At 41.6% G+C, this 144179-nt stretch overlaps 2 protein-coding genes and 1 pseudogene across 4 annotated transcripts in view; 1 reads left to right on the forward strand and 2 right to left on the reverse strand.

Annotated features, from left to right (window-relative positions):
- The first annotated feature begins 29910 nt into the window (after positions 1-29910).
- LOC142839834 (N(6)-adenine-specific methyltransferase METTL4-like) lies at positions 29911-38074 on the forward strand (annotated as a pseudogene).
- A 21398-nt stretch (positions 38075-59472) lies between these two features.
- Positions 59473-112425, reverse strand: LOC142839800 (multidrug resistance protein 2). The gene is made up of 28 exons (XM_075956117.1): positions 112350-112425; positions 111848-111915; positions 107154-107202; positions 105348-105510; positions 102594-102651; positions 100284-100475; positions 99459-99630; positions 98673-98797; positions 95093-95264; positions 92251-92364; positions 91995-92105; positions 91665-91790; positions 91372-91575; positions 90922-91092; positions 89833-89994; positions 88309-88470; positions 86406-86552; positions 85345-85452; positions 84936-85013; positions 82784-82867; positions 81319-81522; positions 74860-74960; positions 73766-73906; positions 69813-69969; positions 67894-68091; positions 66196-66402; positions 65161-65307; positions 59473-59925 (listed from the first exon to the last, which is right to left on the reverse strand). Exons 2-28 carry the CDS (start codon positions 111907-111909, stop codon positions 59725-59727), a joined length of 3816 nt encoding a protein of 1271 aa, XP_075812232.1. The 5' UTR covers positions 111910-111915; positions 112350-112425; the 3' UTR covers positions 59473-59724.
- A 29155-nt stretch (positions 112426-141580) lies between these two features.
- Abcb1 (ATP binding cassette subfamily B member 1) overlaps positions 141581-144179 on the reverse strand; it is a 151828-nt gene continuing 149229 nt past the window's right edge. For all 3 annotated transcript variants that reach the window (XM_075956428.1, XM_075956430.1, XM_075956429.1), the window contains exons 27-28: positions 142961-143107; positions 141581-142250 (exon numbers count right to left, since the gene is read on the reverse strand). In XM_075956428.1, the coding sequence (XP_075812543.1) occupies positions 142044-142250; positions 142961-143107 (354 nt within the window). In that variant the 3' untranslated portion in view covers positions 141581-142043. The remainder of the gene's footprint in view (positions 142251-142960; positions 143108-144179) is intronic.

The raw sequence follows: 144179 nt of genomic DNA on the forward strand, positions 1-144179 counted from the left end.
GACCTGAATTTGATCCCCAGGACCCACATGGTGGGAGGAGACAAGTTGTCCTCTGACCTCTACATGCATATTCTGGTGTATCCACATACTACATACATAAGCAAATAAACAAATATTAAAATCTTTAACCAAGAGGAAACTCTTATATACTGTTGATGGATGAAATATAAACTGGTACAGCTACTTTGGAAATAAGGATGAAGGTGTCTCCAAAGCTAGAAATAGAAATGCTAAATAGGCCAATTGTGGAAGCACATGCCAGTAATTTGCTAAAGGAGGCAGGAGAGTCACAAAGTTCAAGGCCAGTCTAGGCTACCCATTTAAAAAAAAAAGAAATGCTATATGGCCCAACTATACCACTACTGGGCATAGAGCAAATTGATTTTATATCTTGCTTATCATAGTTAGAGCTCTGGTTGCTGTGAAGGAACACCATGACATAAAGCAGCTTGGGGAGGAAAGGGTGTGTTTTCCTCACAGTTCCGCATCACAGTTCACATCGAAGCAGTGATGACTGGAACTAAAGCAGGGCAGGAACCTGGAGCCAGGAGCTGATGCAGAGGCCATACAGGGGCTGCTTACTGGGTTTCCCATCTTGGCTTGCTCAGCCTGCTTTCTTATAGAACCCAGGACCACCAGCCTAGGGATGGCACCACCCACAGTGAACTGGGCCTCTTTATAAATCGCTAATTAAGATAATGCCCTACAGGCTTGACTATACAGCCTGAACTTATGCAGACATGTTTTTAATTGAGGCTCCTGTGTCTCAGACAACTCTAGCTTATGTCAAGTTGACATAAAACCAGCCAGCACACTACTACAGAAATGCTTACACATACATGTTCATTGCTGCTCCATTCATAAGAATTTAAAATGAAAACAATCTGATACCCATCAGCAGATGAATGGACAAGAAAAATGTGGTAAATAAACACAATGGAATATCCCTCAGCTGTAAATAAAAATTAAATCACAAAATTTGCAAGTAAATGGATAGAACTGGACAGATTATACTGAGTGAGACAACCCAGGCCCAGAAAGGCAAATTCTGATACTTTATGTTGTTTCTCATATGTGGATCCGAGCTCTAAATCTTTTCTTTTGTGTCTTTTGTGTTTAATGTGGACCACAAGGGAACCCAGGAAACTAAAAAATGGGCCTTTTTAAGGGGGAAAGTTGTTATATTTTTGGTTGTAAGCCTAGCCTTTAATGGATGAGCCATCTCTCCAGCCCTAGCGGGGGAACATTGCTAAAGGAGGGGAAAGAGTAGACTACAGGTACAGCCACAGTAGTGTGGTGAACCACTGGCAGCAGAAAGGTTTCTGCAAGGAGGGACATAGGAATATGGAGAATATCAGGTGATGAAAAGAGGAGTTGAGACAAAGTAAGGAGGTGTAAAAGCCACACGGAAGCCGGCTGTTTTACAGTGCAAATTAAAACAAATAACTGGGGGGGGGGGGGGACCAGTAGAACAAGTGTGCAATGAAAAGGCGAGGAAATGCTGGGGAGTTAAGGATTCAGCGGGCAGAGATGGGGTGGGCGTAACTGGAAAGAGGAAGTGGTAGGGTGTGAATTTACCAAAACCAAGGATGCACGAAGAAGCCTTATGGGAATCCACTAGCGAGTTAGGTAACTTCAAAGTACAGCTTTGGACAAAGTAAAGCTTAAGTGGAATTTTTAGAATATATAGGTTATTGAGGGGAAATTGCAGTACAAGGCATAGGCTGCCTTATGAGTTACTGGTCAGAGAGGTCCCAGAGCTCTCCAGAGCAACACAGGATATTGCCATCACGCCCTTACTTAGCCGCTGTAACTATGCCATACGACGCTATTGCTGAAGGTCCCCTACACTCTGCTGCAGGACATAAAGAAATCAATCTCAAGCTGAGAAGGAAACTTCGTGTCTGCTAGCTCTCCTCCAGAGTGCTGAAAGGCATTATGGAGGCTACTATTCATGTTGCAAAACTGACTTGCCAGGCAAAGTGTGCCCCCTGCTTCAAAGCGTTATGGAATAACCAACCTCATTCTGGTCAGATTTGAGGTCTACTGCACAAGAGGAAACTTCATGCCTGGTACTGTAACTGTGGTCAAAAGCTCCCGGGTGAAGAGGTCATAGAGCTGTTATTGTGTTAAATGGTGTTGTCGTTTGCTTTCCAGTTCCTGTGATACACTCCAAAAGCAACGTGGGGAAGAAGTGTTGCTTTACTTGTCTTATAGATTACAGTCCACCATCAAGTGAAGCCAAGGCAGGAATCTGAAAGCAATCACCAGCAGGCAGAAATTGAAGCAGTGACCACAGAGTGTAGCATGATTAATAAAAACCCAGACACAGATATTGGGGTTCAACCTGAAGGTCAGAAAACCAAAACAGTCAGCCACTGGCTCTTACCTCTACCTCGATCCAAAATGGCAATCCTGCCTCTAGGAATCTCAGAATAAGACTGTGTCTGAGAGCTGTCTCCTCCCATATCATATTCCTCTCTAGGACTGGGATTAAAGGCGTGCACCACTACTTTGTAACTCTTCTGAACCAGCACATTCTAGCTATCTATTGTCCTTAGTAACAGTATAACAACTAGCCCGAACTGAAAAATAAGCAGAAATTTAATCAAGGTGCAGCCCTGACCCTGCCTTCCCATCTTATGTAGTGATCTCTAAACTTTGTTCCACAGCTCTGAGTTTGACTATGCTGTAGTGTGAGATGTAGCTGGAATTTTCATTGGGGTACCAACCAGCTCACAAATAAAGACATGGAGACATTGTTAAGTATGAAAGCTTGGCCTGAGCTTGGGCTTTTCCCGCTAGCTCTTTTAACTTCATTTAACCTGTTTCTGGTCACCTACATTTTGCCTCAGGGCTTTTTACCTTTCTTTCATTCTGTATGTCTTACTCTTCTGCTTCCTCTGTGTCTGTCTGTCTGACCCCTGACATCTACCTGTTATCTCCTTTTCTTTCTCCCTCAATCCTAAATTCCTCCTCCTCCTTACTCTCCCTGCCCAGAAGTCCCACCTATATCTCTTGCCTTGCTATTGGCCATTCAGCTTTTTATTAGACCAATAAGTTGCCTTGGGCAGACGAGGTAAAACAGCAATACATCTTTACATAATTAAACAAATGCAACACATCTTTATATAGTTAAACAAAAATTCTACAACATAAACAAATGGAACACATCTTGTAAATAGGTTTCTTTCTCCCGCCCCATACAGCAGCCTTTTCTACATAATCACTCAGAGTCTTAATATTAATTAGAAACTGTTTGGCCAACAGTTTAGGCTTATTACCAACTAGCTCTTACATTTAATCAATCCATTTCTACTAATCTACATTGTCACGTGGCCATAGCTTTTACCAGTCTGCTGGTATCTTGTTTCTTGGGCAGTTGGCTTGTGTCTCTCCTGACTTTGCACTTGTTTCTTTCTATATTCAGTTTGGCTTTCCCACCTAGCTATGTTCTGCTTTGCTATAGGCCAAAGCAGCTTCTTTATTAACCAATGAGAACAACATATATTTACAGCATACAAAAGGGTTATCCCACAGCACATCTTTACATAGTTGAACAAATATTCTGCAACATAGACAAACGCAACACATCTTTACAGAGTTAAAGCAATGCAACACATCTTTGCATATTCCAAAACAGTGAGATTTTCTACCAATTTCTTGCATGAGTCGTGTATATTCAGTTAAGTTCAAGGATATGGTAAGGCCAAAAGTCTGCTCATTCAGTCATTATATATTGGAAGTTTCATTGTGATATGATGGAGGAAAAAAATGTTCCCTCTATCTGTAAAAAAAATCTTGGCTGGGGCCTTTGGGTGGGGGGGGGATGGTTTAACAAGAGACAAACAAACAGAAGCTTACTAACATGTATATTTCAAATGCATATGAGAGTTACCAGGGAATAAGGAATTCTCACAGTGGTTTAGTAATCTGGGTTAGAACAACATCCTCCACAGAGAATAATAAACCAGAGAAGAGCTAAAACAAAGGAAAAGGACCCAAGTCATCTATCCCAGGACATGAGAAGCCAGTGCTGAGGGTAGAAAGGTAGATTCCAGTTTTGTTTTTTCGTTCGTCCGGTGTCCCCAGGCTGACTCGGATAGAGAGAACCCTCGGGTTGGTGATGAACTCCAATCCTCGGTCTTTTCCTGGAGAGAAGGAACTACTCTCTTTGAGAACTCGTGTCCTGCTTTTTGAAAAATGAGGTCAAGGCAAGGAGTTTTTCATGTTTCTGCCTCTCAGCCTCCGGCTTAAAAACAACCCCAATCGAAAGCATACTTTGGCATGGCAGATTGGGCTGTGAGGCATCGGGATGAGAGGTAACTGAAAAGCGGCCCTACCTCACGCATACTGGGGAGAGAGAGATGGCCTGGTCTGAGCCACCCTGGAAAGTTCCAAGAGTGGCCAACTGAGACCTGCCAGTACCGTTTTCTTCTTGTCTCACAGCAGTGATGACCAAGGAAAACAGCAATTCACCAAATGCAGATAAACAGACTCAAAAATAAGTGCAAAGACCGGGCAGAAGCAAGGCAATACCGGGAACATCAAAGCAAACTGGTGCTGGGAAAGACAAGGACAGTATGCTAAAACAGAGAAACAGCCTTTCCTGGTGCGGCTCTTTCTCCAGGCAGAAAAAGCACACCTGTGAAGAGGTCTGTTGACACAGTCAACTTAGAGGGCCAGCTCCCCAGCCCGAGGCACTAGGAAAACATTTTCACTTTCTCATAGTTGTGACAGCGTGTCAGACATAAACAACTGAAGGGGAAGAACGTTCGGATTTGCTCAGTTTTCCGAAGTTTAGTCCATTATGGTGGGGTGGGGACGGCAGGGCCGAGCTGTGCAGTTTACGTCAAGCCAGCCGAAGAGCTAACCGGCTTTTTCCTCTTTCCCCTGTGATTTCGCCTGGGCCCCTAGCATGTTAGATGGCGCCACCCACATGCAGGGAGAGTTTCCTCTCTAGGTTAATGCTCCCTGGATACATTCTCAGCATGCCAGATGTGTGGTTTACTACTCTCCTAAGAAGCTCTCAGTCCAATGAAGTATACCATCAAAAATAAGCATCCAAGGGCTGGTGAGACAGCCTGTGCAGTTAAATGCATGTGCTGCTCTTGCAAATGACCCAAGTTCAGTTTCCATTACTCTCATAGGAAATTCACAAGTCTATAATTACAGCTCCAGGGGCTCTCAGGCCTCTTTTGGCCTACCCTGGTACTCACACACACGTGGAATATGCCTTAAAATGAAAAGGCATAATGATGTTCAGACTACAGGACTGGTTACAGTGCTGACTGCCTGAATCTGCCCATGCACTCCCATCGCTTCTGCCACAGCAGAACAGACCAAGACGGAAGTGGATGGAGGTGCTTTCCCAGCATTCACTTCGGCCAGTGAACAGCTGTGTGCAAACTGGGGAACACTGTACGTGATGGGTCGGTTTTCGGAGATTTGATTATCAGGCATGGTGCCATGACCTGTTGTTGACTCTTCGTGTACTTTCTACTGTCATTCTTAGCTTATGGAATACTAACTGGATGCATTCAATCTCCCCTCATTTTACAAAAATCCTGCACCCGACACTATTGAGCAAATTCTTCCTATTTGACTTCATCTCCTACATCACACAGATCCGGAAACACTAGCAGATAGCTGCTCAGCTACCTCCTATCTCGCAGATTGTCCAAATACATGCACTGAGATCCTTAGGAAAACAGCTGTGCCTTGCCTAGAGCAGATTCTAGGAACTACCAAATTGACCATGGTGCCTTTGTACTCAAGAGACATAGGGAACAGTGTTACAGAAACAGGTGAACAAACTCAGATTGTGACAGATGGAGGAACATTTGATGTCCTTCCTAGACTACTACTGAACCTCACAATTAACATTCAGAATTCCGTACTATAACTGGCCATCAGGACCAGATCAGCAAGCTGTGAACTGTAGATTGGTCCTATGGCTCATCGCTAGTCTACAGCAGACTTTAAAACAGACATGAGCTATATGGTTGTACCCAAGTATGTAAATGGTGGGACAGTTGAACAGGTTTATAAACCTCACTCATTGTAGAACAGTGGTACCATCAGTGTTATCCTTACCAGATAAGGACACAAAGAATATTCTGATTGTTCTAGATGCCACTTCAAGTACCTTTCGGGCTCCTGTAAAACTATACAAAAGTGAGAATACCCACTGAAATAGATTACCTGAGCTCTCTGGACTGACAGCAGGAGAATCAACACTCAGGAGGCAGAGCCAGAGGGCTTGTCAGAAGTTGGAAACTAACTTAGACTACAGAGTGAGACACAGCCTCAAAAAACAAAACAACTAAGCAAATAAAATGTTTGCCTTATAGGCATGGAGGCCTGAGCTCTTTATCCCAAACTCACATTAAAAATGCTGGGCAGAGTGGCTGTGTTTATGATCCAAACACTGGGGAAGCAGAACAGGTGAACCCCTGGAACTTGCTGGCCAGTCTGCCTAGCCTACTTGGTAATTTTCAGGCCAGTGAGAGACCCTGTCACAAGAAGAGGAAGATGGAGCCTAAGAAACAAAAGCCAAGGTTGGTCTAGCCTCCATGTGCAGACATGCATGTGCATGCACACACAGACACAGACACACAGACAGATAGACAGACACACACACACACACACACACACACACACACACAGAGGCGGGGTGGTAGTGAATGATTTCCCCCAAAGTGGCTAACTGTTCCAATGAACTCTACAGGGAGGATAAGAATCAAAAGAAAAGCCATGGCATCCAAAGATAAAAGTTTCTTGAGATAACAGGGAGGCTTCATGTAGGTGGCTTATGATCAACTGTGAATCTATAGTCTCTACTGAGTCCAAAATCAAACAAAACTTCAGAGCTGCTGAGGGCAATGGAACCATCAGAAACCCTAGGTTGTTTGCTTGGTTTTCAGTGCTTTGGCATGAAATATAGCATGGGTAGACTATCTGTTTTATACTTGATTCTGGGTTTATAGATAAAATGGTCCCCTCAGCTTTACTTCTGAAAACTAACAAATGAAGACACTAGCTATCTCTCAGAGCACAGCATAGAGAAACTCGAGTATTCAATTAATATTAGCTCCACCCTTCAGCCCAGGTTGTTTTGGTTGGTTGGTTGGTTGGTTGGTTGTTTTTTTTCAAATAGGGTTTATCTGTATAGCCCTGATTATCCTAGAACTCTCTGTAGACCAGGCTGGCCTTGAACTCTGCCTCTTGAGTGGTAGGATTAAAGGTGTACCACAACACCCAGCTTAAACATGGGTGTTTACAAAGCCCCAAAGGATCTTGAACCTATAAACAAAATATGACAAAACAATGAAAGCCCAAAGAATCCTGAGAAGTTAAAAAGGCTTCTTGTTTGTGTTCCTGTACTGGTTGGTTTGTTCACGGTTTTGCTGCTGTTGATGTTTTGGGGTTTTGCATTTTATTTTGTTTTTAGAGAGGAGTTCTCTACAATCCAGGCTTGTCTTGACCTCACTGAAAAGCTGAAGATGACACTGTATTTCCAATTGCTTCTTGAGTGTTGCGGACCCAGCTGTGCACACGGGTATGTAAAAAGAAGGGGCCGGGCGATGGTGGCGCACGCCTTTAATTCCAGCACTCGGGAGGCAGAGGCCGGCGGATCTCTGTGAGTTCGAGACCAGCCTGGTCTACAGAGCGAGTTCCAGGACAGGCTCCAAAGCCACAGAGAAACCCTGTCTTGAAAAACCAAAAAAAAAAAAAAAAAGTTACTAAGTAATATATGAAGCCCTTTATGAAAAAAATCTCAAAGTAAGTTTATCAGGTCAGTTGGCTAAAACTGAGTGATAACAATGGCAAGGTCCATGGTACATGATGGGGAATCTCAACCAATCACCTTGTTTGGGGGCGGGGGTGTTTGCCAAATAGCCTACAAAACCATTCATGTGCGCTTGTTTGCCCCATTTCTTTATTTCCTGCTTGTTGCTGGAACCCTGGTTTTGTAAGCTCTCCCCTTCTTCCCCTTAATAAAGCTGACATTAAAGCTAGCCTGGTTAATCCTATTTGCCGGTCGTTTACGCCCTTTCCTTCAGGACCAATATTCATGATGAAAAATTCTGAAAGCATGCTAATAATAAAATGCTTCCACAAACTACACAAAAAATTTATAAATACAAGAATCTGAGAGTAATTTCAAATGAAATACTAAAAACTTGCTTCAAGTTTAATGCCTTTTTCTGCTTAAGTAACAAGTCAGGCTACATCTACAAACAAAAAATTAAGTTTCTGATATTACCTTGTACCCTCAAAATATGAACAAAGTTCAAAAATAATTTCTGATGAAATTGGGTAGTAAACTAAGCAAGCCTGTCAAAGTAGTATGAGTCCCTTCATTTTCTAAGCAAACAGTGAGCAATTTAGAAACAGTATCAATGCTTCTCCTAAATGCTAAGTGAAGAAAACAGACACAATAGTGTTTCCACAATGACTCCACAGCTATGAATTTCTAAAAAAGAAAACTGATGTGAGAAAACAAATTCCTGTTTGCCAGGGATCGGGGATGGGAAAAGGGACTCAGTGCAAAGGCATGACGTGGATGGGGATTGGAGAAGGGACTCACTGCAAAGACCATGATGTGGATGGGGATTGGAGAAGGGACTCACTGCAAAGGCCATGATGTGGATGGAGATTGGAGAAGGGACTCACTGCAAAGGCCATGATGTGGATGGAGATTGGAGAAGGGACTCACTGCAAAGGCCATGATGTGGATGGAGATTGGAGAAGGGACTCACTGCAAAGGCCATGATGTGGATGGAGATTGGAGAAGGGACTCACTGCAAAGGCCATGATGTGGATGGAGATTGGAGAAGGGACTCACTGCAAAGGCCATGATGTGGATGGAGATTGGAGAAGGGACTCACTGCAAAGGCCATGACATGGATGGGGATGGGAGAAGGGACTCACTGCAAAGACCATGATGTGGATGGGGATTGGAGAAGGGACTCACTGCAAAGGCCATGATGTGGATGGAGATTGGAGAAGGGACTCACTGCAAAGGCCATGATGTGGATTGGGGATGAGAGAAGGGACTCACTGCAAAGGCCATGATGTGGATTGGGGATGAGAGAAGGGACTCACTGCAAAGGCCCTGACACGGATCAGGGAAGGGAGAAGAGACTCACTGCAAAGGCCATGACGTGAACACCTGTGTATGGTGGACAACTCTCTGAACAATGGAAAGTGGTGAGTTCTATTGTTAATTTTCTAAAGAAAGAAAGAAGGGCTGGGGAGGTGTGGAGGATCTGAGAGGAGTTGGGGAGGGAAAACCATGATTAGAATAGATTATATGAAATTGTTTTCAATTATAAAACTGCAAAATTTTTGAGTTCATATTTTCAAAGAATCAGTTAAAACATTTTCAAAGTCAGTCAGTAGTGGTGCACACCTTTAATCCCAGCACTTGGGAGGCAGAGCAGATGGATCTCTGTAAGTTTGAGGCCAGCCTGAGTTCCAGAATGACTTCCAGAACAGTCAGAGCTGTTACAGAGAGAAACCCTATCTTGAAAACCCAAAATAAAGAGATAAAGATGATAGATAGATAGATAGATAGATAGATAGATAGATAGATAGATAGATGACATTTTAGAGTCTGGAAGTTTAGCTCAATGATACAATGCCTGCCTATTGTAAGTGAATTCCTGGATTCAGTCCTGGAGTTAGTCCTTAGCACTAAAGAAAAAAGAAAGAAAGAAAGAAAGAAAGGAAGGAAGGAAGGAAGGAAGGAAGGAAGGAAGGAAGGACGAAAGAAAGAGTAAGGGAGAGAAAAAAGGGAAAACACCTTGGTAGAAAAATATTTATTTGTGTAAATCTATAATCTAAACAGCTTTTCACAACTATAAACAGTGTTTACCTCTTGAGTCCTATAAGAAACATCTTTACGTTGTCTTCAAGAAAAAGGCAAAATAAAGACATACTTAAACAGTGACCCTAAACGCAATGGAAACATTTCCAAATTGATCAGCACATACACACACCAACTACCTAGCCAGCACTTTTTCTGATATAGCACAGGCTGCAAATTCAGACCAGACAGGAGCCACAGAAATAACACAAAGAAGCAGCATGGCAGAAGCTGCACCCTGGGAGACTGGAGAGCGCATGGCCCTTCCCAGTTAAACTGCCACCACCGGGTACTGCAAATTGATGCCACTCAAAGACACCGGCTCCAAGGGAGCTGGGGTTTCTGATGTTTAAACACATGCAGACATCTGGACTCGGGTAATATTTTCTGATTCTTTCTGGAATAAGGCTTCCATTTATCTTTTTAATACCACCAAATAAACAATCTCCATAGGCAAGTCCATGACCAGGAGTCCACAGTACATGCTTTCTGAATTCGTTCAGCAGAAAAGGGAGGTCTTTCTACTAATTGCTTACCTCTTTAACTGTAGAGGATCTAGGATGCTGTGGGATATCAGTGGAACTGACGTAGCATTCATCTCAAAATTACAGAAAGGATGGCCCCTTGTTGGAAAGCCCATTTCTAAGTACATTGATTGGTATAAAAGTTGATGTGTCTGCACGCACTGGCTGGTCCAAGGAGACATGAGTCTGAAGGAGCTGGGGTAAAGGCAGCACAATTTTAAAGTCAGTGTCCAGACTCCAGAGCAATGAAGTAATCCACGTGCTGAAACTTGAGGACTTTGTTGCCCCAACTCATGCAGCCTGGCTGTAAATTCTGAGCAAACTGTTCCAAACACTGCCCGCCTGGCTTGATGTAGTCTTTCAGTACTTCTGTACAAAAAGAAAAAAAATATGCAGTAAGGAAGAAATCAGTTTACTTTTTAAAATCAGAGAAGAAGAGAAGAGGCAGATATTTCAGCTTTTAAGACGGACAGCAAATTAGAGTCGAGCATGGCACGGTCGGCTCTGGCATTCTTGTCAGGAATGCAAAGGGGGAAGCACCTGCAGGCTTGGGAGCAGCACCACTGTGACCGCACTAGTTCTGATTCACTGCAATGCATTTACAGACAAGAAGCGAGGCGTTCATGTCCACACACGCCTTTCCAGTTTTCCAATAATGCTCACACCTCTCCTGAGAAATAATTTACTTTATTGTTTAATCCATGAATTCAAAAAACTGTACAAACAATATAAAGACAACCTGCTAGAAACTGAAAATGAACTATAAGTCTAGCTTTAGTACATACTTTAGTGAAATAATTAAGAAAAGAGTTTTATAAAGAAGATTTTAACAGTTGTAACTACGCCTCTTGACTGGAACTTGCATGTTCTAAGATTACTCCCACACTATAGTTCTTTGCCTAAATTTCACCATGCTATTTCCAGTTAATGAGCCCTTATTTATATATTCATAACCACAACACTGAAAATCATCTTTTTTGGAGAGAAGACACTTCGTTTAGATTAGTTAAGTAACTGTGGTCTGCGTTGCCTGAGAGAAAGGAAAACCACAGCAACTTGTTTTTAAAAAGTGCTCATTCCCTTTGAGGACAAAAGAATCATTCTAACCCTGATCAGGTTTGAGTGGCTCTATTAACCACGCAACAGGAGTGGGTATAAAAGCAGTTCCAAGAAGAAAGTTCACAGTCGCTATGTTAGGTTGGCCTTCGAAGAACGACAAACAAGGCTTCTTCAGGATTGTTTGGTTTTCCTTGGAAATAAGGATCCAGCCCAGGGCCTGTACACGCTAGGCAGGGACTCCATTTCTGAGCTACACCTCCATTCTCAGACTTCCTTGGGAATAACTGAAGGTTTAAGAGATAACAATTGTAAAGTTAGAAACACAATACAGCAGCGTGGATCTGGGAGGACCTGGGGGAGAGGAAGTGAAAATGGTCAAAATATATTACATGAAACTCTCAAATAACAAAGCTATTACATTATTTTTAAAAACATTTTAAGTTTCAGATTGTTCTTTGTCCAAGAGTAATATTCTTACTTACCAAAAATCAAAGAGAAATTAAAAGCTGTTATTGCCTGCAATTGACTAACTCAAATTTAGGCTTTGGGAAGATTCTAGATGTTGACATAAAAGACTGTATTCATTTCAAAAGTATGGAACTAAATACAGGGCAACTGAAAAGAGAAAACTTTCCCTGAAACCTAACCGAGAAAACCCTAACTCCCCTTCTGTTTTCTAGAAGTTGGCATGGGCTAAGCTATAGTGCTAAGATTGTGCTAACCACCCCTCCCATGTGTTTTCAAGAAGTTAACATAAGCTCAGGTGCAGTGGTTTTACTTAGGTTCTGCAGTCTTTCGGGAAAGATGTTCTCTTGATGATGGGGCCAGAGAGACAGCTCAGCCACTAGCAGCCCTTGCTGCATCTGTGAGAATGAGAGGGATTCTGTCTCTTGCCCCTCCTGCTGGGTTTTATGTCCAACTTCGATGCAAGTATTTTTGCTTTGCATTGTTGTATTTTATTTTGTCATGTTTTGCTGTTATCTGCAGGAGGTCTATTCTTTTCTGATGAGAGATTGAGGAGGAGTGGATCTGGAGGGGAGACGAGGAAGTGAGAAACTGGAAGGAGCTGAGGGAGGGGAAATTATGATTGAGCTGTATTGTATGAGAAGGGAATCTATTTTCAATCAAAGGGGGGAAACACTTGTTGTTCTTATAGAGGAGCAGGATTTGATTCCCAGCACCCACATGGTCCAGAAGCATCTGTAACTCTAGTTCCAGGGATTCCGATGTCCTTTTCTGGCCTCTGCAGGCATCTGGGATGCATATGGTATACAGACAAACATGCAAACCAAACACCCACACATATAAAATAATTTTTTAATTTAAAAGATATATCTTGAGGTTTAGGAGCAAGAGAGAACAGTTCATCTTTTGAGTATACATAAAGCAGTTTCATCAGATTCACAGACAACATTCTAAGTGTAAGTAGATACACATATCCTGCCAACCCCCAGAGTTAGGATTTCACTGTAAAATTTACCACAGGAATTCTTAAGTTACTTTCTGAAGGTTTTGACTTGTACCTCTCTATAGCTAAGATGCATGCGCTAACCTAATATGAACTCAAAACAAGGCACCACATATTTCATGTATATGACTATGTAAAAGCTTGGAAGTTAACTATATTGAGTCATTCAGATTTTCCTTACAAGTACAACTTTGAGTGGAAATGTTTTCAATTTTAAATGTGTTTGTGCTGCTCTCTACTGGCAGTACGCAGAACTGCACTTTATAGACTATTCAGGGCAAGACTGATTTTAATCCACAGTCTTTAAATCTTTTCTCTTCAAAATAATCTTTACATGTATTTTCATTCTATTGAAAAAATGGCAAATAAATTAAAATTATTCCAGAATGAAAGGCTTGGGAAATTAGATATTTTTGTATTTTTTTTAATTTTATGATTTAAATATCTTCATTTTATGTGTATTGGTGTGAAGGTGTCAGATCCCCTGGAACTGGATTTTCAGACAGTTGTGAGCTGCCATGTGGGTGCTGGGAATTTAACCCGGGTCCTCTGGAAAAGCAGTCAGTGCTTATGACCGCTGAGCCATTTCTCCAGCCCTGTAAATTTTTTTTTTAGAACAAACTATAAACCCTCAAACAGAATACTTATGAATTAAGCTTTGGTGCATACCAAATGATAAACAAAATTCAAGTATACAAATTAGATTTCATTCAAGTACAACTGGTATTAAATAATTTTTTTCAAGAAACAATAGAGTTCACTTTCATCCAGGTCACAAACTAATGCATTAGCATTTATAGAGTGTCAGGAATGAGATTTCAGAGTATCCTTCTAAGCCAAAGAATAGTCAAACACATCTGAGTATTTCTCAAATTAAAGGTACCGTAAGGACTCCTTTGCAAAGTTATTTGAGGTAACAGAAATCCTGAGTTCACTATCTTCTGTTGGTTGTGTGTCTATGTGTGTATCTGTGTTTTCAGGTGTGGTATAAGCACTGAGCATCTGAGTTCCAGAGTGCACTTGCCAAGGTCAGAGTGGCTAGAAGTGCCTGTCTCTGCCCCAGTGATAAAAAATGCACGGCTTTTTACATGATGCTGAGGACTTGAACTCATTCTTGCTGAGCAAGCACTCTTACCCACTGCACCATCTCCCCAGCTTTCTCATGTTCTCATTTCCAGGCTCACAAATCGCAATCTGCAAAAGTAAATCTGATAATTGGCCCATAGATTTTGAGTAGTAATGATCAAAATAGTAAAATATCTTCCTGAAGAAATTTTCAAAAAATAAACTTGGAATATCAAAGTCAGGCTCTCAAGAACTTCTATGAGCAAGTCTTTAAACTCTCACTTGAAAAACAACGAGCATTTATTGCCTTTTAAATACACCGTAAACAATGCAATCACTCCTTACCACTCTGTGGTATTACTCACTCTGGCAAGGAAAGGACTGAGGTAAGCTGCCAGAGCAGCAGAGCCAGGACTCACACGCACGTGAGCCAATGCCCATGGCTAACACTGGTCCTTGCTGCTCGGTTACACTGAACGAGGAGCACCATGCTCAGCACTCCAGCTTGAGGGAACAACAGCCTCAGCAGCTTCCTTCCCCTGTTGCAATGGTAGCCTGCCTTCTGGAGATAAAAAATCACCATGTTCGGGGGATCCTAGACATCTCTTCTATTATGCTGGGTCTGAATCCTAAACCTGAGGGCAAACAAGGCCACTAACTGAACTACATCCTCTGAATCCCAACAGCCTTCATCGGCCCAGGCTACTACTGGAGGGACAAGGACAGTAAAGAAACCCTGGGAGATGATGCTGAAGGACAGCTGAGGTAATACACACCAACATGGGCTCTATTTCATACGTTCTACAAGAAGTTTCCTACACGCTTCAGAATATTAAACATCCCACTCACAAACCTACAGACCATTCCAATACGAAATTCAATCCCTCTGGGAATATTTTCTGAATCCTCACAGCCTGGTTTCACAGACACATACCAGCAAGGGGCGGCTTGTGTGAATGAAGAAGGCAGGGCACACTGACAATCAGTTTCTGATCTGGAACCGGGAGCACTTTCACATCCAGGCTCCTCATTGACACGGAACAAGATAAAAAGCTATTACTTAAAGGATCATTTTTAATTATATGCTACAGTTGCACTGTTTTTCCTCTTTTGAATAGTAATTAATTCTATTAATAAATGAATTTAAAGATAGCATCAATGAGAAAATTCAATTTAAAGATTCAAACATCTTTAGAATGTCAATTTTCATATTAACTACTATATTCTGGATAAAACACAAGTTAATAGAAATTTGTATTTATTATGTAACTTATACTTCTTATCTCTAGGTCATTTTTAAGATTTCAAAAGTATAAAAATAAAATCAGTGATCACTATATTAACTTTAAAAGTCTGTATTTACATAATTTTGAAAAATCACTTGGTTTACCTTAACACTAAAGCAGTTTTTTCTTGAAATCTCCCCAGTACAAGACACTCATAGGGTTTTTCGTGTGGAGAATCCATTGGGAACATGAACTCCCCTGAGTGGGTAATCTGAAAGGAAGGAACCAAGGAATGCTCATTTTTTTCCTGACATTATACACTTTCCACAAAAAAAGGAGTTATTAAACTTCCTGTGTTACAACTGTCCAATAAAAAGTATAGTATGAGCTATGAGTGTGAGCCTTATATATAATTTTAAACTCTCTAGTATTTACACCAGAAAGAAGTTAAAAAAGAATGCAGGGTAATTAATTTTAATTTCATTCAATCTAGCATGTCTGAAACAGTATTTCCACACGTGACCAATTGTAAAGGATATCATAAGATATGACATTTTTCCTCCACTGTGGGTCTTTCATGCCAACAGACATTTACCACTCGACAATACCTCTCCACGTAAAGGGCACAAGTCAAGCGCTAGAGAGCTGCATGGCACGGTGGCTACCACACTGGACATGCGCAGTGTCCATACCACAGTGGAAATGTAGCTATAAGGAATGTTTAAAAACTCACATACCATGGGTATTTTAAATATATTGTACTATCATCTCACATAAACAGTCTCTACTTTTTATGATCACTTGTTCCTGGAAACAAGGCCATTGTGAATTCAGTCATTAATTCACTCAAAGAAAATTCAACTGATTACTACACATGATTAAGTAGTTAAAATAAAGCCTTCTATACTCAAGATGGCAGAGAGCCAGAGCCACAGTTTAGTAGGGAAGAAAGGGGGGCAGGTGATGACGAAGAAAAGACCTGGTGCTGAGACTGGCTCTTGGCACTATAAATTCCAGGTTGGCAATTAATATCTCCAAAATAAAATAAAACAGACTGACAGCAAAGAAGGGAGTTCAACATGGTTCAACATCATCCTCAGCTACATAGCAAATTCAAAGCAGTAAAAATTACAGTAAACCCTGTCTCAAGGGGAAAACAAGCAAACAAAAACCCAGAGAACAAAAGGTTCCTGAATCTTCACATAACTCTCCAATAGTCTTGTGGTTCTCTGCTCTCAGCCCCTCACACAGAGGGAAGAGATAAGGCACGCAAAGGCAATGGAGCTGTTGATGAATGGAGAATACATTGGAAATAAGACAGTCCCTGATTCTTGCTAATTCATTAAACTACAGCTATCCATGGGTGCACACATACACACATGCACACCCACATTAAACTACAGCTATCCATGGGTGCATACATACATGCATGCACACCCACATTAAACTACAGCTATCCATGGGTGCACACACACACACATACATTCATGCACACCCACATTAAACTACAGCTATCACATGGTGCACACATACATGCATGCACACCCACATTAAACTACAGCTATCACAGGGTGCACACATGCATGCATGCACACCCACATTAAACTACAGCTATCCATGGGTGCACACACACATGCATGCATGCACACCCACATTAAACTACAGCTATCCATGGGCGCACACATACATGCATGCACACCCACATTAAACTACAGCTATCCATGGGTGCACACACACACACATACATTCATGCACACCCACATTAAACTACAGCTATCACATGGTGCACACATACATGCATGCACACCCACATTAAACTACAGCTATCACAGGGTGCACACATGCATGCATGCACACCCACATTAAACTACAGCTATCCATGGGTGCACACACACATGCATGCATGCACACCCACATTAAACTACAGCTATCCATGGGCGCACACATACATGCATACACGCACACACATGCATTCAATGCACACCAAATATTTTTAAATACTAGAGCTTTTTGTAACTTTATTCTGATCTCTCCTTGATTTCCTAAAACCAGCAGTTTGGGGCCCTACTTCAAAGACACAGGATAAAGAAACAAACATCTTGAGAACAGAAAGATTCGTCTAGGCACAAAGCATAAAAAGCTCTCATCAGAGCCTGATGAAGACACTAGTGATGTGGTCACAGTGAGGACAGTCAGTGTCTTCCCATGAGCAGTATGTGACGCTGTGTTAACAAATGAGCTAATTTCTGAACTCACTTTTACCCAGTACCATTCCGCAATGACTTCCACAGACCATGAAAGAAAAAGTTTCTCCTTCACAAAACACAGGTGCTTCTGCCTGTTGGTCACCCAAGTGACAACAAGACAGTCAGCAGCAGCCAGCTTAGGAACAGGCATGTGCTTTATCTGCTGCGGTGATAAACAACTGTACCTAAAAATGAGCAGGAAAAACATGAGAAAATTAACTTCAAGAAAGAAATAAAAGCAGAGAAAAGAGCTGTAGGGCGCCAACCCCACTAATACACAGTTCCAGGGTCCCTTGCACATGGTAACTATGGAGTCACACTGACACCTGGTGGACCCACTGGCACTTACACATGCCCTGAGTTTTCCATTTTACTAGTTTTAAATTGCCAGGCTGTTTGTTTTTGTTTTTGAAATTACTTTCAAATGACTTACATTTTGGTAATTTTCCCACAGGTAATATGCTTTTACTCCCAGTCAGATTTACACAAATATTGTCTGGATTCCATCATGATGTGTTTCACAGGAGCCCATCAGAGAGAGCCTCGCAACTAGTGACCCGAATGGAGACACGTCTTGGTACAAAGAAGCACTGGTTTTGAGCCCAGTGATACAGAAGCCAGCCGCCTTCAGTGAGGGGCGGTACCCACTGTAAGCCTCAGTCTTGCACACACTGCTGACCCCTAGATCTCCTATCACCTTGCCCGACCTCACCCTCCCAGAGCAGCTTCAAGCCTGTCTACCACCCTGCCCCTGCTGTCCCATTTTCTCTCCCTCTGCATGCACTCATTTTAAAGGCCCACTGTCTTATACCTCCTGACCATTAACACTACAAAGTAATTTTGCCAGAAAGTTACTTCTTCTACAAATATCCAAAGAAATACACGTCGTTCCCCAGCATTCAACATACAACTTGAGATGATACATCGGTATTCGAGTGTCCCCATCATTGCTTCTAGACTCTATCAACTTCTGCAAAACCTCCCTTCTCTTTAAGCATCACTAGCCCCAAACCTTCCTCAATGAACACATTTTGTCCTCACTCTCGATATTCATTGTGCTGAAGCTCTGACATCCCTCTATCTCAACAAGGAAAGTCTTGACACTACCCTGGGCAACTTCAAATCACAAGCCATGTAATGTGTACACAAATATTAATTCACCTATTCAAACAATATATGCACTCACCCTCCAGTAACCCATTTCAATAACATAATGAGGCCTTGTCATTGTGCACACATGCGCATATACACGCACACAAGAGGGATGGACCTAGGGCCCTGTGCATGCAAAGCACACTCTCCATCACTGAAGCGTGACCACATGCACACACAGCCAATGCCACAATGCAGTTCAACTTCTCCATACACATAAATGAGGTGAAGAAAAACATAGGGCAAAAGAATTAGACCACTGAAGGGCTCAGTCATGGATTCTTTCATTTACCCATGGTTACCACTACTCAGGTTCCTTGTCCAGAATTTCCCTTGGCATATGAATTTATCTCATACTCAGTTAAAATAAGCCACCCAGCATCTTCAGCTACCACACTATCTCCTCCCTCCTTTATACACTTTATTAATCTACTTCAACACACCTTCTCTTTGGGGAAACGTATGACAGCATCTATGAAGATTATCCTTCCAACTCTGTCTTTTCACTCCCACATTCCAACATCCTGCAATATCAATATTATTCCCTTGCTTCTGCATTGTCATCCTCCCTGGTAGTTCATCATCATACTTGGATTATGCTATTTGAAAAGAAAAGGAGAGAATGAAGAGACAAAATGAAAGAGATGGAGAGAGAAGGAAAAAGGGAGGACATATGAGGGAAAACATTTTTTGTAACATTAATTATGTGTTTGTTTATTGACATGCCTCTGTTTTAGGGTGTGAAGGGGTCAGAGAACAACTTGAGGGGATCAGTTCTTTCCTTGCATCATGTGAATTCCAGGGACTAAACTCAGGTCATCAGGCTTGGCAGTTGAGTGCATTTTCCCAGTGAGCCACCTTGCAGGCCCAAGTATCATTTTAGCCTGGAATGTCTCCATACGCTCATGCGTTGAGTGTTCAGTGTGGATTGTGGTGCCTGAGGGGTGCAGACTGCTGGCTGAAGTAGATCCCTGGGAGGGGTGGGGATCTTTGAAGGTCACGTGAAAGTCACGCCCAGTACTGGTTGCTATCTAGTGCTCTCTACTTCCTGTCTGCTGCTATGTGCTCCTGCATCTGACTGGGGCCATGCCTTTCCTAATGTGTTGGACCGAGATTTCTAAAAGCATGAGCCAAAATCCCCTTTCCTTCCTTAAGCTGCTCCTGCTGGGGATGTTGTCAGCTTCCTCCCATCACTAACTAGGCTAGGGATGCCATGGACTCAAGTCTCCCTACATCCTCTCCTTTGCTTCATTCCTCTGTCAATGCCAAAGACACTTCTACAACTCTACTCACCCAGACAAAAAATTAAGGATTCTCCTAAGGGGCAGGCACAGGCATCCTGTTCTGATGGAAAGCAACATCGCATTAAAGGGGTCAAGAATGCCCCAACCAAGAATGCCTTCAACCCCTAAGTCAACTATAACAGTTGAACTAGATGGTCCCCATGTTCCTCCCCATTTTAAAATAAGTTTCTAAGATATCCTGAATTAAACTTTGTATTTTCAGTGACATTAGGAACTGATAAATTGTTTTTAAAATCACCGACATAAATTATGTATAGTCATTCTTCATTTGTCATTATATTTCAGGAGCTGATTCCAAGCCAGAGCTAGGATGCATGCCAGGATCAGTACTAATTCTTTTGATTTTGTGTAAAGAAAAAAATAATATTAGTATTGGTTTAATTACACTGGAACTAAGAGAATAGTCTATAATATGGAATAGCAAAGGACATAGATCAGGGGCTATGAAAACAGCGTTCACTTAGAGCAAACACATTATGCACAATTGGAGTATTTTGTATGAACGTGATTTTAGTATATACTATGTGACAATTATAAGCCTTGGTTTTGTAGATGATCAGAACTACATAGACTAAGAGTTAAATCCAAATCTCTAAAGACCATCTTCACAATCTACATATGATTAACATGAATTGGGAAAACCTGAAGGAAGAAAGTGAAGAATTCCAGGAAAACTGCAGCTCTCCTTATACTTATTTTTAAACTGTAGTTTAATGGCTCTGTGACTTCAGTCAACTTCTGTTGTTTCTGGCGTCACAGAAGTTAGCAAGTACTATGTGTCATAGTATTTTCCAGAGCTTAACTACAGTTGGCATGTGCTCCTGAATCCAATGTTAGGAAGATGCAGGACACTCAGGAGCATCCTTTGCTGTGCTGTTGTGTGTAGAGGATGGGGCGCGTGCAGGTTTCCACTTTGTTTTTAACCCGTTTCAGCTGCGGACTTGCTTACTTGGCACTGACAGAGGATACGACAGTTACAGGCAGCCGAAGGAGGCAGAGGTCAAGAGTCTCGCTGGTTAGGACCAGTAAGATGCTCAGCAGGCAGAGTCCTTGCTGAGCAATCCTGCCAAACTGAGATTGATACCCAGACTATGTAAAGCTGCAAGGAGAGAATGGACTGCAAGAGTTGTCCTTTTACCTCCACATGTGTCCTGTGGCATGTTCTCACACATATAATATACACATACTAAACAAAAATATAAAAAGGTATCTGGTTTATAATGTAAAGCAATACATTTATATAGAATATATTAGAATTACCATATATAAATATGTAAAATTATAGTTTATGTTATACATATATATAGTTAATAATTTATATTATTATATATTATTATTTATAGAACCTAATTCATGATTTCAATATCAGAAAAATGTTCCAGATGCAAGTGGTTCATTAAGCAACAATTATCACTTTTATTCTGAAGTAGAAGAGTAACTAAGTCTGTTCCTTTACGATAGCATTTTCCCTGTGTGCTGTATTTGTTTTTCCTGTATACTTAAGTCCTCAGTACAGATAACACCTATGCAACTTCAAGTATTCAATACACTCAAACAAGGCAATGCAAAAACAAAGATATATGATTCCCGCATCACAAGGCAATCCATGATTGCCAAATTTCTATACGTTATCCCTGAGTACATCACTGCTATCTCTTATGTCTATTTCTATGGGAACTCAGACTGCTTGACAAGAAATCTCAGGCTCCTTAACTCTCCTCAAAATGTTTTCTTTGGCTTCAAAAACAGGAGTCATTCTGTTTTCCTAATGTCTACTTTTCTTGCTTTATGTTTAACCCCATAGTTTAATACCCACTATTGTCTTTCTGGTTCTCATCTCCCTTTCAGTAAAGATGAGCCATCCGGTCCATAACATAATGTAGAGGCTGCTTCCATTCTCAAAACATTTTAGTATCATAAGCATGCCTATGTCGGACCCTGTCTTCGTCTCTGTAGCGCTAGATGCTAGCCACTCAGCCTTTTCAGGTCCTGCCCTGGCTTCCTTCGAGGGTGAGACGCTGTTGTAATAATAATGATAATGACAATAATAATAACAATATAAGCAGCGAAGAGAAGTCACGCCATGCGATAAGGCTTACATAGAAGGTTTATTGGAAGACGAAAGAGAAGGGGCAGAGGAGGCAGAGAGGGGGGCAGACTAGTCCCTGGGGCCAAGAGTGCAGGAGAGTGAGGAAGGCAGAAACTGGGGGGGGGGGGTTGGTGAGTAGGCCCACCTGTTACAAGGAACCATAGCAAATGTGCGCAGAAGTGGCTACCGGTGAAGTGCTCTTAGTGGCTACAGGTGAGGTCATATCCTGTCAGGACTCTAAGGGCAGGCAGGCCAACGCAGATGCCCAAATACTAACACCCACTTTATTGTTTGTTTGAGCTGGGGACTTTAGCACGCTTGGCTGTGCACTGAGCCACATCCCTCCTTGTTCAGCTGCTTACATCCCGCTTAGATTTTATTCTCAAGACTTCAGTTTCCCAGACTTTTTCTCCTTACAATGCTTTTCAGATGCTGCATTACCATGCGAACGCAGCAGCGTTTTAACCTGTCCCTCCCTGGCAGGTCCCCCCCCAGGTCCCCCCCTGCCCCCCCCCGCCCCACACCTCGGTCAGCAATCAGTATCCTCTCTTCCCTCTACAGGCGCTGTGGGCACAAACTTACTGTTCCCTGAGTGCAGAGCCTGGCAGATGCCGCCCCAGGCCTCTGATGCCACAGAGCCTCTTAGCAGGAACAGAGTTAACCCCCCTGTCAGCAGTTACCTTTCTCTCGGGTTCTTGGAGAGACCCAGCACCCAACTTCCAGTAAACAGCACAACTGCATACAAAAACACCCGGCAAGGCCAACAAAGACACATTTTGATTTTAAAATCTCCGCCTGCGTGTCGTCAAACGCCTGCGGCGAGTACGCTTATGCGTTTCTTCTGCACCAGTCGCACTGGCTGGAAGTGTGCAAGTTGGTCTCGCGGCGGCGTGCTGGGATCCCTGTCTTTTGGTAACCGGTGTCTTCCTCTGGAGAGGAGTCTGGCTCTATCTTCGTAACTGGCACCTAGGACGATAGCGACGTCTGAATGGAGCGGCCGGATCTCTCCTGGAGTCTCATTCCATACAGCAACATGGCTGCGTCCATGGACTAGGGAAGCGAGGGTTTTCTTTGACTCTGTACGGATGTCTGTCAGGACCAGGTTTAGATGAGTGCTGTTTCCAAGGCGAGAGTCTGGGAGGCAGCGTGCAGCGCTAGAATCCAGTTCGTGAGCTTCGGGCAAGGGGCTGGAGGTTGAGAATACACACGCAGAGACAGACAGATACAGAGACCTCCAATCCCTGGTACAAAGCCCTTCTTTAATAGCACCATGGAGGCTTAAATACCCTACAGTCAATGGCCAACAGGTGAAAATCCCATCCTCTGATCCTCAAGGCAAAGCACAACTTTTAGTAACTTCAATTAGAAGGTTCTAGCAGGGAAGAGCAGCTGAAGGCCAGGACTCAATTAGTACCAACAGCAGCGTGTCCCTTTCTGACGGTAGAAGATGCTGTTGAAAGTGGTAGATCAGGAAGAGTTGGAAGGATAAGTAGCTGCAGGGTGCTCCAAGTGCTGTGGATTCTCCTCTCCCAGAGAGGAACTACAAGCAGGCATTGCCAGTTCCCAGACAGTGGTGGGAAGGCCTAGGGCGAATGCTTAGATTTCTGAATCTCGGAGCTGTTGTGCCTCTAGCTAGAATTGCAGTTTTGTCCCTAGCAGCCCTTTTGAGTTTCAATCTTTCCTAGCCATCACTGTGTCTCCTCAGCTCACATCCCCGGCGGAGGGGAAAACCAAAATCACAGGTATCACCCCATCACAAGTATCAACAGATGTGTTACCCGTTGTTATGTTTCAGACACTATCAGCAGCAGTTCATGCGGATAATCTCATTTAGTTCTCCAAACTAATGACAGTAGGACATAAAAAAGACTTTGTTTGGGCATTATAGCGAACGCCTTTAATTCCCGCACTCGGGAGGCAGAGGCAGGGGGAATCTCTGATTTCCAGGCCAGCCTGGTTTACATAGTGAGTTCCGGGACAGCCAGAGCAACATAGTAGGACACTATCTCAAAAGAACCCAGCCAAACAAAAAGATAACTTTTGAAGCTCAGTGAAATCAAGTAACTTAACCTGAAGTGGTTCACGACAGAGGCAGAGACGGGCAGATCCCTGTGCGTCTCTTGAAAACAAGGCCAGCCTGTTCTACATGCCATGTAAGACCCCGTCTTTAAAAACTGACAAGCTAAAACTAGTTCACGGTCAATTTCTTAAGAAATTTAGTTATAAACTCTATTAATATCAGCTGTGCCATTCACTTATTTCTTCTTCAGGACCCTCTTAAAGTTTCCACTACATTATCATTAAATAAGCTATATCCAGAAATGTAAAATGTATTTTAAATGAAGATAAAGTAGTTCTGATGAACCTAGTCACTGGAGTGCGACTCAAACAGATTGTCGTTATCCACCTTTAATCCTGAAGTTCTGACCTAACAAGCTAGTTAGTTTGCTTTAGACTTAGTTGTGAAGTTCTGTCTTAGCAGACTAGTTAGGTGTGCCCTTCCGGTGTACTGTTCATATTGCACTTTGTTTAGCTGGAGCAATCTTTTAGAGGTAATTACCATTCTTTGACTCGATGGGACGCTCATCTTTTAAGGATTTAATGTCTTGAATACTTGGATGATGTGAACTAGTGCCTCAGTCCAAGGACCAAAACAGGACCATGGAGGGCAACGGAAGAAAGGAACCTGATTTTAAAAGTTTTTCTTTGTTTTTGTTGTGATAGCACTGGCTATCAAACCCAGCAGCCCCACAATGAACTTTGCTCCCAGATCTAGTTCTCATTCTTAGTTCTGTTTTTTTTAGGAGAATGGCTGTGCTGCACCATTTGCCACCTGGGTGGCTACTGGATCATCTTTCTTTCATTTACAAGGTCAACTATCAAATTCAGCAGCATCGAGAGCCTTCCTGCAGTAGAAACAAGCCCACTTCTGTTGACCTGGATTCTCTTCAGATGGATGCCCTTCTGGAGCTCCTAGTACATGCTCTGCTCCTGACTCTACTGCTGTGCCAGCCATTGAAATGATCACCCAAAACTATGCCCTCCGACCTGAGCTATTTAACGTCACCAAACCTTACATAACTTCAGCTGTTCACAAACAATGTCAGCAAAGTGGCCAGAATGAGGATTTAGTGACTGGTGCTAAGCAAGACATCTCCATGATTTTTTTGATGTGTTCTTGGATTCAGTTTGCCAGTATTTTATTGAGTATTTTTACATCAATCTTCATGAGGGAGATTGGTCTGTAGTTCTCTTTCATTGTTGAGTCTTTGTATGGTTTGGTATCAGGGTAACTGTAGCCTCAAAAAAGTACTTTGTCTATGTCCCTCTTGTTCCTATTTTGTGGAACAATTTGAGGAGTATTAATATTAGCTCTTCTTTGAAATTCTGGCAGAATTCTATGAAGAAGCCATCTGGTCCTGTGCTATTTTTGGTTGGAAGACTTTTAATGACTACTTCTATATCCTTAGGGGTTATAGGTCTATTTAAATTGTTTGTCTGTTCTTGATTTAGTTTTGGTATGTGGTACTTATACAGAAAACTGTCCATTTCCTTTAAATTTTCCAATTTTGTGGGTTATATGTTTTTGAAGTATGACCTGATAATTCTCTAAATTTTCTCAGTTTCTGTTGTTATGTCCCTCTTTTCGTTTCTGATTTTGTTTAAGCCCTGGTGATCTGATAATATACAGGGATTTATTCCTATTTATTTGGGTGTGTGTGTCTGTTGAAATTTATGACCGAATTCGTGGTCGGTTTTAGAGAAGTTTCCATGAAGTACTGAGATGAACATATATTCTTTTCTGTTTTAGTAGAATGTTCTATAGATGTCTGTTAAGTCCATTTGGGTCATAACATCTGTTAGTTCCTTTATTTCAGTGAGAGTGGAGTATTGCAGACCTGAGGAGCCATACCTGCCGTTGAGTTTTTTTTCAAAATTATTGATTTAATGTGTTTGAGTGTTTTGTCTGTAAATATTTCTGTCCACCATGTGTATATCTGCTGAGACCAGGAGAGGGCATCCGATCCACTGCAGCTGGAGATATAGATGGTTTTGAGCCACCATGTGGGTGCTGGGAAACAATCCTGGATCTTTTTAGGCAGTTTGGGTGCTCACCTTTGGAGACCTGGATAGAGGTGGGCGGTCCTTGGGCTTCCCACAGGTCAGGGAACCCTGATTGCTCTTCGAGCAGATGAGGGAGGGGGACTTGATCGGGGGAGGGGGAGGGAAATGGGAGGCGGTTGAGGGGAGGAGGCAGAAATCCTTAACAAATAAATAAATAAAAAAAAATAAAACAAAACAAGAAAAAAGAGCAACCAGTGCTCTTGATCACTGGTCCTTCACTTCAGCCTCAGGTTTTCTTTGATAGCCTATAGGTGGCTCATGTTCAGAAATAGAAAACCTTATGCATATTAACTGAGAAGAATCACAGTTGCTTCATATCCCATGAGTACTTGTACTATTTGCACTGATTTAATCTCAGGGGAACTGAGAATGTGTGTGGCTTCTCCTCATGTCTTTACCAATACTTGTTACTTGTTATTCAAATTATAATTATGGTACATGAAGCGGTATCTTATGGTTTTGATCTGCATTTCTCTAAAGACCAACCATACCTGATGGTTTCACGTTCTTATCAGTTCTTTTAAGTTCTGTAGAAAAGCTTCTATGTATATTTTAGGGTTGCATCTTTAAAATTGTTGGTTTGTAGGAGATCTTTCTATAATTTGGATACTAGATTCTTATCTAGTATTTTTACATGATTAGCAAATATTTTCTTCTACTTTTTTGTTTGCTTTCTTCAGCATTAAGTAAAGCATGAAGTTTGATATATTTGTTTGTTTGTTTGTTTGTTTTGTTTTTGGAGACAGGGTCTCTCTGAGTAACCTTGGCTGTCCTGAACTCATTCTGAAGACTAGGCTGGTCTCATACTCACAGAGATCCTTCTACTTCTGCCTCCCAGTGCTGGGATTAAAGGTTTATTACACCACTGCCTAGCAGTTTGTTTTTTTAAATGTTGCTTATGCTTTTAATGTCGTATTTAGAAAGTCTTTTGTCAGGCTGGGCATGGTGGTGCATAATTTTAATCCCAGCACTTGGGAGGCAGAAGTAGACTGATATCTATGACTTTGAGGCCAGACTAGTCTAAGAGCAAGTTCCAGGCTAGCCAGGGCTACACAGTGAGACCCTGCCTTAGAAAAATTAAGAATTTTTTCTTTTGACATGAAACAAAATCATAAGACACTTCAAAGAAGGTGGGTGGGCAAGGTAATAGAACATATATGATATGGAAGTTGAACTCTAGGGGTGTCCCAAAAAAAACATTGCAGTGGAGGATATGAGTAGGGGCAAGATGAGAGAGAAAAGTACAGAAGGAGGGTCAAGTAAGACTTAGTATTTGTGAAAGTTGTAAAAGAAAGACTGTTTGTATTCTAATTAAAAAGATGTATGAGAAGTAGGTGCTTTGAATAATTAGCATTGTAAGGCATAGGATGCATCATTTGGAATTTGCTCAGTGATTTCAGTGAGTTTAGAAATACCAGAAGGAGTGTGACTGTCTCCTCACCTCCAAACACTCCAGGTTAGTTAAAACAGTCAAGAATCTGCAGCTATTGAAAACATGTCACTGCAGGGTTTTGACCTAGTACATTTTCTACCATGAATAAATAGTCTCTGAAAAGCATCCCCATGAGAACTGGAAACTCTGTGTTCTGGGAATGGGATGGTGTGGATGCAGGAGCCCAGGTGCTTGCCATCTGAGTTCTGTTACCTGTTTATCTTCAGTTCCTTCACCAAGTTTATCTGCCTAAGAAAACTTGGCCAGCATTCTTGACCCCTCTAATGCGATGTTGCTTTCCATCAGAACAGGATGCCTGTGCCTGCCCCTTGGGAGACTCCTTATTTTTGTCTGGGTGAGTAGAGTTGTAGAAGTGTCTTTGGCATTGACAGAGGAATGAAGCAGAGGACTTAGGGAGACTTAAGTTCATGGCAGCCCTAGCCTAGTTAGCGATGGGAGGAAGCTGACAACATCCCCAGCAGGAGCAGCTTAAAGAAGGAAAGGGGTTTTGGGCTCATGCTTTTAGAAATCTCTCTCCATCACATTAGGAAAGGCATGGCCCCAGTCAGATGCAGGAGCACATAGCAGCAGACAGGAAGTAGAGAGCACTGGATGGCAACCAGCACTGGGCGTGACCTTTACGTGACCTTCAAAGATCCCCACCCCTCCCAGGGATCTACTTCAGCCAGCAGTCTGCACCCCTCAGGCTCTCTAGTCTTTAGAAAAGCACCACAATCCACACTGAACACTCAATGCAATAGCCTATGGAGACATTCCAGGCTAAAATAATACTTGGGCCTGCAAGGTGGCTCACTGGGAAAATGCACTCACTGCCAAGCCTGACGACCTGAGTTTAGTCCCTGGAATTCACATGATGCAAAAAAAGAACTGATCCCCTCAAGTTATTCTCTGACCCCTACATACCCTAAAACAGACTCATGTCAATAAACAAACACATAATTAATGTTACAAAAAATGTTCTCCCTCATATGTCCTCCCTTTTTCCTTCTCTCTCCATCTCTTTCATTTCCTCTCTTCATTCTCTCCTTTTCTTTTCAAATAGCATAATCCAAGTATGATGATGAACTACCAGAGAGGATGACAATGCAGAAGCAAGGGAATAATAATTGATATTGCAGGATGTTGGAATGTGGGAGTGAAAAGACAGAGTTGGAAGGATAAACTTCATAGATGCTGTCATACGTTTCCCCAAAGAGAAGGTGTGTTGAAGTAGATAAGTAAAGTGTATAAAGGAGGGAGGAGATAGTGTGGTAGCTGAAGAGGCTTGGTGGTTTATTTTAACTGAAGTATGAGATAAATTCATATACCAAGTAAAATACTGGACGAGGGACCTGAGAAGTGGTAACCATGGGTAAACAAAAGAATCCATGACTGGTTTGCAAACCTGAGAATAGACTGAGCCCTTCAGTGGTCTAATTCTTTTGCCCCATGCTTTTCTTCACCTCATTTATGTGTATGAAGAAGTTGACCTGCATTGTGGCATTGGCTGTGTGTGCATGTGGTCACGCTTCAGTGATGGAGAGCGTGCTTTGCATGCACAGGGCCCTAGGTCCATCCCTCTTGTGTGCATGTATATGCGCATGTGTGCACAATGACAAGGCCTCATTATGTTATTGAAATGGGTTACTGGAGGGTGAGTGCATATATTATTTGAATAGGTGAGTTAACATTTGTGTACACATTACATGGCTTGTGATTTGAAGTTGCCCAGGATAGTGTCAAGACTTTCCTTGTTGAGATAGAGGGATGTCAGAGCTTCAGCACACTGAATATCGAGAGTGAGGACAAAATGTGTTCATTGAGGAAGGTGTGGGGCTAGTGTGACTGGGTGATGCTTAAAGGGAAGGGAGGTTTTGCAGAAGTTGATAGAGTCTAGAAGCAATGATGGGGACACTCGAATACCGATGTATCATCTCAAGTTGTATGTTGAATGCTGGCGAAAGACTTGTATTTCTTTGGATATTTGTAGAAGAAGGAATTTTCTGCCAAAACTAGTTGGCTTTGTAGTGTTAATGGTCAGGAGGTATATGACAGTGGGCCTTTAAAATGAGTGCATGCAGAGGGAGAGAAAATGGGACAGCAGGAGCAGGGTGGTAGGCAGGCTTGAAGCTACTCTGGGAAGGTAAGGTCGGGCAAGGTGATAGGAGATATAGGGGTCAGCAGTGTGTGCAAGACTGAGGCTTACTGTGGGTACCGCCCCTCACTGAAGGCGGCTGGCTTCTGTATCACTGGGCTCAAAACCAGTGCTTCTTTGTACCAAGACGTGCCACCATTCAGGTCACTACTTGCAAGGCTCTCTCTGATGGGGCTCCTGTGAAACACATCATGATGGAATCCAGACAATATTTGTGTGAGTCTGACTGGGAGGAAAAGCATATTACCTGTGGGAAAATTACCAAAATGTAAGTCATTTGAAAGTAATTTAAAAAACAAAAACAAACAGCCTGGCAATGTAAAACTAGTAAAATGGAAAACTCAGGGCATGTGTAAGTGCCAGTGGGTCCACCAGGTGTCAGTGTGACTCCATAGTTACCACGTGCAAGGGACCCTGGAGCTGTGTTAGTGGGGTTGGCGCCCTACAGCTCTTTTCTCTGCTTTTATTTCTTTCTTGAAGTTAATTTTCTCATGTTTTTCCTGCTCATTTTTAGGTACAGTTGTTTATCACCGCAGCAGATAAAGCACATGCCTGTTCCTAAGCTGGCTGCTGCTGACTGTCTTGTTGTCACTTGGGTGACCAACAGGCAGAAGCACCTGTGTTTTGTGAAAGAGGAACTTTATCCTTCGTGGTCTGTGGAAGTCATTGCAGAATGGTACTGGGTAAAAGTGAGTTCAGAAATTAGCTTGTTTGTTAACACAGCATCACATACTGCTCACGAGAAGACACTGACTGTCCTTACTGCGTCCGTATCACTGGTGTCTTCATCAGGCTCTGATGAGAGCTTTTTATGCTTTGTGCCTGGGAGAATCTTCCTATTCTCAAGATGTTTGTTTCTTTATCCTGTGTCTTTGAAGTAGGGCCCCATTCTGCTGGTTTTGGGAAATCAAGGAGAGATCAGAATAAAGTTACAAAAAGCTCTAATTTATTTTTAAAAATTTGGTGTGCATTGAATGCATACGAGCAAGCACGTATGTGTGCATGCATGTGATATATGTAATTTAATGAATTAGCAAGAATTCGGGAACTGTGTTACCTCCACTGTCTTCTCCATTCATCAACAGCTCCATTGCCTTTGCGTGCCCCTCCTCTTCCCTCTGTGTGTTTGGCTGAGAGCAGAGAACAAGATTACTGGAGAGTTATGTGAAGATTTGGGATCCTTTTGTTCTCCTGTTTTTTGTTTGCTTGTATCCCCCTTGAGACAGGGTTTCCTGTAATCTATACAGCCTTGAATTTGCTATGTAGCTGAGGATGACGTTGAACCATGTTGAACTCCCTTCTTTCCTGTCAGTCTGTTTTATTTTATTTTGGAGATAGTAAGTTGCTAACCTGGAATTTATAGTGCCAAGAGCCAGTCTCAGCACCAGGTCTTTTCTCCATCATCACCTGCCCCCCTTTCTTCCCTACTAAACTGTGGCTCTGGCTCTCTGCCATCTTGAGTATAGAAGGCTTTAATTTAACTACTTAGTCATGTGTAGTAATCAGTGAATTATTTGAGTGAATTAATGACTGAATTCACAATAGCCTTGTGTCCAGGAACAAGTGATCATAAAAAGTAGAGACTGTTTATGTGAGATGATAGTACAATATATTTAAAATACCCATGGTATGTGAGTTTTTAAACATTCCTTATAGCTACATTTCCACTGTGGTATGGACACGGCGCATGTCCAGTGTGGTAGCCACCGTGCCATGCAGCTCTCTAGTGCTTGACTTGTGCCCTTTATGTGGAGAGGTACTGTCGAGTGGTAAATGTCTGTTGGCATGAAAGACCCACAGTGGAGGAAAAATGTCATATCTTTTGATACCCTTTACAATTGGTCACATGTGGAAATACTGTTTCAGACATGCTAGATTGAATGCAATTAAAGTTAATTACCTTGCTTTCTTTTTTTACTCCTTTCTGGTGTTAATACTAGAGAATTTAACATTATATATATATGACTCACACTCGTGGCTCATACTATATTTTTTATTGGACTACACAGGATGTTTAATAACTTCTCCTTTTTTGCTGGAAATGGAATAATGACAGTAAAAAAAAATCGGCGTTCCTTGGTTCCTTCCTTTCAGATCACCCACTCAGGGGAGTTTGTGTTCCCATTGGATTCTCCACACAAACAATCTCATGAGTGTCTTGTACTGGGGAGATTTTCAGGAAAATCTGCTTTAGTGTTAAGGTAAGCCAAGTGATTTTTCAAAATTATATAAATACAGACTTTTAAGGTTAATACAGTGATCACTGATTTTCTTCATTTTCATACTTTTGAAATCGTAAAAATGGCCTAGAGATGAAAAGTATAAGTTATATAACAAATACAAATTTCGATTAACTTGTGTTTTATCCAGAGTATAGTAGTTAATATGAAAAATGACATTCTAAAGATGTTTGAATCTTTAAATTGATTTTCCTGATTGATGCTATCTTCAAATTCATTTATTAATAGAATTAATTACTATTTAAAAGAGAAAAATGGTGCAACTGTAGCATATAATTAAAAATGATCCTTAAAGTAATAGCTTGTTATCTCGTTCTGTTTCAATGAGGAGCCTGGATGTGAAAGTGCCCCCGGTTCCAGATCGGAAACTGATTGTCAGTGTGCCCTGCCTTCTGCATTCACACAAGCCGCCCCTTGCTTGTATGTGTCTGTGAAACCCCGCTATGAGGACTCAGAAAATATTCCCAGCCGGATATTGAATTTCGTATTGGAATGGTCTGTAGGTTTCTGAGTGGGATGTTTAATATTCTGAAGCGTGTAGGAAACTTCTCATAGAATGTATGAAATAGAGCCCATGTTGGTGTGTATTACCTCAGCTGTCCTTCAGCATCATCTCCCAGGGTTTCTTTACTGTCCTTGTCCCTACAGTAGTAGCCTGGGCCGATGAAGGCTGTTGGAATTCAGAGGATGTAGTTCAGTGAGTGGCCTTGTTTGCCCTCAGGTTTAGGATTCAGACCCAGAATAATAAAAGAGATGTCTAGGATCCCCTGAACATGGTGATTTTCTATCTCCAGAAGGCAGGCTACCATTGCAACAAGGAAAGGAAGCTGCTGAGGCTGTTGTTCCCTCAAGCTGGAGTGCTGAGCATGGTGCTCCTCGTTCAGTGTAACCGAGCAGCAAGGACCAGTGTTAGCCATGGGCATTGGCTGACGTGCATGTGAGTCCTGGCTCTTCTGCTCTGGAAGGTTACCTCAGTCCTTTCCTTGCCACCCTCATTCCCAGAGTGAGTTATGATGTCTAATACCGCAGAGTGGTAAGGAGTGATTGCATTGTTTATGGTGTATTTAAAAGGCAATAAATCCTCATTGTCTTTCAAGTGAGAGTTTAAAGACTTGCACATGGAAGTTCTTGAAAGCCTGACTTTGATATTCCAAGTTTATTTTTTGAAAATTTCTTCAGGAAGATATTTTACTATTTTGATCATTACTACTCAAAATCTATGGGCCAATTATCAGTTTTCCTTTTGCAGAATGTGGTTTGTGAGCCTGGAAATGAGAACATGAGAAAGCTGGGGAGATGGCGCAGTGGGTAAGAGTGCTTGCTCAGCAAGAATGAGTTCAAGTACTCAGTATTCATTTAAAAACCTGGGCATGGCTGTGTTCGTGTGCCTAAAGCCCCATCAATGGGGCAGAGACAGGCGCTTCACAGAGAGCTCCCTGACTAGCCAGTCTAGCCTGAGGTTGTGCTTCAAGTTCAATGAGAACCTGCCCCAAGGAGTAAGGCAGGGAGCCATGAAAGAGGACATCTACTCTAACCTTGGCAAGTGCACTCTGGAATTCAGATGCTCAGTGCTTATAGCACACCTGAAAACACAGATACATATACAGACACACAACCAACAGAAGATAGTGAACTCTTGCCTCAAATAACTTTGCAACGGAGTCCTTATGATACCTTTAATTTGAGAAATACTCAGATGTGTTTGACTATTCTTTGGCTTAGAGGGAAACTCTGAAATCTCATACCTGAGACCCTATAAATGCTAATGCATTAGTTTCTGATCTAGATAAAAGTGGACTCTATTGTTTCTTGAAAAAAATTATTTAATACCATTTGTACTTTAAAGAAATCTTATTTGTATACTTGAATTTTGTTTATCCTTTGGTATGTACCAAAGCTTAATTTACAAGTCTTTTGTTTGAAGATTTATAGTTTGTTATAAAAAGTTTACAAAAAATATAATACCCCAAGCCTTTCATTTTGAAATAATTGTAATTTACTTGCCATTTTTTCAATAGAATAAATATACCTGTAAAGATTATTCTGAAGAGAAAAGATTTAAAGACTGTGGATTAAAATCAGTCTTGCCCTGAATAGTCTATAAAGTGCAGTTCTGCTGTATTGCCAGTAGAGAGCAGCACAAACATTTAAAATTGAAAACATTTCCACTCAGAGTTGTACTTGTAAGGAAAATCTGAATGACTCAATATAGTTAACTTCAAAGCTTTTACATAGTCATATACATGAAATATGTGGTGCCTTGTTTTGAGTTCATATTAGGTTAGCGCATGCATCTTAGCTATAGAGAGGTACAAGTCAAAACCTTCAGAAAGTAACTTAAGAATTCCTGTGGTAAATTTTACAGTGAAATCCTAACTCTGGGAGTTGGCAAGATATGTGTATCTACTTACACTTAGAATGTTGTCTGTGAATCTTAGTAATCTGCTTTATGTACACTCAAATCATTAACTGTTCTCTCTTGCTCCTAAACCTCAAGATATATCTTTTAAATTAAAAAATTATTTTATATGTGTGGGTGTTTGGTTTGCATGTTTGTCTGTACACCATATGCATCCCAGATGCCTGCAGAGGCCAGAAAAGGACATCGGAATCCCTGGAACTAGAGTTACAGATGCTTCTGGACCATGTGGGTGCTGGGAATCAAATCCTGCTCCTCTATAAGAACAACAAGTGTTTCCCCCCTTTTATTGAAAATAGATTCCCTTCTCATACAATACAGCTCAATCATAATTTCCCCTCCCTCAGCTCCTTCCAGTTTCTCACTTCCTTGTCTCCCCTCCAGATCCACTCCTCCTCAATCTCTCATCAGAAAAGAATAGACCTCCTGCAGATAACAGCAAAACATGACAAAATAAAATACAGCAATGCAAAGCAAAAATACTCGCATCGAAGTTGGACATAAAACCCAGCAGGAGGAAAAGAGTCCCAGGAACGGGCAAGAGACAGAGACCCTCTCATTCTCACAGTTGCAGCAAGGGCTGCTAGTGGCTGAGCTGTCTCTCTGGCCCCATCATCAAGAGAATATCTTTCCCGAAAGACTGCAGAACCTAAGTAAAACCACTGCACCTTAGATTATGTTAACTTCTAGAAAACAGATGGCACCAATTATTCGTTCAGGATCAAGACCTCTGGCAAAACCCCTTGGTTTGTCGGCAGCATCTCTTTTCTTCTTCGATTTGCTATCATCAGATTCACTGTCAGATAAAGATTTCCTTTTTGTACCATCTTTTTCTTTACCAGCTTTTTGAGAATTAAGAAATGCTTCAATTAATTCTGGACAATCTAAATTTTCTTCTGGTTCCCAAGTATTATCAGCATCTGTGAACCCCTTCCACTTGAGGAAATACTCCACCTTCCCATTCACTACACGCCGGTCCAGTACTTTTTCTACCACAAATTCTTCAGGCTCTGCCTCTTCAACTTTTTTATTCTTTCCATTCTGTTTCTTTCCCATTTTTTGCAATGTAGTTTTATTGGAGGCCATTTTTTTAAAAAAAAAAATCGAAGACTTGAAGAGTTCACCGCTCGGATGCTCCGGGCCGCGGATCCTGCAGAGTCTCCCTGTGGCGTGTGCCACAGACAGCAGTGGAGAATTAATGTTTCTTATGAAATGGAAGGACTCAGATGAGACTTGGTGCTGGCAAAGGAGGCGAATATGAAGTGTCCTCAGATTGTCATCGCCTTTTATGAGGAAAGGCTGACTTGGCATTCTTGTCCAGAAGATGAGGCTCAATAATTGTTTGCATTTATATATATATAAAATCTGGATCTTGAGTTTTGAATTACTAGTGTGGAAAAAATAGCATTCTAATGAAAATCGAGTTTGATATGCTGGTTTTGAAAGTATTGACAGTAGTTGGGATATTTTTGGTTTTTGTTCTGCATCAAAAGGCACTGATTCCTTTGAGCAAATAAAAGCTTTCTGTAGTTGCTTCTTTTAACAGTAGAATGTTTGATACCGTGTTGTATTTCCTCGGCTTTGAAGAACAGCTTTTCTTAAATGCTGGGGAGATTTTACAGTCATTACTCAATCAGAACTTATTTTTAACTGGGACACAGAAGAACCATTCTGGGTTTTTTGTTTGTAAGCTTGTGTGTGCATAAGACCCTTATGTTGTAACTTTTTCATTTTGTCTTGTTTTTAGTACTCAAAAACTGTAGATGAAAACATGTGTTGAGATTCCTCCCTTGTGAACATTTTCCTGAAACCATAACCTTTCAGATCAAGTAGACAGTTCTGGAATTTACTGGATAGTTTTAAAGCAACCACATCAGAATTTATTATCACATACAGTAGTTTGTTTACAAAATTTTGTCTTTACAAACTACCCCTTCAGAAAATGGAATTAGACAAAGTAGCACTATGACTTAATAATACCAAGACTTATGCTGGGTGTAGTGGCATGTGCCTTTAATCCCAGTACTTTGGAGGCAGATGGGTCTCTGATTTAGACTAAATCAGCCGGGCCTATTGAGTTTCAGGTCAGCCAGGGCTATACAGAGAATCCCTGTCTCTAAAAACTAAGCAAAAAGGCAATTGGGCATGTAAGGTTCCTCTAGTGAACCATTCCTTTGTAGAAAGTTGAAATCTAAAAGGTTATGATGTGTGGAATATCTGTTTGCTGTGGAAATAGAATCATGGTTAGAGATGGTGTTGGCAATTTCAGACCTGCTGACATAAATGAACAAAATCTGGTAATATAAACTAATGACTTGCATGCTTTTTCTTTACCCTGTCTCATTCCTTACTGGTAGGATCAACAATCTTTTCAGTATTTGGGTTCTGGTTCAGTGAGCCAGAAAAGTAACTTTGTAGTATCAGAATGTCATCCAACTGTATATTTACTTTATTGTAAATAATGGTGAACAGTGGTCGATAAATAGTTTTATATTCCTTTAAAAAAAAAAAGAAAACAGATGGGAGAGGTGGTTAGCACAATCTTAGCACTATAGCTTAGCCCATGCCAACTTCTAGAAAACAGAAGGGGAGTTAGGGTTTCTCGGTTAGGTTTCAGGGAAAGTTTTCTCTTTTCAGTTGCCCTGTGTTTAGTTCCATACTTTTGAAATGAATACAGTCTTTTATGTCAACATCTAGAATCTTCCCAAAGCCTAAATTTGAGTTAGTCAGTTGCAGGCAATAACAGCTTTTAATTTCTCTTTGATTTTTGGTAAGTAAGAATATTACTCTTGGACAAAGAACAATCTGAAACTCAAAATGTTTTTAATAATAATGTAATAGCTTTGTTATTTGAGCGTTCCATATAATATATTTTGACCATTTTCACTTCCTCTCTCTCAGCTCCTCTGAGATCCACCATGCTGTATTGTGTTTCTAACTTTACAGATGATTTTCAGTGTAGTAGTTATGAATATATAAATAAGGGCTCCTTAACTGGAAATAGCATGGTGAAATTTAGGCAAAGAACTATAGTGTGGGAGTAATCTTAGAACATGGAAGTTCCAGACATGGGATGTTGTTATGATGGTTAAATACGTCTGTCTGTATACAACTCTTTTCTTCATTATTTCACTAAAGTATGTACTAAAGCTAGACTTACAGTTCATCTTCAGTTTCTAGCAGGTTGTCTTTATATTGTTTCTACAGCTTTTTGAATTCATGGATTGTATTTATTAAACAATAAAGTAAATTAGTTCTCAGGAGAGGTGTGAGCATTATTGGAAAACTGGAAAGACGTGTGTGGACATGAACGCCTCGTTTCTCACCTGTAAATGCAGAGCAGTGAGGTCGCAGTGGTGCTGCTCCCAAGCCTCCAGGTGCTTCCTCTTTCGCTTTCTGATGCAAAAGGCAGAACCGACCATGCCATGCTCAACTCTAATTTGCTGTCCGTCTTAAAAGCTGAAATATCTGCCTCTTCTATTTCTCTCTGCTTTTAAAACGTAAACTGATTTCTTTCTTACTGATGATTTTTTCTTTTCTTTTTGTACAGAAGTACTGAAAGACTACATCAAGCCAGGTAGGCAGTGTTTGGAAATGTTTGCTCAGAATTTACAGCTAGGCTGGATGAGTTGGGGCAACAAAGTCCTTCAGTTTCAGCACGTGGATTATTTCATTGCTCTGGAGTCTGGACACTGACTGTAAACATTGTGCTGCCTTTACCCAGCTCCTTCAGACTCATCTCTCCTTGGACCATCCTGTGCGTACAGACATATCGTTATGAGCTGGTCATCCTAAAAATTTTGGTTTATCTGCTTGGATGTCCCCAAACTCATCAGACCATGGGAAGCCTTGTCTAAAGCACAGGTAAGGGTGTGAGCACTGAGAGGCACAGGAGGAACCACAGACTGCAGAAAAGACATGAAGATGGACTTAGGAACTCACATGTGGCAATACCAGGAAAGAGAATTGGATCAGATGCAGGGGTGATCTAAAAATCTAGTGACATGGAACTCATGAGGTACTTTGAATTTCTTAATGTGGAAAAGTATGGAGGAAGCAAGTATAACACCTCTGCTTCTGGCTGGACCTGCCATGGATGGTTCTACAACAGCAAGGAAAAAGATTGGCACAGAAATTGATATAATACAGAAAATGAATGAGAAATGTAATAAAGTTATACTATGATTCTTTAGAAAATGGTAATCAAATTCTAAACTTTTAGAAAATAAGACTCATGTTTTTAGAATCAGAAAAGGAATGGGAGAAAATGCTCCAAATTTGCAGAAAAACAATCATAAAGGAATACTGAAACATGTTGTAAAAGATGAAAATCTAAAAATTTTAACAATGTTTTTAAGCCTGAAGGATACCATGAAGTGAAATATGACAGGCATGAAGAGTCAAATCTCTCATGAGTTCATTTGTATGTTTAAAATTTCTCTTAGAAGTTGGGGGTATAGTTATAGTTACCAGAAGATTGTGAGTGGTTATCAGGAAGGTAGATGGAAGGTGGTTACAAGGAATTTTTTTTAAATAGAAAGATGGCTACAATTAATATATCATGACAACATCACCTTTAACAATAGCCACAAATAATATAAAATATTGTGGAATAACTCTAAAGAAGTAGAAGGCTGTATGACAAGAATTTTACACTTTAGAAGAAAGAAATTGAAGGAGAGACCAGAGAATGGGAAGATCTCCCATGCCCTTTGGTAGGTTGAAATTAATATAGTAAAAATGAAAATCTTTCCAAAGCAATCAACTGGTTCAATACCATTCCCATGTAAATTTCAGCAAAAATTTTTACTGCCCTTAAAAACATACTCAACTTCATATAGAAAAGCAAAAAACCCACAGCATAAAACCAACCACAGTGAATCACAGAAAAGGAGAATGTGGGAAGTATATTTGAGCTCATTCGCACAGGAGACCATTTTCTAAATATAACCCCAGTAGCACAGACACGGAGAGCAATAATTAATAAATGGGACCTCCTGATACTGAGAAAATTCTGTGAACCAAAAAACATGATCAACAATACAAAAAAGGCAGCCTATAGTATGGGAAAAGATCTTCACCTACCCCCCACTGGACAGAGGAATGATCTCCAAAACATACAAAGAACTAAAAAAAAAAAAAAAAAGGTCATCAAAAGAACAAATAATCCAATTAAAAAATGGGGTACAGACCTAAACAGAGAACTCTCAACACATGAATCTAAATTGCCTGAGAGACACTTAGGGAAATTTCCAACATCCTTAGCAATTAGAGATATGAAAATCAAAACAACTCTGAGATTCTCTCTTACATCTGTAACAATAGCCAAGATCAAAAACACTGATGACAACTTAAGCTGGAGAGGATGTGGGATTAAGGGAACGCTCCTTCATTGCTGATTTGAGTACAAATTGGTAGAGCCACTTTGGATATGAGTATGGTGATTTCTCATAAAATTAGGAAGCAAACCGCCTGGTGATGGTGCATGCATTTATTATTTTTTTATTTTTATTTTTTATTTATTTTTTTTAAATCACTGCTGGGTCCATTAGCTCTAGTTTCTTTTTTTTTAATTTATTTATTTATTAAAGATTTCTGTCTCTTCCCCGCCACCGCCTCCCATTTCCCTCCCCCTCTCCCAATTAAGCCCTCCCCCCCCAGCCCGAAAAACAAGCAGGGTTCCCTGTCCTGTGGGAAGTCCAAGGAACCCCCACCTCCATCCAGGTCTAGTAAGTTGAGCATCCAAACTGCCTAGGCTCCCACAAAGCCAGTGCGTGCAGTAGGATCAGAAACCCATTGCCATTGTTCTTGAGTTCTCAATAGTCCTCATTGTCCACTATGTTCAGAGAGTCCGGTTTTATCCCAGGCTTTTCCAGACCCAGGCCAGCTGGTCTTGGTGAGTTCCCAGTAGAACATCCCCATTGTCTCAGTGTGTGGGTGCACCCCTCGCAGTCCTGAGTTCCTTGCTCGTGCTCTCTCTCCTTCTGATCCTGATTTGGACCTTGAGATTTCAGTCCTGTGCTCCAATGTGGGTCTCTGTCTCTGTCTCCTTTCATCACCTGCTGAAGGTTAATATTCAGGAGGATGCCTATATGTTTTTCTTTGGGTTCTCCTTATTTAGCTTCTCTAGGATCACTAATTATAGGCTCAATGTCCTTGGTGTATGGCTAGAAACCAAATATGAGTGAGTACATCCCATGTTCCTCTTTTTGGGTCTGGCTTACCTCACTCAGGATAGTGTTTTCTATTTCCATCCATTTGCATGCAAAATTCAAGAAGTCCTTGTTTTTTATTGCTGAGTAGTACTCTAATATGTATATATTCCATACTTTCTGCATCCATTCTTCCATTGAAGGGCATCTAGGTTGTTTCCAGGTTCTGGCTATCACAAACAATGCTGCTGTGAACATCGTAGAGCATATACTTTTGTTGTATGATAAGGCCTCTCTTGGGTATATTCCCAAGAGTGGTATTGCTGGATCCAGGGGTAAGTTGATCCCGAATTTCCTGAGAAACCGCCATACTGCTTTTCAAAGTAGTTGCACAAGTTTGCATTCCCACCAGCAATGGATGAGTGTACCCCTTTCTCCACAACCTCTCCAACAAAGGCTATCATTGGTGTTTTTTATTTTAGCCATTCTGACAGGTGTAAGATGGTATCTTAAAGTTGTCTTGATTTGCATTTCCCTGATCGCTAAGGAAGTTGAGCATGACCTTAAGTGTCTTTTGGCCATTTGAAGTTCTTCTGTTGAGAATTCTCTGTTCAGCTCAATGCCCCATTTTATAATTGGGTTGATTAGCCTTTTATGGTCTAGTTTCTTGAGATCTTTATATATTTTGGAGATCAGACCTTTGTAAGTTGCGGGGTTGGTGAAGATCTTCTCCCAGTCAGTGGGTTGCCTTTGTGTCTTAGCGACAGTGTCCTTTGCTTTACAGAAGCTTCTCAGTCTCAGGGGGTCCCATTTATTCAATGAGGTACTTAATGTCTGTGCTGCTGGGGTTAGAGGTAAGAAGTGGTCTCCTGTGCCCATGTGTAGAGTACTTCCCACTTTCTCTTCTATCAGGTTCAGTGTGTTCGGACTGATATTGAGGTCTTTAATCCATTTGGACTTGAGTTTTGTGCATGGTGATAGATATGGATCTATTTTCATTCTTCTACAGGTTGACATCCAGTTTTGCCAGCACAATTTGTTGAAGATGCTCTCTTTTTTCCATTGTATACTTTTAGCTCCTTTATCGAAAATCAGGTGTTCATAGGTTTGTGGGTTAAAGTCAGGGTCTTCTATTAGATTCCATTGGTCGACTTCTCTGTTTTTATGCCAATACCAAGCTGTTTTCAATACTGTAGCTCTGTAGTAGAGTTTGAAGTCAGGGATGGTAATGCCTCCAGACGCTCCTTTGTTGTATAAGATTGTTTTGGCTATCCTGGGTTTTTTGTTTTTCCATATAAAGTTGATTATTGTCTTCTCCAGATCTGTGAAGAATTTTGATGGGATTTTGATGGGGATTGCATTGAATCTATAGATTGCTTTTGGTAGAATTGCCATTTTTACTATGTTGATCCTCCCAATCCAGGAGCAAGGAAGATCTTTCCATTTTCTGGTGTCCTCTTCAATTTCTTTCTTCAAAGACTTAAAGTTCTTGTCAAATAGATCTTTCACATCCTTGGTCAGAGTTACCTCAAGATATTTTATGCTATTTGTGGCTATCGTGAAAGGTGATGCTTCTCTAATTTCCCTCTCTGTTTCCTTATCCTTAGTGTATAGGAAGGCCACTGATTTTTTGGAGTTGATCTTGTATCCTGCCACATTACTAAAGGTGTTTATCAGCTGTAGGAGTTCTTTGGTAGAGTTTTTGGGGTCGCTTATGTATACTATCATATCATCTGCAAATAACGAGAGCTTAACTTCTTCTTTTCCGATACGAATCCCCATGATCCCTTTATGTTGTCTTATTGCTATTGCTAGATCTTCAAGCACTATATTGAAGAGGTATGGAGAAAGTGGACATCTTTGTCGTGTTCCTGATTTTAGTGGGATGGCTTTGAGTTTTTCTCCATTTAATTTAATGTTAGCTAACGGCTTACTGTAAATAGCTTTTATTATATTTAGGTATGACCCTTGTATCCCTAATCTCTCCAAGACTTTTATCATAAAGGGGTGTTGAATTTTGTCAAATGCTTTTTCAGCATCTAATGAAATGATCATATGGTTTTTTTCTTTCAGTTTATTTATATGGTGGATTACATTGATAGATTTGCGTATGTTGAACCAGCCCTGCGTCCCTGGGATGAAGCCTACTTGATCATAATGGATAATTTTTCTACTGTTTTCTTGGATTCAGTTTGCCAGTATTTTATTGAGGATTTTTGCATCAATGTTCATGAGTGAGATTGGCCTGTAATTCTCTTTCTTGTTTGGGTCTTTGTTTGGTTTTGGTATCAGGGTAACTGTAGCTTCATAAAAGGAATTTGGCAATGACTTTTCCATTTCTATATTGTGGAAATTCTATATTAAGGAGTATAGGTATTAGGTCTTCTTGGAAGTTCTGGTAGAATTCTGCATTGGAACTGTGTTGACCTGGGCTTTTATTGGTAGGGAGGTTTTTTATAACAACTTCTATTTCTTCACGACTAACAGGTCTATATAGATTGTTCACCTGGTCCTGGTTTAACTTTGGTATATGGTATTTATCTAAAAAAGTGTCCATTTCTTTTATATTTTCCAATTTTGTGGCATACAGGCTTTTGTAGTAAGATCTAATGATTCTCTGAATTTCCTCTGTGTCTGTGGTTATGTCTCCCTTTTCATTTCTGATCTTGTTAATTTGTGTATTCTCTCTCCACCATTTGATTAATTTGGATAGGGGTTTATCAATCTGGTTAATTTTCTCCAAGAACCAGCTTTTTGTTTTATTGATTCTTTGGATTGTTTTCTGTGTTTCTGTTTTTTTATTTCAGCCCTCAGTTTGATTATTTCCAGTCTTCTACTCCTCCTAGGTGAGTCTGCTTCTTTTTTTTTTCTAGAACTTTCAGGTGTGCTGTTAAGTCTCTAATGTGTGCTTTCTCCATTTTCTTTAAGTGGGCCCTTAGTGCTATGAGCTTTCCTCTTAGCACTGATTTCATAGTGTCCCATAGGTTTGAGTTTGTTGAGTCTTTATTTTCGTTGAATTCAAGAAAGACTTTAATTTCTTTCTTTATTTCTTCGTTGATCCAGGTGTGGTTCAGTAGTTGACTGTCCATTTTCCATGAGTTTGTAGGCTTTCTGGGGGTAGCATTGTTGTTGAATTCTAACTTTAATCCATGGTGAAATGATAAGACACAGGTGGTTACTAATATTTTTTTGTAGCTGTGTATGTGTGCTTTTTTACCAAGTATGTGGTCAATTTTTGAGAAGGTTCCATGAGCTGCAGAGAAGAAGGTATATTCTTTCTTATTTGGGTGGAATGTTCTATAAATGCCTGTTAAGTCCATTTTATTCATTACCTCCATTAATCCTCTTATTTCTCTGTTAGGTTTCTGTCTGATTGACCTGTCCATTGGTGAGAGAGGAGTGTTGAAGTCTCCTACTATTAGTGTGTGAGGTTTAATGACTGCCTTGATTTTTAGTAATTTTTCTTTTACATAAGTGGGTGCTTTTATATTAGGGGCATAGATATTCAGGATTGAGACTTTGTCCTGATGAATTGTTCCTGTTATGAGTATAAAATGTCCCTCTCCATCTCTTCTGATTGATTTTAGTTTGAAGTCAACTTTGTTAGAAATTAGTATGGCCACACCTGCTTGTTTCTTAGGTCCATTTGCTTGATAAACCTTTTCCCAGCCCTTTACTCTGAGTAGATGTCTATCTTTGTGGTTGAGATGTGTTTCTTGTAAACAGCAGAATGTTAGATCCTGTTTTCGTATCCAATCTCTTAGCCTGTGCCTCTTTATAGGTGAGTTGAGTTCATTGATATTAAGTGATATTAATGACCAATGGTTGTTAACTCCGGTCATTTTTTCTTTTCCTTTTCTTTTCTTTTCTTTTTTTTTGTAGTAGAGTTTGTGTGTTTCCCTTCCTCGAGTTGTGCTGGTGAAGGGTCATTAGACGTCTGTGTTATTGTGGGCATTGTTGGACTCCTTGGGTTTTGATTTTCCTTCTATTACTTTCTGTAAGGCTGGATTTGTGGGTATGTATTGTTTAAATTTGTTTTTATCCTGGAAAGTTTTGTTTTCTCCATTTATAGTAAACGAAAGCTTGGCTGGGTATAGTAGTCTGGGCTTGCATCCATGATCTTTTAGTTTTTGCAGTACATCTATCCAGGATCATCTGGCTTTCATAGTTTCCATAGAGAAGTCAGGTGTAAGTCTGATAGGTTTACCTTTATAAGTAACTTGACCTTTTTTTTTTTCAGATCTTAATATTCTTTTTTTATTCTGTATGTTTTTTGTTTTGAGTATCATATGGCAAGGTGATTTTTTTTTCTTTATCCAGTCTATTCGGTGTTCTGCATGCTTCTTGAACCATCAAAGGAATATCTTTCTTTAGGTTGGGAAAGTTTTCTTCTATAATTTTATTAAATATATTTTCTGGACTGTTGAGCTGTACTTCTTCTCCTTCTTCTACTTTAATTATTCTTAGGTTTGGTCTTTTTATTGTGTCCCAGATTTCCTGAATGTTTTGTGATGAGAATTTGTTGGTTTTGCTGTTTTCTTTGATCAGTGTGTTTATTTTCTCTATGGTATCTTCAGTGTCTGAGATTTTTTCTTCTATCTCTTGTAATCTGTTAGTAGTACTTGTCTCTGTAGTTCTTGTTCGTTTACCCAGATTTTCCATCTCCATCCTTCCCTCGGTTTGTGTTTTCTTCATTACTTCCATTTCATTCTTCAAGTCTTGAACCGTTTCCCTTACCTGTTTGATTGCTTTTTCTTGTTTCTCTTGGTTTTCTTGGTTATCTTTGGGAGATTTATTCATTTCCTCTACCTTTTTGTTTGTAATCTCTAATTGTTTATGGCAGTTTTTCACCTCCTGTTTAAGGTCCTCTATTATTTTCATATAATTCACTTTTGAGTCGATTTCTTCTAATTCTTCTGGAGTAAGGTGTAAAATTCTTCTTATTTCAGGATCCCTGGATTCTGGTGATATCATGTTGCCTTTCAGGTTGTTAGAGGAATTCTTGCATTGGCGCCTGCCCATCTCTTCCTTCAAATGGAGCCAGGAGAGGCCTGGTGTCTTGATTTAGTGTTTGCTGTGACTGACTCTCTGGGTGTATTTCCTCAATGTAGAAACAGTAACTGTTCCCGTCCAGATGGGACTCCTCAGCACCAAAACATGGACACCTGGTAGTCCAATGACCCACAGACAAAAGGGCAAACTTGGGGGCACGGTGGGGTCGAGTAGAACACAGGAGACCCTGCAGCACAAGCTGAGGGTGCCCACGCTCCCTTGTGGGGGACCTTGAGGCCTGCCCGGTAGGCAGGCACTCACCACTCTGGGTAGGTAGCCTTAGTGTAGGAGCGGAAAACTGTTCTTGAGCAAAGGACCTAGCAGACCCTCTTCTCCCTTTTTTAAAGCATGCTCAGTTAACAAATCCCACAATGTAAAAACAGATACATTTAGGGGCATTCTTACCTCAAAGTCATGTAGGAACATAAGTTATCATTGGTGCTTTTAATCTTAGCCACTCTGACTATTGTAAGATGCTATCTCAGAGTCATTTTGATTTACATTTTCTTAATTACTAAGGATGTTGAACATTTCCTTAAGTGTCTTTTAGACATTTGATATTCTGCTGTTGAAATTTCTCTATTGAGATCTGTATCCCACTTTTATTTGGAATATTTGAAATTTGATGTCTAATATCTTGAGTAGTTTATGTATTTTGGAGATCAGTCCTTTGTCTGATCTGGGGTTGGGAAGATCTTTACCCATTTTTGCGGAATGCCATTTTATCTTATTGACTGAGTCCTTTGCATTACAGAATCTTCTCAGTTTCAAAGGTCCCATTTATTTATTGGTGCTCTCAGTGTCTATGCTACTTATGCTGTATTTAGGGAGTAGTTTCCTATGCCCATACGCTAAAGGCTATTTTCCATCTTTTCCTCTACCATGTTTAGTGTGGCCAGATTTATTTTGAGGTATTTAATCCATTTGGACTTGAGTTTGTGCATGGATATGGATCATCTTGCATTCTTCTTCATTTTGATATCCAGTTATGCCAGCACCATTTGTTTGAGATGCTTTCATTTTTCCATTGTATAATTTTAGGTTCTTCATCAAAAATTAGATGTTCATAGGTCTGTGGATGCATATCTGAGACTTTGTTTTGATTCCATTGGTCAACCTGTCTACTTTTATGCCAATACCATTCTGTTTTTAATACTGTAGCTTTATAATAGAGGTTTATGTTAGGAATGGTGATACCTCCAGAAGTTCTATTACTGCACAGGATATTTTGGCTATCCTGGGTGTTTTGTTTTCCACTGTTTTGTTTTCTGATATTAATTTGAGTAGTGTGCTTTCAAGGTCTGTGAAGAATCATGTTGGGGTGTTATAAATTATTTGTGGCTCCTCTGATTTCTTTCTCAGCTTCTTTATTATTTGTATATAGGAGGGATACTAATTTTTTGAGCTGATCTTGTATCCTGATACCTTAATGAAGGTATTTATGGGTTGTAGAAGTTCCATGATAGAGTTTGTAGGGTCACTTATGTTACTGTTACATCATCTGCAAATAGGAAAAGCTTGACTTTTTCCTTCTCAGTTTGACTTTCTATGATCTTTTTTTGTATTCCTTTTGCTCTAGCTAGAGCTTCAAGAACTATGTTTACTAGGTATGGTGAAGGGAACAGCCTTGTATTGTTCCTGATCTTAGCGGAATCATTTTGAGTTTCTCCCCATATTTTTAATGTTTTCTGTAGGCTTTCTGTCTATTCCTTTTATTATGTTAAGATAACTTCCTTGTATTCCTGACCTCTCCAAGACCTTTATCATGAAGGGGTGTTGGATTTTGTCAAATGATTTTCAGCATTTAATGAGATGATTATATTTTTTCTTTCAATTTATTTATATAAAGGATTACATTGACAGACTTTCATATGTTAAACCATTCTGCATCTCTAGGATGAAGCCAATTTCATCATGGTGAATAATTTTTTTGATGTATTCCTAGATTCAGTTTCTCAGTATTTTACTGGATATTTTTACATTAATGATCATTGGGATACTGGTATGTAATTCTCCTTTTTTGATACTTTGTGTTAGATTAGTATCAGGGTAACTGTAACATCATAAAATGGAAATGTTTGTATGGAAATGTTCCTTCTGTTTTTAATTTGTGTAACAATTTGAGAAGTAAAGTTGTTACCTTTTCTTTGAAGTTCTGGTAGAATTCTTCACTGAAACCATCAAGTCCAGGGTTTTTTTTTGGAAGGGGTTGGAGGAAGGCTTTTGATGTCTACTTCTATTAACTTGAAGGTTACAGGTGTATTTAAATTGTTCACTGTATCTTGATTTAATTTTGGTATGTGGTACCTATTCAGAAATTTGTTCATTCACTTTAAATTTTCCAATTTTGTGGTATGATGAAATGATTCTCTGGATTTTCTCCTTGTCTGTTGCAATGCCCACCTTTTCTTTTATGATTTTGTTAATTTTGATGTTCTCTCTCTCAGCCTTTCGGTTAACTTGGATAAAGGTTTGTCTATCTTCTTGATTTTCTTTTTCATAGAACCAGCTCGTTTTTACATTGATTCATATAGTGTTTCCTTGTTTCTATTTTATTCACTTCACCCCTAAATTTGATTACTTCCTGTCATCTACTCATCCTGTGTGAGTCTGCTTCTTCTTTTTTTCTGGAGCTTTTAGTTGTGCTGTTAACTCACTAGTGTGAGATTTCCTCACTTCTTTATGCAGGCACTTAGTGCTATGACCTTTCTTCCTAGCATTGCTTTCATAGTGTCCCATAGATTTGTGTATGTTGTTCCTTCATTTTCATTGTATTCTAAAAAGTCTTTAGTTTCTTTCCTTGTTTCTTCTTTAATCCATTGTTGATTCAGCTGAGCACTATTCACTTTCCAAGGGTTTGTAGACTTTCTGTGATTAGTGTTGTTGAATTCTAACTATAAAACATGGTGATCTGATAAGACACAGGTGGTTATTACAATTTTTGTGTCTGTTGAGATTTGCTTTATTACCATGTGTGGGGTCAATTTTAGAGAAGGTCCATGAGGTGCTGAGAAGAATTTATATTCTTTTGTGTTTGGGAGGAATGTTCTCTAGATGTCTGTTAAGTCCATTTGAGTCATGACATCTGTTAGTTGTGTTATTTCTCTCTTAAATTTCTGTGTGGTTGACCTTTTCACTGGCGAGAGTGGGGTGTTGAAATCTCCTACTATTAGTGTGTAGGGTTTGTTGTGGAATTTAAGCTTTAGCACTGTTTCTTCTACATATGTGTGTTTTCTTGTATTGGGGGCACAGATGTTGAGGATTGAGATTTAATCTTGATGGATGTTTTCCTGTGATGAGTATGAAGTGTACTTCCCCATCTCTTCTGATTGATTTTAGTTTGAATTTTATTTTGTTAGATATTAGGATAGCTATACCTGCTTGTTTCTTAGGTTCATTTTATTGAAAATCCTTTCCCAACCCTTTACTCCGAGGCAATGTCTGTCCTTCAGGTTGAAGTGTGTTTCTTATATACAGCAGAGGGATATATTCTGCTTTCATATCCATTCTCTTAGCCTGTTGTGTCTTTTTATAGGTGAATTGAGTCCAATGATATTAGGAGATATTAATAACCAGTGACTGATAATCCTGTTATTTTTGGTGTTAGTGCTTGTGTTTCCTTTCTTTGGGGTTTGCTGATAATGGGTTATCTGTTGCTTGTGTTTTTGTGGGTACAATTAGCTTTCTTGAGTTGGAATTTTTCTTCTATTTCTTTCTTTATGGGAGAATTTGTGGATAATTATTGTTTAAATCTGGGTTTGTCATGGAATATTGTCTTTTCTCAATCAATGGTGAGTTAAAGATTTGCTGGGGCTAATTGTCTGTGTTCCATCCTTGGTCTCTTACTGTCTACAGCACATTTATCCAGGACTTTCTGCCTTTCATGGTTTCAATTAAGAATTCAAGTGTAACTCTGATAGGTCTGCCTTTTTATATTACTTGGGCTTTTTCTTTTGCAGGTCTCAATATTCTCTCTTTATTCTGTATGCTCTGCATTTTGATTTTATATGGTGAGGGGACTTGTTTTTGTTCCAGTCTATTTGGTTTTCTGTAAGATTCTTGTACCTTCATAGTGATATACTTCTCTGGGTTGGGAAAGTTTTCTTGAATGGTTTTGATGAATATGTATTCTGTGCCTTTGAGCTTGAGATCTTTTCCTTCTTCGATCCCTGTTATTCTTAGGTTTGAATTTTTCATGATGTCCCAGATTTCCTGAATGTTTTGCATTAAAAATTTGTTGAATTGAAAATTCTCTTTGACCAATGAATCTATTTCTTCTTTAGTACCTTCAACTCCTGATATTCTTCCTTCCTTCTCTTCTATTTCATTAGTTATGTGTGCATCTGTTGTTCCCATTTGTTTAAATGGATTTTCTATTTCTAGAATTTCCTCTCTTTTTTTTGGTGTTTTTTATTGCCTTTATTTCAATTTTCAAGTCTTGAAGTGTTTCAACTCTTTGCTTCATGTGTTTGATTCTTTTTTCTTGGTTTTCTTTAAGAGATTTGTTGATTTTTTTTCCATTTCTTTTTTTTTTTTTTGCCTTTTCCTCCATTTCTTTAAGCAAATTTTTTATTTCCTCTTTAAATCTGTCCATCATCCTTTTAAAGATATGTTTAAAATTATTTTTTTCTGCCTCTTCTGGGTTAGGCTGGTCAAGTCTTCCTATAGTACTTCCATTGGGTTCTGGTGTTACCATGTTGCATTTTAGGTTATTGACTAAGCTCGTCCATTGGTACCTACCCATCTCTTCCTCAAATTGTTGCTAACAGAGTCTTTGCCTCTTTTGGTACAATCATTGCAATTGCTGTCTGTGTCTTTGGGAGCTGTTTTTACCTGCTCTGTACTGATACTGTTTGCATCTTGGGGACTGACTGAGAACTCTCTTGGTCTTCTGTCTTGGTCCACTGTCTTGGTGTGCTCTCTTGATATTCTCTGTGCAGTAACAGTCTCTGTTTCAAAGTTCCTCTGAAGCCATGCAGGATAGAGGTTTTGGGGCCAGAGTAGGACTTCTAGCTTGAAGCCTCCTACTCTGAAAGTTTTGGAGCAGCCAAACTGCTGGAAGCTTGTCTGCTGACTGGCTGGATAACCAGAACCTTACTGCACTAAGGGCTTAGAGAGTGGGGTATCAAGCTGGGTGGGTGTTCACTTACCTCTTTGTCTGCTGTGTGCAGTAGCAGCCTGTGCTTGCAAGTTCCTCTGATGCCACAGGAGATTTGACGGTTTGGGGGTAGAGTGGGACTTTTAGCTTACAGGGTGCAACAGAGAGGGTGGTGTATTTGGAGTACCCTACCTGTAGGAATCTTACCTGCTGGCTGACTAGAAAAGATGATGTCGGTGGGGGAGGGGCCCATGGTTTTGCATGATGCCAAAGGCCTGGAGAGTGCCTAGTGGGGTGGGTGCTCACACACCTCTTGTTCCACTGTGTGTCCTCTCAGCCTGTGCTTTAGAGTTCCTCTGAGGTCTGCATATGAGTTTTTTATCTGTTTAGCAGCATGGCTAGGATTAAAGCTGCATCTTTGTTGGCTGTCTCCACAACATTCCATAGATTTCTGAGAGTCTAGCTTCATTGAGGAGGTACTGAAGAGAGACGTGTATTATCACAACTCTGGAGTTTCTAGGTCCACGCAGACACCAAGAAGCCTGCAACTGACTGCTTATGAACACAATTTAAATATTTAATGGTAAATCTTCGTATAAGAGCTACAAGGTTTCTGCCTTTAATGCTGAGTCAGGAAACCTCTCCTAAAGGAAACCTTCCTCTGTCTAGAGCAAACAGAGCCCACATGATACAATGAGCTACCACCAAGATATTCTCCGATTTCTCCTTAACTAAATTTTACTTCTAAGATTTTTTTTTTTGCTTTTTTATATATCTCTTTCTTTCTGACTCCTTAGCTTACCAGGTGGCTGGGTAGCTTGCTCATGGACTCTTACTCTCCTTCATTTCTCACTCCTCTGCATTTTTAGATATCTCTTCCTCTTTATTCTCTCTGCCCACCAGCCCCACATATTTCTCTCTCTTGTTTAGCTATTGGCTATTAAGCTCTATATTTCATTAATCAGGTGTTTTATCCAGGCACATTAACACAGCTTTATAGACTTAAACAAATGAAAAAATTAATGCAACACATCTTTGCATTATTAAACAAATATTCCACAACATAAATGCATGTAACACATCTTAAAATCATATTCCATTACATGAATTAATTTATCACATACTCTAAGCAAGATCTGTGATTTATGTAAAATTTATAGTAACTGGGATCTACCTATGTAAAGATACATATCTCTTACTGTTACTTGAAAATCAGACTCTCCAGCCGGGTGGTAGTGGCACACACCTTTAATCCCAGCACTCGGGAGGCAGAGGAAGGCACATCTCTGTGAATTCAAGGGAAGCCTGGTCTACAAGAGCTAGTTCCAGGACAGGCAACAAAGGAATACAGAAAAAACCCTGTCTTGAAAAAGTAAAAAAGCAAGAAAGCAAGAAAGAAAGGAAGGAAGGAAGGAAGGAAGGAAGGAAGGAAGGAAGGAAGGAAGGAAGGAAGGAAGGAAGGAAAAAGAATAAAAGAAAATCAGCCCCCCCCCAAAAAAAACCCTAGGGATGGATGAGGTCAGAGCAAAATTCTACCAGAACTTCAAAGAAGAGATAACACCTATACTGCTCAAATTGACTTGGTAGAGTGAGGAATATATTGTGGGAGGGGACAGGAGCCCATGGCATTCAATCTGAGTATTCATAGAGACACAATCTTGCCCACTTTGGTCTGAGGATTCTGTAGAGATAAAAGATATGTATAGTGTTTGACTTCTTTACTTTTCTGATACTTCAGAATTTATCTCAATATCTGACTCTTTTTATAATTAAGAACAATTAGACGTACTACAGTGATATGTACAATAAATTTCATTAAACCATTTACTTTCAAAAATCCCACAAAAGTTTCTTGTGTGTATTGTTTTTTAGAGTCTACATTGTTATGAACACTACTTTGAGAGCTTTACCCCTTCAGGTTTAGCAACTGAAGCATGCACACATGCCTCTGAAAATCCATTAAGTACGGATGACACTAGATGAGAGCTCCATTTAGAAACCTCCATGGTGAATTTCATTCTGCATGTTAAATGTATTTATTTTTATGTTATGTGCATTCATGCTTTGTATTCATAGATGTCTGTGTAACAGTGTTATGTCCTCTAGAACTGGAGCTATAGACAGTTGTGAGCTTCCATGTGGGTGCTTTCATTGTGTCCTGATAATTTGGGTATGTTGTGTGACCATTTTCATTAAATTTTAGGAAGTCTTTAATTTCTTACTTGACCTATTGATTCAAGTAAGCATTGTTTAATTTCCATGTGTTTGTGGAATTTCTGGAATTAGTGTTGCTGTTGAAGTCTAATTTTAAGCCATGGTGATCCGATGACATACATAGGGTTCTTCCAGTTTTTTGTTTGTTTGGGTTTTTTTTTTATCCGTTGTGGTTTGCTTTGTTACCTAGTATGTGGTCCGTTATTGAGAAAGTTCTGTGAGGTGCTGAGATGGAATGTTCTATAGATGTCTTTTCAGTTCATCTGAGTCATAGCATCTGCTAGTACCCTTACTTTTCTGTTAGTTTTCTGACAGATTAGTTCAGCGGTGAGAGTGGGGTGTTGAAGTTTCCCACTATCAGAATGTGGGATTTAAGTGGGATTTAATGTGGGATTTAAATGTTAGTAGTGTTTTTTTTTACATATGAGGGTGTCCTTGTATTTGGGGCATAAATGTTCAGTATTGAGATTTTCTCTTGATGAATTTTTCCTTTGACTAATATGAAATGATTTTCTTTGTCTCTTTTGATTGATTTTAGTTTGAAGTCTATTTTGTTATATATTAGGATAGCTACACCAGTTTCTTTATTAGGTCCATTTCATTGGAAATTTTTTTTCCAAAACTTTACTCTAAGGCAATGTCTGTCTTTGAGGTTGAGGTGTGTTTCTTGAATGCAGCAGAAGGATGCATTCTGTTTTCGTATCCAATCTGTTAGCCTGTGTTTTTTTTTTATAGGTGAGTTGAGTCCATTTATATTAAGGGATATTAATGACCAGTGATTGGTAGTTCCTGATATTTTAGTTTTCATTATTGGTGATGTTATTGTGTGTTTTTTCCATTCTTTGGGATTTGCTGCTGTGAGATCATATGTCGTCTGTGGTTTTGTGCATGTAACCAACTTCCTTGGGTTGGAGTTTTCCTTCTAGTACTTTCTTTAGTGTTGGGTTTTTGGCTAGGTATTGGTGAAATCTTGTTTTTTGCTGGGTATAGTAGTCTGGGCTGGCATCCATGGTCTCTTAATGTCTGCATAATGCTTGACCAGGACCTTCTGGCTTTCATTGTTTCCATTGAGAAGTCCATTGTAATTCTGATAGGTCTGTCTTTATATGTTACTTGGCACTTTTCGTTAGTATTCTTTCTTTGTTCTGTATTCTGTATGTTTAGTGTTTGATTTTTATGTGCCAAGCGGACTTGTTTTTTTTATCCAGTCTATTTGGTGTTCTATAAGATTCTTTTTTTTCCTTTTTTTAAAAATATTTATTTATTTATTTATTTATTTATTATGTATACAATATTCTGTCCGTGTGTATGTCTGCAGGCCAGAAGAGGGCACCAGACCTCATTACAGATGGTTGTGAGCCACCATGTGGTTGCTGGGAATTGAACTCAGGACCTTTGGTAGAGCAGGCAATGCTCTTAACCACTGAGCCATCTCTCCAGTCCCCTCTATAAGATTCTTGTATCTTCATATGTATATTTTTCATTAGGTTGGGGAAGTTTTCTTCTATGATTTTGATGAATATATTTTCTGTGCCTTTGAGCTGGAGTTTTTCTACTTCTTCTATACTTATTATTCTTAGGTTTGGTCTCTTTATGGTGTCCCATATTTCCTGGATAATTTATATTAAGCTTTTGTTAGATTTAATGTTTTCTTTGACCGAGTCTATTTACTCTGTTGTATCTTCAGTGCTTGAGATTCTGTCTTCCATCTCTTGCATTTTGCTGTTTGTGCTTGCTTTTGTGGTTCCTGATCATTTTCTCATAATTTCTGTTTCTATGATTCTCTAAGTTTGTGTTTTTTTATTGTCTCTAATTTGCTATTCAAGTCTTTAATCATTTCTTTTACCTGTTTGATTGCTTTTTCTTGGTTTTCTTTAGGGATTTGCTGATTTCTTCTAATTTTTCGTTTGTCTTTTCCTCCATTTTTTGAGGGAATTTTTTATTTCCTTTTTAAGGGCCTCAAACATTCTCCTAAAGTTATTTTTAGGTCATTTTCTTCTGCTTCATCTATATTTAGTTATTCAAGTATTGCTGTTGTGGGGCCACTTGTTTTTACTGATTTATGTCCAGTGTTGTTGTCATCCCCTTCCCCACCTTCCCCCTGCCTTTGCAAAGGTCTTTGGCTCAGGCCTGCTCCCTCAGCGGTGGCTTCCTTGTACCTGATCCTGTAGGGATTGCTGCCTCAGGCCTGCTCTGGTGGAGGTCGCTGGCTCAGTCCTATTTCTGTATATATTTCTCTGGCCTAGGCCTGCTCCCACAGAGGTCTCGCTCAGGCCTGCTCCCTCAACGGTTCTTCCCTTGTACCTGCTCCTGTGGGGGTTGCTGCCTCAGGCCTGCTCTGTCAGAGGTTGCTGGCTAAGGGCCTCACTTTCCCCAGTTTAATCCAAAGAGCTAAACAAAAAGAGGAGAACCTGGGCAAAGGTGGAGCATTCTCAATGTCTTTCAGCTGTTTCATAATTTCAGTCTGTCTATTTATGGGAGATTCTGAGAAATAATTATAAAGACACTGAATGCAATTCAGGATTCCTAGGAACCACACAAAGGCCAGTTACAAAAGACCCCTCTTCCTCTCTCCCTTTCTTCTCGTCTCTCTTGCTTTCTCTTTTTTTTCTTTTGCTTTTTTGTGGTGTGTGCTGATGTGCTTACATCTTCATGCATTCGCTGGTGAATATGTGAGTATATGGATATGTGTGTGTGCCTGTGTCAACACACATCTAAATAGAAGCCAGATGTCAACCTTAAATGTTATTCCTTAGGAGCTGTCTAGTTTGTCTTGAGATGGGGTCTCTCACTGAGACACAGGGCTCACTGATTTGGTTAGATTAGTTGAGCAGCAAGTGTCAGGGACCATCCTATCTGTGTCTCCCAGCATGTATTATATGCATTGCCACCATGCCAAGCTTCCTGTGGAGTGACGGGGATTGAACTCTGGCCTTCTGCTTGCATGTTAGCCACATTAGTGACTAAAGTATCTCCCAAGACCCTTTTTCTTTCTCCCACTACCTTTGTCAACCTTTCTTTCTTCCTCTTTTTCCTGAAGACAGGGCTTTTCTGTGTATCCCTAGCTGTCTTTGAACTTTCTTTGTAATCCAGAAGTCAGAGATCTGTTCAGCTCTACTGGTATTAAAAGCACGTGCTAATACACCCAGCTCCTTCTTTCATTCTGAAACAGAGTCTAGGCAGGTCTGAACTCACAAACTTCCTGCCTTAGTCTCCCCAGGACTTGGATTCATACAGGACCAAGCTTGACTTAAAAAACTACTTTAACTTATATATCTATACTAAAATTAAGTTTGATTTCAGAAATGGTGCGTGAGATAAGGGAGATAGCTTAGCAAGTAAAGACACCACCAAACTTGATAGCCTGAATTCACTCTGATAGTGTGAATTTAATTGTCAAGTAAAGACACCACCAAACTTGATAGCCTGAATTCACTCTGATAGTGTGAATTTAATCATCAAGTAAAGACACCACCAAACTTGATAGCCTGAATTCACTCTGATAGTGTGAATTTAATCGTCAAGTAAAGACACCACCAAACTTGATAGCCTGAATTCACTCTGATAATGTGAATTTAATCGTCAAGTAAAGACACCACCAAACTTGATAGCCTGAATTCACTCTGATAATGTGAATTTAATCGTCAAGTAAAGACACCACCAAAATTGATAGCCTGAATTCAATCTGATAATGTGAATTTAATCGCCAAGTAAAGACACCACCAAATTTGATAGCCTGAATTCAATCTGATAGTGTGAATTTAATCGTCAAGACCCACAAGGTGGAAAGAAAGTAAATGTGTGACTTGTAGATATTTTCCTGTCTTCTCTACCCGTGTGCTGTGGCATACACTACTCACCCAAAATAAACCTAATAGTTATTTTAAGGAAATGGCAGACATTTCTGAGTCACTCTTCAGTGTGTCTTAAAGTGATAATTCATAGGATATTTTCAGAGCCCCTTACAATGAGCTTTAAAGTTTACCAATGTCATCTCATCTCCATCATTCTTGAGAGTTGTAGGGATATTTGCTTTTCTTAGAGCAACATTTGATGCTCAAAAACAGCAATAATAGCTTATGCTGGAGAGGATGCAGAGTAAGGGGAATATGCCTCCATTGCTGGTGGGAATGCAAACTTGTACAACCACTCTGAAAATCAGTATGGTGGTATCTCAGAAAATTTGGAATCAACCTACTGCAAGACTAGCAATACCACTCTTGGGCATATACCCAAAGGATGCTCAACCATATTACAAGGACATTTGTTCAACTATGTTTATAGCAACATTATTTGTAATAGTAGAACCTGGAAACAACTTAGATGCCCATCAACCAAAGAATGGATAAAGAGAACAGGGCTGGAGAGATGGCTCAGCGGTTAAGAGCATTGCCTGCTCTTCCAAAGGTCCTGAGTTCAATTCCCGGCAACCACATGGTGGCTCACAACCATCTGTAATGAGGTCTGGTGCCCTCTTCTGGCCTGCAGGCATACATGCAGAAAGAATATTGTATACATAATAAATAAGTTTATAAAAAAAAGAAAACATGGTACATTTACACAGTGGAGTACTACTCAACAGTAAAAAGAAATGGCATCTTTAATTTTTCATGCAAACAAATGGAAGTAGAAGAAACTATTCCAAGTGAGGTAACCCAGATTCAGAAAGATGAGCATGATATGTACCCACTCATAGGTGAATACCAGCAGTCAAGCAAAGGATATGGAGCCTATAGTCTACAACCCCAGAGAAGCTAAGTAACAAGGAGAACCCTAAGAGAAACATACATAAATGCCCATGGGAAGAGGAAGGGGAAATAGACAAGAGCTCATGACAAAATTGGGAGTATGGGGGTGGGGGAGAAAGGAGGGTGGAAGGGTGAGAGAAGGGGAGTAGGGAGGAGAACTAGAGGGGACAGGATGGTCAAGATGGGTGAAGGGCAGAGACAGAAAACAAAAGACAAGATATCTTGATTGAGGGAACCATTATGGGGCTAGCAAGAAACCTAGGACTAGAGAAATTCCCAAGAATCCACAAGGATGACCTCAGCTAAGACCCTATGCAAAGTGGAGAGGGTGCCTGATGCCCCATATGCAGATTGATGACTATCTTAAATGTCATCATAGAATCTTCATCCAGCAATTGATGAAAGTGGATGCAGAGAACTACAGAGGACCATTGGATTGAGCTCCCAAAGTCCAGTCAAAGAGAGGGAAGAGTGAGAACATGAGCAAAGAAATCAAGACCATGATTGTGATACCCACGGAAACAGCTTACCTGAGCTAATGGAAGCCTTCCAACTTAGAACTGAAAGGAATCAGCATAGGACTAAACTAGGCCCATTGAATGGGGTGACAGTTTGGCTGGGACAGACTGTGGGGCCACTGGCAGTGAAACCAGGATTTATCCCTACTGTTTGTTCTGGCTTTTTGGAAACCATTTTCTCTGGAGGGATACCTTGCTTAACCTAGGTATGGGGCAGGGGGGTTGGTCCTGCCTCAAAGCAAAAATGTGCTAGACTTTGCTGACTCCCCATGGGAAACCTTACCCTCTTTGAGGAGTGGATGGGGGTGGGATGGGGCTGGAGGGATGGTGGAGAGAGCAGGAGAAGGGGAGAGAGTGAGAAATGGATTTGGCATGTAAAATGAGAAAAGATAGTTTTTTAAAAAATAAATTTAAAAAAATATTAGAGAAAAATAAAAACATTTACCCATAAAATGTAAAGAAAGAAAGAAAGGATACCGTCTATTTATCAGGAAGTTACTAAGCAAGTCAGCTACTTTAACTTGTACTCTTTATTACTAAAATTGTACGTTTTTTGTCATACATTTTTCATTGGGAATGACTTGATCATGTCATTTGCCCATAGGTTTTTCTTTTTATGAGCACTTTATATGTTAAAGATATCAACTGTGATAAACACAGCCCTTGAATCCTAGAGCTTGTGATTCTCACTTGCATTTACCCTGTGTTAGGGTTAAGCTTTTTGTGATATTTTCTTGATTTCTCGTGTTTGCATCTTGGCAGATTGACAATTGTGGCACATTGTAAACATCTCCCATCAAGAAGGTCAGCTTTGGAAGAGACCAAAATGTTATCAAGGAGTAATTAAACTTACAAAATTATAATAATCATTGAAGAGCTCCTTATTAAAGCAATAAAAGAAAGTTACGTTACTTTCAAACAGCTCCTACTTCATAGCTCTGCCTCTGCTTTCCCACTTGCAGGTTGCCCTGGGTGCTGGGTTTGAGATCCACCAGGAACGGCAATATAAAGACCAGCAGACCAAGTCCAGGAGGCATCTAAACAGGTGGCTTTGTGAGTCTCCATGTGAAAGATACCCCGAATGGAAATTACTTAAATTATGTAACCATCTCACAAAAAATAGACAGGTTCTTAAAATCCATTTTTTAGAAACCTGAAATCATTTACAGCACCCCATTTGGAAGAATATATAAATTCATACACATGATAGACAAGATGACCCCAATAATATGAAAAATTAGTTTTTATAGGCACTATCTGGAATATTTCAGTACTTTTTACAACTTTTATAATCAATAAGCAAATTAGGATTGAAATTAAAAATTAAATCTTAACAAATTTTATTTAAATAATCTTTAAGCTCTCTTATGGATCACATAATGCAATTAAAAACACTGCCTCCATTCAAAGACATTTTTTTCAATTTCAGTTCATTTAATTACAAAGCTTCCAAAGGCTCATCTCAGTGAAATTACCATTAACATCATTCACCTTTTTAACTTTGGTTAGGTGCCATATTTAAACACCAATATTAAAAATATTTCATATTTCAAGCAGTCACAGCTCACGAGCGCTTTGCTCCGGTCTGGACCATTGAGAAATAGATGCCTTTCTGTGCCAGCAGCTGCTGGTGGGTGCCCTGCTCCTTGACCTTGCCGTTCTGAATCACGACGATCAAGTCCGCATTCTGGACGGTGGACAGGCGGTGAGCGATCACAATGCAGGTGCGGCCTTCCCTAGCTTTGTCCAGGGCTTCCTGGACCACCTGTTGACCAGTCACACAAGAGAGTTAGGATAAAAACCGCCATCTTCCTGTCATCCCCTCCATAACCAGCCCCAGGATTTCTCTACCATGCCCTTCTTTAATTGTGTTCTCAGAAAAAGCATACTAAAACTTTGCTGATCCTGTCACATGGAAGTCAGAAACTGACACTAAGAAAACCAAGGACAACATAGGCTGGTAGGACCCAAGAAAAGAGTAAGACCCTGATGCACTACTGGTGGGAATGAGCACTGGGAAATCAGTGCAGAAGAAATCAAAACAAAAAGGGAAACATATAATCAGCTATAGCTGTGCCTACGTATGTACCCAAAGGCTCTAAGCCACAATACCAGAGATACGTGCATATCTATAACCCTGTACTATTTCTGTTAGGTGCACATGAACAGGTGAATGACTAAAGAAAATGTGGTACATATACACAATGGAGTTATATTTGGCCGTTAGGGAGAATTAAGTCGTGTCGTTTGAAGGAAATGGAATGGGAAGTATCATGCTTAAAGAAATACGCCATAATCAGAAGACCAATGCCAAGTATCTTTTTTAAATACAGATTTTATATTTAAATGTGTATATGATATAAAAGTAGAAGGGAGGTTATACAGAGGTTGGAAAGGGCCAAGGGGGGAAGAGGAAAATAAAAGCAGGCAATAGGTGTAAGAAAGACAGAACAATGCATGTTTTCTCTCATGTGGGGATCTAGGTGTAACAACTATAGCTCTTACATGTATAATGTATATTTTTTCGTGTGAAAGAAGAAAGGGGACTGAGCCAGTGACCTAGGACAGAACAGGCCTGAGGCAGCGACTTCCGCATGAGTGGGAGCCAATCCAGACCAGGGACATTTACAGAAACATGACTGAGCCAGTGACCTGGGCTGAAGCAGGCCTGGGATGGTGAACTCCACAGAAGCAGGATTGAGTCAGCTACCTGGACCGGAGTGGGCCTGGGACAGTGAACTCCACGGGAGCAGGAGCAGATCCAGACCAGGGACACTTGAAGAAGCAGGACTAAGTGGGCGACCAAGGATGGAGCGGGCCAGAGACGGTAAGCTCCACGGGAGTGGGAGTGGATCCGGACCAGGGACATTTGTGAAGGCAGGACTGAGTCAGGGACCTGGACCAGAGCAGGCCTGAGTCAGCGACCTGAGTGGGCCAGAGCGGGCCTGGGATGGTGAGCTCTATAGGAGTGGGAGTGGATCCAGACCAGGGACATTTGAGAGGGCAGGACTGAGCCAGCAACCTGTGCCGGAACAGGTCTGGGATGGTGCACTTCACAGGGGCAGGACTGAGACAGAGAACTCTGTAAGTGGGAGCAGATTCAGACCAGGGACATTTACGGAAACAGGACTGAGCCTGTGACCTAGGCTGGAGCACACCTGAGACTGTGAACTACACAGGAGCAGGTACAGGAGACAACCTCTGAGGGAGTGGGCTGGAGCCAGAGATCTCTGAGGGAGTAGACCTGAGCCAGAACCTCTGCGGGTCTGGGCATTGGTCAGGGACCTCCGATAGAGTAGGCAGGAACCAAACCTCTCTACGGGTCCAGGCTGAGTTTGGGACCTCTGAGGGAGTAGGCCTGAGCCAGGACCTCTGCAGGTCCAGGAACACCCAAGTCTGGGACTTCCAAGGGAGTAGATCATGGCCAGAGTCCTTTGTGGGACCAACCCCAAGCCAGGGAAATCTGCAGGATTGAATCCAACCAGGGACATTTATGAAAACAGGCAACCTAGCCCAGAGCAGGCTTGAGACAGCAAACTCCACGAGAGCAGAGCAAACCCCAGGAACACTGAGCAACCTCCAGGAACATGGAGTGACCAATCGGGTGAGTAAAACTGTGGCAAAGACTGCACCACGAGGAGCAACCATCTGAGCCTTGGATCGACTGGAACCTGGAAGATTGATCACCAGAGTCAGATGGCCCCAACTACACCAATTGGAAGAAAAGATGGGTAACCAACACGCAACACCACAAAGAGCAACACAACACCAGTAAAATCTAGTTACCCTACAACAGCAAGACTTGAACAAACAAATATAGGTGAATCAGAAGAAAATAACCTAAAAATTAACTTATTTGAGACCCTTAAAGAGGAAATGAAAAATTCCTTCAAAGAAATGGAAGAAAAAATAAACAAAAAATTGGAAGACATCAGCAAATCCCTTAAAGAAAACTAAGAAAAATAAACATAAGAAAGAAACTATTCAAGACTTGAAAACTGAAATAGAGGCAATAAGGAAAACACAAGCTGAGGAAATTATAGAAACAGAAATCATGAGAAAATGATCAGGAACCACAAATGCAAGCATAAACAGCAGAATATAAGAGATGGAAGAGAGAATCCCAAGCACTGAAGATACAATAGAGGAAATAGACTTGTTAGTCAAAGAAAACATTAAATCTAACAAAAGCTTAACCCAAAAAATCCAGGAAATATGGGACACCATGAAAAGGCCAAACCCAAGAATAATAGGTATAGAAGAAGAAGTTCAACTCAAAAGCACAGAAAATAAATATATTTAACAAAATCATAGAAGAAAACTTTTCCAACCTAAAGAAAGATACAAGAAGCTTACAGAATACCAAACAGACTGGATATATATATATATATATATATATATATATATATATATATATATATAAAACTCCCCTAGCCACATAATAAAACACTAAACATACAAAGACTATTAAGAGCTGCAAAGGAAAAAGGCCAAGTAACATATCATGGCAGACCTAATTACACCTGACTTCTCAATGGAGACAATTAAAGCAGATGGTCCTGATCAAGTGTTATGCAGACATAAAGAGACCATGGATGCCAGCTCAGACTACTATACGCAGCAAAGCTATCAATCACCATAGAGGGAAAAAAGAAGATATTCCATGACAAAACAAGATTTCACTAATACCAAGCCAAAAGCCAAAACCCAACACTAAAGAAAGTACTAGAAGGAAAACTCCAACCCAAGGAAGTTGGTTACATGCACAAAACCACAGACAACATATGATCTCACAGCAGCAAATCCCAAAGAAGAGAAAAACAATAATATCACCAACACTGAAAAATAAAATATCAAGAACTACCAATCACTGGTCATTAATATCCTTTAATATAAATGGACTCAACTCACCTATAAAAAAACACAGGCTAACAGATTGGATGCGAAAACAGAATGCATCCTTCTGCAGCATTCAAGAAACATGCCTCAACCTCAAAGACAGACATCGCCTCAAAGTAAAGAGTTGCAAAAAATTTTTCCAATCAAATGGACCTAAGAAACCTAAGAAAGAAACTGGTGTGGAAATGTTAAAGTCTCCTACTATTAGTGTGTGGGATTTAATGTATGATTTAAGATTTAGAAGTGTTTCTTTTACATATGAGAGTGCCCTTGTATTTGGGGCATAGATGTTCTGTATTGAGATTTTCTCTTGATTTCCTGTGACTAATCTATCACATAGAGGTATGATCCCCCAAATATACAAAGAACTCAAGAAATTGGTCAGCAAAAAAAATAAATAACCCAACAAAAAATGGAGTACAGATCTAAACAGAGAACTCTCAACTGAGGAATCTAAAATGGCTGAAAGACACTTAAGGAAATGCTCAACATCATTAGTCATCAGAGAAATGAAAATCAAAACAACTCTGAGATTCCATCTTACACCTGTCAGAATGGCCAAGATCAAAAACACTGATGATAAATAATGCTGGAGAGGTTGTGGGGAAAAGGGAACACTCCTGCATTGCTGGTGGGAGTGCAAACTGGTACAGCCTGTTTGGATATCTGTATGGTGATTTCGCAGAAAACTAGGAAACAACCTTCCTCAAGACCCAGAAATACCACTTTTGGGTATATATTCAAAGGATGCTCAATTGTACCACAAGGACATGTGCTCAACTATGTTCATAGTGGCATTGTTTGTCATAGCCAGAACCTGGAAACAACCTAAATGCCCCTTGACCAAAGAATGGATAAGGAAAATGTAGTGGAGTACTACACAGCAGAAAAAAATAACGGCATCTTGAAATTTACAGGCAAATGAATGGAGCTAGAAAACATCATTTTGAGTGAGGTAACCCAGATACAGAAAGACAATTATCACATGTACTCAATGCTAAGTGGTTTTTAAACATAAAGCAAAGAAAACCATCCTACAAATCACAATGTCAGAGAACCTAGACAACAATGAGGACCGAAGAGAGACATACATGGATCTAATCTATATGGGTAGTAGAAAACAACAAGATCTCCTGAGTAAATTGGGAGCACAGAGACCATGGGAGAAGGTTGAAGGGGAGGGGAGAGGCAGGGAGGAAAGAAGAAAAAAATGTATAGCTCAATAAAATCAATAAAAATCATTAAAAAAGAAAGGGAACTATTTGATGGGATGATGGAGGAGTAAGCAGTCGGGGTGAACATGAGCAAAGTGCAGTGAGAAAGCTGTCTAAAATATCGCAACATTACCCATTGTTTATAACAAAACATTAACATGCCTTCAATCCCAACTCAGGCAGGGATCTCTGAGGCAGGCAGATCTCTGAATTCGTGGCCAGTCTGGTCTATAGACCAAGTTACAGCACACAGAGAAACTCTATCTTGAAAACAACAATAATAATAATAGGTAGAAATACAGTGGTATAACTGAACTATAACAAACAAGATACTGAGGGATCTAACACATGAGAAAAAAAATTAACCCCTTTGGATGAGTTCTGAGACGAGAGATGTCTGACGTAAGGTAAGGGCGGTCAACAGAGTCCATCCGACCATTTACAAACACTCTCTGCCCTCGCCACACATCAGCAGCTCCACAGCTCATCAGGAAGCTGGAGCACAGGGCAAAGCCATCGCAGAAGCAGAAACATCCCCTGAGCATCTGCCTTTCAGACAGCAGACTCTTAACCTTTCTCAAGCTGGAAGGCACCAGCAGCTGTGTCCAGGCACGGCCAGACCTCGGCCCTGTCTCCCTGCAGCTCCTCACAGGCTGCTGCAGAGACGCAGGCTGCAGGAACAGACTGCTATCAGCATGCAGCTTGCAGGCAGACTTCACAGAACACAGAGGGCCCAAGACTACTCTTCCTTTTATCACTTCAGGCAGGCTCCTAAATCTCAGCTGCAGACAGATTTCAAGTCCACGGGGAGCCCACACAGGCAACCATCAGCTATCTGGCCCAGCGTTCTCTACTGTAGCAGAGAAAGACTCAACTCAAATCCCTACCTTTTCGCTCTCCGTATCCAGAGCCGAGGTTGCTTCATCCAGAAGCAAAATGCGAGGCTGTCTTACAAGGGCGCGCGCTATGGCGATGCGCTGCTTCTGCCCACCTGACAGCTGAGTCCCTTTGTCTCCTACTCTGGTGTTGTATTTCTGTGAATGAAAACAGAGCTGATGATGAAGTGCAAACACAGTGTGACACAGTAAATAGAAAAATTAGATAAATTTAGATTCGGAGGCTAAAAATAGGTTCACAGAAAGCCAAACAGTTAACCCAGAAAACAGCTCTAATTGGTAGGTTTAATCTCTCCTTTTGAAAACAGAAAATTGGCTCCCAATTGTCCCATCTCCCTGCTTTATTGTGTTTGTAACGAAGATAGACAGGAGAAGGGAAATGATTTGAACAGCTGCTCACAACACGAGAAACGTTTTGTCACCAGTAGGTGACACCCTCTGCATGACTTTAACTGAGTGAAGAAATCTTTAGAATATTAGCCTATTGGTGTTTCTACTAAATTACCCCCAGCAGTTAAATGATTTTCATCTGATGAGGAATTCCATTAAGTTGAAAACAGATCCTTCTTTATCTGATTCTAGAGTCCTCCAAAACCCTTCCCCATCAATCTCAACAGCAGAGAACTGTCACAGATTATCACGTACAATGACAAAGACATGGGCTAAAAGACTAATATCAGAGAGCAGGAGAGGACGTGACAGAATGTAGAACCAGAAACACGCAGCCTTTTGGGGGGGGGGGCAGAATCAGAAGACACAGACACGGCTGCCTAGTCCTTCACTCAGACTTGGACGACTGGGACTATGCCCCTGGAGGAGTCGTGCCTCCTCCCCCTAAGCCATGGGTCTGGACAGTTCCTGAGTGGGGGGTGACACTTGGTTCCTTCCTCACAAGGACTCGTAGTTCAATCAAGTAAATGTAATGTCTGAAAGGCGAAGGAAATTGTAGCCCGATCTCTGTATATATTGGAGTAGGTTTTGGCTGCTAAATTTCCTTTAATAATCTTAATTTGGAGAGAGACATACGTCAGGCAGCGACTCGATGAAATGGTGGATGTTGGCGTCCTTGGCCGCCCTCTCGATCTCATCCTGGGACACGACCCGGCTGTTGTCTCCATAGGCGATGTTCTCGGCGATGCTGCAGTCAAACAGGATGGGCTCCTGGGACACGATGCCTAGGTGTGCTCGGAGCCACTGCACGTTCAGTTGCTTTGCTTCTTTGCCGTCTACAAACTGAGAGCGAGGGTTCACAGACCAACATCACAATCAGTAGGACTCAGATTAAGCAAAACTGCACCGTTATTTTATACTTTAAGACTGTGGGTTGCCAGGAGATGAGAGGAGTTTTGCTTGTATTACTTTGGGTTTTTAAGGCTTGTTCAAAGACATAGAAGTGTGCACATTGGGGAAATACCCCATTTCTCATGATTTAAATTTGGCTTTTGACCCACGCAGTAATAAACAAGAATGGCCCTCCAAACAGGCCAGAAGAAGTCATGTGCCCTGGAAGTGGAGTCACTGGCAATGTGAGCCACCATGTGGATGCTTAGAACTGGACCTGGGTTCTGTGCAGGAGCAGTGAGTACAGTGGCTGCTGAGCCATCTCCAGGGGCCTGCAGATTTCTCCTTTCAAGCTTGCTCCCTCAAGGGCCTCCCACCTTGCTCTTTCTTACCTCTTCCAATGTTGACTGATTCAGAGTCCACACTCCCCTAAATCTCCACGTTTCCTCCCAACCATCCTTCTTCCCATTACCTATTTACTGAGAGTACGGAGTGGAAAGACAGGCCATTAAGTGGCCACTTCATGTCTCCACTCTTCTCCGCCCTCATCTTACCCGAACTCCTCTTGTGGAAGATTACTTTAAGGAGGCAAAGATGTGTTATATGTGTTTATGCTGCGTTTGCTTAGTGATGTAAACATGTGTTACCTTGCTTCTGCTGCGTTTGTTTAGTTATGTAAAGACGTGCTGCTGCTTAACCTTGCCTGTCTAAGGCACCTGATTGGTCTAATAAAGTTAAATGGCTAATAGGTGGGCAGAAGAGGGATAGGCAGGGCCGGTGTGCAGAGAGAAGAAGCAGGAGTGTGAAGACAGACCAAGGGGGAAAGACCCAGGGTCAGCCAGCCAGGCAGCCATCAGTCAGCCACACACGGAAGAAAGAGGAAATGGAGGACATGCAGAGTGAAAGAAAGATAAAAGCCCTGAGGTAAAATGTAGATGGTAGGAAAACAGGCTAAATTAAGTTAAAAAAGCGAGTGGGACCAGCATAAGATAAGGCCGAACATTCATAACTGCTAAGTCTCCATGTCTTTATTTGGGAGCTGGCTGGCAGCCCAAAGACAAAGCCTGCTACAAACTCCCTCTTGTCCTCACTGACATCTTTCCCTTCTGGAAACACAGTAATTGGCTTTCATCTCCCTGTCACTCCTAGACCTCTTTTCTCTTTTAAAAGCTACTTTAATGTTTGATGTTTGCCTCTGGCAAGGGAGATGGGTGGTAAGCAGGCTGCTTGTGAGGGAAAACGGAGGAGCTCTGTTGATGGAGAAGGTGTCTAGAGCTGACTGTACAGCTTATGCACCCAACTTTAGCTAGAGGATGTTTCTTGGTAGGGTTATTATTTAAAGATATGAGAGAAAAATAAAACATGGCTTATAACCAAGAGTTAATAATATCCAGGCATTCCATGATGAAACCTAAGATGATCTGAACACAAAAGCGTGCTCACCACTGTCCCGGCCCTGGGGTCGTAGAACCGCTCCAGCAGCTGGACCACTGTGCTCTTCCCACAGCCGCTGCTGCCCACCAGGGCCAGCGTCTGGCCCTTCTTCACCTCCAGGCTCAGCCCCTGAAGCACTGGGATGTCGGGTCGGGTGGGATAGTTGAACATGACGTCATTAAATTTCACATTTCCTTCTAACCAATTCTAGGATGATAACAGCAGTAGTCAATTTGATTCCAACAATATGAAAACAGAGTATAGCCGGCCGTAGCTCTGTCCAGCTGCCAGGTGAAACAGATCAAAAGGACCCACCTTGCCGTGAGCAATAGGGTGGTCTTCAAGTAGTGTTAAATACCATTAAACACTGTTATCTATGCTGAGTACTAAGTCTTTACTGTATGCACCCTTTCAGTCCTTCCCATGAATGACTTAAAAGAGTCCCAAAATAGGCTATTTGCCTGGCCCTTTTCTATCTGGCTTCCTCGAGCAGAAGACCATCAGCTTAGCAGCCCCTTTGACAACTGCTTGGACTGTCTTCATGCCATTTTGGCTGCATAGCACACATGAATGTCTGAAGAAAGAAGTATTGCAATTACAGCTGCTTGCTGCAAAAACACAGTTTCAAAGGGGGGGAGCACTATTTCCAGCAATAACTGCTCCAGACAGCTTGCTGTGGAAGTCACAAGGGTCTCCAGCAAGGATGTTCTACCAGGAGAGCAGGGGAGTCCTAGTGGCCCAGCAGAAGGTCTGTAATTACTGTCATCAGAGTCTTGATAGATAGGTCTTTGCTTGTGACTTTTGTCCTTTCTCGTCAGCAGAGCGGACTGGGCTGGCAACACAGAGCAGAGACCAGAGCAGCAGCAGAGGAGCAATGGCTGCGGTATCACAGGAGAGTTCTAGAGGATGACATGGTTGGGAAGTGCAGCGAGAGAGCACAGGACCACAGATCAGAAACTCTAGGCTTCCGCTGTTAGAAGAACTGCAACGCTTTGAAGACCAAAGTCCTGCATCGTACGCTCCAGACCTGTAACGCTGCAGGAGCCGAGGGTCTTAATGCTGGAGTCCTGCCCAGCAGCTGCAGTACTTAGCAAGTCCGACATGCTGCTCTGCCCACTGTTCTTGGTCAGTGAGACTTAACAATAGTTTCAGATTACTGGGACAGTTGGGTGATTAAAGCTACAGCAATAAACACCTAACACGAGCACCTCGTCTCCCTAGTCTTCAGCAATAGGCACCCCAGCTCCCAAAGCTTGGGGCCTGCTAGTCCCCTGTGACGTAGGCACTCAAGGGCTTAGGACTCTAGCCTACATGCTCACGGACTCTATCCATGGAGAGCAAAGAGACTCCAGTCAACTGGTTAGACAGATGCAGTGAGATTCTATGGTGGTCAGCCTTCATTTCAAAATGATAGAACTGAATAAGTGGACCCCAAAAGAATCAATGCCTTGGCCAGCAAGATGGTTTAGTGGGTAGGGACCTTATTGCTGAGTATGACAACCCGAGTTTAATCCCCAGGATCCACGTGGTGGAAGGAGAGAACCAGCTCCTAAAGTTGTCCTTTGATCTCTACAGGTGCCCTGTGGGAGGTGAACATCCACACACCAACACAACTAAATAAAAATGGAATTTAAAACAACTTTTAAAAAAAGAAAATCAATGTATTAATGCCACAAGGCATGGCACCAATCAAATATATAACATAAATGCAAAAAGCTTTTCTTCCATAATCTGCCTATAAAGAGGACAGCATTTTTATCTCTCTGTGTACTGGTTTTTATACACATTCGTATTTAATAAAATAAACCCATGGGCTAGAAAATTCTGTATTACAATCAATATATTAAAAAGTACACATTTCATTAAATTTTTCTTCAACCACTTTATCCATGGGGTTAGAGATCACGTAACTGAAAGAACAGACTCACCGGCTTCAGGCCTTCAGTGCCGTAGCTGTCAATCTCAGGAACTTTTTCAATGATCATGATGATATGCGATGCCGCCACTTTGGCTTTGGCGTAGTCAGGAGCAAATGAACTGGCACTTCCTGCTGCCATGGCACCAAAGACAACAGCTGAAAATACCCTGAGACACAAAGGAAAAGGAACATGTATGTACACACAGTCATGGCTGCTGTGGAAACAAGCTGACAGTTCTACACCCAGGAGCAGGATGCTGAGTGACCACTGTCCTGGAGAGAGAAGAAATCTACAGAACAACTATGAAGACATCACACTGTCCCTTCCAGAGCCAGCCCAGATGATACCTCTTACCGCCCGCTTAGCCCCACTAACAATCACACGAGTACAACAGAAGATGAAGGGCCACAGCTGGGAGCTGGCCTCATTCTCCTATGCTCTGGTTCTCTAAGGAAGAGAGAAGGATGTTCCCTGTAGCCCGTGGCCAACTTCTGGTTCTCACTTTACTGTCAGTGGGAACCCTTTAGAAATAAGTCCACCTGGCTCCCCGAAGGACTCCTTCTTTATTGGAGTGGATTAGAGCACTGTGCCAAGAGCTGTGGCTTTCAGACAAGAATGAAGAGATGTGCTCACACACTCCTCTCCAGGCAGGCCAGACAACACCCACTCCACTCTCCCAGACCTCAGGCCACACCTAAGGCCCTCATCTGTGTCCCTTGCCACATACCAACATCTGGCAGCTGTGGCACACTGCTCACATTCTTTGTAAAAATATCATCATGAGATTGTTTTGCTTCCTTTTCACGTGTTCGTGATTTCATTCACAAATTGAGAAACAACAAGAAACAACTTTCTTTCTGAACACTATTAAACAGAGCAGTGCTGACCTGTCTGACTACATAGCTTCATGTCAGTATCGTTAGTACGCATCAGAACAATGACTACACAGCTTCATGTCAGTATCGTTAGTACGCATCAAAACAATGACTAAGGAAGTCATTGTCATATTTTAAATTTTAGGGAGGAATGCAAAGGTACCCAGGGTTGTGATTTGAACACCTGGACCCCAGCTAGAAGCTCCGTTTGGAAGGTTGTATTACTTTTAGGAGTTGGAAACTTGCAGGAGCAGTGGGTTACTGGGGACAGGCCTTAAAGTTTTACATCCTGTCCTAACTTCCGGTCTATTCTCTGCCTCATGACTGCTGAGGTAATATGACCCGCTGGCCTTCCTCATTCCTTCTACCAGGCCTCTGTCATGATGGATTGTAGCCCCTCAAACTGTGAGCCTGGATAACTCCGCCTCTTTCAGTTGCCTTTGTCAGGATATTTTATCACATTCACCGCGAAGGAACTACTGCACCCAGAGAACAGAGTGCATCACCTCAAGATGCTCTTTATGCATAGTTCTCATTCTTAATCAGCATATATTCCAAAACACAACTGACACTTCTAGAGGAGCTGAGTGAAAACAGCAGCCAATTCACTGGGAAGAATGACATCAAATCACTGTAGAACAAAACAGCTTTCAATGAAACACTCTTCCTTGCGTGGCAGTGCGGCTGGTTCCAACAGTCCACAGTTTCAGCGCTCTCTCTCGCTCTCTCTCGCTCTCTCTCTCTCTCGCTCTCTCTCTCCCTCTCTCCCTCTGACCTTTGCAAATACTTCTGTTTGAAAATGAAGTGTGAATTGCAACCCTTTCCATCTGGGTTTGTCCCGAGACTTCCTTCAGTCAACAGGAACGGCAGAAGATAGGGTTTTCAGCTGGAGGTGTGTGACTCTGAGGTCTTGTATGCTCCCCAGGCTTGTTCATTTCCATCTCTATATCCCCCGCCCCCACCATAGGCAGCTGTGAGATAAAGCATACACAGAGGACATCCTTGACGTTGCCCAAGCCAACTATCTAGAGTTTCCTTTAACACAGAAGTGAGGGTGGATGAGAGCTTTTATGCCCAACTCAGATCAGCACAACTGACTTATGCACAAAACGAATGTTTTTAATTCCATGTCAATGTCACTGAACCAGTGTGGCTGGCTGCTGTTGGAATGGCATCATATTCTCACAAAACCTACGAAACATGAAAAAAAAATCTCCTTCTGTATCACCACACAGCTGCTAAAATGCATCTGCATTTGAAACATTGTTATCACAGCACAGACCAGAAAGGACCTTAGCGATGTCAGGCCTATTGTCAATGTTTATGCCTAGACACTTCCCTAAACTGACCTGCATCTTCTGTTTTAATAGGTACCGTGTTGGATTAAATCTATTGCTAAGCTTACGTTATCATTATGTACCGGAACATCAGCCAATAGGCTTTCTGCTTTGTTGGTGACCAGTCACTGCCTTTCTCCATATGCATTTCAGTATGTCATCAACAGTGAGCCGGGAAAAGCATAAAACAGAACACTGGCTCTATAGACATACTAAAACATATCCTGCAATAAGACACACGGACAGCTAATTTTCCTCATATATTATTCAAACTCTTTCATTTGGTGGGATTCGGTTTCCTAAGACAGGGTTTCTCTGAACTCACTAAGATCCGCCTGCCTCTGCCTCCCAAGTGCTAGGATTAAAGGCATAAGCCACCATGGCCTAGCATGGGATCTTGTTGGGTTTTTTTTTGCATAATTCACATAAATTTATTTCATTATAGATTTAAATTAGAATTCAAAGTAATGGACTTCCTTATGGCATTTTCATATAACCACACATATACATACAAGAGTGTGTGTATGTGCTTTGGGCTTATTTGTCCTTCTCCTCTGCTCCTTTCCATATTGCCCCAACTCTTGTAATTAATCTTTTTTATTACTTTATAAATAATACCAATCAAAATTTCCACTTCCTCCCCTCCTCCCATTTCCCTCCCGCTCCCCTACACACCCTTCCCTTCCCCCTCTAGTCCTAAGAGAGGGCAAGGTACCCTGCCCTGTGGGAAGTCCAAGGCCCTCCCCTCTCCATCCAGACTTACGAAGTTATGCATCCAAATAGACTAGTATCCCAAAAAGCCAGTACATGCAGTAGAAACAGATCCCAGTGCCATTATCATTAGCTTCTCAGTCTGCCTTAATTGTCAGCCACATTCAGAGGGTCCAGTTTGATGGCATGGAATCTTTTTAAAATGGACTCTTTTTACAAGGTTCCTCTGAAAGACCCTACAGACCCCCCCTCAGAACCAGCAGCTAGCATGCTCCCGTGAGAATGTCCTGTTTGTTTGAAAGATTTTTAGGATCTGCAGCTAGCCAGCTCTCATGAGAACATCCTGTTTGCTTGAGACCCTCAGGACCCTCTCAGGACCTGCAGCTAGCCGGCTCTCATGAGAAAATCCCATCCCGTTTGCTTAGGAAAACAGGATACCTGTAGTCAGCACATGTGCCAAACTTAGAATATTAGCAGTTTACAAAAGGAACAGTTGCCCCTATGAAAGACCCCAGCTTAGCTGCTGTAACGTCATTTCGCAAGGCTTTGACAAATAAATGTAAGTACAGAGTGAGGTCAGGGCCCCTGGCTGCAAAGCAGGATATCTGTGAGATAGGACATCTATACAACAGGATATCTGTTGCCATACATCTGTGCTGGGAAAGGAAAAACCACTTGTGCCCCTTGCCTCATTCCAACCGACCAATAACCACGCATCTGCTTCTGTAATTTGCTTTTGCCTATAAAAAGACCTTCTCCCAGTCTGCAGGCGTGCAAGTCCTCCGAAGAGACTTCCGCCCACAGGTACCTGTGTATAACCAATAAACCTCATGCTGATTGCAGCCTGTGGTCTCGGACTGTTTCTGGGATTAAGGGGGTCTCCTCCTGAGGGAAGGTCCTCTTCGAGGGTCTTTCACCTCTGGCCTTTACTAATTAGAAGTATTTTACAAATGTGCTGTGCCATAAAATTTCATTGGTTCAAAAGCTTGGAACAAAGCAATATATCAAATAATTGTCTGTTTAAGAACTCAATACTTACAGCATAACATTTTCAAAAGTCATCAGTTCATGAGCCACCAAGTAGGCACCAAGCCGGAAACACGCAGCATAGGAAAAATACATCATGGCCTGGGTGAAGGAGAACGTGATCCCAAAGATGTGAGCTTTCTTCAAAGCGTTTCTGGAAAGAAGAGAACCCAAATTCACCCCACTTCATTTCTCACTCATTCAAGTAACTTCCTGTGGGCTCGCGGAGGGACACACAAGAGGGACAGATACAATGAATTCCATTTCTAAAGAATTCGGCTTGAGCCCTTTAACTGAACCCTTTAACTGAACTGGTTTGGTCTCTGAGATACAGAGGTGAATCCGTCTTGGTCTCTGAGATACAGAGGTGAATCCGTCTTTAGTGTAGGACTATTATGTCTTAGTGGGTTTATAACCAAACCTGTAACCCTGAGAAGAGCCTGTTTTACATTAACAAATGAATGGTCCTTTTCTATTCCCCCCCCACACTTGGGGATCAACACCTCTACCCAACACCCTCCAGCTGTGGGTGGCAGAGCAGCAGGCCTGTCCTTGCCTGTGAGGATCTAGAGGAGGTGCACAGCAACAAAGCAGCATGACAGAGGTGCTTGGAAACCTCCAGAAAGGTCTAGTTCTCTCCTTGTCCTAGAGGAGGAGCTGAGACTCCGAGGCTGGGCTCGCTAGTGTCCTGGTCACCCTTCTTTCAGAGATGCCATAGGTACTGCTGGGGTACAGGGAGAAGAGAAGGTCTCCCCAGGAAAGGAAGGAGCAGAAAGTATCCTGGAGAGGTCCCCTCAGTGTCCCACACTTCCATAGAGAACCCTCCCCCCGAATACGGCAAACAGCAGGGTCATCATCCCGACTGGACACCAGAGGCGTTACCCGTGGTCCTCTTCTCTGTCTTCCCCAGCGTCACCAGCCCTCACTGCTCTACCTCCCAGATGCCCCTGCCTAAGCTCAGGTCTCTTCATCTCTCTTGATAGTCTCAGGCGTTCCTTCTAGTACTTTCTTCTGTTCACTCTACCTTCTGGCAAAAGCGATCCTGAAAACGGAAGTCCTCACTAGAAAACCCCCCAGAGCCCTGGCCCACTCTTCAGGGCTTCTTACTTGTATGGTATCTGCAAGCTCTGAGCATACATGTCTTCAAACTTCTGCTCCCGAGTCAAAGAGACGACAGTGCGGAAGTTCTCTATGGCTTCAGTAGCGATCTGTAAAACAACAGGCACAAGACCCAACAGGATCTCTTTTGAAATCTATAAATATCGTTAATAAAATAAGTTGCTACAATGTATTTAGCATGTAGTATTATCTATGATCATCTTCTTTACTGAAAAAGAATATTAAATAATTTCTCAAACTGGAGTTCAGGTCTGTATGGGACATCCACTAATCTTCCCCCCTCTTTAGAGAGATGGCCTAAAGCCACTGTCTTTACTTGGATTTAAAAGAGGTACTTGAGAATTCAGTATGTTTTTTACAGTGCTTTCTTACACAGTGGATGTATTTCAACCTTCAATTGCTTTAACTTGTTTATTCGTTTATTTGAGACAGGGTCTTGCAAAATATGCAAGACTGACCTAAAATTTGAGATCTTCCGACTCCGTCTGGGTGCAGTTAATACTGCCATGCACTGGCTTTACATATTTTTTGTTTTGTTTTGCATATTTTTAAAAATGTGATATTTATGTATAAGTGCCATTGCTTTAAGACCTATCTGGAATATGCTACAAAATAAACCGTTCCACATCAGCATCTTAGACCTTCACGTAAGCAGTGCTCTTCCCCCAAGTTTACCCATGGCTAATGATAAAGTGGATTCTGAATCTATACTGTCTTTGGTAAAGAGCATTCCAAGGTTCCTGAATACATGCAGTGGGTACCATAGACCCCTTAACAATGCACCTGTTTTCAGCCCTAGCAGCACTTTCAATTCTTATTCCCATAGATATCTTTGAATGTGAGGATTTACTGGCATGAAATAATTTACTTAGGAAAAAAATTTTGAAAGTTAAATGACTAGGTCAAAGATAGTAAATGCTGTTTGTCATCAACAAATGTTGTACAGATGAACAGGATTCTCTGGCATTTTCATATATTCACAAATATTGTACAGATGAACAGGATTCTCTAGCATTTCCATATATTCACAAATATTGTACAGATGAACAGGATTCTCTGGCATTTGCATATATTCACATATCGTGTCCATCTTCTTTTCCACCCTCTCCTCAACCCTTCCTGGTCCATACATTTCTCTCTCATCTTCTAACATATTCTACACATGGAATAAAACACACTTGTTTTTTCTTATTTAACATGACCTACTCCAATTCTACTTTCCTGCAAATTTACTCTGTATGTGGCTTCTCATCTGGAAAACGAAGGGGAGAGATAGAAGCTCTCTACCATTTCTTTAGCTCTAAAACTCTAGGTCACCAAGAGAAGTTCCTCTTAGATATTCTTCTCTCAGGCTGTCACCGTCAGACCTGATTTTAATAAGGACACATTCCATTATGTCATAATTTGTAGGACAATACCCCAAATATGAAACCCACTTATTTTTCACTGAATCCTGTACAAATTATCTAAATATGAAGAGGAGATAAAAAAATCACTTTATGTTATCAATATCAGTGTCTCTGTATGTCTGTGCACCACTTGCATGCCATGCCCATGGAAGACAGAAGAGGGCATCAGATGCCCTGGAACTGGAGTTACAGATGGCTGGGAGCTGCTGTGTGGGTGCTGGGAACCCAGTCCTCTACAAGAAGCTCATTTATGGGTGGAAGAGTTGGTAACTCCAGCACGGCTGTTTCTTCTCCAGGCAATTTCTACTCAATACTTCAAGCTCCGATTTGCTGTTACCTTTATTTGCTCTCTGAAGCAGTCTACTTCGGTCATTTCTGTTGTCTGCTTGGAGTATTTTATTTGATGCTGTATTGCCAGCTATCTTTTGCTTCTTCCTATCTGTTAGTCGCTATTATATTTGGTTTGCTAGCTGCCCACTTTATAAGTTCACTTAAATCTGAAGGTATGGCTATCACAGATCATTTTTCTGGATGGTCACTACACACATGCACACACCCATGCACAGGCACACGCGCACACACACACACCCATGCACAGGCACACACACACACACACACACACGCCCGCGTGCACACACACTTTCTCTCTCCCTCTACTTGTAATATCAGCACTGGAGAAGTGGAGAGTGAAGGATCCTGGGGACTTGTTGAGCTAGTCTAATGTAACCAGTGGTTTCTAGGGCCCAGGGAGGGACTCTGACTCACAGACAAGGAGGATGGTTCCTGGGAAATGACCCGAGCCTGAGCTCCCCACGCATACGCACAGCACCTATACTCCCATACAACTGCATACACACACCAAACACATACACATTTTAGAAAACCCTGAGAATAAGGAAAGTAAGATGGTAGAGGAAAAAATGATCCAGAAATCGTTGTTCAGATACATTGAACTATTTTTAATCACAGGGGTTCAAATAAATAGGAGCGCTGTGCTGGGTTAGTCAGACAACTGAAGAAGCCGCAGCGAAGGGTGATGGGAAACAAGTTCCACGGTCAAATTCAATGAATGTCTGAAAGACTTCCTGCCCAAGGCCCCGGGTATCGCTGATAAAAATGAGAATTTGAGCACAGGCTTCATATGCTCAGTGGAATGATATTCTATTCTACAGAATTATCTCTTCATTTTGAGGCGCAATGAAGCGATGAGGAAAAACCTGAACTAGAAGCTTGTACCCTTACAGCTTCAAGTTTTAAAGACTAAGTAATTCCCTAAATGAAGAATTTTTAGTTGGAAGAGTAAAAAAATGGTACTCTTTCATTCAGAAAGTATCATTTACTAAATAACTTGGGAGAAAGGAACATACATGATTTTGGGGAAAAAAATGACTTCTTTACCTTCTTCCTCCTGCCTTCAAAAAATCATGTTTGATTATGGCTTTCAAGACTGAAAATCCCTACATGTTTTCAGTAGTGCTCACCAGTCCATAAGAACACAACTGCACACTGCCAAGCAGAAGCCATAGACAGTGGAGCTATGAGCGCGTTCTGACAGCACAGAGGGAGAATGGTGAGCAGCTCTGTCTTCCCAGACACCATGACTCCAGCTAACAAGGACAGTCTGCGACATCATACTATCAGGACAAAAGAAGGCCCTGACATTCCATGGCTGGGATATGAGCAGCCCTTGACATCACACACTTGAGTATGTGTTCTGTGACATTACACAGAACGGCTTAGAAATCTCAAGCTTACCTCATTTCTTTAGAGGCAAATCATCAGACACAGGCTTGTCCTTCATGGAACTTAAGCAAGGAATACACCCCATTCATTAATAAAGAAACAGGACAGAAACATCAGAGGAGGCACACACTCAGTAAGTGTGTGGCCTCTGAAAACACAACTCAAAAACCTGAGTGTTGGAAATGAGTCGCCCATGCGGTCCAAGGGAAGCAGAGTCGTGTGATAGGAATTGCACAGCCCCTGGCGGCGTCAGCAGTGCGGACAATGACGACTACAGTGCAAGGAAAGAACAGTCAAGGACTGGACCACATCGGGTTTGCAGCCGGGGAAAGAGCTTGGACTGTGTGCAGCTTGTTAAAGGTCCCTACAAGATTTAAAGCACAGGCTAGCATGACCCAATCTGTATCTATGAGATTTGAGAATGGACTCTGTGGAGAATGTAGAATACAGAAGGAGACTAGAGCTAGCGTGACCCAATCTGGATCTAAGAGATATGAGAACGGGCTCATGTGAAGAATGTAGAATACAGGAGGAGAAGTCTAGAGAGTTAGATCAGTGAGACCTCCGCTACCTTGTGGCTTTGGACACCATCCATGATCTCTCTAAACTTTGGGCTTTATCATCTGTCCAATAGGGACAATTCTGCACAGCTACTGACAGCCTTAAGTGAGAGAATACACATACAGCTCATAATGTGACGGCGGCTATAGGCCATCTATTTAATAATAAATAGCAACCTGAGAATGATAACAATGAGCTTGATTTTTAATATTAAGTAGATGGCTGGGATAGCCACCACCAGAGTCTCTATGCACTCTAGTCCCTCCTAGGATCTACCACTGAATTAGAGCCTGACCGTGACTCTGAAAATCTGCCGTAGACAGACACATCCATGTCCAACTGTCCGCTTTCCTCAGTCATGCCGAAGTAAGCCTGTACCTGCACACGCCTGCACCTTCACAAGCCTGCACCTTCACACGCCTGCACCTTCCCACGCCTCTCCCTTCACACGCCTGCACCTTCACACGCCTGCACCTTCACACGCCAGCACCTTCACAGCCCTGCACCTTCACACGCCTGCACCTTCACACGCCTGCACCTTCACACGCCTGCACCTTCACACGCCTGCACCTTCACACGCCTGCACTTTCACAAGCCTGCACCTTCCCACGCCTCTCCCTTCACACGCCTGCACCTTCACACGCCTGCACCTTCACACGCCTGCACCTTCACACGCATGCACCTTCACACGCCTGCACCTTCACACGCATGCACCTTCACACGCCTGCACCTTCACACGCCTGCACCTTCACAAGCCTGCACCTTCACACGCCTGCACCTTCACACGCCTGCACCTTCACACGCCTGCACCTTCACACGCATGCACCTTCACACGCCTGCACCTTCACACGCCTGCACCTTCACACGCCTGCACCTTCACACGCCTGCACCTTCACACGCCTGCACCTTCACACGCCTGCACCTTCACACGCCTGCACCTTCACAGCCCTGCACCTTCACAAGCCTGCACCTTCACAAGCCTGTACCTTCACACGCCTGCACCTTCACAGCCCTGCACCTTCACAAGCCTGCACCTTCACAAGCCTGTACCTTCACACGCCTGCACCTTCACACGCCTGCACCTTCACACGCCTGCACCTTCACATGCCTGCACCTTCACAAGCCTGTACCTTCACACGCCTGTACCTTCACAGCCCTGCACCTTCACAAGCCTGCACCTTCACACGCCTGCACCTTCACAAGCCTGCACCTTCACACGCCTGCACCTTCACACGCCTGTACCTTCACACACCTGCACCTTCACACGCCTGCACCTTCACAAGCCTGTACCTTCACAAGCCTGCACCTTCACAGCCTGTACCTTCACAAGCCTGCACCTTCACAAGCCTGCACCTTCACACACCTGCACCTTCACAAACCTGCACCTTCACAAGCCTGTATCTTCACACGCCTGCACCTTCACAGGCCTGTACTTTCACCAGATGCCTGGTTCTTAGGATTGGTCATCTTCCCACCATCACTCTACGGCATTTGAAGCGTATAAGTGCTATAAAATCGCAATGCTTTTCTTCAAATGAAAAGTCTTCACCATAGAAACAAAGAACCCCAGCACACTGTTGGCTGAAGTTATTTACTCATGAAGCTGGGCCTTGGTTGCTTGGGCCAGAGCACTCCGAGGGCATTCACACTGTGAAGTCTGACCCTGCAAACAGTAGTTGCAGACAAGAAAGCTGGCCATGCGGCTTTCTCTCAGAGAAACTCCAGGGAAACAGGGTGAAGCACCTGGGTGATGACTAACTTCAGGAACCTTCCTAATCATTCATGCCAGCAAGGTGCCTGCCTAGGAGACAAAGTACCAAACACACACCCACTGGGAGCCCACATCCACTCACATCTGCCTTGGGCTAGGCCCTAAGTCTTGGGAATTTGGAAAATCCATCCATAGATGTAGCAGTAGTAGACACTGGGCTCATTTGAGGGGGCAGCCCTGTTCCAAACTCTCATTTCTGGAAGAGCATGTGAAATCTGACTATTCTCCACCATAACAGAATGTGGATTCCCAGCTAATGAACAGGAGTACCACTGCCTGAGTTTGGATCCTGGCTCCAGGAGAGACTGATTCTAAGGCGTGAAGAGCACAGCCTGTGTGCCCATCGGGCTCACCTAATGAGCTTTTTAGCAGAACAACCTGGTCGGGTCAGTACAAGAAACAAAATATTTGCCAGGAAATCCAGTAGGTTCCACAAAAGCATTTGTTAAGCTGTGAAAAAAAAAATATCTAAGGGTGCACAACAAACAGGACCGAGGGGAAGAGGGCAGATGTGAGGAGGGGGGGCATGGAAAAGAGGAAAGCAGTAGCCTAAAGTGGAGCGAATCAATACTCTTGGGACTTTTCCATACTGAATCTCCCCAAATATGCATAACAAAATGTGCCTATGTCCCCGCATACAGGAATGGCTTAAAGAAAGAAAGATAGAAAGACAGAGAAGGTGGGGAGAGAAGGAAAAGGGGAAAGAGAAGAATGGAAGGGAATGCAGGAGGAAGTGGAGGCAGCAGCCTGAAACCAGAAAAGCCACAAAAAGCAGCTGCCAGGCTTCGAGCCGAGAGAGGCGTTGCCCACTTTTCTTCGGATACGAATCTGCAGGAAACTGAAGTTTGCTGGAAGAATGGTTAGGACAGCATCCTCAGGGCACAGCCAGCAACAGGGAACTGGTGAACAGCACCACCAAGGAACTTTTTCTGCTAGAGAAGAATTGCGCTTTGTTGGACTCACCTTCCCAGAAACCTCCAGTTCTTTCTTGTCTTTCAGAGCTTGACTAGACAAGAGTTTCATTTCCATAATGCCACCCAAAACGATGAGCGGTACAATGACCACGAGTAAAAGTGTTAACTGCCAGCCGTAGATTAAAGATATGATAACTCCTGTCCCCAGATTTGCTACATTCTGGGTAGTTACAGCAAGCCTGGAACCCATAGCCTGAAAAACATAAGAAATTAGAGACACATTTTTATATTAACCGTAAAATACATGTACTCTTACGACTTAGGAGAATTTGCTTTCATGTGAATACATTAATTTTCTTCTTGGTTACTAAATTTGTGTTTCTAAAATGAGGATTTCCCCAACTTCTACAAAAATAGGACAGTGGATCAATAATCCAGAACTGATTTTTCTCTCTATTCTGATTCCTTTTTCTTTCTTTGGTGTTTTTGTCTGGGGGTGCGTGCACGTGTTTGTGGGGTTCAGGTACATGGGCATGCTGGCGTACCCACCCATGTGGAGGATAGAGCAGGATATGGGGGGATCCCGCTACCGTTCTCTGCCTTACTGCCTTGAAACATTAGCCATAGCTTGCTCATAAGCCCCTGGGGTCCACCAGTCCCTGTCCCCCCAGTGCTGAGGTTACAGGCATATGCAGTCAGTCATGCCTGGCTTTTTTACGTTGAGTGTTGTGGATTCAAACCTGCAGAGAAAGTGCTCCTTCCTTCCGAACCTCCCCCCAGCCATGACTGATTCCTCAACTCAAAGACATCTTTAGGTACCAAAGCATGATCACTAAAGCAAGTTCAGGGCAGAGGGAGACCAAACAATGAACACGTTTGCATTTTCACACCATCTTCTTGAAGGCTATTGCTATGAAGTGGCGGGTTATAGAAGACACTGTAACTTCAGCCAGAGATCAAAATGTGTTGATGTGAGAATTCAAAGTTATTCCTTCTCTAATTCTTAATAGGTGTTTTGTTTCCTATAATCATTTTAAGGAAGCTTTTCTTCCTTCTTCTCCGAACTGTATGCCTAGAACATCCTGACAAGAGGTCATGTGTCCTTCTTGAGGAGCGATTACAACTGTCCATTGATTAACTGAGCAGTAAGACAGACTGACCGTGTGAGATGCACTGTTAGTACTTCCCCTTCTGCTAGCAACACTCAATGAGCCTTCTGAGCAGGATACCACACACAGCAGGTCTTTTCTAATAACTGTTCTCAGTGGACCTTATCAAAGGAATGCTTAGAAGTTATATACCATACAATATATATATTTAATATATATTTAATTTTATACCTTAGCTACAATGCAAATGATATCCCAGTGGGTTAAATGAATATTTACATTTTCTTCTGCCAACCCCTATTTACATTTTCTTAAAGACAGCCACTAACAGCTCTAACGGAAAGGGATCTCATGCTGTGGATCAAAACGGCATAATGACAGCACCCCCAGGAAGCACGTACGTACCCCTTTCACATCAGCAGCATCACTGGCGAGCCTGGTGGTCAGTGCGCCAGTGCTGTTCTTATGGTCATCGAACCAGCTCATGTCCTGTAACACAGAGGTATTTTTTCACCGTAATGCCCTATTTATGAAACTCTGAGATTCAGGAGAAAGTGACAGTGTCAGCTATCACATATCCCCACATCTAGTATCCAGAATTTAACATTCAACAGATAGAAGAGAGTTAATATGCAAACACACAACTGGACTGTTTTATTCGTTAATTTAAATAAAAATGTCTCCTTGTCTCTAGCAGAACTCCAAGTGTTAAACAGTGAAGAGTGACATATTGCTGTCATACAGCCTCAGCTCCAGAGACAGAAGGCACGAGGAAACAAATTCACATTGTCTGGATGGTACCTAACACTCTGGACAAAAACATATCAAAGAAGGACAAAGAGGGAAGGGACAAGGCAGAGAAGGGTCAGGAAGGATTTCTAAGGGGACTGGGAGCAGACATGCAAAGGAAGGAAGAGATGAGCGTGTCCAAGAGAAGATGATGCAGTACTTGCAGTGACCTGAGCCGAGGCACACTCGGTCTTAACAAAAGCTAGCAGGCTGTGGCAGCCCAAACACACACAACAAACCCACAGTGTTTGTCTCTAAACCAGCCTCTTCCTGTGGACTCTTTTGTCCTATTGTGATCCCCCTGAACCTCTCTTCCACCACCGCTGTGCAGTTACCTATGGTGTCTGGACGGGGGTGCAATTGTAGCTGAGGTGGACGGGAGCTGCACATTGCCTTTGGCAGCTCTGGAGACTAGAGACTTCCCTGCTGGATGCACACTGCCTCCAGACCAAGATGAGGATGGAGGCCATGAAACCAGCAAGGAGGCTGAGGTCATTAACCAGGAGGGGTCATCAGGTTTCAGTCTGAACAGTGGCCTTCAGGCCCCACCCTCCTGTGCACGTCATCAACCTCCCAACATAGACATAGTTTCAAAAATTAAAATAAATCTTGAAATAACAACAAAACAACAGCCAAGATGTTACTGTCTGCATGGAAGACTGATGCTTTGGAGCTGGGTTCAAGTGCCTCTGGTTTGCCTGGGCTAGGATGCCTGGACATTTTTTTATTTAACAGTAAATGTTAAAAAAACAGGGTGAAGAACCTGGTGATGACTAACTTCTGGAACCTTCCTAATCATTCATGCCAGCGAGGTGCCTGCCTAGGAGACAAAGTACCAAACACACACCTACTGGGAGCCCAAATCCACTCACATCTGCCTTGGGCTAGGCCCTAAGTCTTGGGAATTTGGAAAATCCATCCATAGATATAGCGCTAGTAGACATTTGAGGGGGCAGCCCTGTTCCAAACTCTCATTTCTGGGAGAGCATGTGAAATCTGACTATTCTCCACCATAACAGAATGTGGATTCCCAGCTAATGAACAGGAGTACCACTGCCTGAGTTTGGATCCTGGCTCCGGGAGAGACTGATTCTAAGGCGTGAAGAGCACAGCCTTACAAGTTTTAAAGTCGTATGTAAATTTCTCATAGTTGATAAAAACCAAAACTCTTTCCTCTTTCAACTGGGCTGTCCTGGGATACTTTTCCCAAATCCAAATTCTTCGTTAAGGAAACTATGCTCGTTGTCTGTTTGAGGGTCTTGTTGATGCGAAGTGTGAGGTGCACTCTGTCCTCTCAAGGCAGAGCTAACACTTTATGTGGGTCATGTTAGGCTTTGAGGAGCAAAGAAACCAGGCAGTGAGGGATGATGCTCACGGCAACGCCCTTGGATCTGTGGAATGGGAAGCATGGGTGGAGTATCCCAGGCTCACAGGAGAAAGGAGGAGGAGGGAATGAACACTATTGAAGATTACTCTGGTTTCTGTGTTTTTCAACGCTGGACCAAAAAAGCCTGGAGGAGAATCTACTCTGGAGACTCCATTTGTCCCAACTCAGTCTGGTTCCTTGTGCCCGCCTACAGCAAACAGAGTGCACGTCCGCATCCTACATCGACAGATGGTTTACCAGCATCTCAAGAGGAGGCTGAGGGAGACCCGTGCAGGATCTCTATCTAAGGAACTTGACAGCGCTCGTACAATCTGTGTCCATGAAGCACAAGAGAGAATTCCTACTCCCCTGACCCCAGGGTGCAAGCCACAGCAGCCTTACCTGTCTCAGCATGGACTTGAAAACATTGTATCGGAGTCGCTTGGTGAGGATCTCTCCAGCTTTGCCAAACGTGAAGCCCTAAGAAGAATGAGAAGGCGTCACACAGAGGGCTGGCCAGGAACTCAGACACCAAACACACAGGGGATGGATGCTAAACTAATCTCGGGCTCCCATTCTCAAGTCTCCATCTCTGTTCTAAACTCTATAGCACATTGAACACTCCCTACTGTGATCAGGTTGAGGGCTGTAGTAGGAAAAAGGGTAGAAAGGAGGAAGGAGCAAGAAGAGGAGGCAGAGCCACAGGACTGGTACAGTCCAGGTGATGAAAGAGGAACTATACAAACAGGAAAAGTGAGTACTTGTTTCCAAAATCTTCCAAAATGAATACAGAAGCGATGTAGACACTTACCTGAAAGAAATATGTAACAAAACAAATCATTCCCATGACCAGAAAAAGCAGTGAAAACAAATTACAATTCTGTTGTTTGGTTTCGGGGTCATCATCTCTTGTGAAAACCTGTGACAAAATATTTGAGGGGTTCTTAGTTCTATGGCTCAGGAAGGCATTCCTCAGGGAGGCCATCCCACTCTCACTCAGTGTGGGGGACAAAACAGACTTTGTATCCTGGAACAAGGGTGGCTTCCAGAACGCTGGCCTCTAAGGCATCTGCATCTGTTCTTCATGACAGAGATCGTCTGCCATTCACAGACTCATTTCCCTGGGGCCATAGAGATCAATGCGTGCTACCCTACTATGGAAGGCATTGTAATAAATTCTCTCCACTTGGAAGCTTGGTAAGGAACACCATTGTTCAACAACTCATTATTTTACTATTTTACTATTTCAAAGTGTTCCAAGCTGTTTGAGGACTTGGGACTGGATACTGTATCATGGAGCTCATCCCTGAAGAAAATGGAGTCTCCCTCTCTTAGCAGCCATTGACTGATTCTGGGGCCTTGTGAAATATCCCCACCCACACTGGCATGCTGACTGGTTTGTCATCACATGGGTCTTGTTTAGGCAATTATACTGTTGAGATTTCCTGGGTACAGCTCCCATGTCCTGGTTCTCTGGCTCTTACATTCTTTCCACTCCCACAGGACAGCTCATTCTGTCAACTGTCTTTTATCCTCATTTCTTCGTGCTCATCCACTAAACAGACTCAGGAGAGTGTGTGTATAACAATAATAATTATGAGAGCGTGAAAGAATTGGAGAGTGGGTGGGGAGTAGATCTAAGGAGCTAGAGGAGGTTAAAGGAGATGGAAATGATGTAAATACAATACTCTTGCATGAAAGTCTCAAAAAAAATTTTAAATAAAAAAATTCGGTTTCCTCTTACAAATTAGACTTCTATTCTCTCTTCAAGCCATGTTTTTCAGGCTTCTTGTCAACAGTACAAATAGAAGCCGTTCATTTCCTCTTCATCAGTGAACACAACAAATACACAAAAAGGCCACAGATACTTACCCCTATAATCCTTGAAAATACTATGGCGAACACTGGTTGCATGCATCCGCTTATAACAGCACAAAACACACCAACGACTAAGTACAGCCATTCAGTTATGTTCAGCTTTAGGATCCGCCAGAAGGAAACAAGAGGCACATCTTCCTCCTAGAAAATGCATGCATTACAGCAGGACAGTTTACAAAATTCATAATGTGGGGGCTAGAGAAATGTCTCAGCAGTTGAGAGCACTTGCTGATCTTGCAGAGGACCCATGCTATGTTCCCAGCACCCACAAGGCAATTCATAATTGTCATTAACTATGAGTCTACGTGTTAGGATTACGCTGGCCTGCCCTGTCACCTGGCAGGATGAACCCAGGCAATACCCTGTCCCTTTAAGAGACAAGCTCCACCCAGTCACAATCTCTCACTTCCGGCCCAGGCAAGCCCACCTTAGCCCTTCCCTCTTTCTCCTCTCTCTCTCTCTCTCTCTCTCTCTCTCTCTCTCTCTCTCTCTCTCTCTCTCTCTCCCTTCCTCTCCCGTATCCTCCCAATACCATCTTCCTAAATATAACTCCATACTCCCCAAGCTCTCTTTGCATGGTGTATTCTGTTTACTGCACGGTCCCCCACCTGCAGTGGGACCTGCCAGGGTCACTTGTGCTGCATCTTACACTGGGGTTCTGTTTCTGGCCTTTAGGGGTACCCCCCCCGACACATACATGGTACACATACACACATACAGGCAAAACACTCATGCACATAGACGTATTATTTAAAAATTGATAATTAAGTCTATCATCTATAGCTCCATCCATTCATATTATCACTAATGAATATAATATGATTCCTTACTGACTGGTAGTACTATCTTGAAGCTAACTCTGACGTTTTCATTCTTTTTTTCAAAAAACCAAAGATGTTCTTATCAATACTCTTGATTCACAAGACAAGAATATTTACTAAGGGGAACAAACAGAATAGAAAATTTAATACTGGCAGAACCACCAGTCTCACTGTTTTTAAAAATTATTAAACTGCCCAACACATAATAATTCTGTTATTCGGACATTTGAGATTATAAAGAATACGTGCTTCTAACTCTCGTAAACATAATCTTGAAGGCTATATGTCTATTTAAATATCTATGGTTGGACTCCAGCACTATCCGCCTGTTCAGAATCTCCATGTATGCCCAGAGCACAAGGGCACACAGGAAGAGTTGTGTCCTACTTGCTATAGTAGATCGTAAAATGAGGGGTGGGAGACATAGCTCATTGGTACGGTGCCCAACTAAAAATATGAGGTCCTAGCACCACAAAAATGAAACAGAACAAAAAGCTTATTTTACTAATGCTTTAAGATTTATTCAGCATTCCTAACTTTAGGAATTCCTGACGGTGATGGCTAATATCGTCATTTTAATAGGATTCAGAATAACCAAGCAGACAAGCGTCAGAGCATGACAGCGAGGGATTATCCAGGTTAACATCTGCTTAACCGCGGTGAGAAGACCTAACTGTGGGGCTGACTCAAAGGGGAGGGAATCGAACACAGGCATGTATCACTCTAAAGTCCTGTCATGATGAACTCGCCTTCAAACTCTGAGACACTACAGACCCTTCCATCCTCCCTGAAGCTGCTCCAGTTGAGTACTCTGTCACAGAAAAGCCCTTAACTGACCACAGTTTCTTTACATAAATCCAAAATTAAAAAACTTCCTAAGAATTCTTACTCTTACATTCTGAGCTGACTGTAAAATGCTGTGGTTTTGATTTCTGGAATAATCTATAAAATATGACAGAAGGAGTCTTATACAATCGTATCTTGTTTTCCTCCTACCCCGGCCCTAGCTTACCCAATTAACACACAAGGAAGGGTGTGGAGAGGCTTTAGCCCCATGACTACAGCCACATCCATACCTGGGCCTCTTTCGCACTAACTCTTCTCTCTTGGTCTTGTGGACCGTAGCTACATTTCCGTATTAAAGGGGATGTGGATTCGTGTGAAGTCAATTCAGGGGCATCAGTGTCACTTTGGGATTCATAAGCTTCATTCTTCAGTTTAATCTCATTTCCTGTAGTCTAAAACAAATAAGAAAGATGGAGAGATTGGTTAGACAAGGGTCCATGGACATCAGCATTAGGAAAATCAGGAAAGTTCCAAGGTTTTATGGGACATGATGCGACTAAGCTGCTCTGCTTGCTCGTGGGATGAAATGTAAACCGCAGAGTGACAAGGACTGCCACCAAATAGAATACTCTTAGCCACTTCTGTGCTGCTTACTGGGTCAACTGCACACAAACCCACACATCTAGGAAGCAGGAATCTTAATTAAGAAAATGCTTCCATTAGACTGGCATTTAAGCAATTCTGTGGGGTATTTTCTTGATTTACGATTTCAGTGGGTGGGCCAGCACACTGGGCAGGTGGGCCTGGGTAGTTCAAGAAAGACTGGGGAAGCCAGAGTGAGTGAGTCAGTAAACAGCACTCCTCCATGGCCCCCCGCAATCAGCTCCTCCTCCAGCTTCCCGCCTGAGGCTCTGGTCTGACTTCCCGGATGATGGAACATAGGATGGAATCAGCCCTGTCCTCCCTAAGCTGAGCTTGGTCCTGGCACTTTATCACAGCCACAGAAAGTAACTGAAACAGTCTTTTTTTTTCTGGGGCACTCAGCCAATCAAGTTTGCTTTGAACTAGTGTAATCAAAGGCAATGAGGTGTATCACATAATGTGAGCCACATCTGCCATTTAAAATGTTCTAGCACGGGGGCTGGAGAGATGGCTTAGTGGTTAAAAGCATTGCCTGCTCTTCCAAAGGTTCTGAGTTCAATTCCCAGCAACCACATGGTGGCTCAGAACCATCTGTAATGGGGTCTGGTGCCCTCTTCTGGCCTGTAGACATACACACAGACAGAATGTTGTATACATAATAAATAAATAGATAAATAAATAAATAAATAATAAATGTTCTAGCAGCCATATTAGAGAATGTGAAAATGGATAAAAATCAATTTAACTATATATTTAATCTAGAGAATCCAAGATGTTATTATCATCAGCATATTATCCATTTAACATGCAGCAATACAAAAAGCTACTGGAATATTTTGCATTTTTTATACTAGGCCTTCAGAATCCCAGTGTTCATTATGTACTTAAAACATTTCACACTCCAGATTAACCAATATTCTGACGTTCAGTAGCCACATGTGGCCAGCAGCTCCTACCATGGGTAGCTCATCTCTAAACCTTGTTAAATGTTAATTATCCTTTATAAGCTTCTCTCTTTCCCAAAAAAAAGCAACACAAAACTCTTACTTGATCCTATATATCCACAGCACTTTTCCTGCTTTTCAAGATAATCAAATTAAATCATCTATAGCATTAAATGGTAGTACGTTATCGATAAGATAATTTTGGAAAATTCCAGAGTTCCACTGTACCTGTGTCATGACAAGTTTGAAGTAAATGCCCTTCTCTTTCATGAGCTCATCGTGATTTCCTTGCTCCACAATGACACCACCATCAAAGCCAGCAATGACATCAGCATTACGAACTGTAGACAAGCGGTGAGCTATCACAATGGTGGTCCGGCCTTCCCGAGCCTGGAGACACAGAAACCTGGCTTTCGAATCATGAATAACTAACTATATGGAAAGACTCACTCATTCAACTTATGCTTACTGAATGCCAGTGCTTTGACAACATAAAACCAGCAAAGCTACAGAAAACAGTCTATGATTTCAATGAATGCATGGGCATGAAGTTCCACTTAGCCGAGAAGCATTCATAACTGATAGCTCCAGTAGAGAAAAAAATTTGTTTTCTTCAGTGAGGTAAATCTGTGCACCAGCCACACTGCAGGGCAGGCTCAGGAGTAGTCAGCCAGCACAAACTGGACTCTGGATTTGTTTGTCTTGAGGATCAGAAGACAGAGAAGATGAAGTAAGGTGGTAGGAAGGTGAGGAAGGATAAGGGAGAGATTGGGGTTGCGGTTGCGTAAAGAATATGATCAAAGTTGGGTGGTGGTGGCACAGGCCTTTAATCCCAGCACTTGGGAGGCAGAGGTAGGTGGGTCTCTGAGTTCAAGGTCAGTCTGGACTCAGAGCTAGTTCCAGAACAGCCCGGGCTATGCAGGGAAACTCTGTCTCATAAAACAATAATACCAACAAAGAATATGATCAAAATATATTATATAAAATTCTTAAAAAATAAATAAAAATTATTAGAAAAGAAATAGAATTTTTTTTTAAAGAAGAGTGCTCTGAGGAGGTAGAAACTGAAAGATACTAAGATTCATAAATCAGTCTGTGCTGTCAAATCCATGAGCTCTAGGTTCAGGGACAGACACTGTCTCAAAAAAGAAGGTGGAGATCAATTAACGAAGATAATCCATGCATGCACACACATGTTCAAGTGCACCTATACATGCATATGCATACACATACATACACAGTCACACAGACAAGAAAAATACAAATAATGGAATACTAATATTCCTATAATTCAACCTTTAATTATAGCTGACCCACCTTATCCAGAGCAGCCTGAACCACAGCTTCACTTTCTGTGTCCAAGGCTGACGTCGCCTCATCCAACAAAAGGATCTTGGGGTTGCGGACCAGGGCACGAGCAATGGCGATTCTCTGTTTCTGTCCCCCACTCAGCTGCGCCCCTCTCTCACCAACCAGGGTGTCAAATTTCTACAATTAAAATGATAAAGAAACAATCAAAGTAACAGGAAATGTAGTAAGGCAATAAACTACCTCAGTTCTCATTTCAAATTGGGACGTAATCATCACTGCAGCTTGGTCAGCAACACAGTCCAGTTCTTGGCAAGAAGTATCTACCACTAGTCGATAGGGTGAGCGATGGAAAATCCACAGTAAACTGGACTTCCCCTCTAAGGAAGTTCATCCAACTCACAGGAGTTTCCTGAGTTCACATGAGCCTCGGGGTGACAGAGGGCAGGCACAACTCACGTGGGGCAGTTTCATGATGAAGTCATAGGCGTTGGCTTCCTTGACTGCTCTCTCGATCTCATCCATGGTGACGTTCTCTCGGCCATAGCGAATGTTTTCAGCGATCGTGGTGGCAAACAACACAGGTTCCTGACTCACCACGCCGATGATTTCCCGCAGGTACCTCACATTGATGGTCCTGATGTCCTGGCCGTCGATACTGACCTGAAACGGAATGTGTGGTTGTCACACTTTAGGACCACGCAGTCAGAACGATGGGCAAGGGAAGCACTGCTGGCTGCGCGGCCACTCACCATGCCCTCCGTGGGGTCGTAGAGCCTCTGCAGCAGCTGCACAGTGGTGCTCTTCCCGCAGCCACTGCTGCCCACCAGGGCCACGGTCTGTCCGCTCTGCACCTTCAGGTTGAGGCCCTTCAAGATCTGCCAAGACAGACAAGAAGCTAGTGTTAGGGCAATTCCCAGGATAGATAGACAAACGTAAGTTCTATGAGCAGAAAGCTGAATTCAGTACTGGGTTTCAATACGTAACATACATGTGATTATTTGTCTTTGTTTTACAGTATCTAAAAGAATGTCTCTATCCAATAGATTATTGAATCATAGATTTATCATTTATCGCCATACCTTAACTCCACTTCGAGATGGGTAGCTGAAGTGAACGTTTTTAAATTCTAGATTTCCCATTATACTGTCTGGTTTATGTCCCTTTGTTGAGAAGCTGTCAATGCTTGGCTCCTAAACAGAAGTGTATGTTAGGAGATCACCAGGTTACAATCACTACTCTGTAGTGACGCTTGTAGAGAGAGGAAGTAAAAGGGAAACGGACTCGAACAGTAATCAATCTTTTATGTAGGTGAACAAATGGGCCAGCCAGACTTACGTTATCAATTATCTTGAAGATTTCATAGGCGGCCCCTCTTGCATTTGCAAAGGCTTCTACGTTAGGGGCAATATGTCCAATACTGAAAGTCCCAAATAATATAGAGTAGAAGACCTGAAGAAAGGGACCAACGCATGCAATTACTTAGTGCTCAGCACAATTTTCCTCATGTTTCCTTTTTCTGCTAATATAACCAATATCATTTCAAAATGACAAGAAAAACTAACACAAAACACTGAGTAGAATAAATGGCAAGAATATTAAGTACTAAAACATTTTAAGTTTATGACTACGAAATTCAAGTTAAAATCGTGGTATTAGGCTACATTGAACTCTTTATAGTTCATACAATATCAAAATATTATACTGTAGCCACCAAGAGCAAATATTTGTTGGCTCTTCAATTAAAATAAATAATATAAATTTAAGTTTAAACACTTAATGTGTTTAGAATTTAGAATTAGTCTGACTTGCTTCATCACACAATGGTATACTTTCTATACACTCATATTTAATAGAAAGGTTTTTTTTCAAAGATTCAGCATTTTTACTTAGATCCTCACGAAAATAACCTGAAATAAACACAAGAAGCCCAGGTCTGTACCCGGATGAGTACTGTAATCTTCAGAACATTCTCTTCACACCTTTGGCTATCATGTTGACCTGCTGTCTAGGCTGCATCGGATGCTACAGTTTCTGCAAATGCATTCTCAATCAGGCAGCACACAGCTAGATATGACTCAGTGGCCCCAGTTCATCTCCTTACACTGTGCCCTCTTTGAAATCTAATGAACAGGTATTTGGGTTTCTGTTCTTTGTTTTGTTCAAAACACTTTCTTCTTGCTACAAAAAAAACTCGTCTTTGTTCTATTGGAGCTTTGCAAGAACTGATGTCACCACTCCTCTCCGAGCCCTACAGAAAGGCAACTGTGTATCACGCTGAGTCTTCATGCCACACTAGAAGGTATGGCACATGCTCCTGTCACATCTGTTTGGCATTAGAGGGAAGCCGTAAGAGTTTAGACAGTTGCTCCAAATCAGAGCTGGTAAAGTCCAGCTGGAATTTGAAGCCAGTAGGTCTGGTGCAAAATCCTGCACCTGTATTTGTGCGCAGTCCTACAAGGCAAAAAAGCTCTAAATACAATTTTCGATTACAAAGAACAACAATTTACATTTCTACCAAACTGTGAGGCTACCATTCAAAAGATTTTTACTATTTACTACTCATTTTTTGAGTAGTAAATCAGAAAATAAGAGAAGCGCTTAGCACGATTGTGTCAAAGGGAGACCATCTCATTAAATGTCGGCTCATAGAGGAGAGGTGGTCAATGCCAATGGTATTTAGGCTACAGGGCTGGGAATCACCTTTTCTGAAAATACTTCAAGTCTTCAGATACTAAATTGTGCCAGACCTTGCAACCAAGTTAATAATATACCTTAAGACCATTTAAAACAGTATAGTCACTTTGTTTTCCCATTGTGTATTCATCAAGTTTAGTTTTACATGCCTTTAAGAAAGCAATGTAACCAACCTAACCATGCCCTGGACTTCAGATACACTTAGCTTCTACAACTGAAGCTAAATGTGTAGTTTTAAACTATCTACTTTTCCTATTTCTGACCCAGAAAAGTCTGTGTGTGTGTTATGGTAATAATTTGCTAAAACCAGACAGTAACCTGAAAGCAACTTTAAAGAAAACATATCCAGCATAAATATTGGAGGCAATAAGTGGGTACAGGTTGATAATGTCTGCCTGCAGTTCTGGGTGCTATTTAGGGTCAGCAAAGTAGCACCGTCACTTGTAAACCTCTATTAAATTTTTCAGTAAAAAAGAATTTTTCGTTCCTTTCCAGTACCATGGTTTTCTATGCTGTTCAATGGATGTAGCGCAAAGCCCTTTGTAAGTGCAGACAGACAGACAGACATCAGACTGCAAATAACAAGAGAGACGACACAGGGAGAAAAGTGGAGAATTCAAAGAGGACTCATTCTTAGTTTGGGTAGTTTGAGTAACAATGACCCCAGGAGACTCCTATTTGAGTGCTTAGTCATCAGGGAGTGGTACTCTTTGACAAGATGATAAGAATGAAATGTGATCTTGCTGGAGTAGGTTTGGTCTTGTTGGAGGAAGTATAGGAAGTACACCACTGGGATCACTGGGGGTGGGCTTTGAGGTTTCAAAAGCTTGTGCTGGACTCCTTCCCCCCCTCCTATCTCTTTGCTTTTGGATCAGGATGTAGCCCTCAACAACTTCTCCAGCACCATGTCTGGCTGTGTGCCACCATGCACCTCACGGTGATGATAATGGACTAACTCTCTGAAACCTTAAACAAGCCCCCAATTAAATGCTTTCTTTTATAAGAGTTGCCTTGGGCATGGTGTCTCTTCACTGCAATGGTTCAGTGACTAAGACACTGGTTTATAATACTCCAAGAGGAAGACTTTTTTATTCTTTAACGCAACATTGAAACAAAAAGAATAAGTTTGCTTTTTTCCCCCTGGTTTTTCGAGACAGGGTTTCTCTGTAGCTTTGGAGCCTGCCTTGAAACTAGCTCTTGTAGACCAGGCTGGCCTTGAACTCACAGAGATTCACCTGCCTTTGCCTTCTGAGTGCCCAACTTAAGAATAAGTTTTTTTTTTTAAAGATATCTGTAAGAAAGACAACAATATTGATTTTTGGATACATCTAATTTCCTCTCCACTCTTGAACCTAGTAACGGAATGAATGTTTCTTTATAGTATTTAATAGGTTTCAAAACACATTCTTCTAAGGTTGAATTAAAACTACTCAACTGAAATGGCACTTTCAGTGAATCCTTTTACAAAGCACATATGACTTACGGTAATCACTTGTCCAACAGAGTACTCATTTGAGAGGACCAAAGAGGTCCCGTACCAGAATGCTAGTGCGTATGATGCATAGACCAATAGGTAGGCAATACCTATGGAAATGCCACCTGTGATAGCTTTTTTTATTCCAACATTTTTAGCTTCTTCTAAATTTTTATTGTACCTGGAAAAAAAAAAACAGAAATCATTACATGTACTCATAAAGATCGAGGAACTGTATCAATGTAGCAAGGGAGTTACTTGAGCAGTTGGAATGTACCAGCCCTGTAGTACATATGTTTTCTTCTTTTCTCCATACATTGCCCCTGAGATCTATTACTATTTGATTCCTTCATGAAGAGTAACTGAGGCTTAAATCTTTTCTGGCTTTAGTAATCATGAAATAATAAAAATTTATCAAAAGCGCATATTATTGCATGCATACACGCACACACAGACACACACACACACACACAACCCACAAGAAAAACCACTGCTCACGGTGGCTCTGTCTATGATCCTAGCACTAAGGAGGCTGAAGCAGGAGGAATGCAAGGTCAAGGCCAGCCTGTCCTCTTTGGGGAAGAGGGATGGGAAAAAGAAAAGGCATGGGAAGGAAGACGAAAACAGGGAAGAAAGAAGAATTCAGAAAATGAGAGAAGGAAAGGGTGAAGAACAAAGAAGGAAGAACAGGAAGGAGGAGCAGATAGTTAATGAATTGGAGATATAATGCTAGAAAACCTTAACATAAAAAAGCTACTTAAAGCTCTAGACCTTAAGAAAGTTCTACAAACAGTTTGCTCCCTTGGGGATACTAGGAAAATAAACTGGGAGATTCTACAGAGGAGAGCACTCTGAAAACTGTGACATGTTAAACCATGTTTTTTTGGTATTTAAAAAAGCTGTACTCAATCAGCTGAAGAGCTGTGCACACACCAACAATCCCAGACCCAAGGCAGCCCAGGCAAGAGAACTGAGAGCTCCAGGCCAGACGAAGCCACACAGCAAAGTGTTCCCTGTTAGAAACAAACAAGCCATATGCTTTATCTTATTTCTATAGAAGCAGTTATCAAAATCACTGTTCTACAGAAATGATTTTGGCTTGTGAATCTATGGAGGGTACAGGCCGGGGAAGCTGCAGGCACCATGTGACAGCACGGAACAGTGGAGGCACAGACTGGTCTAGGGGTGCAGTAGAAACCACAAGCTCCTAGCAAAAGACTGCAGCCTGGATCAGGCTTACATTTCACGGAAGGGCAGAGCTATTGAGTTGCACTCTGCCAGCCCGCCAGGGACACACAAGTCTACTAAACTACCACGCCTGCTTCTTCTCTTCCCTACCTGAGTAAACTGACAGAAAGTGTCTTAGCAGTGACAGGAGCCACAACACCCCAATAAAAAATGTCAGGTCATCATCCCTTACCAAAGAGAGGTGGTGCATAAAAACCAATTTCTGCTATGAAACTAACTCCAGATGGACAAGTTCCATCACAAAACCAAAAATTAGATTAAAAACCAAGACAGCAGGTATCCTCCAAAAAGTACCAATCTCATGGGAAGGGATGGTACTGTCAGGGTCTTAGCTCAAATTCCAAACAATCAAAAATATGACTATAGTCACACTCATAGAATTTAAGGAGAACATGAACACACCTGTCCAAGTCAACTAAAGATATGAAAATAGAATTCAATAATGACAGAAATACTGAGGAAAACTTAAGTCAAAATGATGCTCAAGACACAAAACTCAGTAAGTCAAATCAAAAGGCAAGGGGAGAAAGTCTTCCCAAGAGACTGGGTAATGAACATGGAACATGGGCTAGCAGGAATCAAGATAAAGGAATTGTGCCACCCAGTCAAAGACACTGAAAATTTTTTCAAACGCTTTTTTTATTTTTTACAAAACACATAAACAGAGCATGCGAGAACTTTGAGATACCATGAAAAGATCAAATCTATGAATGATGGGCACAGAAGAACAAGAATGGCTCAGAAAAGACTTTCAACAAAAAGCACAGGAGAAATGTTGCCACATCTAGAACAGGTGTGTATCTAGGGACAAAACACACACAGAACGCCTATGAGACAGGACAGGAAAGAAGCTCCCCGTGTCGTGTTATAGTTAAAACACTAAAAACACAGAAAGAGAGGGCAGATGAGGGGAGATAAAAGCTGCAGGAGAAAAGGCCCAAATCATATACAATAAGGGACCAACCAGAATAACAATTGATTTTTTTTTCCACAGAAAATATAAAAACCAGAAGGGTTTGGGATGATGTAGTTCATATTCTGAAAGAACGCTGCTAATAACCAAGAAAAATACCTGCCATAATTGAAAGAGAAACGAAATTTTCCATGACAAAACAGTCTAAACATAAGATTGGCAAGTTTGAAACTGCTAGAGAAGAAACTATGGCATATTTTGAGTATATCTGGCTAAGTAAGGACTCTCAGAACAGAAATCTGGCCACTCAGGAAGTAGAGCAACTCCCAACAAACAGGGCTACACAAAAGTAAAATGTCTTTGAATTAAATGCAGTCACGATTATGGTTAAATTTCCATTCCAAAGGAGCTGGTTTCCTCCCATAGCTGACGTTTTGGAGGGAAAGTGGGATAGATAGACTGAATGCTTCAGAAGTAGAAGCTTCGTGATGATATATTCCACAACATACTGAAGCTTTTGCCAAGCTGGGAGATTTAGATGATTTGCTATCCCAGACCCCATCCCCACCCTCACTATGGGAGACTTATTCTCATCTCTCAGGTCTCAGGCTAATTGAAATCTCATCTAAGAGACATTCTTTGACCATATCTAGATGTGCCCTCCTCATATTCCTCAGTACATTTCTTTTATCAAAGCATATATGTTGGGGGGAGTGTTTTAGTTGGGGTTCTATTGCTATGAATAAAGGAGAACATTTAATGGGGGGCTTATAGTTTCAGAGGTTTAGTTATCCATTATCACCATGGCAGGAAACAGGGTGACATGCAAGCAGATATGGTGTTAGAGAAGTTGCTGAGAATTCTCCATCTTTGATCCGCAGGCAACAGGAAGTAAACTGAGACACTGGCAATGGCTTGAGCATATATAAGACTTCAAAGCCCACCTCCACAATGACACACTTCCTCTAACAAGGCTACACATCCTAATAGTGCCACTCCCTTAGCGGGCCATTTCTTTCAAACCACCACAGGGTAGGTATAAGCAAAGATATTCCTGGAGGCTCAAAAAAGGTCTCCTGAGGCTGGAGTTACAGGTGGTTGAGCCCCTAAGAACTCAGGTCCTCTCCTCAGCCCTATCAAAGCATATTATGTCTCTCTAAAAAATAAATTCCAATAACTCTCTTAGAATCTTTTATTTCTCAGACTAATAGGTTGTCTGTGTACCAGATACTCCTTATTTAGTTTCTGTGCCATCTCTTTCTTCTGTAAGAATGAAAACATAGGCCTTCAAACATTTCAAAAAGTAAACAGAACATAAAAACCCCTTCTTCTGAAGGCATGTATTAGGAAAGCATAATTAGAATTGCAATTTTGCAGACTATTAGCAATGACAGAGAATTTTACATTTCTAGAGAAAGAAGCCCAAACCTTTCAAGTTCTTTCTTTTGTCCTCCAAATGCAATCACAGTTCTGATGGCAGCTAAGACTTCTTCGGCAACTGCTCCAGCTTTCGCATATGCCAGGAGTTCCTTATTAGTGAATGAAGTCATTACCTGTTAAAGTGTGATCTGGTATCATTTAAAAATGCGGAGCAACTCTATCTTTTGCAGAGTAAAAAAAAATAGATAGATATAAAAATGTTGCTTATACATACAAAGAACAAGATCTTTGAATATCAGGCATCTTTGGGGAGAGAAAAAGTGCACTGGATTCTCTACCAGTACCCTCTAACTAACCCAATGTCTAAGCAAGGAAAAGATCCTGGACACAAAGAGACCATTGGATCAGGTGCCTGATCTGCCTGGGACCCTCTAGCTCTTCCTACTTTTCAGGATTAACAAGAGGGCTCACTGGGTAAAAGAACAACCGAAGCCCCATGATCTAAGGCTGAGAGTGACAGAAGGCCCTGGAAACCACTGGAGGGCGGTGTAGACATGGGAGAGCCACTTCACAGTGAACATGGGGCTGTCCTCTCCTGAGCACTGATATTTCCAGGTAAGCATGTCTTTTCTATAAAGGTGGAGAACACACAACATCCCCTTCCTTCTTTCTTATACTTTCCCCAAGTAATAGCTCGGTAGATCTGAATCAGCGTCTCCTGTCGACTGTTAAACAGAAGATTAAAGCAAGTAGCAAGCCCACCATCAGGACTGTCATGGTTAAAGACCTTCCCCTGAGGTTCTGGGGAGGGTTCTGAACTCTGGATTCACCTACCTTGGCCCACATAGCAGATGAAAGTCCAATAAGAGGGGTGACAGCCAAAATTACAAGGGTTAACTTCCAACCACGGATAAATCCTACTATAAAACCAGCTAAAAATGATGTTATGGAATGGAAAAACATTCCAATTTTATCACCAATTCCTTCATTAATTTTGAAGACATCACTAAAGAAAAAAGAGATCGTGTTACAAATAATGTCAGATTTGCACAGAATTTATCCAGTTTTATATTGTTATCACTGAATCTGATATAAATTAATTTGTCGTCTAGAGTGTATGTATTTCACGTGATGGGTTAGCTGTTGCTGGTTTAACAGTGCCCTGTGGTCCATGTGGCCTCAGCATGAATACACATGTGATGTCTAAGACAATTCACTGTGAAATTTCAAACTGCTCAGGGATGTGTGTATATGACGCTGTTCTCTATGAACACGAATGGCTGAGTTCACTGTGTCTTCTGTGAAGCAGAGGCTGATTGACAGGAGCTCCCTCCTCCTTTCCAATGTCTTCCAAGGCCACCATGGAGCCCCAGCAGGATGGTACTCAGTGGGGCTGGACAGACCACACTGCTGCTCCCTGCCATCATTGCTCAGCTCACTCTGCATTTGACTCTGCCAGTCTGGTCCCTCACTGAGTGCCAGGCAAGCAGCAGCTCCGCCCCCCATCTCTGCCAGTGCACTGGGAATAAGAAACTGTGTAAGACACAAGGCTTTACTCTGCTCACTGACACACTGACACTGCTAACAGGGTGCTGGTATCTACTTCACAGCATTGAGAACAAAAGTGTATCTGACTTCAGCATAAAACTAGGTACTCACTCTGCGAGCCGGGTGTTGAGCTCCCCAACGTCATGCACGTCAAACCAGCCTATCTCCTGACTCATTATCGCGTGGAAGAACTTCTGTCTAATTTTGTGTATTTGTCTTCCAGCCGCCAGGCACCAAAATGAAACCTGAATGTAGGCAACTATGAACACACCAGCACCAATCCCCGTGTAATAGTAGGCGTACCTGAAAAACAAGAACACCGTGGTGCTGTTTGATGACCAGTCCTTCCCTCTGAACACAACTGAGCCTTACTTCTTCAGCTCTCTGGGGATCCCACCATCCTTAACAGACAGGAAGGGGTTGTAAGGAGCAGAGCTGCCATGTCAGCATGAGACTATATCTGCAGTGATATAGAAGAATGGCTCTGGGGCAAAGCCGGCTCTTCACTGAACTACCGTGTAAACTCAGGCAAGATGCTTGACATCTTAGGCTCCAATGTTCTAGCCGGTAAAATGGAGGTAAAAACAGTTATATAATATGTCCGAAAGGTGCTTGGGCCAGTACCTTACATATAGCAAGCACCCAGAGAACATCAGTTACTATGGAACAGTGCGTGGTATACTGGAAGTCTGCTGACATATGCCCTTGTAGTCCTAATTCTCTTACATCAACGTCAGTTAATAAGCCCCACGCCCAGGCTGTCTCTGCTTGTCAAGGGACATGTGACAGGACCTGTCTGAGAGTGGAAACTAGGGACGGAGGTGACTCCTCGCCCCTCTAAACTGACAGAGCTCAGCTGATAAGCGACAGCTGAAAATTAATACTATCGGCACCTGCCCAATTGGTCATTTTGAACTACCCTAAAATGTTTAAGGAATCAAAGAGCAGCCCTTCTAATTTAAACAGAAATTATGAAAAATGAAAGCCTTCAAGTTAAACTAAGAAAAGGTGAACTGACATTCCATGTTCTGAGTCTTCACATTCACAAGGGCAAACCTTGGCTCCTGCGATCAGTTCATGTTCAGATAAAAGGCAAACCTTCCGATGTCCCCATCTTGAAAAGGAGAAGTTCTACTTGTTTTCTCCTGAAAACTGCAGGGTGTCATGGGAAGCATCAGCATTACTTAGAAGGAAGGGAGTCCCTCATGTGGTATTCAACAGCTCTGTCCTCAACCTGTCAGGAATCCTGCAAACACATCACACCCTGATATAGCTCACAGCTTCCAAAAAGATATGGGGCAACTAGAAAGCTTCTCCCTAACAGATGAGTCTAGAATTAATCATTTTTCATGTGCTAATGATACAGCAAGGGTAACCCCATTTAAAAAAGTATATCTTACGGTTAGGGAACAACTTGAAAGCTCTTTAGTTTCATTAATTTGTTCACTCTTTCAGAGTTTAGGTCTTTCTGTAAAGGACAGGGTCTTGCCACATAGCCTAGGCTGGCCTCTATCTCACAACCCTCCTGCCAGTACCTTCACAGTGCTAAGATGGGTCATCATTCCTAGCCTTGGTAATATATTTTAAACAATCAAGATGTTTCTGTTAACTGGGCATTGTTGCTTGAGCCTGTCATCCCAGAACTTGGAAGGGCAGAAGGGAGGCCATAAGCTTGAGAGCAGCCTGGGCTGCATCAAGAGGTCAGACCCTGGCCCAAAAAAAGAAGAAAGAAAAAGAGAGACTTAAAGTTATTACAATATAAAAAGAATAATGCCTCTATACAATAGTGGTCAGTGTATTTATGTCTTCTCATTCAAATATAATCAAGGAACATGTCAAGGCATCCATAGAATAATGTAGAATCAAATTATCCGAATACTGTCATGGATCTTTGCACATTTGTTCAAAGATATTCTTCAGAAAAACGTTAAAGCCTGTAAATCATAAGCAAAATATATTCCTTAGTTAAACCAAGGTAAAAATTAAACATTTGTTAATTCTACAAATTTGTTTTGTTTGGGGGGGTTGTTTCTTTGTGTTTCAAGACAGGGTCCTTCTGTGTAACAGCTCTGGCTGTCCTGGAACTCTCTTTGTAGACTAGGCAGGCCTTGAACTCACAGAGATCCACCTGTCCCTGTCTCCCAACTGCTGGGATTAAAGTGTGTCACCACCACCCAGTTATTTTAGGATGCTTTAGTTCATTATTTACAATTAGATGCCAAGTTTAAAATTTCCCTGCTATCCAATATTATTATAATTTTTACTAGGGATACTGTGTAAGAGGTACATTAATAATTACAAAGCTATATTCAATGATTTTTAATTCAACTTCAAATTATATGAGTCAGAAATTTTATAGATCATTATAACCAGATTAATGCATAAAAGATTAATGGAAAAATAAAGAAAGTGTTGAATTACGTGGCCATATCTTCCTCCAGATGGTTGCTGCTGACATTCTCTGTACTGTTGACTTCACCTAGACAAGCAGAAAACAGAGCTGGGCCATTTATGCCTTTTTGCACTCCAATAATAATAAACATATAAAAAAAAACCCAAATTCGTTTCACTTGAAAATCTATACAAAAATAGGACCAAGTGATCAGTAAAATTCAACTTTAGTTTCAATCCAAGCTTTAATGACATCCATTCAAACAGTTCTGTGTTGGCCATGAGCTACTACGCAAAGCCTACATTCAATGGTGCTCATTTTCAAGAGGAAACCCACAGTGACAAAGAAATAGCAGTGTGACTGGACATGGGCGCATATGCAAACACTAATACTGTATTTCTCTGTTTCATGGCTATTTCACAATTATCATAAAGAACAGAGTTATGTGAGATTCCCCTCTGCATGCTGTGAATATCATTGGTTAATAAAGAAATCTGTCTTGTGCGTGGCAGGGCAGAATAGAGGTAGGCAGGGAAAACTGAACTGAATGCTGGGAGAAAGAAGGTGGAGTCAGGAGAAGCCATGGAGCCGCCACCAGAGACAGACATGGCGGAACCTGAGGGTTAGGAATCTTATAGTAAAACATAAAATAATAGAAATGGGTTAATTTAGGAGATAAAAGTGACTAGAAATATACATAAACTAATGGGCCAAGCAATGTTGTAATTAATACAGTTTCTGTGTGACTATTTCGTGGCTGAGCAGCCAGGAACAAACAAGTGGCTTACCATTACAACAGAGCATTATCCAATATTAGGAAGAGCTAATTGTCTGAACCAAATACATTAGAAACCCCAAACTTTAAACATTCACATAGACATGCATAACTACTAGTCAACATTTTTGTGTACGTTGTCAATTTTATTTAATATATGTGCACGTATATAAAAACTTTAAAAATACTTTTTAAAAAGCAACAAGTGTGAATCTTGGTCTACATTCAGCACCAATTTTTCTTGTCAGTGCCTGCTTGTATCAATCTTAAATTTGCATACATTTTGGTTGTTTCAATATCATACTGTTATTGGAAACATCACTCAGTGAGTCTACTTACCAAGCAAACACTATTCCCTGGGTTTGATCCAGCACCACATAAACAGACAAATAATACTGCTTAAGCATATGTGTACACATATGTGGTTATATGGTAAGTACTGTATTAGAAAAATGATCATAATCAAGACTGCCTGGTCAACAAAAGGCACATTTTCAATCTTACAGTCATTGCAAAATGTTAGATTATAATATGTAAGAAACTCAAGCAGAGGGAAAGGAAGAAAAAGGAAGACTTGCAATGTGAGCAATATGGACATTCAGTGTTTATCACAGACTTAATTCAAATATCAGGCTAGGAAGAGAGCCCAGTGGGAGATAACATGCCTAGTGTCTGTGAGGCCACAGGTTCAATTCTCAGCACCTCAAAAATGATATAAAAGTCAGGGGTTTGGTCTCTAACATCACATTTTTAAAGTCCAGAGATGAGATGGCTTTGCAGTTAGGAGCGTTAACCACTCTTACAGAGGACCCAGTGTCAATTCCCAGAACTTATACTGTGCAGTTCACAGCCTCCTGCAACCATCAGTCCATATGTCCACCTGAATGTCATCCCCCCCCACATACTTAAAACCAATCTAAAAAAATGAAGGGTCCTTGTAAGCTTATAATATCATTGAATTATCAAGGCTACTCTTGATAATTCCATTGCCAACACTTTTTTGAGATTGCAGTATAATTATGTCACTTCCCTCTTCCCTTTTCTCCCTCCAAATCCTCCCATATACCCCTTGCTCTCTTTGAAATCCATGCCCTTCTTTTTCATTAATTGTTGTCACACACACACACACACGCAAGCACACGCACAGGCACACACACTTCTAAATATATAACTGTAACTCGCCAACATGTTAACTGAGTACAACAGAGCTGTAAGTCTCTAGTAGTTTACTTTAACTCAATCTCTGCATGACCAACAATGACCTGCACACTGAAGCTCGGAGCTAGCCTGTGTCCACCAAGTCAAGAATGTCTGTGTTAGATGAGGGAAAGGATTTCCACAGCTTACTCATTTCTTCACTCCCCCAGGGTGCTTTTTACATCTCTCCTTATCCATCACTTTCCTGCTTCCAATCTTGCTGAGAAAATTAAGTTCTGCCAGTCCCCTCTTTATGCAAAGTTAGACTTTCTGAGGTTTCAGGCTCCTGCAGTGAACCATGAAATTGCATCATCTGAAATCATCTCTTTCTTATAAACAACTGTCTCAGACCTCATTTCATTTCTTCAATCCTGGGACTGCTTTCTGACAGGCCAACACATGACCACACACGAAACTGTGCAGACGTCTCTCCCTTCCTCTTTCTCATCTCCTCTGAGAGTAACCACGTCCTTCAGTTTCTCAGGCTAAAGCATCATCCTCAGTCCTCGCTTACACTCAAGCCCCGGACTCGTAACTAGTGCTGCTCACCATTCACAGTGGATTAGATTCCTGTACTTCCTCCTGAAGTTGTCAAAGGCAGTTCTGACTTCACAGAGCTCCTTCCTTTTCTACATATCTCTGCCAACACTTGTCCTGGGTGTTCTAGCGCCCATTAACACGATCTTCTCAAACTCCTTACAAGCAAGAGCTGGAGCTCCGACCCTCCACCTTTCACAGCACTGCAAATGGTACGTTAAGTGAATGTTATTTGCAAAATCCCAATAACGTCGGTACCACGAATAATCCTTACTTTGATTAGTAATGTTCGATGGAATACTGGCTTCTGCTTTTGTAAAACTATCTGTCATGTGACCAAACACCAGCATCAAGAGGGGAAGTGCAGTCCCATGGATGACAGCAGCCAGCGTTCCCAGGGCCATGTAGAGCTTGTCGAGCCAATCCGCATAGCGGAACTAGGAGGAAGAAGAGCAGGCGCACAGTGAGCGCAGGCGCACAGTGAGCACACGACACCACGGACGGTGCTTCTAAACAGACCCCGAAGTCAAGCCCATTTCAGACTGTCACGGCTACTGCCGCACACCAAGCTGTCCTCTACTGGTGCTGAACTTCGGCAATCATCTCACCATGCGCTGTACCAATTCTTTTTTAATTAATTTATTTTTATCTATGTGCATATGTGGGGGGGGCATGAATGTGAGTGCTGTCAAAGGCCAGAAGAGAACATCAGATCCCATAGAGCTGGAGCTATAGGGTGGAGAGTTCCCTGGTGTGGGTGTGGCAGCTGAACTCTACTCCTCTGTAAAAGCAGCGAGTGCATTGAACAGCTGACCTATTTCTTCAGCCCCCTGTACTAACTATTCCTCCTGAATTCAGGCAGGTGTCTTCTTTTTGGTAATATCTGATGAAAATTTTTAACGTTTCAAAGAAGATGACTAAGAAAAATAATGTTTTGAAAAGGTAGAAATCACTTCTCATCCTGTGGTGGCGTACATGAATACTTTGACTGGAATCACAGTCAGTGAGAAGAAATACCTTTCTCCACATGGCTGTAAGCGTGTTTCCACATTTAACAGGAGAGAGAAGACCCCTGACTGTTAAATCCTAGGACTTGCCGGGCGGCGGTGGCGCATGCCTTTAATCCCAGCACTCGGGAGGCAGAGGCAGGCGGATCTCTGTGAGTTCGAGGCCAGCCTGGTCTACAAGAGCTAGTTCCAGGACAGGAACCAAAAAAAAAAAAAAACCTACGGAGAAACCCTGTCTCAAAAATAAAAAAAAAAATCCTAGGACTCAATAATCCACCACAACCTTTCTTAGCATGTATTTCAAGATATGTGTTCACACTGACACCACGAGACTGCCAATAAAGCTTGGCCTTGAATCAGGGTGCAGAGTTAGCAGCGAGCTTCCAGAATTAGCCACAGAGACTTTGGAGGACCCAGGATACATACAGAGAGACACAAAAAGTAGTAGGGAGGGGATTAGAAAGATTTGATGGGCCTTTTTGGATGGGGGTGAGTGGGATGAGGGTAGAAATAATAAAAAATTTAGATAAACTCTTTCAAACATGAATGGATAGGCTTTGAGGCAAACCTGTCAGGACTTCAGAAGCTTGAAAGATGTCATATTATCAAGCATGGTGATATAATGGTAATCCCAGTACCCAGGACTTCAGGGCCTTGACGGATGGCATGTTACCAAGTGATATAACAGTAATTCCCAGGAGGAATGAGGTAGAAGGGTCAGGAGTCTGAGGCCATCCATACACACACAGCAATACCCTGCCGTAACCTGTACCAAACAAGACAGCAGGGATGCAGAAGCATTCCTCCACCTCACCGGCAAGGACCATCAAGAAAAATACATACAGGTAAAAGATAACTGGTAACATAACTAATTTGGAAAACATTGAAATCTAAGCCAGGAAGGGCAAGCGACTGAGGTTCAGTCCATGGCAAACTATGCTTGCCATTCTTCTGAAAAGAAGCTAAATCCTCAGTTAACGTCACCCCCAGCTCCACCTCCTAAGAAAGCCTAATACCACGTGGAATATCTCTTTTGTGACGTATTTTAAACAATGAATGAATCCCAAACTCACCATCCCAAATATGCCAACGGTCGGTTTCTTTTCTTTCTTCTCCTTTTGACTAAAGAACATAACAAAGGAATTGAATGGAGGTTCAGAAATTCTATGAAAACTTTAAAGTACCAGCCTGCTAGAGAACCAGGAGAAACATGTCTACAGCATACTAATTCACTAGGATCAGTCACTAAGACAAACATGTCTACGCAGCACTCATTCACCAAGACAAACATATCTATACAGTACTAATTCACTAGGAAAAACATGTCTACACAGTACTCACTCACCAGGACAAACATATCTATACAGTACTAATTCACTAGGAGAAACATGTCTATACAGTACTCACTCACTAGGACAAACATGTCTACACAGTCTCAGTCAAACAGTCTGATATAATTAAAGTGTAAATGCAAATGTTCACATATTTTAGACATTTAAATATATGATTATCACTGATTATTGTCTTTCTATGTTTGACTTTTACACTTTGCGTATGTGTGTTCTCATGACTATGGGAGGCATAAACATGCAAGGTGCATGCAGGAGGTGGGAAACCCTGCATGTCATTCCTCGCCATCTTTGTGCTAGAGACAAGGGCCCTTGTTATTCACCACTGGATTAGCCAGGCCAGCTGGCCCACAAGTTTCCAGTGGTTCTCTTGTTTCCACGTCTAATGGTTCTCCATTAGAGTGCTGGTATCACTCATACATCTCACCACATCTGGCTTTATATGGGTTCCGGAGATAAAAACACAGGTCCTCAAGCTTATGAAGCAAGTACTTTTCTCAGAGAATTACAGCTCCTATCCCAGGTGTTGGGATTTGTACAAGAATAGTTTCTTGTATCTAGATATTTCCTAATATTTTTAATGATTACATTCATTCACACTTTTATTTGCAAGTAACATACTACACATTAAAAAATGAGAGTTTTTTTTCCTTTTTTGGTTAATTTTAGTCTAATTATAATATTATGGCGGGGCATGGCAAAGCATATTTGTAATTCCAAGACTAAAATGGCTAAGACAGTAAGATTACACATAGGAGGAAAACCTGGGCTACATAGTACGTCCCTACTTGTAAAAAAGAAAAGACAGAAAATAAATCATGTTCCAGAATTAATCTGCCCAATTACCTTCTTGGTAAGTCTAGGTATAGTTCAATTACTACCTAGACATATATTCATTCATTCACTTTTATTGGCAGTCTGGATAGTATTTCTAATCATTCTCTTTGCTACAGAAAGTAGTGATCAGATGTTGGACATAATTATCCTAATTTGAAAAATAATTACTCTATGGGCAAATTTAATTCTGTAAGGCATCTGAAGTCCTCAGTGGACCAAATAAAACCTTAAAAAGCCATGGTTTACAAACAAAACAACGTAACTATAAATTGTCAAAAAGATGCCTCTACATGTAAAAAAAGTCAACTGCTACTCAAAGTTACAAATCAAATAACTCTACCTCACAACCCACATTTGTCACCACCTGTCACTGCCAGCAGGGATGGCAAGCCATGCCAAATCACTCCTAGGAGAGACTATTCTAGAAAGAACATTATTTTAACACCGACTTTGAGGTTTAGAAGTTTATGGGTTTTTTTTTCATGCACTAAATGAAGTAAGAGGATCATTTTAAAGGAGAAGAAGTCCAGTTCTTAGTAGCACAAGATGGACACAAACCCACGAGCTCAGGATGGGTCCTGTGCTGGTGCAGCCGCAGCACAGCTTCAGGATCCCCGAGCTAGGATGCAAGAAAAGAGACAGCCATGACCAGCTCTGCGTTTCCTTACTTTTTTGTTCTCTGACACTGATGCTACTTAAGAGAACATGTGACATTCTAGGTATGAGCTAGAATGATTCAATGAAAACTCGGAAGAAGGCATATGTTGACCTTTGGTAGATAGAAAAGCATACAGAGGAGTTATTTTAACTTGTCCTGAGACCTGTTGATAGAACAAAACTAAGATTTAGAATGCAGTCTGCTGCTAAACCACCAAGTTGTGAGGCTGGAGATGCAGACCTCCGAGACATCAGCCAGGATGGGGCCAGTGGTACAACACTTACCTGGCACTGGGCTAGATATATTGTTCAAAAATAGACACTTGTCTAGCATGTACAGAACCTGGATTCAATCCCTAGTACTGAAGGGAAAGGTATCTTTAATGTATATCTGTGAAATTTCTCTAGCAACATGAATGACTCTTAGTTTTTCTTGTTGAGCACTGAGTTCTGAGCTGACAGTGCTCTGAGTAATCTACTAGGAGTGAGGACTGGTGACAATGTGGATTCTCTCTCCCAGAACTAAAGCTTAAAAGTCACGTAGAGGCTCACCCAGGCAACATCCTGGAGTAGATTCTGAGAACCACAAGTCAGTGCTGAGGAGCAGTTTAAGAGCCACTAAGCAAAAAGTACAAGGAATTTCTCTACTCTGAAGTCACAAGAGAACCAATGATAAAATGAAGATATGCATAGAATCAAACCATCTATTTTCTTTACCTTTCTCTTTGAACATCATGCAATACTTTGTATGCAATATACGTGAGTGGTGGTGTACACCTGCAATTCCAGCTCTTAGGGAAAGGATGTGGGATGATCTCCAAGCCCAGGCCAGCCTGGGCGACGTGGTGAGTCTGTGGACAGCCTCCACCTTACAATACAGCAAGATCCTATCTCAAGGACAAAACAAGACCAGAGTACACACGGATACACACGTGAATGTGTGCACATAGTTCTTTAAGCTACTATGCTAAGCAATTACCTTCTAGAATGTACTGCACATTAGACATCTGGGTTTCAAGCAGGGCACAAAAAGAACATGAATGTTCAATATAAAACTATGGACTTAATGTGAAAGAGGATGCCCTCTTATTCATAACTTTTATTACAGATATAAAAATTACTGTCTGGGATACCCAAAAGTTCTCCTAAGTTGATTTCTTTACTTTTTAATATTGATGGGGAAGGGGAGGATTTAAAACTACAAATGCATCTCACAGTGTCTTTTTCTAGACAACACTACCCTAGAAACCTGGCTGGATCAGATGGAACACGTCTGCAAGCAGTCTCCTCAAGCCCCACCACACACTGCAGAGGTTCAGAGCCTGAGCCACCATCTGTGGGGCTGCATCTGATCACCTGGAGAAGCTGCTGAAGGAACTCTCCCTCGGAAGAGCGGTTTCCCCACCGAATGCTCAACAATCCTCACCTGATGGGTAGTGTGTTCCAGACAGCTGCATTTTCCTGCAAAGAACTTTCCTAGAATGCTTTGCTGCTCACCCTGTTCCCAGCTCTCAGAATATCAGTGAAGCATTGGCTGTATTGGACCTAGCATCTCTAAGTCACTTAGAGCAATCATTTTCTTTGAACGTCAAACTTCCCTATCATTAGCCAGTAGAAATTCTTCCAGCTTGTTACCATGACCGGTTTTTGGTTTTGTTGTTTTTCACGTCTTGTTTATTTTATGTGTATGGACGCATGCACAGTGGAGGGAGGCTCACGCACCACCGCAAGTTCCTATGGAGGTCAGGGTCAGCTTGCAACTTGCAGCTGGCTTCTGCTTCCACTCTGAGGGCTGGAAACAGAGTTTAAATTCAGGCTTGTCAGCCTTGCAGGAAGCTCTTTGCCTGCTGACAGGCCTGGCTGGTCCTGCTGTGTCTTTTGACTAGTCCATAAACCCTGATTCCTGGTTTGCTAGCATCAGTTACTCCAGGCTCAGAGTGTATTCTCTCTGTCCTAGATCGGGCTGAAATGAGCTGTTCTATGTAGCATCCGTTTCTTCAGCAGAAAGCACCAAAGAGCTTCTTTCCAATGTCCTTTCAGTGGACAGAAAGTGAACAACTAAAGATATTCATGACTTCAGATTGGAGTTTCTCATTCTAATTTTACATCTTTTTTTTTTTTTGGTTTTCTGTCCACTGAAAGGACATTGGAAAGAAGCTCTTTTGGTGCTTTCTGCTGAAGAAACGGATGCTACATAGAACAGCTCATTTCGGCCCGATCTAGGACAGAGAGAATACACTCTGAGCCTGGAGTAACTGATGCTAGCAAGCCGGAGGCTACAAACTAATTGCTCAAATGTACAAGACATTGAAAGACTCTAAATGCATTTGTAAGCCCCCTCAACCCTAAGACATTTTTCTAAAACCTTACACTCACTCTATCTTGGAAAAAGGACAGTCGCACACACACACACACACACACACACACACACACACGCTGGACTGCTTATCCTCCTGTGTCCTTGTGAAAAATCTTCAAACATAACTCCATTCTGGAAATTGAGGCAAAGACAACCCACAGATGTTGACTCAGTTCCTGATGTATTGATTTAGTCACTAGAACAAGGTCAGGAAGACCACAGAGATGCTCTCCCTTATCACCCGACCACACAACTATTCTCCTGTCCTGGAATAGACCAATCATTGCTGGTAACCCTTTGAAGAAGCCAATCCAATAAGTTGGAAAACAACCTACAGGTTTCCCCCCTTGTGTCTGTGGCTTTTTGCTTTAAAAGATGGACTGTAACAGCTATCGGATGTCCTTCATATCCTGAACCTGAAGGACCCTGTCATGACAGAATAAAAATCCTCTTGCTTTTGCATCAGTTTGCGGTTATGTGAGTGGTGTCTGGAGCAACTCTTCCCTGATGTTTGGACATCTAGTCCAACAACATGCTAAGTATGAAAGCGAAATAAACTGGCTACCTCTTTTTGCCCATCTTCGAGTTCTTGTCTGCTCTTCCGTTCAGGTCCTCTTCAAGCGCCATCACGCCCTGGGGAGAAATCACAGTCCAGCAGCCAAATACATGTCCGCGGGGCCCAGAGCCTAGGCTGACCTCACTGCCCTGAGGAGCCCAGCGGTGAGGAGGAGCCCCGCCCTGATGCTCCTGGTCTGGGTCTGGAGTAACTCAGCCTCGGGATCCAGGGAGCTCCCGGGTCACCCACCTAGACCTGGTGCTGGTTCTGGATCCTGCCGCACCCCCCCCCACCCCCAGCGCGCTCCCCCACCAGAGCTAGGCAGCAGTATCCACCACCGGGGGCTGGCGCCCAAAACACCAGCTGGGGGCTCCCGGACCTCCCGGAGCGACATGGGGGTGTCACGACTTGGTCCCCACTGACTTCGGTGGCCTCTGCCCCCTACACCCCACCACCACCACCGCCAAGCTCAGGCATCCCGAGCAGCAGACTCTTCCTGGGAACTGCTTACTACTCGTGTTTCCACCTCCTTCGCAAGTCCGCCAAGATGTGGAATTTGGAAGAAGCGACTGTGAGATTTGGGGAATTTGGGAAGATGTGGGCAGCGGCCTCAGCCTCTGGGAGCTTCAAGAGCCGCCCCGGGAAGGAACTGGAAGGCTCCCGCGGGTTGGGAAGAGCTGGGAACTAAAGTAGCCGCAAACCCGCCGCCCAGGGGCCCCGCGGCCAATCAGCCTGGTGGGCGGGATTGGGCGAGCCTGCTGGAGGGGCTGCGAAACAGGAGCAGCTTCCCAGCCTCTCTGACCTTTGTGGAAAGGCATCGGAATCCTCAGAAACAAGTCTCTACTTGTTCAGGTAGTCTCCACAAGAAAGTGTATTTGCCTGGATAGTGCACAGTTGGCTCACTGGTGGATCACACTGAAAAGGGTAATTTACCTGATCAAGCTAATCTGTAATTAGTAAAGCAATCAGGGGCTTTGCTTAATCTTCTGTAAAGTCCCCTTCTGGCAGCATTGCTTTCTTTTTGTGATTTTTAAGGCTGGTAGAAATTTTTCTGCGAAAGCTTTCGTCAGAGTGTTTGGCATTTTTCTAAAGTATATCCACTCAGTTTTTTTGACTTGGTGATAGTATTACACAATGGGGCATTTCACAGTAGAAATTTAAAGTGCATAGTACCTTTTAACTCTGGACTCAACATCCACATTTCTCCCAGGGAATATGAGATTCTTACGTTTTCTGGAATTCTGATTGTTTCGGGTGTTGGAGTGTAACACACCCTTTCTCCCTCTGGTTGTGCCAGACTGCAACCTAACATTCTGGCAACTCAGTGATGCAAAAAGTCAAACTGAGCCCGGAGTTCCTGATCTCCTGCCAGGGAAGCACTGACCACCTGATTAGAAGTGGTAGAGAACTGGTTTTTGTTTGTTTATTTGGTTTGTTTTTGGGTTTTTTTTTTTTTGTTAGGTGTTGTTTTGGTTGGTTGGTTTGGGGTTTTTTTGAGACAGGGTTTCTCTACATAACCACACTCACTGGCTGTTCTGGAACTCACGTTGTAGACCAAGCTGGCCTAGAACTTACAGAGATCCCCTGCCTCCCGCTCCCGAGTACTGGGATTAAAGGCGTGTGCCACCACCACCAGGCGACACTCCTGTTTCTTATGCCAAGCTCTCTCTGTTCTCACAGATGTCAAGAAGTAGCCACAGTTGTTTTTAGCTAACACATTGTGAGATGAACTGGGGTCTCCTTCCAGAACAAGATGGAGGTTATAACTAGCTGCATTGGTAGAATACATCAGAGGACAACTGTGCCTTCCCTGCCCCTCAAGAGCTTCAGGGTAGGGAGGGAGCAGATCAGGTCGCCATCTTTCCTCTCATCTGTTTAGTGTGGTTCTCTCATCGTCAACCAGAGGCCTCTTATTTCTCTCCTTCAGTCCGAGCTTTGTGATCTTCATGCTCTAGCTTCCTTTCAGCGCCAGCATCCTCACGTCAACACATGAGAAACTTGTAGTTTTCCCTAACATTCCAGATGGAGCCATCCCCTTCTGCAGAATTAGTAGACAGGACACTTTAGGATATTATTACCATATGTCTTCAACATTAGGAACTGGGTCAAAACTCCGCTCCATTCTCCCCAGTGGCTTCAAAAGTTCCCTTTCAATTTGGGAAAATCAGATTTGTAGCTTCGACAAAGGAAATAATTTTGGGGAAGGCATTAAGAAGCAAAGTTGGATTTATTAAAAAAAAAACAACACCAAAGATGCTTCAAGACAGAGTAAAAGTAAATCTGCTCTCCACACTGAGATGAGCTTCTCAAAGGAGGCTTGGACGATATTTATAGGATTTTGGAGGCACATAGTAAAGAATTCCCTTTGGCATTGCCCTGTAGTCAGACTGATGAATATCTTAAATATCACGATAGAACCTTCATCCAGCAACTAATGGAAACAGAGACAGAGACCCACATGGGAGCACTAGACTGAGCTGCCAAAGTCCAGCTGAAGAGTGGGAGGAGTGAGAATATGAGCAAAGAGGTTAAGACCATGATGGTCACGTATGACTCAAGGTCATACATCATTTTGTCCTCAGGCTGGCCTTGAACTCACAGAGATCCCTGCCTCTGCCTCCCTGAGTGCTGGGATTAAAGGCCACCACTGCCTGACTGTAAAATAGATTTCTAAGATTAGTTCTCCTACACCTGTGCAAAGGTACCAGTCCCACACCTTCATCCGATGGACCTTTCTATGTTATTAAGGATCCTTCCTCACAGTCTGCACTGTCCTTCATTCACCTGTGTGGACTTGTTTCACCAGCTAGTCCGTGGTCTTCCAATACTAAAGAGTGTATCTTTGCCACCCTCCGTCCCATTCAGACTTACAAGGATAATAATAACTAATGTTTATTAACCGCTAGTCCCAAGCCCGTTGACAGGACCAACTCTAATCATCATCGCATTGTTCTTTGAACATCCAAGCACACTCTTGTCCTAGGCCAGCGACTCCAACTGGTGCTTTGGTCTGAAAGTCTTCTCCCCTTAAGTCAGCTGCACAGGCTGGCTCATGCCTGATTTCTGTTCCAGACCTTCACTTAAATGCCATAGCATGCGCAGTGCCTTGCATCCAGCTTGTGTTTACAAACATGCATCAGGTGAATGAGTGAAAGCGGTGAGCAGGCTGACTCAGCCAAATACAGCCTAGGGATAAGGTTATAAGCAGGCTCTTGTTGCAAGAAACAGTACTCTTTTTTTAATATATTTCTTAAAAATTTTTAAATATTCCACCCTCATGAATAGACTGAATATTGTTCTCATGGGTCTGGACTTATTACTTATGAACAAATGGCTATGAATGAAGACCACCCCTTTTGTCCTGACAGCTCTTCCCATGGCCTCCCACCCTTTATTCAGCTGCTTTGCTGTGTAGTACCCGGCTCTTGGGAGATGCAACCATCTGACATGAACTTCATCCCCTAGACCTGTGACTTCAATAAATCCGTGCTATTTGTTTTGATTGCAAGGCTGAGGATAAATCCTGAGGCCTTTCACATAGTAGACACGCGCTGCCACTGCTTAATACCCCCCCAAATCTACTCTATAAATTACTGAGTGTTCTGTTATAGCCTCAGACCATGCAGACTCGGTGTACTTTTGGTAACATCAAATTTTAGTTAACAGAATGTGTGGATGCTTATTTTTTTCTATCAATATTATCATTATTTTTTTATTATCAGCTGGTTTATTTACCATCAGTTACAATGGTCTGTTTTTAATACAAATACCACATTCCTTAGACTGTTTTAGCTTTGTAATATAGTTTTAAATCGCTTAAAAATTTCTATCACATCTAGAAAATCTAGAAAATCGATTATGTTCTATTACCTAACAAGTTTGATTTATAAATCTACTGTGAAGAATTCACAGGCCGTAATTGTATACTGAGATGAATACTCAAATCCTAGCTCCCCTTGGGGTTTGTTTTTTTTTTTTAGTGTGCATATGTGTTTGTGGGCCCGTTACATGTGAATGCAGAGAGTCTCTCACTGACCTGCAGATCACCAATGTAGCTGGGATATCTGGCCAGTGAACACTGGAGATTTTTTTTCTGCCTCCCTTCCCAGTGCTGGGATTACAAACGTGTGAGCATGCTAGCTCCTTGGAAACACGTACAGAGGCAATCCAAACTCAGGCTGTACTTGTGCCGCCAGCACTTAGGACCTGTGCCTTCTCCTGAGCCCCCTTTGAGTATTCATTAACAACAAATTTGCAGAAACCAAAAGGCTTTTCCTTGACTTCTTGCTTTAATTCTTCAGGAAGTTCTTCTCAGGCCCTCTTGTAAATTTTGTGTCTCTCCCATCATCTCTAGAGTGGCTTGTCCTACAATTCTCTGGCTCTCTGACTTGAGTCCAAATTGAATACATCTGAAAGAGTCTGTTCTGTGAGAAGGAATGAAAATGTGTCTTGATGGACTTCTTAGCCTGGTCTGGAAAAGACTCCGAGAAGATCCCAGTGCAAAGAAACACAGACACCTCCCTTGTGTGAGTGTTATGAGGGAAGGAATGAAGGACCCTGAGTAGGCAGAGGCTTCTTGGGTACTAGTTAGGACATGAGTACACACCCCAGCATGTTAGCTTCTTGAGACAGGTAGTGATACCCTGGCAGACAGGGAGTTAAAATACATTAAATAAAAATAATAAAAAAAAAAAACCTTAAAAGGAGACAGGTTTAAAATGCCACAGTGAAAAATCTATACACTGCTTATAACTCATTTTTCCGTGCTGGCCTTCCAGCCGTCATGAATAAGCTCACTGTAGCCTTTCAGCCAGTGGTAAAGACATGTAATGTGCTTGAACCAAACTGCAAGTTAAAGATGAACTACCGGCAGGGGCTTTAAACTGGTCACAAAGCTGATGATAGTAAATACCATTAAATCTTCACGTCCAGCCAAAGCTAACCAAACAGACACACAAATAACAACACCAACAAAAATGCTGCTCCTTAACCCTTCCTGGCCACACAGCCAAAAGGTAAACCAATGACAATAAATCATCTTAATTCTTTCCTGTCTTAGACACAAACTGAATTCTTTGCCAAATGGGGAATTTGTAGCTGACTACAAGGTTAAACCAAATAGTATTAAAGTTACATATTTTGTCCTTTGTTGTCCAGAAAGGCAGGGCTGCTTTCCCAACCCAGGCCCCTATTGCCTTGAGAGGAGAACTATAAAACATGCAAGGAATGATGTCCCTAGGCGACAGATTGGGTTCCTCTTTCTGGTATGTCCAACTTGTTCTCCAAGTAGGATCTTTCTACTTGAACTCTTATGAAAAGAGAAACTTTGCTCCCTCTTTCTCCCTCTCTCCATCTCCCTGGTCCCCAAACATGCCCAAGTCTCAAGTTTGCCTGTTCTGCTACCTCTGTTTCCAAATATTCTGTGTCAGGTGTGAAGTTCTCTTGTCAACGAGCCAAAATCTTGCAGAGATGAATTTGAATTTGCGCATCCTGAGACATTGGCAATTGTTAAGTATTCTATAACGAAGTCTCCTCCCACTGATGAGTATCTGATTAATATGTGTGAAGGACAGTGATGTTACCGATACAGAACGACTACCTCCGCTCTTACTAGATAACAGGATCATACTGAAATCCTTGGTTTTGGTTTTATCAAATCCAAATTCTAATCTGGTCACGTCAGAGAGGGTAAGTATTTCAGTCAACTTTGGAGTAACGCTTCAAAGCCATGAGTTGGATGAAGTAGTTAGTGGATAACAATACATTAACTTAATTGTCAATTGATCTAATCTAGACATTATCTTACAGTGTAAAAGCATCAACAAGTTTGTGTCAGAGGCATGCCTTCAAGTCAAGGTTATCTTGTGTGGCTACTGGCTGCCCTGTCAAAGTAGCAAGTCGTCCGTGATGACACCGAGATAATATTTTTGACATATCTTTAGAAGAGAGTTCCTTTTGCAAGATGGCCCTCAGCATTTCCTAAGAGAAATAATGAAGTTTCTTCTCTGATGCTAGCTTGTACAGGCTCCAGGTCACATGTTTACTTAAGCTGTTTGTCCCCAGCGTGCAGCCTCCTATGACTGTCACATTCACCTGCTTTGAGGGAAGAATTCCTGTTGTCGAGTTTCTGTCCTGCCCAGTTCCTGGAATCGGTAAGTCCCAAAGAAATCACACAGAAGTCTACGTTAGTTGTAAACTGATTGGCCCATTAACTCAGGCTTCTTATTAATTCTTATAACGTATATAGCCCATTATTAGCCCATTATTTTTATCTGTGTTAGCCATGTGGCTCAGTACCTTATTCAGTGGAGCAGTCACATCTTGCTTCTTCTGTGGTCGGGTCAGGACGCCAGAGGAATGGGCTTCCTCCTTCCCAGAATTCTCCTGTTCTCATTGACCTGCCTCTACTTCCTGTCTGGTTGTCCTGCCTATATTTCCTGCCTGGCTACTGGCCAATCAACATTCATTTAAAATATAATTGCCAGAATACAGACCATTCTCCCATACCACTTCCCCCTCAGCCTCATGCTGATTTCAATTTGTTGTCAGGGATTTCTGTCCTGCCCAAATTCCCTTTCTGTTCTATGAACTGGACATCAGATACTGAGTACCAGGTGCTCAGGCCTGCCTCTTCTCTTTGCATTCTTACCCATACTCCTCGTGGATTTCACCATGTTGTCTTTTTCCTGCTATTTGTTTCCAGGGTCACCCATGGCCACCCACCTCCTGAGGCAGTTCCTTATGGCTTCTGTTTTCCTGCTATGGAAGAACTATGCTCAGTGTCTTCTCCACCACCCTTCAGAATATGCCCCCCCTCTCTCTCCTGTGTGTGTGTTTGTGTGTATGTGTGTTTGTGTGTGTGTGTGTACACATGCACGTGCATTCATGTTCCCATGAGTGTAGGTCTGTGGGATTTGGAGGCACAAAGTTATCTTCCTCAATCTCTCCTCTATTGAGATAGGGTCTCCCCTAAATGCAGAGCTTTGGGAATGCCTGTTCCTGCCTCTGGAGTGCTGGGACAATAGGTCCTTTGCCCTTCCTACCTGGTTTTACATGGGTTTTGGAGATCTGAACTCTGATTCTCAAGCTTCTGTGGCAAGCATTTTATCCAGCAAGCCATTTACCAGCTAGAAAATTTAAAAAGACAGTCCAGAATTAAGCGGAAATAATGAACTTCAGGTGTTGTGAATTTAAGTTTGGTCATTCAACAGTGGGTAATGTGCTCTCACGGGGACTGAAGTCACCCAGTTGTTGGATGCCATGGGAATGTATGGTGGCCTGTTACTGGGTGTTCTGACTATTTTCTTGCTTAGTTTTTGTTAATAAGTTGATGAGTTGTTTACTTACAAAACACTGTGTTTCAAAATAAAATAATGAGCTTATTTGTGTGTGTGTTCAGTGGATACATTTCAGAGATTACTTCTAAAGGGAAATTCATTTTATATCCAATAAGTATTTAATTGGAGCAATGCTATTTAACCATTATTCTTCTGGCCAAATCTTCTGTCTTCAGACATCAGCACTAAAGAATTTCCGGTATGAAGTAATCTGTACCTTAAAAGGCTTTTGACCTTTTCACGTGGCAGAGTTTGTGCAAGTGTCATTCCATGTTTGATCTTCTTTTTTAATTGGCTTAATGATTCATAGAGTTTGAATTTACCTATTCTCAAATGATATATTTTGCAGAAACTAGATCAAAAAAGTTTGAGACTGCATTTACTCTATGACTTTTTAAAAAAGACTTTTGAAAAATCTATTTAAAATGTATTATAAATATATTATATTTAAAATAATAAATAAGAGATGGTGTTCAGATGGGCCAGCGCATAGTTGGTTACATGTGAGTTTTACAATTGCACTAAGTCAGGGGATATTTTAAATTTGTTATTTAATTTTTAAATTTAATTTAAACTAGGAATTCATTCATTCATTCAATACTATTGGGCCCTGTTAGATTTTACGATCTATTCTAGAATTCAAAGTTGAGCAAACCAAAACCTCTGCTCAGGTATGTTTGATGTCGCAACTAGGAGAGAGACAGAAGTTTAGCAAGTGATTCAGTGTGTTCCAAGGTAAAAAGTGCTCTGGGGACAAATTTGAGGGAGAAGACAGGCAGCAGCAGATAAGGAAAGACTACAGATTTAAATAGCTCGGTCAGGGGACACCTTACTGAGGAAGTGGCATTTCTTTTTTCTTTTTTTTTTTTTTTTGTCTTTTTAAAAATTATTTTATTACTTTAAAAAATACCAATCCCCACTCCCTCCCCTTCTCCCACCCCCTCCCCCCTCTAATCCTAAGAGAGGACAAGGCACCCTGCCCTGTGGAAAGTCCAAGGCCCTCCTACTACATCTAGGTTGAGCAAGGTTTACATCCGAAGAGAATAGGATCCCCCAAAGCCACTACATGCAGTAGAGACAAATCCCAGTACCACTGTCAGTGGTCCCTTAGTCTGTCCCAACTGTTAACCACATTCAGAGGGACTAGTTTGATCCCATGCTCCTTCACTCCCAGTCCAGTTGGAGTTGATGTGCTCCCATTAGCTCAGGTACATTGTCTCAGTGGGTGAACCCCTCATGATCTTGACCTCCTTGCTCATATTCTCACTCCTTCCACTCTTCAACTAGACCTTGGGAGCTCAGTCCAGTGCTCCGATGTGGTTCTCTGCCTCTGTTTCCATCTGTGGTTGGATGAAGGTTCTATGGTGATATTTAAGATAATCATCAGTCTGAACACAGGGCAAGGCCAATTAGGTACCCTCTCCCCAATTGCTTAGGGTCTTAGCTGGGGTCATCCTTGTGGATTCCTGAGAATTTTTCTAGAGCCAGGTTTCTTGCTAACTCCATAATGGCTCCCTCAATCAAGATATCTCTTTCCTTGCTCTCATATCTGTTCTTACTCCATCTTGAACATCCCATTCCCTCAAGTTCTCCTCAACCCTCCCTTTCCCCCCTTCCTTTTACCCCCCCCCGCCACCCTGCTCCCAAATTTTGTCAGGCGATCTTTTCTGTTTCCAATTCCCAGGTGTGCCTATATTTGTTTTTCTTTGAGTTCACCTTATTACTTAGCTTCTCTAGGACCATGAACTATATAGGCTCAAAGTCCTTTGTATAAACAAAGTATCCACTTATGAGTACATACCATATTCATTTTTTGGGGGGTCTGGTTACCTCACTCAGGATAGTGTTTTCTAATTCCATCCATTTGCATGTAAAATTCAAGATGTCATTATTTTTTTTACCGCTGAGTAGTACTCTAATGTATAAATGTGCCACACTTTCTTTAGTCATTCTTCAGTTAAGGGGCATCTAGGTTGTTTCCAGGTGCTGGTTATTACAAATAATGCTGCTAGAGGAAGTGGTATTTAACTAAGGCAGAATGGAGCTGGGGAGAGTTTGAAGTGATGCGGGCAAGACCTTGGAAATCTTTGAATATAGAAGCTTTTAACCTTGTTTAGCGTGGTTACTACTATAGGGTGCTTTTCACATATCAGTGCTTCTAATTGTTTGGGCTTGGAAAGATCATAGAGACCATCACATGAAGTCCTACATTCCACTGAAATGCAAAAAAGAAAAATCAGGGCAAGACAGTCAAGTAGGAATATGGCCGTGTTAGTAATGTAGGACTTGGAATTTGTTGTTCTTCCTGCCCTGTTGAAAATAGGGTTCTATTCTATTCTATTCTATTCTATTCTATTCTATTCTATTCTATTCTATTCTATTCCACTCTATTCTATTTTATTATATTCTATTCCACTCTATTCTATTCTATTCCACTCTATTCTGTTCTCTTTCACAGGTGACCTGGGGATGGGAACAGGAGGGATCAGGTGGGAGAGTGGAGGGAGAGAGTCCTGGGGAAAATGACTGGAGCTGAGGAGAATTTCAGGGGCAAGGTAGAAACCTAGTGCCATGGAAATCCAAGGACTCCTAGAAATGGGGGATACAGAGCTTGAATGGGCCATCTTATGTAACCAGACAAGGCTTCCAGTGGAGGTACTGGAGCACCACTAACCCAGCCACAAAACCTATAGTTTGTCATGCCTACAAGATGCGCTGGGGTAAAGATAGAGCAGAACTGCTGCAGTGACCAACCAATGACTGGTCCAACTGGAGACCCGTGGCACATAGTGCCTGGAGTGCCAGCAACCAAAGGCTGCACAGCCCAGAAGCCTAGTAGTAAACCAAACATGACCAAAAAAATAATAATAAGTCAGGCATTCAGTCTTAGGATTCATAGGGACAGGATCACGCCTTTTTTTAAGGATTCAGTAGAGACAGCCACAGTTTCTTGGGATGTCTAAACACTGTATTCAGTGGTACCAAAAGAGACAGAGAATAAAGCAGAATGTTTGCTGGTAAAAGAGAAAAATCTAATTTTAAAAATAAATTGGGGAGTGACCTCCACAGGAGCAGGTACAAGGGAGCAACCACTCAGGAAGCAGGCCTGAATCAGAGATTTCTGCAAGACCAGGGCCTAGTCAGGGACATCCACTGAAGCAGGTCCAAGCCAGCCACCTCTGTCAGAGCTGACCAAAGCCAGCAATTTCAGTGGAAGCAGCCTCAAGCAAGTGACCCTCTTGGGAACAGGCCCAAATGACTTCAGAGGTTGCAGTACACTGAGCAAGCTCCAGGACTGAACTCTGGGGTGATTGGAACCATGGCCCTGACTGAACCATGAGGAACAACTATCTGAGCCTTGGATTCACTGGCACCTGGAGAACTAGTCACCAGAGACACAGCCCCAACTACACCAATCAGAGGAAAAGATGGGTAGACAAGAACACACTCAATACCACAAAGAGCAATACGACATCAACAAAAAACAGTGGCTCTATAACAGCAAGACTTGAACAGCTCAGTGTAGATGAAACAGAAGAAATGATGTAAAATAGCTTTAAGAGAATGTTTGAGGCCCTTAAAGGGGAAATGAAAGATTCCCTCAAAGGAATAAAGCAAAAGAAAAACAAAAAGTTGGAAGACATCAACAAATCCCTTAAAGAAAACCAAGAAAAAGCAATCAAACTTAAGAAAGAAACTATTCAAGCCTTGAAAACTGAAATAGAGACAATAAAGAAAACACAAACCAAAAAAAAATCTGGGAACAGAAAATATGAGAAAATGATCAGGACCGACAAATGCAAGCATAAACAACAGAATATAAGAGATGGAAGAATCTCAAGTACTGAAGATAAGATAGAAGAAATAGGCTTATCAATCAAAGAAAACATTAAACCAAGCAAAAGCTTAGCCAAAATTTCTAGGAAATATGGGACATCATGAAAAGACCAAACCAAAGAATAATGGAAATAGAAGGAGAAGTCCAGCTCAAAATTACAGAAAATATATTTAACAATATCATAGAAGAAAACTTTCCCAACCTAAAGAAAGATATACATATGAAGATACAAGAGGTTTACAGAACACCAAATAGACTGGATGAAAAAGAAAAAGTCCCCTTATCACATAATAATCAAAACACTAAACATACAGAAATAAGAAAGAATATTAAGAGCTGCAAAAATAGGCCAAAAAAAAGGCCAAGTGACATATAAAGGCAGACCAATCGAATTACAACTGACTTCTCAATGGAAACAATAAAAGCCATAAGTCCCTGGTCAAGCATTATGCAGACATTAAGAAACCATGGATGCCAGTCTAGTCTACCATACCAAGCAAAACTTTTAATCACCAGAGATGAACAAAATAAGATATACCATGACAGAACCAGGTTTTACCAATACCTAGCCATAAACCAAGCCCCTCACAAAATACTAGAAGGAAAACTCCAACCCAAAGAAGTTAGCTACATCCACAAAACACAGGCAATAGATGATCTCACAGCAGCAATCCCAAAGAAAGGGAAAACACACACAATAACATCACCACCACCATAAACTAAATTAACAGGAACTAGCAATCACTGGCCATAAATATTCATTAATATAAATGGACTCAACTCACCTATAAAAAGAAAACAGAATCCATCCTTCTCAAGAAACACACCTCAACCTCGAAGACAGACATCATCTCAGAGTAAAGGGTTGTGAAAAAAAATTCTAATCAAATGGACCTAAGAAACAAGCTGGTGTAGCAATTCTAATATCTGACAAAATAAACTTCTAACTAAAATCAATCAAAAGAGAGAAAAAAAGGACATTTTGTATTAGTCACAGGAAAAATCCATCAAGAGGAAATCTCAATAGTGAACATCTATGCCCCAAATACAATGTAAAAGAAAGATTTCTAAAGCTTAAATCACACATCAAACCAAAGACTAATAGTAGGAGACTTCAACCCCCCACTCACACCACTGGACAGGTCTGCAAGACAGAAAATTAACAGAGAAATAAGGGAACTAACAGACGTCATGGTTAAAATTGACTTAACAGACATCTATAGAACATTCCATCCAAACGCAAAAGAATATAGCTTCTTCTCAGCACCTCATGGAACCTTCTCAAAAACTGACCACATACTAGGTAACAAAGCAAACCTCAATAGATACAAAAACTTGGAGTAACCCCATGTATCTTATCAGATTACCATGGCTTAAAATTAGAATTCAACAGCAACACTAATTTCAGTAACCCTACAAACACATGGAAATTAAACAATGCTCACCTGGATTATCAATGGGTGAAGGAAGAAATAAAGGGAGAAATTAAAGACTTCTTAAAACTCAATGAAAATGACCACACAACATACCCAAATTTATGGGACACAGTGAAAGCGGTGATAAGAGGAAAGTTCATAGTACTAAATGCCTACATAAAGAAGCTGGAAAAACCCACACAAGTGAATTAAGAGAACACGTGAAAACTCTAAAACAAAGAGAAACAAACTCACCAAGGAGGACTAGATGGCAGGAAATAATCAAATTGAGAGCTGAAATTAACAAAATAGAAACAAAGAAAACAATACAAAGAATCAATGAAATACAGAGTTGGTTCTTCGAGAAAATCAATAAAATAGACAAGCTTTTATCCAAACTAACCAAAAGGCAGAGAGAATATCCAAATGAACAAAATCAGAAATGAAAATGGGGACATAACAACAGACATGGAGGAAAGCCAGGAAAACATCAGGTTATACTTCAAAAACCTGTACTCCACAAAATTTGAATACTTGAAGGAAGCGTACAATTTTCTGGATAAATATCACTTACCAAAATTAAATCAAGACTGGATAATCAAATTAAATAGACCTATAACTGCTAAAGAAATAGAAACAGTATAATCAAATTAAATAGACCTATAACTGCTAAAGAAATAGAAACAGTAATCAAAAATCTCCCAACCAAAAAAAAAAAAGCCCAGTACCAGATGGTTTCAGTACAGAATTCTCTAAGATTTTCAAAGAAGAACTAATACCAATACTCTTCAAAGTGTTCCACACAATAAAACAAAAGGAACATTGCCAAACTCTTTTTATGAGGCTACAAATACCCTGATAACCAAACCACACAAAGATATTACTACGAGAGAATTACAGACCAATCTCCTTCATGGACATTGATACAAAAATACTCAATGAAATACTGGCAAATCAAATCAAAGAACACATCAGAAAAATCATTCATTATGATAAAGTCAGCTTCATCTGACTGAAGAAAAAAACACCACATGATCATCTCATTGGATGCTGTAAAAGCCTTTGACGAAATACAATACCCCTTTATGATAAAGGTCTTGGAGAGAGCAGAAATACAAGGAACATACCTAAATATAATAAAGGCAATACGCAGCACCCAACATAAAACTAAATTGAGAGAAACTCAAAGTGATCCCACTGAATTCATGAACAAGACAAGGTTGTCCACTCTCTCCATATCTATTCAATATAGTTCTTGATATCCTAGCTAGAGCAATAAGACAACAAAAGAAGATCAAGAGGGATACAATTCAAAAAAGAAGAAGTCAAACCCTCACTATTTGTTGATGATATGATATCTTACATATATGACTCCAAAAATTCTACCAAGGAACTTCTACAACTCATACACACCTTCAGTAATGTATCAAGATACAAGATTAACTCAAAAAAACTCAGTAGCCCTTCTTTATACAGATGATAAATGGGTTGAGAAAGAAATCAGAGAAACATCACCCTATGCAATAGCCACAAATAACATAAAATATCTCAGAGTAACTCTAACCAGAAAAGTAAAAGACCTGTAAGATAAGAGTTTTAAATCTTTGAAGAAAGAAATTGAAGAAGACATTAGAAAATTGAAGATCTCCCAGGCTCTTGGGTAGGCAGAATTAACACAGTAAAAATGGCAATCTGACCAAAATCAAACTACACATTCAATGCAACGCTCATCAAACTCCCAGCAAAATTCTTCACAGACCTTGAAAGAACAATACTCAACTTCATATGGAAAAGGAAAAAAAAAACTAGGATAGCCCAAACAATCCTGTGCAATACAGGAACTTCTGGAGGGATCATGTTCCCTGACTTCAAACTCTACTACAGAGCTATAGTACTGAAAAAAAAAACTGGTATTGGCATAAAAACAGACAGGAAGACCAATGGAACCAAATCAAAGACCGATATATCAATCCACACACCTAAATGGCTGATTTTTGAAAAGGAACAAAAAGTGTAAAATGTAAAAAAGACAGCATCTTCAACAAGTGGTGCTGATATAACTGGATATCAACATGCAGAAGAATGAAAATAGATCCATATCTAACACCATGCACAAAATTCAAGTCCAAATGGATCAAAGACCTCAACATCAATCTGACCACACTGAAACTCATAGAAGAGAAAGTGGGAAGTACACTTCAGTGCATTGGCACAGGAGACCACATACCTCCTAAATATAACCTCAGAAGTACAGACACTGAGAGAAACAATTAATAAATGGGACCTCCTGAAACTGAGAAGCTTTTGTAAAGCAAAGGACATGGCCAAAAGACAAAGCAGCAGCCTATAGAATGGGAAAAGATCTTCACCAACCCCACATGGGACAGAGGACTATCTCCAAAATATACAAAGAACTTAAGAAGTTGGTCATCAAAAGAAAAAATAATCAAATAAAAAAATGGGGTACATACCTAAACAGAGAACTCTCAACAGATGAATGTAAAATGGCTGAAAGACTCTTAAGGAAATGCTCAACATCTTTAGCCATCAGAGAAATGCAAATCAAAACAACTCTGAGATTCCATCTTATACCTGTAAGAATGACCAAGATAAAAAATACTGATGACAACTTATGCTGGAGAGGTTGTGGGGTAAAGGGAACACTCCAGCATTGCTGGGGAGTGCAAACTGGTTCAGCCTCTTTGTATATTAGTATGGTGATGTCTCAGAAAATTGGGAAACAACCTTCCTCAAGACCCAGCAATACAACTTTTGGGTGTATACCCAAAGGATGCTCAATCATACCACAAGGACATGTGCTCAACTATGTTCATAGCAGCATTATTTGTCATAGGCAGAACCTGGAAACAACCTAAATGCCCTTCTACTGAAAAATGGATAAAGAAAATGTGGTACATTTACACAACAGAGTACTATACAGCAGAAAAAAATAATGGCATCTTGAAATTTGAAGGCAAATGGATGGATCTAGAAAACATCATATTGAGTGTGGTAATCCAGAACTAGGAAGACAGATATAATATGTACTTGCTCATAAGTGGCTTTTAGACATATAGCAAAAATAAAAAATTTAAAAAAACCCAGCCTACCACTCACAATCCCAGAGAACCTAGACAACAATGAGGACCCTAAGAGAGACATATCTGGATCTAATCTACATGGAAAGTAGAAAAAGATCTCCTGAGTAAATTTGAATCATGGGGATCATGGGAGAGAGTAGAGGGGAAAGGGAGTGGAAGGGAGGGGAACAGAAAAAAAACTATATAGCTCAATAAAAACAATTTTTTAAAAAAGAAGAAAGTCAATGAAATGATTCGTAATGATACTCTGCTATACTGGTAGACCACAGGCTAGGATAATTGCCATCAGAGGCCTCATCCAGCAACTAAGAAGAGCAGAGACAGAGACTCACAGCCAAACATTAGGTGGAGCTCAGAAAATCCTGCTAAAGAGAGGAAGGAAGGATTGTAGGAACCAGAGGGGTCAAGGATGCCACTAGAAAACAGTCATCAGAATCAACTAACCTGGGCATGTAGGGGATCCCAGGATCTGCACCAGAAATCAGAAAGCCTGTAGGGGTCTCACACGTGTGCTCTGGATTTATGTTATGATTATGTAGTTTGAACTTCTTGTGGGCCTCCTAAAAGTATGAGTGAAGGGGGGCTGTCTCTGACTCTTTTGCCTGCTCTTGGGACCCTTTCTTCCTACTGGGTTGCCTCATCCAGCCATAATATGAAGGAATGTGCACAGTGTTATCATAACAAGAAAAAAAAGAGAAACTGTCACTATGTAAAGTGAACATACGATGTGTTTGTCCATTTTCAATTAAAATAAAAGAAAAAGAAAAGGTTGTTCTAGTGGTTATATCTTTATTTGCACATGCAAGGTACATGTGAGGGCCAGGCCAGTCCTGTTCTCTAGCTGGGTCTTATCTTTCAGCTGGTTTCTCTGGGCATCAGGACTCCCCAGAGAAGTACTTTGTGATTCTATCAAATACTTGATTAGACTGTTTCTGGTGTCCAGCATAGTGAATGGGCTCCAAAAAGCCAGTTCATGCACCCAGAATAAGTCCTGGTCCCACTACCAGGGCCCCCCAACAGATCAAGCCACAAAACTGTCACCCACATTCAGAGGGCTTAGTTCAGTCCCATGTAGGGTTCCCAACTGTCAGCCTTTCCCCAATTTTTACATAAAGAAGGAATGACCATTGTTTCATAACCACTAGATTTTTCTGTATTGAAAAGTTTCTGTATCCCAATAAGCCTCTCCACCGACATAGCAATCCAAATCAAACCAAATCAAACTGAATTAGAAAAAGCCCAGGTTTAATGGATACAACAGGTGGGAAGCCTCCATGGGATCAACCTAGGCCCTCTGCATGTGTATGACAGTTGCGTTGCTTGGTCTCTTTGTAAGGCTCCTAGCAATGGGATCATGACCTGTCCATGGCACTGAGCTGGCTTTTGTGAACCTATTTCCCATGTTGGATTACTTTACCCAGGCTTAACCCACTGGGAGGAGCTTGGTTCTGCCTTAACTTGATGAGCCAGGCTTTGTTCAGGCCCATGGGAGGCCCGCCCCTTTCAGAATGGAGACAGAGGAAGAGTGGAAGGGAAGGGGTAGATGGGAAGCAGGATTGATGGACTGGGAGGAGGAGAGGGAGGGGAAAATCTTACCTAAAATAAAAAATGAATGTTACACTTCAAAAAAAGAATATCTTTATTACAAGAAACTTAATCCTGTCCTAAAATTTCTAGTCCAAACTTACTATCTACAGTGAACTTTTTTTTAAGTATTTATTTATTATGTATACAATATTCAATCTGTGTGTGTTTGCAGACCAGAAGAGGACAGCAGACCTCGTTACAGATGGTTGTGAGCCACCATGTGGTTGCTGGGAATTGAACTCATGACCTTTGGAAGAGCAGGCAATGCTCTTAACCACTGAGCCATCTCTCCATCCCCCTACAGTGAACTTTTTAGTTCTACTATTTGATCAAGAAATGATATGAATATTGTTGCCACTTGAAACTAAGTGATGGTTTTGTTAGTTTAAAATCTAGAAATTTTATCTAAAGAATACCAAATAGTAATAGAATTACGTGGAGTTAGTAGTTTAAAATGTGAAACTTTCCAAGTATAGAAGCTGTTTAAGTAAGGTATGAGGTTTGGGTAAGGGAAACAATCATAATAAATTATATTTAGTGAGAAGATATTATCAGTGTTTGTAGTTTCATTAAGATCATCAACTTAATACTAGTTCATAAGAGAAATTACACAAAGCAAATCTGAAATATGTGAGGTAAGTTCTTTAAGTTTCAGATAAAGATGTTGCAGGCATCTGAAGAATGGGTCAGAAGCCAAGAGGGCTAGAATTTGACTTGGTTTCCTCTCCTTCAAATGTGTCATCTTGTCAGACATTAGTCCTATTGTCTTATTTAGTGTACGTGTTTATGTGTGTGCACATGTCCATATGCACACATGAACACATGCTCATGTCTGACATGTGTAGATATGTCCCGCCCAAGTGTAGTGTGTGTTGGTGTCACAGGACAACTTTTAGAAATTGGTTCTCTCTTTCTTCTGTAGATTCCAGGGATCTGACGAGTTTGTCACACTCAGGACATGTCCTCAGACGGCGTTGGTACACGTTTGGGGTGGGAAATGAGAATTCAGGAGCTGTCCTATGAAGAGTTGTGAACACAGGTGCTCAGCTGTGCTGACTAGGATTCTTTTAACCAGGGCTGTGAAGAATCTTTGATGCCATGTCTCTTCCAACAGGCCAAGAAAAATCTCCTTTAACGTTCCTTTAATCCTATGTCTTTTGAGTGTTGGCTTTGTAGAAATTCTGTAGTCTGCTGTTAAATTCAATTTGTGCAGTGGGTATTGACTCAAAGGCTTATATGAGCCTTATTGACAGGAGTTGTACTTTTGCAGAATTTTGACAGGCATTGGGTAAAAAGTTTTTAAAAATGAAATGTAAAACAAAACTAACAGGATCAAAACTATATACAATTTTGTAACAATTTTAAACCAAGAAATATTTTTGTATAACAACAGCAAACAAACTTGGTTATTTATAAAATAAATTTTATTTTAGAAGCTGCATAAGAAATGACTTAGAATAACTGTAGTTAAAGGCAGGATGACATTCATAATCAGGTGAGGAGTTTAATGCTTGTAGCACACAACCATTTAATATTAGAATATAACTCATACACTAACACAGCTTTGATTTTTTTTTTTTTTTTAGGAATCCACATCCATACAACTCCAGAACACTGAGTAGGTGCATCACACTGATGAAGGTCTGCTCAGTGCCTTTTGGATTTCTAGGAACCCTCTGGAAAACTCAAAGTCAGTTTAGATAAAAAGACCCAACTTTAGAGTTTTAAATCATAACAACATGTTAAGCATTTGGTTAATGGGATTAGTATGCTTGAGTTAAGGTGATAAATGAACAACCACAGTGAAGGCATAGGTGCTAGCATATCCGTGTGGCAGGCCATGGGGAAATTTCTATACTGACTCACCTTCAGCGCGGCCTTTCCTTTGGTAGCCACTACAGTTTTGGCAGGAAAGAAGTCTCTGAGGAGATTCTAGATGCTTTATTCATGGATCCCACAAGGCAGACAAGAGCGGGCAGAGAATGCCAGCCACCACACATCCAGCAGCCTGGTCTGGCAAGAGCTGCAAACTTCATCAGGGAGGCTTAGCATAGCCAGAACTGCTCCAACCCACCATCTTGAGGAAGCTAGCTGTGCTGCACACAATCTACCATCGTCCCTTTTGGAACCATGACTGCAAGCTGAGCATGCTCAATAGTATATTTGAATTGGGTATGTGGAGCAATGTGCTAACCCCAAACACGTCCCCATATGGCTGTGTGCTGAACTTTGCTCGAGAAGGATACAGCTCTTGTAATAGTCACAGGGCTGTTTCTACCTACTGGTAGCTAACAACTCTTCCTCCTCTTTTATGTTGAAACTCTGCTGGTTTGGGCCTCATCGAGATGTAAACTCCCGAATTTAGTTACAGAAGACTTAAGTAGAAAGTGAAATCATTCATGGCTTCCTAAGAATAGCTAAAACAGGAATGCTCTTTTCAATTACTATTTAGCTCCATAGAAACATGCCTTTGATATTTGAAAATCTTTTTAAAAATTATAAGTAACTTTCATCTGTTTTTGTCACACAGAATCATTCTGGAGTTTCTTTTCAAAATACTTACACAGTTTTTTCAAACCTTTCCCAAATTATCCAACCCCTTTAATTCTTCAGTAGACCTTTTTTTTTTTTCCTATTTGAGAACCATGGAACAAACTGAAGTTCCCAGCAGCTGGGGAGAAACAGAAAAACAGGCCACGTGTGGGTGAAAGATTCTACAAGGCTCATTAAATAATTAGAACTCAGTGACCTGAAGAGCTGGAATGTTCCAGATCTAGGAGTAATTACCCTGGGCTGCCTTTAAGTCCTTAACCCTCATTCTTTGGCCACTTCTGCGTGTGACCTAACATCCTTTTGACTATCAGGTGAAACCTTCTTCAATGTATTAATTTAGCTGCTCACCACTGGCTTCTACCAAAGCAAATACTGAGATGTCACCAGATGGTCTCTGAGACCCATAAGAGATTGTGCCTCTTTGTGGTAACTCAGCTTCTCAATGTCTCCACCAATGCTTGTGAAAATTGCCCCACTTGAAGTCTTGTTCACTGAGTGTTAAAACTTCATGTGACCATTTCCATGTTAGAACAAGTTATTCAGGCAATCACTCCCAGGTGGCTGAAGAGGAAACCGTTTCTTATTCCTATCAATGTGTAGGTTTTTATTTTTATTTTTTTTTACTTTTTAAGATATATTTAGCTTTTTAAGAAATTCCTGTTCATTCATGATTGTGTGTCTGTATGTGCATTAGGCATGAGTATATGGCCTGCTTACAGGGGTTTCAGCTCTTTCTTCCTACCCTGGAGGCTCTGGAGGTCCTTGAACTCAGGTGGCCACCAGATTTTGTGACAGGCAACCTCATCTACTGAGCCATCTTGCTGGGCCCATATGTTTTAATTTTTTTTAAAAAATTCAACTCTCAGAGCACACTATGACTTCCAAGTTCAGGGAGAAATTTTCTGCTACAGCTCCGCCCAGGTAACTGTATATTTCTTCTCTAGTTTAAGTTTGGTCCTTTGATGATTTATTTATCAGATGTAGATGATTATCTTATTAAAAACATCTTTCCTTAGATATAAGTCTTGGACTTTCCTCTCTCCCCTTTTTCATCTGCTCCTTGCCTCCTTCTCTTATTTTCTTGAGACGGTGGTTCCTGTAGCCAAAGTTGGCCTCAAAATTAAACTCTATAGATGGATGAGTGACGTTGAACTCCTAGTCTTCCTGCTCCCAACTAGTGTCTAGATTACATGCGAACACCACCATGCCTGAATAAACCTGCATTTCTTTAGTTAAGAAAAAAATAGACCCAGCACTCGAGAAGCAGAGGCACGCAGATCTCTGTGAGTTTGACGCCAGCCTGGTCTACAGAACTAGTTCCAGGACAGGTTCCAAAGCTACACAGAGAAACCCTGTCTCGAAAAAAATCAGAAAGTGGGGGAAGGCTGGATATAGTAAAATAAATTATCAGTATTAGAGCCATGTTCTTTTTTGTTTCAACTTTTATTTATTTTCATTGTATATGCTTTGTCTGCATGTGTGTCTATGGACCACATGTGTGCAGTGCCCATGGAGGCCAGAAAAGGGTGTTAGATCCCCTGGGACTGAAGTTACAAATGGCTGTGAGCCACCATGTGGGTGCTGGGCATTGAGCTGGCATCCCCTGGAAGCGCAGCCAGGCTCCTAACCTTGGGGCACTGTGACTCCAAGAGCCTTTGTTCTTTTTTATTGATCTCTACAAAACTAGCTTCTGTTCAACTATCCCTGGGGTTGATTACTATACCTAATAACCTTTCTTTGCTTTGATCAAACAATTCTAAGTGATCTTTGCTACCCCCAAACCAAAGCAATACAGCGGATAAGAGGAAGTCTTCACTGATAAAGACGGCAACATTTCTTAAATTATGACACTTGGAGTTCACGAGCAACCTTGATCACGAAGCATCAAAGTGAATAGTGATATATTCAAGATGGATGGGTTTCTTTGGAGTGAGCAGTGCTGTGGTCTCACACGAGGCAACCTGCATGGCTTGATAGGCTGTTCAGGGATTTATACTCACTACTCTTGGTTCTGTCTTGTAGTTTTTTTTACTTCCATTCCTGTCTCTTCCCTTACACTCTGCAGTTTACTAAGGAAAAAGTTCTGAGCACCTGTCCACTTTACAGTCCCCCACAGCCTGGGTAAACTAATGAAAGAATAAGGCTGCAAGGTGTCTAGCCCACCGAGAATCTCCTTCTTGGAGAATAAGAAGGAAAAATGAGTTTTGTAAAACAGGCCAGGCGGGCTGGAGAGGTGGCTCAGTGGTTAAGAGCATTGCGTGCTCTTCCAAAGGACCCGAGTTCGATTCCCAGCAACCACATGGTGGCTCACAACCATCTGTAATGAGGTCTGGTGTCCTCTTCTGGCCTACAGGTATATATGCAAACAGAATAGTGTGTCCATAATAAATAAATATTAAAAAAAAACAGGCCAGGCGCTTGGCTTTTGCCTCTGATCTCAATCCCTCTCGTTCACATTCCGAATTTCCAGACAGCCTCCTTCTGAACGTTGCCAGAAATATATTTGAGCAGGATGCCTTTCTGTGACGCTCAGCTGCCTGGACGGTGGCATCCAAGCACCTCTGCCTGATACGACAGCTCTGGAGCCTGACCCCACTACGTGTCGCAAGCCTCTTCTCTAGTTTTGTATCTGCAGCTCCAGGGTCTTCTGTCCTGCGCAGGACTTTGCTTGTGCTCCAGTCTGCGGGGAGTGCTGCTCTCCCACGTCCTCCTCCTAGAGATCTACCCACCCAGTCTTTTCTCGCTTCTGGGCTCGAGTGAAATTAATTACCACGAGCACAAGGTAAGAAACATTGGCGGTCATGGTGGCATCCACCATTGCTGAATGACTAAGTAATAGCAAATTCACTGCCACATAAATTCGATGGCTTTAGTTTACTGAATATGCCTGGTTTCACTTGGTATTCGTAGCAACCACAGGTTCTGTCATTCTAATCTTGATTACTAATATTTGCTAACAAATGCCTTCTGGGCAACAGCAGTTTGGTGTCTGCTTAAATGTCCTGCATGCACTGAAGAAAACATGTTCAAGCTAGAACCTGTGCTTTCTAATGGTCCTGATGAAAGGGCAAAGGGAACATTAAATTTTGTGTCCTTGTCCTGGAGCAGATGTGCAAGGTCCTCTCTGTGGCTGGAGCCAGGGCCTTGAAGTCAAAGTTGTAGTTTCCGGTGATCCATCTCTTCCCCCTGGGCTGTGGTTGTCAGTTCCAACAAAGCTGTGTCTGAAGCATCCTGTGTTCTTTTTGCCAAAATTGTCTGACCTGGCTGTCTGCTGAACTTGGCCATTTCTCCCCTTCAGTTTGTTAGAAACTGTGCACCTAGTAAACATACTTGGCATATTCTTTTGAGCAGAAGAAATCTTTTGTTTGTTTGTTTTGTTTTGTTTTTCGAGACAGGGTTTCTTTGTGTATCTTTGAAGCCTGTCCTAGAACTTGTTCTAGAGACCAGGCTGGCCTCAAACTTATAGAGATCAAACTATCTCTGCCTCCCGAGTGCTGCAATTAAAGGTGTGCACCACCACCACCTGACTAAGAAATTATTTTTATAAGCCCAACTGTTTTATTAGAAAATTCAACAAACATCAAATTATTGCAGGTTTCTACAAAATTTTGCAAAGAATTGCCGCGGGCATCTGTACTGACCTCATAGAAGACTGAAAACGAGCATCCTGAGACCAGCACGGGCGTGAGAAGCACTTTGAGTAAAGACACCACCACCTTACCATTCAGGAGAGTTTAAGGCAACACAGCTCAAAGCCTGAACTACTCTTTGTTGACTAGGGATACCGAAGCTACCAGGTAGCACCCGTTTAAAGACACCAAAAGTCAGTTGCATTAACCTTCCCAGTTACTGCCCCAAACAATGTCCCAACTCCCTCCAAGACTTGCAGCTTCTGAGAGAGAGGCACAAGTCAAAGGCTCCGAGGGAGGAGGATTCTGATGGCCACTTAGCAGTTCTGGTTTCTTTTTCCATTTTATTTATACCTAGTTTTTGAGTAGGCGGCGCTTGGCTCATCATTCTGGAGCTTTCCGTCTTCGTCTCTATCCAGGAAGACTAAGCGGTTGTGACTCTAAGTGAAACTGGAGTGTTGGGAAATGCTTTACAGACTCTTTGTTGCTTTTGTTAGCCACACATTTTGTCACCCTTGAAGTGGGTAATAGTGGGGAGAAGTCAAATAGATGCAAAGAGGAACCAACTGGTTGAGATTGATAACTTTCTTTTTTTGTTTTGTTTCTTTGTGTATGTTCATGAACACAGAGTAAATGTGGAAGCCGGAGGACAACCACAAATGTCATTTCTCAGGGGTAACCCATCTTGTTTTCTGACACTTTGTCTTTGTTACCTAGGGCTCACTGAGTAGATGACGTTGGCTGCTCAGCGTCTACCTCTCTGTACCTCCCAGTGCTGGGAGTATAGCGCATCCCTCATCTCTGCCTTCCACGAGGGTGCTGAGGGCTGACCTCAAGACTTTTCTACTGTTAGGTCATTTTGGGGTCTTCTCTAAAGTTCCCACATCCTATGCCCTGGTGCTGACCACTGGCATTAATCTCTCTTTGCTTCTTGACGGTAGGTTCCATGTGACCCTTGCTGCATGCCGCCATGCAACAATGGCCTGTATTACCATGAATGAAAATAATCTACTTCCTTTGGTGGATTTTGCCAGGTATTTTTTCACAACAATGAGAAAAGTAACTAAGGTATGTGCTGAATCACTCCCTTTGGATATATGCCCAGGAATGATAGCTGAACCAAATAGCAATTGTATTTTTAAAGATTTATTTATTTTATTCTATGTCTATGAGTGTTTTGTCCACCTGTATGTAAGTGCACCACATGCATGCCTGCTGTCCTCAGAAATCATAAGAGAGGGTCGAATCCTCTGGACCTGGAGCTATGGATGGTTGTGAGTCAACACATTGGTGCTGGGAACTGAATCCACGTCCTCTGCGAGAGCACCAAGTGATCTTAACCATTGAACCATCTCTCTAGCCCTAGTAATTGTACTTTTAATGTTTTCATGAAGCTATATACTGTTTTTTACGGTTGTTACATTTTTCCCAGCAGTGTATAAAGGTTTCTTACTTTCTGTAGCCTTGACAGCATCTACTCTACTCTTCTTATTTATTATAGAAAATGGTAGTCCTTTGAGCATGCGTGAGGTGGAGTCTCGGTGTAGTCTTCACTTACAGTTTCCTGATGGATTGAGGATGGTCAGCATTTTTCATCTATTCTTTAGCCAATTTTCAGTTTTACTTTTATTAACTTTTCAGTTGAGTTACAGAATAATAGGCTCCATGAAGATATTTCATATGTGTGCCAGGTTGCTTTGCACATGTCCTCCTTTCCGCCACACAGAAGCCACACATGAGCTTCCATACATCTGCGTGTGTGAGCAACACCCTGTCTGCTTTCTCCTTTTTACCTATTACCTTATCTGGTCCTCTCTCCCTCTTTTTAGACCCCTCCTTCCCTCTCATTGCCCCTTTATCATCTCTCCCATAGTTTCATTCTGTATCTATTCTGAATCTGGTCTAGTTTGTATAACCTGCAGGTCTCCACATCCACTTTCCACAAAATGAGATCATGTCATTCTTTTTAAATTTTTATTTGTTTTTAGAATTTCATATGAGTACTATGTCCTTTCCTCTCCGTTCCCATCCTCTAAATCCTTCTATATCCCTCCTTCTTGACTTCATCTTTAATTATTGTTACTTATATATGTATACACACACACACACACACACACACACAGAGAGAGAGAGAGAGAGAGAGAGAGAGAGAGAGAGAGAGAGAGAGAGAGAGCAAGAGCTGAGTTCATTTTGTATTACTTTTATGTTTGCGTATGTATTAGAGCTGACTGCTTGGGGTTGGTCAACCTACTGGGGCCTCATCCCTAGAGAAGACTGATTTCCCCTTTCTCAGCTCCAATTAATTGCATGAAGCTCTTGATCTAGGAGTGGGGCCATATGGGATTTCCCCCATCCATGCTGGTATGTCAACTGGTGTTGTCCCTGTCCAGGTTTTGGTTAAGAGAACATAATGGTGAGGTTTCATGGGTATACCTTCCCTGTCATCTCACAGCAGAAGTCTCTGGCTCCCACATTCTTTCTTCCCCTTGTCCAAGATCTCCCCTGGACTTAACACATAGGACTGTGTTGTAGATGTATCAGTTGGACTTGCACAGCCCACAGTCAGCTGCCGGCTGCATTGTGGCCAGTTGCAGAGACCAGCACTCACTGTTTCTGAAGGTGCTATGCATGCTGCCAAGAGAGAAAGCAATCACCAGTCCTAACCAGCTGTGAATTCTGTAAATCACAAGGACAAGCCTGGCAAGCTACTCCCATACATAGGAGTCTTGCCATATGGTTGTTTTGTTTTGTTTTTTAGAAATCACTATTTAGATCATTTTTCAATTTTGAAATGGATTTAGATTATTTTTCAATTTTGAAATTGGATTGCTTGGTGTGTTGTTATTGCTTTTTAATGATTTATTTAATCTGGATTAGTAACCATTTGTAAAATAGCTAGAAAAGACTTTGTTCCCACTGTGTATTGTTTCTTTTTTAAAAAAATTTATTAGATTTTTAAAAAATACCAATCCAAGTTCCTCCTCCCTCCCCTCCTCCCATTCCCTCCACATACCCTCCCGCCCAGCCCCCTCCAGAGGGTAAGGCACACAGCTTTGGGGAAGATCTGCCTTAGCTTGCTTCTGAACTGGGTTATTTCTTTTTTTTTTAAAGTTCAGAAATCATGTTTGCTTTTATTTATTTTGGGGGGGGGGAGGTTTTTTCTTTATTTCCCTTTTTTTTCTTTTTCTTTTTTTTTTATTGATAAAAGGAGAATAAAAAAAATTTCCACCTCCTCCCAGCCTCCCATTTCCCTCCCCCTCCTCCCACTCTTCTCCCCCTCTCCCACTCTTCTCCCCCTCCTCCCACCCTTCTCCCCCTCCCCCCCACTCCTCTCCCCCTCCCTCTCCAGTCCAAAGAGCAGTCAGGGTTCCCTGCCCTGTGGTAAGTCCTAGGTCCTCCCCCCTCTGTCCATATCTAGGAAGGTGAACATCCAGACTGGCTAGGCTCCCACCAAGCCAGCACATTAAGTAGGCTCAAAACCCTGTGCCATTGTCCTTGGCGTCTCATCAGCCCTCATTGTTCGCCATGTTCAGAGAGTCCAGTTTTATCCCATGCTTTTTCGGTCAGCTGGACTGTTACCGAAAAAGCATGGGATAAAACTGGGTTATTTCTTTTGCTGTGCAAAAGCCCTTGCATTGGATAGCATAGTACTCGCTTAGCTTAGGTTTATTTCCTGAGCTACGGGCATCAGAAACCCAGGAGGCTGCTACTTGTATCCACATCTCAAAGCACTTCTCCTGCGCTCTCTTCAAGTAGACTCAAAGTTTGAGGTGTTTTGTTATATGAAATAGTCTTTTACCTATTTGGAATGGATTTTGATATGTGAGAGATAGGGGTATAGCTTCAGTCTTTCACATGTACGTATCCATTTGCTGAAAAGTCTCCTCCCCCCCCTTGTATGTTTTGCTTAAGAATCAGTTGGCTGGCTTTATTCCTGAGACCTCTTTTCTGCTCCAATGGTCTATGTGTTTGTTTTTATGCTAGTAACCATGTATTTTTGTTACTATAGTTCTGTACTATGCCATGTAGTCAATTATTATAATACTTTCAGTTTTATTATTTTTGTTCAAGATCATTACGGTTATTTCATGTCTTTTGAGCTTACATATGAGCTTTATATATGTTGCATATTTTGTATTTATTTGTGCTTCTTTTGAGAATTGTTTATTTTGTGTACTTATTTCTTGACTGATATTTTGTGTATAATTTTGTATTCATTCATCCTGAAGGATGTCTTGTCACTTTGCTGATGCTTTTTTCCAATGAAGAAACTTTTTAATTCCATGTAACCCTGCTTATCAATTCTTTTGATGATTATCTGTATTGCTGGAATCTATTTCAGCATGTCCTTGCTTATGCTTATATCTTGAAGTGTTTTATGTGTATTTTCCTTTAGCAATTTCAAACTCTTAGGTTTTTACATTCAAGCCTTTGATGTGCTTTAAATTACGTTGGTACAGAGCATCAGAGAGCCACCCACTGTCATTGTACATGTGGAAATCCACTTACTGGAGAGACTGTCTTTTGCCTAACTTGTGTTTTCTGACACCAACATGAAAAGTCACACAGGGTACCTGCATGAGTTTATTTCTGGATAGGCCATTACACTGATCCACATGCCTGTATTTGCATCCATGCGTGCAGTTTTGTTAGAATTTTCCTGTAGTATAACTTGAAATGAGGGATTATGAAACTGCAGCACTGTTATTTCTGCTCAGGATTGTTTTGGCTACTTAGGCTCTCTGGGCTTCCATAGGAATTTTAGGATTCATTTTCACAGTTTCACGAAGTGTTTCACTGACTTCATGATTTGGATCGTATTGGAGCTGTGGGTCACTTTTGGTAGGACAGCCAACCTTCACCAGATGAGCTCTGAGGGTCTGTGCGTATGGGGAGGTCTTTGCTCTTCTGGTATCGTCATCCAGGGCTTTCTTTAGTGTTTCAGAGTTCATTGACCAGCGTTATTCTTAGGTATTACATGTTACATGTTACTGATTTATTTATTTAGAGACTGCTATAAATAAGACTGTTTCCCTGATTTTTCTCAGCATGTTCCTAATATTGGTGTATAGAGAAGCTACTGATTGCTGAAACTACTTAGCTAAGCATTTTCCAATAGAGTCCTTAGGGTCCTTTAATAAGATCCCCCTGTTTACAGTTGGGGATATTTTCATTTTTCCTTTCACTCTGGTGGTTTTGTATATGGCCATAACATCCTTCAATCATATTCATTCAGGTACCCTCTTTCGTCCCGTTCCCTGACCTTGTTAATCCCCTTCATCTTCTTGGCTAGTCCTCCTTTGATGTTTGGGGGATTTTTGTGTGTGAGAGAGAGACAGAGAGAGAAAATGAAGGAGAGAGAGATAAACTGAATAATTCCCATTGGGGTTGCTTACAGAAACACAGGTGAGGGTCTGTAATTGGTACATGATACATTACTAGTGACTAGACCAATGAGGAAAATGTCTTTCTCTTTCCAGCCACCCGCTAACTGCATACAAGCCCGTTGAGTGAAATGGAGCCTCATGAGCCCCTTCCCTCTGATGTCAGCGTGCTGACTGGTCCAGCCTTTTGTAGATCTTGTGCAGACAGACAATCACAGCTACTATGAGTTCAAGAATGTAGCAGTCATGTCAGGATGCTATATGTCTCCTCGCGCCTTCCTCTGGCCCTTACATTCTTTCTGCCCCGTTTTCTGTAATGTTCCGTGATCTTTGGAGGCAGTGGTATCTCATTTATGCCTGCCCATTCAACAGTTAAGTATGAGTCTGCAGTCACCGCCGATCGCTGCAAAATGAATCTTCTCTGGGCAAAACTGGTGGAAGCACTATTTGATGAATTTTATGGGCACCTCTTCTTCCTTTCTTATTTTATCTCTTTAATTTCAAACAGCCAGCATGTGTGTGTCTGTCTGTTTGTACATACACATGCATGTTATGTGTTTGCATGAGTGCACATTTGTGTTTACTTGTCCATATAGAAGTGTAGGGGCCAGACATCAATATCAAGATGTTCTCATTTTCCTTTCCCCTCTTATTTTTGAGACAAGATCTCTCACTGAACCTGCATCTCCCTATTTTAGCAAGCCTGCAGGATCTGCCTGCTTCTGCCTCTAGCACTGGCATTACAAATGCATGCCACCATACCTGCTTCTGTAAGTGCTAGGGATGTGAGCTCAGGTGCGCATGTCTGTGCATCAGGCACTCTTCCCATAGAGTGACAGCCCCCCCCCCATAATAGACTACTTCTTAAGAGCTAAAGTATCCACAATATTCCAACTGATAGATATATAATTTCACATGTACTTTGGACAAGATAATTCAAAGGATATAAAAGTTTAGTTTTACTATATATACTTTATACAAGTATATAGTATACATTTACTTGTATACATATACAATACATTTCAGTAATTTTTGATACATACAATTTGTTTAGCAAGGAAATCAATTATAGTTACAAATGAGAAAGTATAAATAAAAGTATATATTATCAAACATGTACTTTTAATTCTTTTATGTATTTTATAGTGCAATTTAAATGACTACTCTCCATCTGGTGATGTATCTATTTCTGTCCCTTTGATACACAGTCTCTGGAGACTCCACTCTGGACGAAATGCTTTTCATTGTGACAGGAAATAGATAACTAGCTATTCTAGTAAATGCTTCCTTTTTGACTTTGATTAAATGCTGTTTATTAATACAAATATTAAAAAATATTTAACATCTTACATGGTCACAGTTCACGAGCGCTTTGCCCCGGTCTGCACACTAACCATTGAGAAATAGATGCCTTTCTGCGCCAGCAGCTGCTGGTGGGTGCCCTGCTCCTTGACCTTGCCGTTCTGAATCACCACGATCAAGTCCGCGTTCTGGATGGTGGACAGGCGGTGAGCGATCACGATGCAGGTGCGGCCTTCCCTGGCTTTGTCCAGGGCTTCCTGGACCACCTGTTGACCAGCCACACAAGAGAGTTAGGATAAAAACCGCCATCTTCCTGTCATCCCCTCCATAACCAGCCCCAGGATTTGTACACTCTGTCCTTCAACACTGGCAGTGAGGGTGAAAGCGGAGATTGAAACCAAGGTATCAGTCTCACCACCAGAGAAGTGAACCCCAGTTTGGACGAGTTCTGAGACAAGAGATGTCTGACGTAAGGTAAGGGCGGTCAACAGAGTCCATCTGACCATTTACAAACACTCTCTGCCCTCGCCACACAGCAGCCCTCAAGCTGGCTTCCAGTCGGCTCCACAGCTCATCAGGAAGCTGGAGCACCCCGCAAAGCCATTGCAGCAGCAGAAACGTCCCCTGAGCATCTGCCTTTCAGACAGCAGACTCTTAACCTTTCTCAAGCTGGAAGGCACCAGCAGCTGTGTCCAGGGCACGGCCAGACCTCGGCTCTGTCTCCCTGCAGCTCCTCACAGGCTGCCGCAGAGACGCAGGCTGCAGGAACAGACTGCTGTCAGCATGCAGCTTGCAGGCAGACTTCACAGAACACAGAGGGCCCAAGACTACTCTTCCTTTTATCACTTCAGGCAGGGCTCCTAAATCTCAGCTGCAGACAGATTTTAACTCCACAGGGAGCCCACACAGGCAACCATCAGCTATCTGGCCCAGCGTTCTCTACTGTAGCAGAGAAAGACTCAACTCAAATCCTTACCTTTTCGCTCTCCGTATCCAGAGCCGAGGTTGCTTCATCCAGAAGCAAAATGTGAGGCTGTCTGACAAGGGCGCGCGCTATGGCGATGCGCTGCTTCTGCCCACCCGACAGCTGAGTCCCTTTGTCTCCTACTCTGGTGTTGTATTTCTGTGAATGAAAACAGAGCTGACGACCAAGTGCAAACACAGTGTGATACAGAATATATAATTTTCTAATATACATAATATATAATATAAAACGTCGATTTAACAGTCAAAATCCAAGTATGAAAACAAAATCTATAGCTCACTCATTATATATATATATACATATGTATACACATATTCATATGTATATATAATAACTAGAAAATTTAGTCCTACAAGTTAAAATGGTTCATTGAAGAGAACAACAAAACAGTTTTAAAATGGTGAATTTAATATCCCTGTTATTTTTATGTCTTTTTACATTGTGTTTCTGTGTGTGTGTGTGTGTGTGTGTGTGTGTGTGTGTGTGTGTGTCTGGGATCACAGGACAATTTGTAATGGTTAGATCCTCCCTGGGGATCAAAGTCATGTGTCCAGCTTGGCAGCAGACTCCTTTCCGTCCAAAGCGATCGTGGGAACTCTCTGTCTCCTTTCCTAGGGTCCCACTCCGAATCCCAGGGAAGTCTCATGCTACACAGACCAGCCTTTCCGTGAACTCTTCCTGTCTCTTACGAGTGTTGAGAGGACAGATGTGTGACCTTACACATTATTTTATCCTGGCTGAAGCTAGATACCTTAAAACCGTGTGCTTTATGTGAGCTGACCAAAATTTCTAAGTCTAGGAATTTTGCAGTGATGCTATCTTTCACCTTTTGGTCCCATTACGTTTAAGGACAAGATTTATGGGAAATTCAAACAGCTGTATGATATTATCAAAGCTTGTCTTATTCAGAATCTGTACTTGATGCTCTGTGAAGTATTATAAAGTAAAAAAAAGAGAGAGATTTTTAGGATGTTAGCATTTGGATCTTTGTTTTTATGAACTGTCACCAACAAGTAAATAATGTTAATTAATTGATATTAAAGAATTATACTTTAATATTTTACCTTGAAAAGTCAAATGCTCTTCAAAAAATTTTGGTTTCACTTTTCATTCAAAATTCTTCCTATACTGTTTCCCACCATAGGCAATCACCACTAGTCAATATGACGTAAGAGACAGAAGTTACAGGGTATTCAGAGGATGTGGCATC

This window comes from Microtus pennsylvanicus, chromosome 22, assembly GCF_037038515.1.
Source record: "Microtus pennsylvanicus isolate mMicPen1 chromosome 22, mMicPen1.hap1, whole genome shotgun sequence".
NCBI classification, from domain to species: domain Eukaryota; kingdom Metazoa; phylum Chordata; class Mammalia; order Rodentia; family Cricetidae; genus Microtus; species Microtus pennsylvanicus.

Coding starts and splice junctions, on each gene's coding strand:
- LOC142839800 (XM_075956117.1), bottom strand. CDS start 111,909: ATGGCGCTTGAAGAGGACCTGAACGGAAGAGCAGACAAGAACTCGAAG. Junction 85,014..85,344: donor TTGTTACATATTTCTTTCAG/GTAAGTGTCTAC, acceptor CATTCTTCTTAG/GGCTTCACGTTTGGCAAAGC. Junction 69,970..73,765: donor ACTTTTGAAAATGTTATGCT/GTAAGTATTGAG, acceptor TTTGTGTCTCAG/GGTATTTTCAGCTGTTGTCT.